Raw genomic sequence first — 144,179 nt, forward strand, 5'->3', positions numbered from 1 at the left:
GTTACTATCCAAGATTAGGGGGAAAAAAAATAAAAATTAGCTACTTTTATTCAGGTTGTGTGTGATATTGTAATTGAGCTCCATTTACTTTTATGGAACTGAGCTACAAAACACAAATTGGTGCTATTTCTGGAACCGAAGACAGCCAGTGATAACTAGAGTAAAGCAGCACCATCAATATAATACACATAAAAGCCTTTTAATAAGCAGATAGTGTGAAAGCGATTGTAGGAGCCTGTAGGTCTGAATATTCACATATAAAATGAGAGAGAAGTTATTCATGGACATGGTTTACAGGACAAGTGCAAAACAATGCAAGAAATTTATCAGCATCATATAGAGAAATATGTACAGAAAACATGACAACTTTAAAGTGACAGTCACCCCCTATTTGCATTTTGACTGCTCTCCACAGGTGTAAAGGGTAAATTTTACAGCTTATATTACTTATTTTAGATTATACGTCATGGTGCTTGTTATGGTAAAAAGTGTTTTTTTATCAACTGTGGATTGGGATATGTGGGCGGGGCTTCGCGGCCTAAGCGCCACATTGCCCAGTCTCGTGTGGGTCAATCTAGGGGGTGGTGCCTTAATCTTTAGGCTGGTCCTTCCAATGGCTGTTGAGGGGGTGGAGCCTATGCCCAATGACGTCACCGATGGGGGCGGGGCTAAGTGGTGCATGGGGCAGGACGATGTGGCGCCCACATATCCCAATCCACATTTGATAAAAACCACTTTACCAGATCAAGCACCATGACGTATAATATAAAATAAGTAATGAAAGCTGTAAAATTTAACCTTTAAACCTGTGAAGAGCAGTCAAAATGCAAAAAGGGGGTGAGTGTCACTTTAAAGCTGTATACACCAATTCATCTAGTTGGCAGGTTTCAATGGAGCTCGTCCTGATGGCTGCCGCCGGTTACTTCTTCTTTGTACCGGAGACTCCACGTTCCACTGTCGTGGCTGTGGTGCTCTGGGAAGGCAAAATAACAAAACAAAACACATTTTAAACAGAAAACAAAACTACAAGTGAATATTAAAAACTCTATAATATGTTTCATTAGGCAACACAGCTTCCTTCTGCCCTGACAAGGCTACCACCCTTATATTTTGTAGAGAAGCAAAGTGAAGACGGGTTTGCTGTGTCCATTATAACCTATGGAAGGGGGAGGAGCCAAGAGGAGTGAGTGAGCAGGGAGAGGAGACCAGCAGCCCATACAGTCAGCAGTCAGACCTGTGTATCATCTTTTTCTGTAGCCAGTCTTCAAACTGCAGGGCTGGTTCTCTCCTCTTCTTGCTCACTCGTGCCCCCTACACCCCTACATAGGTTATAATGGACACAGCAAACAAGTCTTCACTTTGCTTCTTTGTAACTTATACAACTGCTATGATGATTAGATAAGTGAGGGGGGGGGGTGTAAGAAAACAGCCTTGTGAGTATAGAAGGAAGCTCTTTTGCCTAATAAAACTATATATTTCTCGTGCGTCTTATTGGGGGACACAGATACCATGGGTATAGGCTGCTGCCACTAGGAGGCGCTGACACTAAGAGAAACAAAGAAAGTGACTCCTCCTGAGCAGGATATACCCGCCCACAGGCACTGAGCTAAACCAGTTTAGCTTAGTGTCAGTAGGAGGCAGACACAGGTCTGGGTTCTCCAGACCAGTTTCTTCCTTTATGTTTAGTTAGTTAGATTTTCTTTTTCCTTCTAGGTTCTATGGATTCTTGAGCACGGTGGGTTATCTAAAACTCACCCTGATCCCCCCACTATGCGACCAGGGAACAGACCATAAATGTAAATGGGCTGTGACCCCTCGGTCGCCACCGGCCGGCAACGTGACACCAGGGCCCCAGATCAATCTGGTCGCCTCTCTGCGGACTCTGTATCCGCACAGCCCCTTCCCGCCTCGCCCCCCAGAGCTTGGCGCGTAAGGTGAGGCACCCACCGGCTGAAGACGACAATGGTGAGTATGGGCTCCTAGGTGAGTATATTCCCCCTGCCCACCCTCCCAGGCCGCCATTTTACTCCACATAGGCAGCTCTCCCTCTCCAGTCACTTGCAGCCCTCCCCAGGCAGATGCTCCTCTCCTGACATTTTCAGGGTCTCCCCTCAGTCAGTAGCAGCCCAGCCCTTCCACCATTATATTTTTATTAGTGTCTCTCTCTGTGTGCTATGGGTTGCACTGTGAGGGATGTTCCTCCCCTGACTGGGTGCTGCGCAGGCCACAGTTTCCCGCACTTTTCCTTTCATGTGGCTCCAGAGACCATACTAAAGGATGCTCCGCCCCTTTCCCTAAGCCCCGCCCCTTACCGGGTGCCGCGGCATCCTCCTCTATTGTGGCTCTCCAGAGTACACACAGGGCTACCTCCCCCCCCCCTCCCGGTATGCCCCGCCCCCTTTCGGGCGCTGCGCGGCCCACTTCATTCCTTTTATTATGTTTGGAGCCTGCGCTGGGGAGGCCCCGCCTCTTCCGGTAGGCCCCGCCTTTTTCGGGTGCCCTGCAAGTCGGAGAATTGCCGCCTTCTTACAAGCTGTGGAGCCTGTACTGAAATGCTCCGCCCCCTCCCGGTAGGCCCCGCCCCCTTTCGGGAACCAGGCGGCCCACAGCATCCCACCTTAATCTTACTTGTGGCTCTCTGTGGAGCCTTCACTGTGGGATGCCCCGCCCCCTCCCGGTAGGCCCCGCCCCTTTTCGGGTGCAGCGCGGACCGCGGCATCCCCCCCTTATGGCTCTCTCTGGAGCCTGCACTGAGGGATGCGGCTTCCCCCCTCCCCCTGCCACATGTGTGTATGTGTGTGTGGTCTCCTGATGGAGCTACCACACACACTGTTCTCTATTCCAGCAGCCTGGGACACAATGCATCTCTCCTGCCACCTACTGGTGGAAGTGATAATTACACCATTACATATAGGAAAATGGCTTGCATCAGGCTTTATTATGTCCTAGGTTCCTTGCACTGTTCCAGCAACCCTTAGGCAGCAGATCCAGCATTTTTGGTGCTGGTTGACCCCTCTGTGTCAGATTTTATATATATACAATTACATTAATACATATATACAACCACACAAGCACACAGACACATTCCCCATCAGATTCAGTGTTTCTGTGCCCTCAGAGAGATCCTTCTGCTACATGGTGTCACGCAGAAAACAGAACCAGACACATTACCCGCTATCAGGCGGCGTATCTGTGCTCTGACCAGAACCCTCTGCTACATGGTGTCACGCAGGAAACAGAACCAGACACATTACCCGCTATCAGGCGGCGTATCTGTGCTCTGAGCAGAACCCTCTGCTACATGGTGTCACGCAGGAAACAGAACCAGACACATTACCCGCTATCAGGCGGCGTATCTGTGCTCTGAGCAGAACCCTCTGCTACATGGTGTCACGCAGGAAACAGAACCAGACACATTACCCGCTATCAGGCGGCGTATCTGTGCTCTGAGCAGAACCCTCTGCTACATGGTGTCACGCAGGAAACAGAACCAGACACATTACCCGCTATCAGGCGGCGTATCTGTGCTCTGAGCAGAACCCTCTGCTACATGGTGTCACGCAGGAAACAGAACCAGACACATTACCCGCTATCAGGCGGCGTATCTGTGCTCTGAGCAGAACCCTCTGCTACATGGTGTCACAAGTAGGACGGAACCAGACACATTACCCGCTTTCAGGTGGCGTATCTGTGCTCTGAGCAGAACCCTCTGCTACATGGTGTCTCGGTAAGTACATGGAACCAGACACGTTACCTGTTTTCCAGGCAGGGTAATTGTGCTCTGAGCAGAACCCTCTGCTACATGGTGTCACAAGCAGGACACGAAACCAGACACATTACCGTTCCTAGGGGAACTACTGTGTTCTCGGGGCAGAATCCTTTGCTAATTGGTGTCGCAAACAGGACATGGAACCAGACACATTACCTCTTACTATGTGGTGTTCCTGTGCTCTCACTACAGAACCCTCTGCTACATGGTTTGTCATGCAGGTTATGGGACCAGACACATCACCCATTGTCAGTTGTTGTTCCTGTGTTACTCAGATGTCCTCTGCTACAGGACATCATAGGTACAACACATATCCGGTCATTCACATCACCCATTAGCGGGTAGTGCTTCAGACCTGCCTCTCATCTTCATGAAATAAGGAAGATTCCTTTACTGCATGATGTCACATAGATAGAACCGGACACGCTACCCCCTCCCAGATGGTGGTACAAGGTTATTCAGAGCTTTGCCCTCTGCTGCATGATATGGATACAACTACCTGTAGTTCAGTGTGCACAGATTGGGGTATTCGGTTATACGATATAACACCTTCTTCAGGTCCACTCACTATACTGGTGATGCTGGGCTTTTCTCGTGTCCAGTTCACATTTACGTTGGGACACAGCCCTGATCTCTTCCCTGCTCCCAGAGCACACACTGTAGACCTATGTTACATGTCTGCTTACATGTCTAACCAGGTACATTACCTGCTTCCAGTCCAGGTATTTGTATCTCTTGTATGCTGGTCCTCTGTTACTTACTGCTTGCAGCTAGTCTGCTCGTGTTACCCTGTATATTACCTTTTCCTCCTCGTAGGACTTACATGATCTGTGCCTGTCACTTCAGGGGATCATCATAGGGTAACCTGTTACTACACCATGTTGTCTTCTATATGTTTCCCTTGACAAGTCTAATTACCTGCTCTCAGGCATCGTAACCTTGGTGTCTTCCTGTTGGGCTGTATCATTTCTAAAGCCCTAGCATCCTGCTACATGTCCCACTACAGGTGGCCGGCAGCATACAGATCCGGTCACTATTTCTCCTGGTACTGTCAGGGCGGTTCTTCTGTCTTTCATCTGGGCATAATGGCCACGTACTTGCATTTGTCTCGCTGGCTGTTCCCCAGTGGTATGGCTTGTATGCTTAGAACGCCCCTTCTGCTATACTGCAGATGGTCCTCAGCATCGTTTGGTCTTAGTTTCTCATGGTGCTCTACTTCCAGTAGCTGGCTTTGGTCAGCACCAGCCACTTTGCCTCTTCTCATTGATCTGTGTATAGTGAGGCCTCTCGGTTCCTCAGGTAAAACAGTAAAGGGTTTCTTCTACCCCTGGTGTAGGTAGGACATCAACTGCCTACATGACCATCACAGTACTACTGTAGGATTTCTCCTTCTGCATCTGCTTATGGCCAACATAGCAAGTATTTAGTCTTCTCTCTCTTTGGCAGCTGCAGTCTCACAGGGTGAACATTCCTGTTTACTGCCTGTACTGTTTTCTCTAATGCCCTCAGCACAGGTGTATGGTCTCTTCGTGGTCTAGCTCCTCCAGGTGTCCTTTTGGCCATATGGACTATGGGGCATTGTTCTCATTTCGGTGTTTGCAGTTCTCCCACATACACCATTACTCCTTCTCTCTGGAGTAATGCACTGTTGTTCAAGACCCCCCTATCCTAGGGTTGGTTTTTTACCACTCCAGCAAGGAAATCTTTAAACAGCCCTTTCCCTTCTCCACAAAGTTGGAATATTTAGTATAATAAGTATCCTCCAGATACTTTTTCTGAGGACTGTTATCCGATATAGCTTTTTCCAACAGGTGGGTGTGGGTTTCCGGCCCTCACTGGCCTCTATGAGCACTCCTGCTGGCCTTCCTTGTCCTTGGTCTTCTTGTTGACCTGCCATGATCTCCAGTCGGGGCTCACGGTCCCCCTCTCTTATCTTGTCTCCCATGTGGAGTCCTCGAGAACTTAATCCCTTAAAGGTGTCCTCTCCTTGCAAACAGGGGTGTTCAGGGGCCCATGTCTGGCCCTACCTAAGGCTCTATCGTCTCCACACTCATCACATTCTGGCCAGGCTTACATCTATTCGGCAAGTTGCCAATTCTCTATCATCTTGTCTCATTCACTGTTAACGCCTTCTTGTTTCTCTGTGGCTCTGCCCACCAGAATGCATCTGGCTCTCGCCTTCCTATTGCCTGAGGCTCCGGTTGAGCTGGTTGATCCTTTGATCTCTTCCATGTGGCCATTAGTCTCCGCACAATGTTTTTTTCTTTCTGTTCTGCTCTTACCAAGCAACGTCTCTGCTCACATTTTGAGATGTTGATTTCTAGATCTAGTCTACATATGGGCTCTAGTCTATCTATTAACTGCTGTGCCCATTGCCAGGTGACAACTCCTGTGCCCATCAGCCTTACCTTGATTTTTCCCAGCTTACCGGCTTTCCTCTGCTCCTCTTTTCTGTCAGGCACTGCGGGGTGCCAGGTACTACTGTACTCCTTCCAGGTCAACTACACAAGATTCTGATCGCGGTTTTCCTTTCTCCTGCTCCTTCCTTTCCCTGAACTGCATTACGCTTGGAAAGCTTTATTCTTCATGTTACCATCTGTGTTTCTCAGATGGGGTTACTCATGTCATAGGCCATGGCTTTTCCTAGATTGCCATACTTCTCTTGTGCTCGATCTTTGTCTTCTCAGTGAAGACTGTTCTCCTAGGCCTATGGAGCTTCCAGCCTGGCCATTCTTCCCATCTCCATAGTAAGGGACGCAGCTTCTCCTGCATCTCAAGTGGCACTTACTATGAGAGACGCTCAGTCCTCTCTCCTTTATTTGACGCCTTAGACCTCTATGCGCCATGAAACACTTTCCAGTCTCTCCCGTCATGGTTGTATTTGCCTTTTTTCTGTTCTACCTCTGGGTAAGTCCCTGCCGCCTGTGGTCGCCTACTTGGCTGGGCGTCTCCTTTTTTTCTGCACATCTAGCCTACTAGTTCTGTTGGACTCAATGTTACATCATGTTGCTGGCTTACAGGAAGGCCACAACCCACTCTGTCTGCAGTGCAGCACATTGCTCCAGGGACTAGACCCTCTTTCCTTTGCGGTGGATCCGTAGGGGTTTTTTAGGATGCATTCAGCATCATCCCTTGCTCTCTTCCTAGTTGATGGTTGTGTTGGTGCTATTCTGTGCCTTCTCACCGAACGCTTTTGTCTAGCGGTTATCTTTCCCACCCCATGGACTGCTTTTGGACGTCCCATGGTATCTGTGTCCCCCAATAAGACGCACGAGAAAAGAGGATTTTTTACTCACCGTAAAATCTCTTTCTCGTAGTCTTCATTGGGGGACACAGCACCCACCCATTTTCTTTTGGGTTTTTCCTCGGTATGGTAGTTTTCTCCGTTTTGGTGTTATTCCTACTTTACCTGTTCTTGACTTCTCCTACTGCTATTGTACAAACTGGTTTAGCTCAGTGCCTGTGGGCGGGTATATCCTGCTCAGGAGGAGTCACTTTCTTTGTTTCTCTTAGTGTCAGCGCCTCCTAGTGGCAGCAGCCTATACCCATGGTATCTGTGTCCCCCAATGAAGACTACGAGAAAGAGATTTTACGGTGAGTAAAAAATCCTCTTATTTATTTTCGCTTGCACTATTGATTTCTGCAAAGTTGTTTGAAGTAACCGTTACACTTTAAGTGCAATTGTATCAATAAAACTGGATCTCCGCACAGAAACACTGTAAAAAGATTTGTTCTCCAAGCCCACCAGAGGACTAGGATAAACATTATACCATCTATGAACAGAATACTTACGGCTTGTCCGGAGACAAGATACACAGGACGTCTCGATCTCGGCCATGTGAAGAGTTTAGGCTCCTCCCTGAGGTCGGCGTCTGGTTTGCACTGATGTAACTCACTCCAGCTCCAAACGTCACATTATTAATGCTTTCTGTAACATATAAATGAAACATAATTTTGGACAAGGTACCAAATGTATGTACAGATTTCTGAGTCATGTAGTTACTTTCTACACAACCCTAGGAGCACAGATGCAGGTTATACAGAGTGTAAAGGGAAAAGGAAAAAAGTTTTCATAATGTTGCCAGGAAATTAAAAGAAATGATACCTGTGAATTAATTTAGTTTAAATGTCAATTCTTTTCAAACCAAAAGAACAGAATTCATAAAGTAAAGAACTGCAAAGGCCTATTGCTACACACTACACTACATACTGGTTGCCAGATTGCTCCCCCATGCAATGGTTGGTCGTGGCAGTCATGTGACATCACTACATAAGGGTGCGTTCACACTGAGGAATCCTTGAGGATAACACCCCCCCACCCCCGACTCCACTTTATGTCCATGTCAATTCCTTGGGCAGACAGTGGAACCAACCGGAGCTTAGAATGGAGTCTATGGGACCGGTGGAGAGTCAAGCAGGGGCAATTGGCGGAATCCGCAGGGATGTTCTCTGTGCGGATTCCCTATGTTTGAACTCGCCCTAACAAATGAATGGCATGGACTATGTGGAAAGAGTAAACAATGAAAAAGTTGCATGATGCAGGATTTAAGCAGCTGGTGCTGTAGAGGTTCTCTTTTTCGTTCACAAAAGTACATTGTATCCCTTTAATCATATAAGATATTATAGATCCGCAATAGGGCACACAATACTGTGAACTATACTATGGCTATGTTCCACCGCAGTATATTTGGTTAGTATTTTTCAACCAAAAGCAGGAGTGTATTTAAAACACAGAAAGGCTATGTTCACACATGGTTGAAATTTAGTAGCAAATAACGGCCATTATTTCAAAACAGTTGTTTTAAAATAATGCCCGTAATTTGCAATTAAATGACAGCCAACCACTAAATTTCAGCAGTATGTGAATATAGCCTGTGTTTTTAATCCACTCCTGGTTTTGGTTGAAAAATACCGAGTGTGAACATAGCCTAATACAGTCAGACACGCAACTGATGAACTGCAGTGTAGGCTTTATACTTACGCTCCGGAGTACTGATTGCTCTTCCTTCAAGGGTGATGTTAGATGGCTGATCGGAGTTGCGGAACGTGACTGCAGGGGAAGAGAGAGAGAGAAAAAAAAAAGGATTGTCTTAATAGAAAAACAAAGCTACTATGAAATTATGGCCAAGACTTACAATGGCTTCTATTGGAGCGTGACTCTACTAGTGCCTATTCAGAACTGCCATCTATCCCGGACTACATTCCCAGAATATGCAGCTAGTGTACAATTGGCACATGCCATATGACGTGATGTGCTCCTACCTAGCTTACTGCTGTTATTGTTGGACGAGGATGGTGTTGATGGATTTGCCCCAATACTCTTGCTCCTCGGCTTCCGGTTATTTTCCACTGTTTTTCTTGCAGAATTGAGGATGGCGAGAGTGCTTAGCGACATCTGCCTGCGGGAGCACACACCAGTCAGAACATACATCCTCTAGTATGAAACTGAATTCCCTTAAGAACAGACCTTTACCTTGGCCGAGGACCCTGTCCAGCGAGGATGGCGACCCTAGGTGTTGCAATGGGTGTTCCTCCAGGTACCTCCTCTATGGTGGTCAGAGGGGACCGATGAGTAGTTGGGGTTCGGGGAGAACCGGCAACACCAGAGGCCTAGGTAAAACAGAATAGAGCAGACCATGTATTATATGGTGGATTTAATCACCACACTCACAACCAATCTATAGGGGCATTGGTTAGATATTTCTAGGATGTACCATCACTTTATGATTGGGCTAGACCCCCCAGGATACTGAGGAATAGTCCCTGCCTACCCAACTGCTGCCTGGCCCAATCACTTGAGTAAGTTATTTCCCCCAACCCCAATGTAGACAATCTGCAAAATCTGATGTAAAAAAATCAATGGGATACATAGAAATCCTGCAGGGGAAACACAGCTGGGTCATATCATCATAAGGTGGCCCCTAATGCTACGTTTACACGGAGCAATAGTTCACCCAATTGATCGTTTAACGATTTTGAAGCAACGATTTGATTTTTATAACGGTCAGCGTTATAAAATCGTTATTGCGATCGTTTTAAGATCGCTTAAGCCCATCTCACACATAGGGTGAATCTGTGAAAGACTGTTTACACGAAGCGATCTGCGAATTTTTAGCGAACAAACAACGCCGATTTGAGGACATGTTAAAAGATCAAAATGAAGGATTTCTCGCTCATCGTTTGCTGTGTTTACATGAGCTTATTATCGCTCAAATGCAATCGTTATCGAGAAAATCCCAACGATAATTGTTCCGTGTAAACGCACCATAAATGGGACTAATCTTCCAACAAGCAGTCAATTCGCCCCTCTAACTTTTTGGAGATCTAGATAAAGTCATTCATGTCCAACATACCCCAACTTGAATTATATTACCTAATACCGCAACGTGGCTGATCAGGAGGGGCTGTGTAGTTCAGCCTGCTGTGGGTGCTAGAACAGACTCAGTGTAGGACCATGTGTAACTCTCAATATAACACACCACAGCCATGTCCTCACCTGTGGACTGCCAGATATGGCTGCAACGGACGGATTCAGGGCAGCATTCTCCTGCTCTTTTTCCCGCTCCAGTTGCTCCTCATACTTCTTCATGTCGTATTCCAGCTCTGCCGCCAGCTGCTTATCCGCAGCAAAGAAGTCTTTGATCTCATCCCGGTAATCCTGCATCATCTCCTGCAGGTGGAACACAACAAGGTCATGTCATATATACATATATGTTCCCAAGCTTGTAGAAACAGCTGGAGAGCCATAGGATAAAGACCATTTCTATAGGCCATTGGTGCCCAGCTGCTGACCCACACATGAATGCAAGGCATGATGGGATTTGTAGTTTACAAACCGCTAAATACTGCTCTAATCTCATACTGCTACCTACCCGCAAGTATTTCATTAGGTCTCTCATGGCCGGGATTCTCTGCTGCTCCAACAAGCCCTTCAGAGAGGAGATGATAGGGATGATGTTCTCTACAAAGTTTTTCTTTTGCACCTGCACAAGAGAGAAGAGAAGGAGCATGCGTCATATCCCGCAGGTGCGTAGAGAGTAATCGCAGCACTCAGTCCTGGTCACCGCTAAACATCTCACCTGGGAAATAAGTTTCTTTTGTGCCACTTGCATTACAGCATTAGCCATAGCCATTTCATCGTCATCTCCTCCACCTATGTCCTCCCCTGGTTTTGATCTCATTGCTGACAATTTTATCTCCTTGCAGCTCATGATCTCAAAGATGTCTGACAGCAGTTCATTGGCTTCCATGTCGATCGGTAACAGGCCATCCACAAAGCAAGCTGGAACAGGAAGGACAATGACAAGTCCATCAAAAAAGAAGCCCCAATGTGAACCGCTACACAGACTTATGTAGATGGGTCTAGAACCAGAACATCCATTGCTCTACTAGAAACAACAACTCACAGCATGTTACACGCACTTTCTTCTTTCAGAACATGCTGTGACCTGAAGTTCCTCGCTAGCCCTAAAGTTGTAGAAATGAAGTCTAGAACATGAGCGGTGTAGACGTACCTAGAACGTTCTGGCTTATCTTCGTAGTCAGATTAAACCTTTGCTCGTCTGTAAAGTGCTCCAGCAGGAATTTGTAGATCTTTATGCGTTTCTCTTTGTTCTCTTGTCCTTTCAGGGAGAAAAGCTTCTTCTCTCTAAACGCAGATCAGATGGATTAGAAGGGAAACAAATCACGGGCGATAATCGAGAACATAGCGGGATGTGGTACTCGCCTCTCGCTCTGGGAAAACTTGTTGTACTTATCGTGTTTCTCATAGGAAGTAAAGTGAAAAATGCATTCGATGAAATGCTGGGAGAACATGACCGGGTTTCTCTTCAGAAGAAGGTGAACCAAGCAGAACTCTCCAAATCTGGAACATAGGAGTAACAGGAAGGTAAGATTTTTACATAGGCAGATCTCCTATAGCTGTCCTGCGCCATAAACACTTACTTGGCAATATCTAGGTCTGGGTCCACCAGGACACTGACAAAGCGGAAGAATAGGGAACCTTTCCACTTTACAAACTCCTCCTACAATATAAAGCGGAATATAAGATGATGTACAGTCTAAATAGATGGCTGCAGCAGAGACAAGGAAAAAGTATTATTCACAACTAGAGATGAACGCAACTTGACCATGCTCAAATCCGATCATTTGGTTACCGGTAAGTGAAGAAGTTGGATGCAGCCCTAGGAGCCCTGGAAAACACCCATACAGCCTATGGCTGTACCAAGTTGGGCTCAAGCATGTTCGAGTTGCAACCATTGCTAGCAACCAGTAGCATAATCTTCACCTACATACATGCACTGCAATAAGAGGAAGCACATGTATGGTGGTCTAGTGGGTTATAAAGCATAGGCTATACACAATGTCATACACAGACATCATTTATATGTATACATCTCACCTGCAGCAAGTTTGTCAGCATGATCAGGGTCTGTTTCCGGATGAATGGGTCTCTGTCCCTGAGACATACGGACACATTGGGGATATATCTGTCCACCATTGTAGTGTAGCGAATGCACAGGTCACAGATGACAATGATCACATTGTTCCGGATTGCCAGGTCATCAGATACTTCAAGTTCTCGAGCAAGGGCAGGTATACACTTCTTTGCTAGGTCCTCATGCTGGAGACACAACTTTCCTGTAGAATATAATGTATAGTATGGTTTAGAGTGTGCCAACTCTGATCACTTTTATTACAGGTTATATATAAACTTAGCCTATATAAACAATTAAGTAACAGCACCTATCCTGAGTTACAGCCTGCATTATAGTCCAGAGCTGCACTCACTATTCTGCTGGTGGGATCACTGTGTAAATACATTACTGATCCTGTGCTGATCCTGAGTTACAGCCTGCATTATAGTCCAGAGCTGCTCTCACTATTCAGCTGGTGGGGTCACTGTGTACATACATTACATTACTTATCCTGTACTGATCCTGAGTTACATCTTGTATTATACCTCAGAGCTGCACTCACTCTTCTGCTGGTGGGGTCAATGTGTACATACATTACATTACTTGTCCTGTTCTGATCCTGAGTTACATCTTGTATTATACCTCAGAGCTGCACTCACTATTCAGCTGGTGGGGTCACTGTGTACATACATTACATTACTTATCCTGTACTGATCCTGAGTTACATCTTGTATTATACCTCAGAGCTGCACTCACTCTTCTGCTGGTGGGGTCACCGTGAACATACATTACTGATCCTGTACTGATCCAGAGTTATATCCTGTATTATGATACTGCAGAACTGCACTCACTATTCTGCTGGTGGGGGTCACTGTGTACATACATTACTTATCTTGAGTTATATCCTGTGTTATACTGCAGAGCTGAACTCCCAATTCTGCTTCTTACCAAGTGTGATGTATGCGTGGGCCCGGACGAGAGGCGGCATAGTGGACCCTTTGAACTGGGACAGCGGCTGAGATTGAGGCTGCGACTGGGACAGTGGCTGAGACTGTGGAATATCATCGCTCTCAGAGATACAGGAGTCTATGGAGTAAAAACAGTAAAATAAGCAATTGCACCCCCAAAACATACGGAACATGAATTGTAATAAATGGACATGGGCTCACTATGTTCTGTATGCACCGAGGCCAGGATGGACTGAACCAGAAGCAAGACCTTCTTCTCCACCCGTGCAGGACAGAGCTGAGCTGCTTCTCCCAGAGTGAAGAGATGTCGGACCTAACAGAAGGGGATAGGAGAAGCAATGATAAAATCTATCAGTTAACATTGCTCCCTAATGGCCTACATATGTAAATGTAATAGAGTAATTTCATCTATAAGCATTAGGGTGAGCAGTGGTATTATGGGAGTTTAACACCAATGCTGCCCCTTGTGGCTACAAAAGGAAGCACAAGTGTTATTGAGATTCATCTGTCAGCTGCCATTCAGGTTCCAAACTGCTGACACTGTTAGATAGCTGTTAGAACAATGAGACACGTGGTAACTTTTATACATTTGTCTGTACTTCCAGAACGTAAAAAAATGGCATATTCTATGGTGCAAAGTGTCAAAGAGGCATTCCCAAACCCCTAGAGTGGTGCTCCACCTCCCATCTGTAATCTTATTTGATTGACTATCAGCACATTGGGGTAGGACTGGGAGGGGGAGTGAGGAATTAAGCTCCCCTTTCCTGAGTATATAAAATCAATGGGGGGGTGCATTTTTGTCTAATAAGATATATTACATAATTTTTTTTTTTACATTTTTACTGTAGCAGAATTTGTGGAAACAAAAGTGATTACTCAAAGTGAACCAATCACTTAGCTTTTACCGGTAAGGCTACTAGCAGTGCCGGAAGATGTGCCAAAACACTCCCTTACCATGGGTTCTGTGTCTTCTGTAGAACCTTTAGCAGCTGAAACAAAGTCTTTTATTCCAGCGTGGAAGACAGGCAGGGAGACAGGAACTAGTCATCTGGGACGTTACCAGTCACTGCCAGATGACTAGTTCATCTATATTTCACTATAATTTCTGATAACATCTGGCATACATCTCAGGCTGAAGGAGACCCCAGCTAATCTCTACCCAACCTTAGGAAAAGCGACGGGAGCAACACAGACCAGAACAATGTGCAAGGGTGTGCACAAAGCAGACGTGCACCAATGTGACATTTCTGCCACAAAACTCATCCACAGCGCTTAAAAGATAAAGAGAGCTCAAGCCCCTCACCAGTAACTCCTGATCGAATTGAACATTCTGGGATTCAGCCAGAACTATAGAGGAGATGTGATCCTCACACACAGACACCAAGTCTCCGCACACGTCATTGAGCAGATCCTGCAACGGGAGATGCAGAAGAAAGTCACCAAACATTGCATTAGTTATATACTGGCCTTTAGTGATGATGCAACAGAATACATAATATATATATATATATATATATTATATATATACACACACACAGACTGTACCTCTGCTTCAGTAGTTACCTGTGCCGCTTCAGGAGAGTCTCGATGAGCGTAGCAAAGTTTTTGCAGGGTCTCTATTGCCGGACTTATGATCTCTGCTGCAGACTTAAAATCTTTCAACCATGACTTTACATCATCTGTAAAAGGAGGAAGAGAGAAGGTCAAGAAAAGAGTCTAAATCTCCGCTCAGCGCTGACAGGGGGCGCTATATGGATACTTTATGTTGGAATACATGGGCTCCCAGGGGTCCATTGTGTCACATATAAATGAGGTTAGGCGTTATCCGGACATTATAACTTATAACCTACCCAGAGGATGGAGAAGTATCTTATCGTGAGGGTCTGACGGCTGTGCTGTCTCTGTGCCCCCAATGTGAATGATGCGGCAGTCGAGCTTGCACACTACTGTTCCATTCATTCATCATGGGATTGCCATAATGTTTATGACAATTCCACAAAGTAATAGTGTGGTAGTGTGTAGCCAAGGCTGTCACTCCATTCACATAGGGGGACAAGGAACCCCAAGTTCTCATGAATTGTGGGGGTCCTAGCAGTCAGACCCCTGCCCATCACTTTTATCACCCTTCTTGCCCATAGACAAGCTAGAATCTTGGAATAACTATTAATCATTGTATATAAAAGTAAAAGGTAAGGTAGTAAAAGTACAGTCGTCTTTGCTTCTCGCTGTGGACTCACCGATAAGCTGCGCCCTCTTCTCTGCAGGTAGATGTTTGGCAACATGGCCAATAACACACAAGATGTGCCCGGTGGTGGCGCTGGAGCTGGCATCTGTTTCCCTGTAACAGAGAAGAGGTTGGACAATGCCGATGCGCAACTATTTAGATCATAACATCTGGAGACCAGATTCTTGTCACTTACCTCCTAACCTGGTCCCAGGCAGTCAGGATTTTGGTGTAATCCAGTTTTGGCGCTGAACCGGCAACCTTTGCCAGCACCATCCAGGCTGAAGCGGAGTGCTCAGTCTCCGTGTGAGAGATCAGATTGTTGATTAAAGTGGATGAAAACTTATCCTGCTTGGCCCATAGGTGAAAAGCCTTAGTCAGATAGCGGCTACGGAGAGAAGGTTAGAGGATGCCTTTTATATGTCGACATATAATTAGCAGCTACTCACCGCCATTTATTTAGAGAAATACTACTGTATAGAGACTATACGATAGACTACAGGAGCATGGGGATGGATTTAGCTGCAGCCACTACTTCAGGTTACCTGAGGTCCTGGCTCTCTGTGGTCAGCAGATGCAGCAGGTCCCAGCTCAGCTTCTGCTTCTCATCCTCGTCTCGGTATCGGCCATAATGTTTGATGCCCTGCAGGATGAGCTGGTCCAGACACTCCAAAGTTTTTTCCTGGACGGACGACTCTGTATCCAGCACAACCGGGATCATCCCAGTAAGCCAGGCCTTCTGCACCAGCACGTTGTGAGGCTGAGCCTGAGGAAGGAGATTGTGAAAGGAGATCACTGAAACAAACCTTTAGCTGTTCAAAGCAGCAGGATCTATGAAGAAATCTTATAATTGTTGAGAAAATATTAATAGCCACTGACTATGCAGCGTTATATACAGATCTCTGATTGTGAGGAAGAGATGAAACTCTCTATTGGTCTATGTCCTTGTCTAGGAAAGATTATCTACCAGGACCCGGCAGATGGTGGGTTGTCCTTTCTCAAACGGGCGCAGGTGGCGGAAAGCGGCAGAATCTGGTTCGACCGTAACTGTTTAGGGCACGGTGACCGCAATATTGCAAAAATACATGCCGCTCCAAAGTAAACCAAAAGGGAGTATGTTTATTTGTGGCAACGCGTTTCTGCCCTCTAATCCGAGAGGGCCTTTATCAAGCTCTAAACAACATCTTACAGATGTAACCTTATTTCTCTATTTCTCTGTTACTATATAAGGTTACATCTGTAAGATGTTGTTTAGAGCTTGATAAAGGCCCTCTCGGATTAGAGGGCAGAAACGCGTTGCCACAAATAAACATACTCCCTTTTGGTTTACTTTGGAGCGGCATGTATTTTTGCAATATTGCGGTCACCGTGCCCTAAACAGTTACGGTCGAACCAGATTCTGCCGCTTTCCGCCACCTGCGCCCGTTTGAGAAAGGACAACCCACCATCTGCCGGGTCCTGGTAGATAATCTTTCCTAGATTTCCCCACTCAACGATCTGTTGTGGTCCCTTCTGAGTGCTGCGGTGGTGCAGCTTATGCGTTCACTAGCGTTGTGCCTATTTAGCACAACCCTAGTAGGTGAGTGTACATTTCATTTTCAGTGTTCGTTATGTCGGAAATTGACTATACTGCACCAGGAAGCGCCCTCTGTTTGTGTTTTGTTTTAGTCTATGTCCTTGTATAATATACATGAATTCACATCCCAACCTGCAGCAGCTCCGTCAGGGAGGTCAGGGCCTGCTTCCGCACAGACACGGCAGGGTCTCGGCAGCGATCTTGCAGGGTAGATAGATCTTCTGAGCTGCAAGGGATCAGGTTGTACTTCAGGATGTTTACCAAGACCTGGATGAGAGAGATCCGGAGGAGATTTGACTATAAGACAATGCATCTGATCAATGGTCGTGCGCTGATCTTCCATGTCGCCCCCTTTACCTGCAGAGCAGATTTTCTGACATTCGTCTTCTCATCACCGGCTCGGAGCCGCAGCATCGCCAATGTATCCTTTCCTGCAAAGAAGAATAAAACCATGTGAAGAAACGGGTCTAGGACCTAGCCTGTGTCTGTGTATGATGGGAACTGCAGTTTCAGCTACAGGTTGGACATAGAAGTACAAGCAGAGTATGACGCAGAGCTACTCACCATCTGCCCCCATAGGTTCGTCCTCGTCTGTCACTTCAATGGTCCTCAGGGCACCCATGGTCTTGCGGGTGTGATTAGAAGCTGCAGGGAAGATTATAAAGCTGATCATAAACAGGTCAAAGCCGTTTCCTCAACATAGCACTCACACAATGCGGCCGTGCACAACATACAATAAATGAGAGGTCCGCCTCTTAACACAGACAGCCGCTAATAATGATCACAATCACTATTAGCGGTTGTTTATATTACGAAACAACTGCCTTTGCTCACTATGTTTGCAAAGTGGGAACATGGTGGGAGATCAAACATGGTGTATGCCCCTAGCAACCAATCAGATTCCACCTTTCATTCCTCACAGACTCTTTGGAAAATGAAAGGTGGAATCTGATTGGTTGCTAGGGGCAACTGGGCCAGTTTCACTTTACACCATGTTTGATAAATCTCCCCCACAGCCTATATATATCACTTTTTGATAGTTTTGAAAGGATGTGACCAAAAATCAGCAAATTAAAATTCTGGCATTTCCTAAAATGAATCTGTTACCTTCTGTTCCATTCACCATACTCTCAGTTGTGGTCGTGGTTGTTGAAATTGTGCGACAAGTGCCTGAAAGCGAGAACCATAAGAGGCAAAAATTAACATATTGGAGAATGGGAATACTGGGAATAACATGTCTGCAGGAATAGGGTGACTTTATATGTATGCATGCATAATAGCAGAATAGTGAGTGCAGCTCTGGAGTATCACATGTATGAAGATATACACAAACATTCACAGATGAAGGGGAAGAAGGACTTGACATATTGATTGCTACCATATAAACCACGGACAGGAAGATGCCCCAGTATTAGTCTGGTTGTACTTACTTCCCTGTAGCAGCTCAGTGACTCCATCAGACAGAGATGAGGCGTTCTTCTCCAGGCACTGCGCCAGGCATGACAGCGCTTTACTGCGCACAGTTGGAGCCTTGTCGGAGCAGCGGCTGAACACCATGGCTTGCAGCAGGAACTTGTGCTGTAGGTATTTCAGCTTCTCCAGTGGGAAAGAAGAATCGGCCATCCTCTCTGGCAGCTCCAGCAGAGTGACAGCGACATCCAGAGCAAACACTCTGTATGAGATCTGAGAAGGGACAATGTGGAATGGGGATAGAGATCCAGTCATTACATGAAATATTCCCTAATATATGTTATGCTTCACCTCTTCTCAATTTTCAGTATCACTGCCTGCAGTTATTGACTAAAAAATTTTTGGGATTGCACCTGGACTCTGTTCACACTGCATTCATGGTTTATTGCAATGATTAAACTTTATCAACAGACACGTAGAGCACAATGACAGTGTAGGGCTGGGCGAAAAAATAAAATCTCAATTTTTTTATATTTTTTGCACGATTCTGGATTTAAATCTCGTTTTTATTTTTGCCAAATATACAGAAAATTTTTCTCGCAGCGTCAGATATTTTAATGACGTTTGAGACAACAACTGTACTGCTTCCCAGTGTAACAGTGCTCCCCCTGTGACTAGGACAGAATGGGGGTGACTGAGGGGGTCACTGTATCAGGCCGCGTACCCACACCACCCCTCTCTGTACTGCCTGCTCCACTGTACCGCGCCGGCCACCCCTCCCGCAATGATTTTTGTAAAAATCGGAGTTTACGATTTTCCCAAAAAAAATCTAATCGACTCTAAAATTCTGGGTGAATTAATCTAATTAATTCGATAAATCGCCCAGCCCTATGACAGTGGGAGCTGCACATGAACAGAGGAGCACATAGTGGCGACACATCTTACCTTTGCGTTTCGGGAGTATTTATACAACCAGTCCATGAAGGAGGCATATTCTGGGTTTGGAAGTTTTTCTAGTAATTTCACTAGAGCTTGGGCAGCAGACACTCTGTATTCAGACTTATCTGGGAACTGTAAGATAGGAAAAATTACCATAAAGAAAAGGGCTTGAAGAGGAGAGTGCATTATAGGAGGGCACTGGTAGCTATTTCTTATTTGTCAGAAAATCTGCTCACAGAACAAAGAAAGAACATCAACAAGCTACTGTCTAAAAAAAATAAAAATAATAATTTTGATTGATTGCGATCTAGATGTTCAGACCCAACTAATCGGAGAAGTTCACAGCTGAGCTCTTCCCTGCCTGGCTTCCTTCTCTTCTGATTCATTGCAGGTGACAGGTTCTATACAAATCCTATGGAGCCGCTTCCTGCAAGGTGTTGGGCAGCGAAGTGCTCAGCTGTGCACTTCTATCTAGCAACCAGTAGGGTCTTAAGTCTCAGACCGATCCAAACTTTTTATATGTCTTTGTGTCAGTAACACTTTCACATGCAAATTACAACTTGTCACCTCCCACAACAACCCCACACGTTTGATCTCCAACCTGTGGTTTTTAAGCTGTTACAAAACTACAGCCACTGGCTGTCCAGGCATGCTGGGAGTTGTAGTTTCTTAAATAACTGGGAAACCACAGGCTGAAGAACACTGCCCTAATTCACCAATAGTATGCATTACCTTTGCACAAATGTGCTGTAACAGGATCAGTAGAACAGGGAATGACACCTCCTTCAGCTTATCCACCAGGAAACTGTGGATCAAACACAAAGTATGAGAAACAGAAGTGAGGAAGAGCAAAGAAAATGTAAAACAAGCAGAAAATTGTATCATGACACTAGTAAGCACCATCTAGTGGATAAAAAGCAAACTGCACATTCAAGTGGAACCAGCTACATCTTTATGCCTGCAATAAAAACAACTAAGGCTGTGTTCACACTACGTTTTTGCAATCAGTTTTTTGCAAAAAACGGATGCAAGTGAGTGCATTTGTTTTTCCATTGACTTCTATTGACTTTTCATTGACTTCTATTATAAAAATAAACTGATCAAAAGTTTTTTTTTTTTTGTTTTTTTTTACAGACACAAAAATTAGGTTGACCACGTTTTACTGTATGAAAAAAAAAAACTGCCATTATAAAAAAAAAAAAAAAAAAAAGTCAGTCAGTGGAAAAACGGATGCACACACTTGTATCTGATTTTTGCAAAAAAAATGGATTGCAAAAATGTAGTGTGAACCCAGTCTTAGGCTGGGTTCACACTACGTATATTTCAGTCAGTATTGTGGTCCTCATATTGCAACCAAAACCAGGAGTGGATTAAAAACACAGAAAGGATCTGTTCCCACAATGGTGAAATTGAGTGGACGGACGCCATATAACACTAAATAACGGCCATTATTTCAACATAACAGCCGTTGTTTTAAAATAACAGCAAATATTTGCCATTAAATGGCGGCCATCCACTCAATTTCACCATTGTGTGAACAGATCCTTTCTGTGTTTTTAATCCACTCCTGGTTTTGGTTGCAATATGAGGACCACAATACTGACTGAAATACACGTAGTGTGAACCCAGCCTTAAACTGATAACACGTAAAATCTATTTTCCAGAAAAACACTTTTTGTGGCCTTTTTTTTTTTTTTGTCTGAACCAGATGTTGGCTGCAAGATAAAGAGGGCTATATATCACTACAATCAATGTTTGTTATGGCTTTTTTTTTTTCTATTTTTGATGCCTGGGGTCTTTAATGGCCTTGCAGATTTAGGCTGTTCCCACTATGTATATTTTCGTTGCCGATTGCAACAACGGCCGTGATTAATACGAAAATATACGTTATCTTGCCACCTATGGATCCCTAGCGGCGCCGCGAGAAACTGACACTGACCCTGTCAGTGCACACTATGGAGCAAGCGGTTCTGGCAGCACGCTCCATAGTGTGCAGTGGGAAGTTTTGATGCGGGCACGCACGCATGCGCCCGCATCAGAATTAAGTGGCGCTAAAGATCATCCGGCAGGTACTGCAGTACCGGCTGGGATGATCTTTCCTGAGACCGGCCGGGTCACAGAACAGCTGGTCTCTTACAAGGTCTGAACATGGCCTTAGGCCTCATTCACACGTCCATAGGACCAATGCACTTTATTGGCCCCATTCACATGTCCATACATATATGATCAATATCTTCCACATCTCCAGTGTTTCTTAAATTACTGAGCACTATGGATGCGCGTCCATAGTGAGGTAAGCAATTATGGGCTGCACTACAGACATGTGAATGAGCACACCAGAAAGCTATGTAAATTGTAGCTGAAGTCTATTCCATAAGATCTTTGTTAAGTCAGCCACACAACTTTTTAATAGCTCACGTTCCTAACCTGACAAATCGAACTGCCTGGTCCCTGGCGCCTGTGACTGGTGCAGTGATCGCAAGTATGGCGGCGTTGGAGCCTTCCCCTCCTTTCATCATCAGAATGACGCTCAGCAGGCGCTGGAAGAGGCGGCGCAGGGTCTAAAAGCAAAAAGAGGAAAAAAAATTTAATTTTTCCAGGATTGTGAATTCCAACAGTAATAATATATCCAATAGTGATTGGGCTGCACTATGACTTTATTCTGTTCTAGCCCACGTGCATGATGCTGGTCAGAGGGATAATCCACCATTGCTTGGCTAATAATACAACATACCAATTTGCTGTAGTAGTTCTGCAACAACAGAAATAACTGAAGCCCCATGTATTCTGGGGAAGATACAGGAATTAAAAGTAAGTTTCAGTACCTGGTTACCTTCTCCATGTATGGGAAGACACAGCAGCCACAAGCCATGGTAAGCCAGCTGTGGCACATAGGACATCCGGTCAACTGGCCTGCAAATATAGGTATCGGACCATAAATAAAGAGCATACAGATAGGTCAAATAGATCATAAGGAACAATGACAAAACCACAAAGCAACACATTTCCTATTTACATGATCATCAGAACCTGGGAGGGGTATTAAACTCAAACATAACTTGATATGTTGCTGCCCATGATGAGACCAACAATTCCTTCCATACTTCTATTTAGTCTTCTTCTCCCAGTTCTGGCCTGCTGCTTTCTGCTGAAGACACAGAAAACTGTGTGAGCTGTTAACTCCATATCTGTTCTGAACCTCTTCCTCCCCCCCACTTTCCCACTAAACATATCCCTGGCAGGCTGTATCTGCAACTTTGTAGCTTCTTTGTTATGCCTGGAGGATAGATCACAGTGAGTTTATCAGCTTGAGCTCCCACCATTACAATGTTGCACTTACAGCCTCCCAAAGACTTGTTCACATCAGCTGTCTCAGAAGGGAGGGGGGAGATGGGAGAAAAGCTCACACACAGATTTTTGTGTCTTCAGCTGAAAGCAGGAGCTCAGAACTGGGAGAAGGAGACTGAACTGATAAAAAGTATGGAAGGAATTGTTATTCTTACCATGGGCAGCAATATATCAAAAGTTATATTTGAGCGGAACCCCCCTTAAATGGTGACTGTTTAGGTTTATAACATTGATCTGGTCTATCCACAGATTAGGCCATCATTGTCTGAGCAGCAGGGTGCTGTCACAATGATCTATGCTGTTGATGTATTTAGCTCACAGAGCATTGTACACACAGGATATAATTATAACACCCAACAGAGGTCTGTATAGAATACGAGGCAATTCACTGGTTGTAAGCAGAAGTCTTGAGTATATTGAGAACCCTAATGTGAGTCAGTGTAATATATAAATAAGCTGCAGATTTGTTAGAAACAAGGAAGAAAACTCACATGGATTCTGAGAAGGCCAACTGCTGCGGGACAGTCTCGAAGCTGGTGAGATTTATGAAGGTCTGCAAACACAAAGAGACGACATCAAAGACAATGTGACTATTTAACCCCTTTCTGCACCATAACATAAAAGAGTTAAAAAAAACTAAAAAAAACAAACATTTTCTTCCAAAAACATCACCACCCCTGTCCTCAGGTTGTAGGTGGTAGTACAACTCATCTTCATTTACATCAAAGGAACTAAGCTGTAACACCAGACACAAACTGAGAACAGTAGTGGCGCTGTTTCTAGAAGAAAAAGTCTATGAATCACCAAATCCGGTATAATCTCTTAGATATGTAGGGAAAATTTTGAAAAAGGAAACCACCTGTTCCCCACGAGCGCTGTCCATGTGCCATAACAGAGGATAAGGTCCAGAGACGTTCCTTTACATTACATGTCCCCTTTTCTATATATCCAGCAACCTCACACAGACACCCAATGCCACTCTGCTCCTAAACCAACCACAGATGAGACCCCAGTGACGATTCCCGCCTGTCCGCACCTGCATACAATGCGTCACGCTCTGCGGCTTGTCTTTCAGGGAGAACTTCGGCAGCAGACGCAGGAAGTTCTTCAGAAGGAGGATTATGGAGTCTCTGATGTTCATCAGGTCGTGGGTGGAGAAGTAAACGGCTTCCTCATCCTGCTCCTCGTCCGACAAGTCATTCATCTGACAAGACAAAATCAAGAGAAGTGAGCCGACTGATCTGACCGTCCCGGCCAATGACACATGGACTGTGGATCAGTTTTAAAGGAGAAGTCCGTCGAAAATTTTTATTAAAGTATTGTATTGCCCCCCAAAAGTTATACAAATCACCAACATAGTGTAAACAAAAATTATATAGTCCTCTAAGTCACAGCAGCCCTATGTGATATAGTATTGAAACATAATAAAATAACAATATAAAATGCTGATTTAATTAGAATATATAAAATCACATGGATCACATACGCGTTTCAGAGTGTCAGGTTCACTCCTTCATCAGTGGCACAGATACAGAGTGTCAGGTTCACTCCTTCATCAGTGGCACAGATACAGAGTGTCAGGTTCACTCCTTCATCAGTGGCACAGATACAGAGTGTCAGGTTCACTCCTTCATCAGTGGCACAGATACAGAGTGTCAGGTTCACTCCTTCATCAGTGGCACAGATACAGAGTGTCAGGTTCACTCCTTCATCAGTGGCACAGATACAGAGTGTCAGGTTCACTCCTTCATCAGTGGCACAGATACAGAGTGTCAGGTTCACTCCTTCATCAGTGGCACAGATACAGAGTGTCAGGTTCACTCCTTCATCAGTGGCACAGATACAGAGTGTCAGGTTCACTCCTTCATCAGTGGCACAGATACAGAGTGTCAGGTTCACTCCTTCATCAGTGGCACAGATACAGAGTGTCAGGTTCACTCCTTCATCAGTGGCACAGATACAGAGTGTCAGGTTCACTCCTTCATCAGTGGCACAGATACAGAGTGTCAGGTTCACTCCTTCATCAGTGGCACAGATACTGTGCCACTGATGAAGGAGTGAACCTGACACTCTGAAACGCGTATGGCTAAACATTATGCTCCCACACATGTGTAAGAGCAAGTCCTGTACACCATTTTAACTATTGGGGCCCCATTCAACATATGCCATTTACTCCAAACAAACTGCTGGTTATACCTGAATATTGCTGCATCAGAAACTGACAAAAAGAGGACGGTGAGAGCATCCAGAGCGCAGCCGTGCAGAGTGTGTGAACTGCTCCTGCCACTACACAAGGACGCATTGCCACAGGCTGGCCCTGATCGCTTCTGCTGCTGTATCTCCATCGGGACGGGTGAGAGGTGTCACAGACACCAGACGCTTTCTTTACTACTACACAACCTCCACCCTAGACAAATAAGCATTTGTCTGTAGAATGTACTTGGACTGGCACTGTAGTACTACAGATCCCAGCAATCCCAGTCATTCCAGTACTGGTATACTGACAAACACACTACAGATCCCAGCAATCCCAGCCAGTATACTGACATACCACAGATACTCACCAGGCTCATGTCTCCAGAGCAGTTTCTGGCAGCAGCAGTTTTCTTGCTATCATTGTTGCTGATTGATACAAGGTTGCTACCTTGGGAAGCACAAACTGCCACAACTACGTGACTGCATCTGAACTACTGTACACAGCAAGCTCCGTGGCTCATAGCTGCCTATTATATCTATAGCTACTCTGCCCATTGCTGTTCGGACATCACCCATTACAGACTTAACCTGCAGTGCTGGTATCCAAATATTCATTTATTTATTTTCCCGCCAGGGCCCGGCGGCATTTTTACTAGTATCTTTTATTGTACTTTATTGTTTCCATGATTATATTGGATTTTATATATTCTAATTAAATCAGCATTTTATATTGTTATTTTATTATGTTTCAATACTATATCACATAGGGATGCTGTTACTTAGAGGACTATATAATTTTTGTTTACACTTCTTAGTACTCATATGCCACTATAGGTAGGGGCAGACTATATATTTTAACCTCAGTCATTTGCACTTAGACTTGTGAGCTGCACCACTTCTCCCCTTTCGTTCTAAAATCACCAACATACACTTATTACAGGAAATGCACATTAATTTGCTTCTTTCCTGCACTTACTACTGCATCAAGGCTTCACTTACTGGATAAAATGGTGATGTCCCTTCCTGTATTAAATGGTGATGTCACTTCCTGCATAACATGGTGATGTCACGACCCGACTCCCAGAGCTGTGCGGGCTGTAGCTGTTAGAGATGATGATGGCAGAGGGATGCTCAGTGTCCCTCCAGTGCCCTGTGTCCCTCTGCCATCATCCTCTCCAGCAGCCACAGCCCGCACAGCTCTGGGAGTCGGGTCGTAACATCACCATGTTATCCAGGAAGTGACATCACCATGTTATCCAGGAAGTGAAGCCTTGATGCAGTAGTAAGTGCAGGGAAAAGCACTTTATAAGCATTTCCCGTGATAAGTGTATATTGGGGATTTGTATAACTTTACTTTAATAAAAATTTTCGCTTCACTTCTCCTTTAAGGTTTGTACATGCAGCTCAGTCTAATAGCAGCTGTATATCGGTACGGGTGAGGCCATACCTCAGAGTAGTCCTGTCGGATGGGCCTTGGCCGCTTCCGCCCCTTACGGTTGTCCCCCTGAGAGCTCTTCATGCCGTCCTTCTTCCTCTTCCGGCTGGAGTCTGGATCCTGGGGCCAGCATTTCTCCAGGCAGGTCACACATTTATCAAAAAGGACGGGATGAAACACTTGGTTGACCACGCTGCCTGTTTTATAGAGAGGGCGGCCGTGTTATAATGGAGCACGAAGCCAGTGCCCCTGCCCTGATAGCTGCATTATACACAGTAACCAAAACCATAAATCCAATAACTCATAGCAATGGCTGCTCATCCTAGAAGTAGGATATAGACACCAAGAAGGGGAGATAGATGGGGAGCCAGCCCTGGTATCGGCTTTCATTGGGATGAACTCACCTGGGATTTCCAGCAAAAGGAAGTACAACCCAGTAGCACTAAGGCCCAGCATTCTCTGCAGGGCCCCGGCCGTCTTCTTCGCACCCGTCTGGATGAAGTGGTAGAGAACGGCCACCAGGGAATTACGGCAAATATCATTCTCTGTGAACAGGACCCAGGCACTCTGCGGCAGAAATACCATAGATGTCAATATACTCAGTTCTATGTAAGGAGGCGGTAGCAGCTATCAGACACTCACCCGGGTGTTCTCCTGATCCTCAGAGGCAAATGGCAGGAGAGACTCATACAGGTTGGTGAACACTTCAAGACCGTTCTCTGTGATTTCTGCCTCCACTCTGGGATCCAGCGGCTCAGTCTCTGTGAAGTCCAAATCCCAGACCGACTCCACCCAGGCTGCACGAGGAGAACACAAAGACTTTGTAGTGATAGTAGTCATACTGCAGGGATGTGACTGTGGGTGTGTACATGTGTTTCTGTGCTAGTCACCATCTCGGTATTATCAAGTCCTCCACAATGGATGTGATGACAGTTCAGGCTCTCTGACTGTATACTTACAGTCTCTTAGCTTATTTAGGGATATATACAGATGTGGTCTATTACACTGGCCTCATAAGCATAGATGATGGTACTAGCTAAAGCTGCTGGTGTGATGCTGTGCTGATACATCATGGGATCGCGGCTGAGCAGGTGATGACACGGCAGAGGGGGGGGGGGGGCGGCATGAGGGACGGATGGAACGGTTCGGCCGGCCTCTCGAAGATGGCGTTGTCGCTACAAGATGACGGCCGGGGTCGACAGCGAACACGTAAGTATAACGCACAAACACTTCCGAAGTGGGGGGAACATGGTGGAGGGGGCCATTCACTTATATAACACACATTACAAAGTTGGATAACTTTGTAATGTGTGTTATTTAGAGAAGAAATGTTAAATGCCGCACTACCCCTTTAAATTAAGACTGTAATTTGGGGTCAGTACAGAATACTACATATAGTTAACACAATGTGATGTACTGCTGAATTTGCACTTCTACACAGCAGTCAGTACATCCATTACATTACTTATCCTGTACTGATCCTGAGTTATATCCTGTATTATACTCCAGAACTGCACTCACTATTCTGCTGGTGGGGTCACTGTGTACATACATTACATTATGTATCCTGTACTGGTCCTGAGTTACATCCTGTATTATACTCCAGAGCTGCACTCACTATTCTGCTGGTGGGGTCACTGTGTACATACATTACATTATGTATCCTGTACTGGTCCTGAGTTACATCCTGTATTATACCCCAGAGCTGCACTCACTATTCTGCTGGTGGGGTCACTGTGTACATACATTACATTACTTATCCTGTACTGATCCTGAGTTACATCCTGTATTATACTCCAGAGCAGCACTCACTATTCTGCTGGTGGGGTCACTGTGTACATACATTACATTACTTATCCTGTACTGATCCTGAGTTACATCCTGTATTATACTCCAGAGCTGCACTCACTATTCTGCTGGTGGGGTCACTGTGTACATACATTACATTACTTATCCTGTACTGATCCTGAGTTACATCCTGTATTATACTCCAGAGCTGCACTCACTATTCTGCTGGTGGGGTCACTGTGTACATATGTTACATTACTTATCCTGTAGTGATCCTGAGTTACATTGTGTATTATACCCCAGAGCTGCACTCACTATTCTGCTGGTGGGGTCACTGTGTACATACATTACATTACTTATCCTGTATTATACCCCAGAGCTGCCCTCACTATTCTGCTGGTAGGGTCACTGTGTACATACATTATATACGATGCAATGTATTCTAGGATATTTCTTCAGTATAAAGCATCAGTCTGGATCACTGGGGAGGGATAACACTACAGCAGATTCCCATAGACAGCAGAGCTCAGCTGGAGTTGACTGGGTTACATCAGGGGAGGCTGCTGGGAGTTGTAGTTGCACGCTGTATGGTAGGGCTCACCTCTCCTCAGGCTCCGGAGCCCGCACCGGCCCAGAGCCTCTAGCACCACCGCTTCCTTGTCACCCATCTGCCGGTTGCTCTCCGTAGACTCCTCCGCTCCTTCGTTAGCAGAAGACCAGCGCCAAAACCCAACACAAATCCTCCAATCAGAAGCTTCTACGTCATCGCCATGCGCCGCCCAAAGCCAATGAGGGCCTAACACTAACCTGCGGTAGCCATAACTTTTAGTGGCAAAAAACAGCGCTTTATGGATGCGTGCCCGTAAGTAATATGGCGTCCCCTAAATGACGTCACTAGAACGCTGCCATTGAGTTGATAGAAAGTGGCATATAGTTTGCGCCTGCGCGCTGCGTTTAGTTGGCAATGCAGGAATCATATTGGTGTCTGGCAAGATGGTTACGTGCGGCGTCATCCAGGCCGAGCTGTGCGCATGCGCGCTGTGCGGGACACCAAGTAGCGGAGACCGGGAGCTGCGGGAGAATCGGTGCTGTGCTGTCCGCCGCCTGACCCCGGGCCCTCACCTCCGCCGCAGCCATGAGCTTCTTCGGCTTCGGGCCGGCCGCGGAGCTGGACATCACGCTGACGGACGCGGAGAGCCGCAGGCGGGTGGAGCACAAGACGGAGGATGGCAAGAAGGAGAAATATTTCCTATTCTACGACGGGGAGACCGTGTCCGGCCGGGTGACCGTCAACCTGCGCAGCCCGGGCAAGAGGCTGGAGCACCAGGGGCTGAAGATCGAGTTCATCGGGCAGATCGGTGAGCGGGGGCGGGGCTGACAGCTCCACTGCGGGGAACTACAAGTCCCAGCATGCCTCGGGTCTGTGTGTAGGTGCTAACCAGCGTAGTGCAGGCTGCTGGGGGACTACAAATCCCAGCGAACATCACGTCTGTGTAGAGCATCATAGGCTGTCAGGGAACTACACGTCCCAGCAATCCTCAGGCCTGTGTATAGCTGCTAGGCACAGCTAATAGAGCATTGCAGGATGATGGGGAACTACACGTCCCAGCAATCCTCAGGCCTGTGTATAGCTGCTAGACACAGCTAATAGAGCATTGCAGGATGATGGGGAACTACACGTCCCAGCAATCCTCAGGCCTGTGTATAGCTGCTAGGCACAGGTAATATAGAGCATTGCAGGATGATGGGGAACTACACGTCCCAGCAATCCTCAGGCCTGTGTATAGCTGCTAGGCACAGGTAATATAGAGCATTGCAGGATGATGGGGAACTACATGTCCTAGCAATCCTCAGGCCTGTGTATAGCTGCTAGGCACAGCTAATAGAGCATTGCAGGATGATGGGGAACTACACGTCCCAGCAATCCTCAGGCCTGTGTATAGCTGCTAGGCACAGCTAATAGAGCATTGCAGGATGATGGGGAACTACACGTCCCAGCAATCCTCAGGCCTGTGTATAGCTGCTAGGCACAGGTAATATAGAGCATTGCAGGATGATGGGGAACTACACGTCCCAGCAATCCTCAGGCCTGTGTATAGCTGCCTGGCAAAGATAATCTACAGTATTGCAGGATGATGGGAAACTACATGTCCCAGCAATCCTCAGGTCTGTGTAGAGCTAAACTAGAGTAGTGCAGGATGATGGGGAACTACATGTCCCAGCAATCCTCAGGCCTGTGTATAGCTGCTAGGCACAGGTAATATAGAGCATTGCAGGATGATGGGGAACTACATGTCCTAGCAATCCTCAGGCCTGTGTATAGCTGCTAGGCACAGCTAATAGAGCATTGCAGGATGATGGGGAACTACACGTCCCAGCAATCCTCAGGCCTGTGTAGAGCTAATCTAGAGTAGTGCAGGATGATGGGGGAACTACATGTCCCAGCAATCCTCAGGCCTGTGTAGAGCTTATCTAGAGTAGTGCAGGATGATGAGTTACACGTTCCAGTAAAACCAAGTCCTGTGCATAGGGAGAAGGCATTGTGAACTATAATCCTTGCAATCCTTCCTTGTTGGGGAACTACAAGTCCCAGTGAACCTCAGACTTCTACATATCTGTAAGGCATAGCTAGTGTGAAGCAGCATAGGCAGCTGGGGAACTACAAGTGCCAGCAGAACCACAAGCTCCTGTATAGTTGCCAGGCACAGCATCACATGCTGGTGGGCTACTGCAAGTCTTAGTATAAAGCAACAAGGCACAGAAAGCTTTGGCATCACGTGCTGCTGGGGGACTAAAAGGAACTGTCCAGAGCAGCAGCAAATCACCATAGAAAACCTCTCCTGCTCTGGACAGTTCCTGACAAGGACAGAGGTGGCAGCCTAGAGCATTGTGTCAGACTGGATAGAATACACCACTTCCTGCATGACATACAGCAGCTGATAAGTACTGGAAGACTGGAGACTTTTAAATAGAAGTAAATCTGTATAACTTTCTGGCAGCGGTTGATCTGAAAGAAAAATAAATGTCTGGTGTTCCCCTTTAAGGCAGCCTTAGTCCATATTGTGTTCTAGTTACTTGTATAGTTGCGGGGATAGTCGGTAACCCTGGGATGTGGTGCTCCTGTGATTTGGAAGTTTTTAGGGTATAATGTTATTTAGTGTTGGCAGAAGATGGTCTGCAGGGGGCAGCACTGTTGGCGTGGTGATGCAGATGTGCTTTCTACTAGTGAGAGTCCAAAGGAATAAGACCACAAAGGCTCAGAGCCTGAGGCTGCCCCATTAACAGGGTCTGGTGTCCTGCTCTGAGGTCTGTGGCAGGCAGTGTTGTCATAGGGGCCTGGTATGGATTTACATTTCCCATACACCCCCTGTGCTTGTTGTAGATATTGATATGGATGGTGCTTTAGATCACATAGGGTCTCCCTGTCAGTAGTGCAGCTATGCTTTTGCTTAAAGGGGTTATCCAGCGCTACAAAAACATGGCCACTTTCCCCCTCTCTTGTCTCCAGATTGGGTGGGGTTTGTAACTCAGTTCCATTGAAGTAAATGGATCTTAATTGCAAACCGCGCCTGAACTGGAGACGAGAGGGTGAAAAGTGGCCATGTTTTTGTAGTGCTGGATAACCCCTTTAATCTTCCTGGAAAGCTGGTGCCAACCGATGAGAGTGATATAACGTTTGCCACCACATTGGTCATCCAGCTTTCCTCTTGGTTGGAGACCACAGACCAGGGATGGGGAACCTTCGGCCCTCCAGCTGTTGCTGTCCAGGCATGATGGGAATTGTAGTTTTGCAACAGCTGGGGGGCCGAAGGTTCCCCATCCCTGTCATAGACTGATGCTATTCAGGACTCTGGGAAAGCTGGGTAGCTGCAGCCATATTGGCGATCAGCCAGCAGAGTTATATGTGGACTTTGTACAGACACTGCAGCCGCTCAGCCACGTTTATTGCACTCTGTAAGTGTCCGGGTGATAGCGTGCAGGTGGCAGCCATGATGGGACTGTGAAGCTTCTCAGCCAATCAGCATAGCCGAAAGGATCACATGACTGTGTCAGAGGGCATGTTTTTTTGGGGGGCACATATAGTTTGAGCAGTCACTCACCCAAAGCCTATACATGCCTCACATCCAATGGCTGGAATCCCATTCTGATACTTTTTTTTAACAACTGTATCCAGTGTAGACAATGCTCTGTGAGCTAAACACCTCAGCGGCAGCACAAGTCTCTCCCCCTTCATGGTTAGTTTCAATGGGGATTTAACTAGTTTTCCTATAGTCAGATTCTTAGTTGCCCATAGCAACCAATCACAGCTCTGCTTTCACTATGCGCAAGAGAGAAAATTTTGATATAAGACGGCTTGTCTAGAGTGCAGACTGGACACTCCACCAGCAGAATAGTGAGTGCAGCTCTGGAGTACAATACAGAATGTAACTCAGGATCAGTACAGGATAAGTAATGTATGTACACAGTGACCCCACCAGCAGAATAGTGAGTGCAGCTCTGGAGTACAATACAGAATGTAACTCAGGATCAGTACAGGATAAGTAATGTAATGTATGTACACAGTGACCCCACCAGCAGAATAGTGAGTGCAGCTCTGGGGTATAATACAGGATGTAACATAGGATCAGTACAGACAAGGTATGCTGGGAGTTGTAGTTTTGCAGCAGTTGGATTGGGGACCAGTGCTATATAGAAGCAGTATTGATTTCCCAGTTATAACTCCTGTAGTCCTCCCCTCTTTCATGTTGGGAGAGGAGTGGTCACCACGTCCCCAGGGTTCGGCCATCTGTATCCCCATAGTCTTCCAGTGTTACACAGCAGGTTTCTCTTTCGGCCTCGGTAACGTCTGATCCCTGCTGATAGAGGAAGATCAGATGTTGTTCCTCTCCAGATCCGCCTGGTGAACATCTCCCACCTCAAAGAACGAGCCTTTCTAATCACGCAGACACCAGCTGAGAATCTCCTCCACTAACCCCGAGAAGCGGAAGCAGCTGCTGCGGGAAGGTTACTTGTAGAGTAAACCCACTGAGCCTATGTGGAGGATTATACCATCCATATACGTGTCCTCTCTGTCTCACCACCAGTCCATGCCCTGCAGTGATTAGAATGCGACAACTACAGTAAAGACTGACACCAGCTAAGGGGAATAGACCTACAGAACAGTGCAGGATAGGAGGCCATTCACACAGCGCATACTATAGAATTTGGCGCTATTTGCGTATATTTTCTTCCATAGTGGCCATTTGCCATGTGATCTGTGATCAGTAAGATTCCTTTAGTGCGGTTTCTGGGTTATCACACGTGCGTACAGAGAATATGGCCATGTACAGGCTCTTCACGTAAATCCTCCCTGTTTGTATGAGGATGTAATGAGTTCATATAAGATAAGCAGAGCCAACAAGCCTCCGGCTCTGCTGTTCCGCTCCGCTCCGCTGTGCGCGTGTGGCAGGTGAGGATTCTGCAGGGTCATGCAGGGAAACTACTTTGACGTTCACTGCTCTGGATGTCTCCTGATATGCTCCACTGTTTGTATCTGTATTAGCCCTCATAGACCAAGCTTTAAAGGGGTATTTCAGCTCAAAAAGTAAATTATTTCAGATTAACCTGTGCCACAGATTTGTAATTAACTTCTATAAAAAAATTCTTTGAGTACTTATCAGCTGCTGTATGTCCTGCAGGAAGTGGTGTATTGGTTCCAGTCTGGAGAGCAGGAGAGATTTTCTATGGGGATTTACTGCTCTGGACAGTTCTTGACATGGACAGAGGTGGCGACAGAGAGCACTGTGTCAGACTGGAAAGAATCCACCAGTACTTACAGTATTTATCAGCCGCTGTATGTCCTGCAGGAACTGTCCAGAACAGGAGAGGTATTCTATGGGGATTTGCTACTGCTGTGGACAGTTCCTGACATGAACAGAGGTGGCAGCAGAGAGCACTGTCACACTGGAAAGAATACACCACTTCCTGCAAGACATACAGCAGCTCATAAGTACTAAAAAGCCACGGATTTGTAATTTACTTCTTACACCAGTTGATTTGAAAGAATTTTTTTTTTTGCTTGAGTACCCCTTTAATTGTCCACAATCTCCTCAAACCTCAGTGAATAGACGATAGATCAGGCATTATGGGAGCGCTCTACATGTGTCAGTGAATGGATTACGGATCAGGCAGTATGGGAGCGCTCTACCTCTGCGTGTCAGTGAATATAGACGATGGATCAGGCAGTATGGGAGCACTCTACCTCTGTGTGTGTCAGTGAATAGACAATAGATCAGGCAGTATGGGAGCGCTCTACCTCTGTGTGTCAGTGAATAGACGATGGATCAGGCAGTATGGGAGCACTCTACCTCTGTGTGTGTCAGTGAATAGACAATGGATCAGGCAGTATGGGAGCGCTCTACCTCTGTGTGTCAGTGAATAGACAATGGATCAGGCAGTATGGGAGCGCTCTACCTCTGTGTGTGTCAATGAATAGATGCCATTACCTCATGCTTGTCCTGCTTCCCTCCTCAGAGTTGTACTACGACCGGGGAAACCATCATGAGTTTGTCTCGTTGGTGAAGGACCTGGCGCGCCCAGGAGAGATCTCGCAGTCCCAGAGTTTTGACTTTGAGTTCACTCACGTGGAGAAGCCATACGAGTCGTACACGGGGCAGAACGTGAAGTTGCGGTACGGACCCTACAATGGGATGTCGCCTTATAATGTGTATACTTCCATGACAACAGCTTATAAAGACTATGGGGGAGATTTATCAAAAATGGGGTAAAGTGATACCGGCTCAGTTGCCCCTAGCAACCAATCAGATTCCACTTTTTATTCCTCACAGACTGTATGGAAAATTAAAGGTGGAATCTGATTGGTTGCTAGGGGCAACTGAGCCAGTTTCACTTTACCCCATTTTGATAAATCTCCACCTATCTGTACATGTTATATATACTTTGAATTTGTTAGTTGCATCCGCTCTAGACAGTCCTCTTAACCCATGTCCCGGCTCTCCAGCTTGTTTCAATGTATCCGTATAGGCTTGGTCATATGGAGCTGGTCTCTGTGTGTGACCTCTGCCTCTGTCATCTGCCCAGGTACTTCCTGCGCGCCACCCTCAGCCGCAGACTCAATGATGTTGGTAAAGAGATGGACATTGTGGTGCACACACTCAGCACTTACCCTGAGCTGAATTCTTCCATCAAGATGGAGGTGGGGATCGAGGATTGCCTGCACATCGAGTTTGAGTACAACAAGTCCAAGTAAGTCTGGACCCAACACTGTCATGACCAAATAGTTTGACGTTCTGTGGTCTGGATCTAGGAGTGGATTCTCTAGGGCAGGCATGGGGAACCTTCCAAAAACTGAAAAAAAATCAAAGCGAAGCTTTGGCTGTCCAGGCATGATGGGAATTGTAGTTTTTCAACAGCTGGAGGGCCGAAGGTCCCCTATCCCTGTTTTAGACTATAGGAATTACTGAATCCGTAATCTGCTAGGCATACGGACATTGATATGGGTCATATCTATATAAGTCCACTGGCAAAACATGTCTGTATAGAATAGATCACAGTTCACACCTCACTCAGGATCATGGATTTTTAAGCCAGGTATATAGTGGTTTCAGAATTTACCCTTAGCAATGCAACCCAAGTCTGTGCACAGAAGTTGCCATTTATTGCAGCAGGTTACGCGTGTTTTAACAGAAAGTTATGTAAAAAAACAACGTGACTTATGAATCCACCATATTTCCTCCCATCGTAGATACCACCTCAAAGACGTCATCGTAGGCAAAATCTACTTCCTTCTCGTGCGGATCAAGATCAAACACATGGAGATCGATATCATCAAGCGGGAAACCACGGGGACCGGACCAAATGTTTACCATGAAAATGACACGATCGCCAAGTATGAGATCATGGACGGAGCCCCGGTGCGAGGTGCGATCCCTGCTTTTTGGTATCGTTGGGTAAAATCTTGATTCGTCCAATTGAGTTGGCCTAAGAACATTCAGTGACAACTATTATGGCACTACTACAGCTGCACCAGAGGGTTGCTCCCAGCTAGCAATAAATTTCCTACTCCTGCATGGTCGCTTAAAGGGGTTGTCCGGCAAAAATCTTTTTCTTTCAAATCAGCTGTTTTTTAGAAAGATATATAGATTTGCAATTAACTTCTATTAAACAATAACAAGTCTTCCTATACTTATCAGCTGCTGCAGGTCCTGCAGGAAGTGGTATAGTCTTTTCAGTCTGACACAGTGCTTTATTCTCCCCACTGAGGGTAAGATTTGTCTTGTGCTTTAACTCTTGTTCCTCATCTCACTGTAGGTGAATCCATCCCCATTCGGCTGTTCCTGGCTGGATATGAGCTGACCCCAACCATGAGGGACATCAACAAGAAATTCAGTGTGCGCTATTACCTCAACCTAGTGCTGATCGATGAAGAAGAGAGACGCTACTTCAAACAGCAGGTCAGCCTTCTCGTATTACAGGCAGACAAATCACTGATCTCGGAGACCAGCTAAAGAACACTCTGCAGTTCCACCAGTGTGGAGTAGGATTCTGGCTAGGCTGGAGCCATGCTCATAGTGACCAATTAGACAGAACAATCACCGATCTCAGGGGCAGCAGCTAAAGAAGACGCTGAGGTTTGCTGTGTTACAGTGTATGATAGAGATGATAGGTTACATTGTCAGTTTGAGAAAGTTCGGACATGTTAGATTTCAGACCCCTAATGATTGTTAGATGGAGCTTGGAGAAGTGCGCAGGTAAAGGCCCTATTCCACAGAACTTTTTCGAACGATTATCGTTCATAAAATCGTTCAAACAACCGCTCGTTAACGATAATCGTTCCGTGAAATAGGGCTAAAAGTGCTTCTCGGTGACATGTGACAGTGACCCTTTGTTCTATTGTTTGGCTAATCCCTTTGTTACCTGGCCACATGATGGCTAATGGTGCGTTTACACAGGCAGATTTAGCTGACAGATTTTGGAAGCCAAAGCCAGGAATGGATTTGAAAAGAGGAGAAATCTCAGTCTTTGCTTTATGACATGTTCCCTGTTTATAGTCTGTTCCTGGTTTTGGCTTCAAAGATCTGTCAGATAAATCTGCCTGTGTAAATGCACCATAAGTATCTGATTGGTGGGTATCCAATCACATGGATGTCCGTTGTTTCCTGAGTGAATGGAGCAGCAGCGCACATACTTGACCTATGCTCTATTCACTGACTATAGGAACTCCGCAGGGGGGGGGGGGTTCAGCACCTTTTCCCCTTTATAGTTGGTGGGGGTCCTACCTCTGTCAGTCCTGCTGTTTGAGAAAGTAAATTGGTGATATATCCTGGTCCTACACAATGGGGGAGATTTATCAAACATGGTGTAAAGTGAAACTGCCTCAGTTGCCCCTAGCAACCAATCAGATTCCACCTTTCATTCCTCACAGACTCTTTGAAAAATGAAAGGGGGAATCTGATTGGTTGCTAGGGGAAACTGAGCCAGTCTCACTGTACACCATGTTTGATAAATCTCCCCCATGGCATCACTTTACGAGATTGAAGAACCCTTCATGGCACCCAGACCCTGACATGGATCACAGCTTTGGTCTCCCCACCTTCTTATATCAGAAAAAAATGCTAGTATGTCATAACTTTTGAGATGGGAATATCTATTTAAAGGGAAATTACCAGCTGGTTAGAAGACTCTAACCTGCTGTTATGTTCCCATAGAGCAGAATGCACATAGTTTGTCATTACATCTTGTGTTTTATTAATATGTGAAACAAGCAATTTGATGCACAGGGAGAACTACACCCCTCAGTGCACCAATCTGCCCCACCAGCCCGGTCCTCCTTATGAATATACATCCAGCAGTGATGGGCAGCCTCGATATTCATTGGGTTCCTTCACTGAGCTCTGTGGTCCCGCACTGGTGCACCAGACCGTCTAGTTTACATATTGATAAATGTGGGATCTAATGAAAATGGCGCTGAGGATGAAGGTAAGAAAATGGCCTTCATCCTCAGTGCACTATAGGAAATGTAACAGCAGAGTAGAGTCCTTCACCCTGCTGTTAGTTTCCCTTTAAGGGTGCACTCATGCGTACAGGATCTGCAGCAGATTTGATGGTGCAGATTTGACACTGTGTTCAGTTATGCTGCGTATCTGCTGCGAATCCGCTGCGATACGGTGAGTGTGAAGCTACCCTTAAGGAGTACTCCGGCGAAAATAATTTTCTTTCAAATCAACTGGTTTCAGGAAGATATATAGATTTGTAATTTACTTCTATTTAAAATTCTCCAGTCTTCCAGTACTTATCAGCTGTTGTATGTCCTGCATGAATGTTTTATTCTTTTCAGTCTGACACAGTGCTCTCTGCTGCCACCTCTGTCCATGTCAGGAACTGTCCAGAGCAGGAGAGGTTTTCTATGGAGATTTGCTGCTGCTCTGGACAGTTCCTGACATGGACAGAGGTGGCAGCAGAGAGCCCTGTGTAAGACTGGAAACAAAACACCACTTCCTGCAGGACATACAGCAGCTGATAAGTATGGAAAGACTTGAAACTGACTGATTTGGAGAAGAAAAAAATTGCTGGATAACCCCCTTTTAATGGAGTGGTATCTCCTGACATCTATGTCTTTAGAATTGATCACATGACTCAATGACCATCTTCTCTTTCGCCCTCTAGGAGGTGGTGTTATGGCGTAAAGGGGACATTGTGAGGAAGAGCATGTCTCACCAGGCCGCCATCGCCTCTCAGAGATTCGAAGGGACCCACCCTGACAACCGGCCTCAGCACAGCGCGGCGGCCGCAGGAGACCAGGAGAACGAGTGACTGCTTGTTGAGTAGGAGAACAGGTTCGACAATGACTAAGCAGTGACTGGACCTCTCCAAGCCCACCTGTTCACCACCTGTGAGAACATGGACTATTGGTGGGTCAAGCTTGCAGAGGGATGAGACCAGCTTCACTTACCAGGCCGGCTGTCCGTTCCTCTTGCTGCTACTTGACATTCAGTAACGTGGGGGTGGGGGGGAGGGGGAACGGGCCTTGCCCCTTTAACCCTTTGTGTTTATACTTTTTATGATGTTATCAGCTTGTCATTCTCACAGGCAGTCCTACCATAAAAGCCCAACACATCTGGATGGAGAACCAAAGGGTCGGCCGTTTAAAGGGTCTTACGTAAGATAAGTGCCCTCTTCACCTCGTGGTTGTAGTTAGTGCTGACCCCCACTTACCGGTGTCTCGGTGCCAGTAAAGGACCTGTCTGTCCATTCCAAGCGCCTCTCTCATGTGTGATTGCTGCCCTAACCACTAGGGGCAGCATCACTCTGCATGTCCCCCCTTTCCTGAGTCAGACACAACATATGGATCATGTACATTATATACATATAAAGTTTTTATTTAAAGGGAGAGATTAAGGAATTGCCAGCTTAGAAGAGATGCAAGAGCAGGAAGAATCGGTGACCGGGTCCGTACATCAGCACCAAGCTCGTAGGTTTATGTAGCTTTCTATTTTTTTTTTATTTTTTTTTTGCTTCCCTCCTATATCAATGAGTGATAGAACTCTTATTATGGAGCTTTACTCCCCATACAACACACAGCTGTAATATGGATCTGTATATCAGCCTATGTTATATGGTAATGTATAGGTCTGTAATAGAGACTTTTCCGTTACGCTAAACCAATTTGTCCCGATTTGCTCACCTTGACCATTAGTAAGCCATTACATTGTCACCTATAAGGACCCTCAGTCGAAGTAATGCTGTTATGAATGTAATATAGTGAGTGCGTATAATACAGTAAACCAGTTCTTAAAGGGCCAGTAACACGTTTTTTTTTATTGTGCAGCAGTGTTATAGGAGGAGCAGCTGATTGGCTACACTTGATTTATCGAGGGCCACAGTAATGGAGATATGCGATAAAGCAGTGGTTGTGGAGGTAAATGTTCCAAAATGGCTGATACCAGGAAACAGTAAAGTGCTGTCACCTGTCAGTTTTGGACATCTGGACGCTTTGTCACCTCCTGTGCCAGTGACCGCCATTGTGCCTCAGTCTTCAGTCTTGTATGGGGTTGGTCACTAGTGCAACCCTTGGGGGAAGATTAAGGGGGTCTGACATTGTAGGCAGTGTCTGTGTGCTGGAGTTGCTCCTCCAGGTTTAACCTTTTAATTATAGGATGTCATATAAGCTATGGAAAAAAATGGAAGGGATTTGGGGAGTGGGTGTTCTGGAATTGGTGCTAGAACAGGGCGATCTTTACAGTCCTATGTATAGGCGAGGTGTACCTATGCCCTGGCTGACTGTCCTGTATGTGTGATGGAACTGAAGAGGTTAAATCAGTAAATGTGTGTCCCCTATACAGTATGTCTCTGTTCCCTGTGGCTTTCCTTCTGTCTTTAGAACAGCTTAGAATCAACATGTTGCAGACACACTGTCGGGGCAGTTGTAGTATGGGAGTTGTAGTTTTGCAACAGCAACAAACCCATTGACCGTGTCCTCAGAGTAGCCTGGGACGACAATGATGTTGTAGTTTGGGTGCACTGTGCAGAGTTTGCAACCATAGAACTTGTATAGTAGAGGATCTCTCTGCCCTACTGACTTGTCGGTTAGGTAGGGACATCTTTTCTCGGTGTGCCCTTCCTGTGTTGTTCCTCCTGGATATGTTCGCCCAAATGGACAGTCAGGTGTTACCATATGCGTGTGTGTGTAGGGGGGGTTCTTTTAGCTCATTTTAGACTATGCCCCTTCCTGCTAGCTAAGCCATGCATCTTCATAAGCAAGTGTGTAGGAACACACCGGATTGGCAGAAACCAATTTCCAGGAGTTGTAACAGAGGCACAAAACAGAATTGGGAAAAAAAAAAATTGGATTTTTTATTTTTTTTATTTTCAGGGATGCTTTTATATATTTAGTGAAACAGACAGGTTATGAGAGTCAGCAAGTCCAGAGTAGAGTTGATCAAACCTCGGAAAATCCTAGGTTCAATCGAACTCGAACATTCCCGTACCTTCCTCATTAGATTGCTGATGTCTTCCTGGTCCATGGGGAAAGAGTGTGCCCGGGATCTGCCTGGAATTTTGGGATTCAGCCTAGGAATCCCGAAGGTTCTAAAGTATTAGTGTCATCTGCCTCCATTTTTTTTTCGGCTGTGATTTTTTTTTTTTTTTTTTTTTATTCAGATTGGAGTAGAGCAGATATTAGGTCTGTCTCCTCAAACCTGTGGTTCTCCAACTTATTGTAGGTAGAAGAGCCACAGGTTGGGATACAGCATGCCCTCGGCTGTCAGGACCTCTTAGGTGTTTTGCAATAGCTGGAGAGCCAGAAGATGGGGTCTATTCTAGATAGAATATACTGTGTAGAGGTGCTAACCTTATCCCCCCCCCCCCCACCAAATGTAGATGAGGATTAAACATGAAAGATGGCTGTATCAGTATTTCTAGATATTTTTATTATTGCTTTGACTGAAATTTAAAAAAAAAAAAAAATACAAAAAAGGTTCCAAAGTATTTCAAGTTTATACAGAGTATATAGTAATTGCATCTGGTGTCTAACAACGTATTGATGAGGTTGTCACTGACTTATCTATTTCCGATATTGCACTTTTATCTAATGGCCGTGCCTCAGAACCCGCAATTAGATTGTAAGCTCTTGAGACTACGTATCTGGTAACGCCACCGCAAAACAGAAACATTTCTACATGTTGGAGAGGTGAAAGGTCACCAGAGAGCAGCGTGGTGAATTCCGTTCCGATCGCAGTGTTTTATTTTCCCCATGTCTATAATTTCATTGTGTTATAAATGTCTATTTTACATTTGTTTTTATTAGTCAGAATAATAAAAAAAAAAAAAAGTCTCAGATGAGCGAGGTGTGCTTATTTTGTGGTGTGGTGGACTTTGAGGGTTGTAATGTTAGGGTAGGGAACCTTGGCTGTCCAGGCATGATGGGAGTTGTAGTTTTGCAACAGCTGGAGGGCCAAGGTTCCATACGCCTGCGTTAGGGTATAACAGATGCAAGGCCAGATTCACACAGGACATGTAGTTATCTGTTTCCAAACTATTCAACTGCGGGTGAAAACACATGGGCTCACTGGCTGCTTCATTCTAATCGCATACAGCCAAGAGCTGTATGCACCCTGGTGTATGCCATGGAAAAGGTGCAGGTTTTGGCCTTTTCTGTGGCATACACCAGGGGTAAGCCCCACTTGCCTGATGGTCGCAGCAAGATGGGTTTTTATGTCTGGAAACAAGCATAAACCATACATTAATCTACAACTGCTCTGGATCAGGTGCAGATTTCTGTTCAAGTCCTGTGACAGGGGCAGGGCCAGCTGGCTTTACCAATGGTCCTTTTACATGGAACGATTTATCGTTCGAATTTGCACGATAACGATCGAATTCGAACTATAATCGTACGTGTAAACGCAGAGAACGATCAAACGACGAGCGAGAAATCGTTCATTTTGATCTTTCATCATCTCAAATTATCTTTGGTCGTTCGCAAAAAATTCGCAGATCGTTCCATGTAAACTTTCTTTCAACGATTTCACCTATGTGTGATAGGCTTAAACGATCGCATAACTATTTTTCCGTACGATATATCGTTCCGTCTAAACGCTGATCGTTATAAAAAAAAACACCTTGTCTATTCAAAATCGTTAATCGTGCGAATTATCGCTCCGTGTAAAAGTACCATAAGAGGCGTACTTGATAGATGTCTCTGTGTGTTTTCACCCAAAGCTTGCTCCCATGCATGTAATACAGCCACAAGTCCAAACTCAACCCTGGGTCTAGACCATGGGTCTCCAAACTGAGGCCCCCCAGCTGCTGCAAAACCACAATTCCCATTATGCCTGGACAGCCAAAGCTTTGGATTTGGTTGTCCAGCCATGATGGGAAATGTAGTATTGCAACAGTGGAGGGCCATAGTTTGGAAACCCATGGTCTAGACACTGGAATGGATCCAGACCTACGGTCTGGCCCTGGACGCATGTGTGAAGCAAACTCTGAATCTCAAAGCTTCTTGTTCTGTATTCACCTACAACCAGACAGCTGTGCATTGTAGGATTCCACAGAACAGTCACATAATCTGACAATGGGCTGGAATTAGTTTGTAGTCTGTTTCCAACAGCAACCAATACAATTTTGAAGTAGCTGTGTCCACTACTAATTCTGCAACTGTAGACTGTGCCTTGTGTATCTAAACCCATGGCAACAATATCTCACTTTATGGGTTTCCCAGCAGTGGTAGGGTTGGGATTTAAGCTTTAGGGTAGCTACACACACACCGTATCGCATCAGATTTTCTAATCCGCAGCTGATTTGATCTAAATAACTGAACACAGCATCAAATCTGCTGCAGATCCGGTTTGTGTGAAGGCATCCATATGTATGGTGGATGTGGCCTGGAGAAATATGGAGCATGGACAGGAGCTGAGCCAACCCCAGGAGAATGAGAGGATGACTATCTCAGTTACACCAGTAGCAGCTAAGACTGTAGGTAATGTTGAGTGTGGCTTTTTAAAAGAACTCCAGGCCACATCTAAAAATCTAGGGTGGGGAACATAAGAATCTGTACTTACCCACCGCCCCTGCAGTGCTGCTTCACCGCTCTCGGACCACTGCAGCTCCAGTGACTTCATGACCCAGCACTGGAATGCCCACTCAGTCAGTGAGTGGGGCAACCACAAAAAAATCATTATTATATTCCACCCACCCCCTGACCACACTTTTTTTTTTTTTTTTTTTTTTAGATGTGGCCCAGAGTTTTTCTTTAACCCCTTAGATGCGGGGTCCTCTGTCATTTGACTGCCCCCTGTGACACAATCACTTTATGCCTTTGGGTTATCATGACAGTTGGGGTCCTATTAAAGACTGGCTATATGTGATAGTACTGCAATTACATTCCGGCCAGAGGGATAGAGTAATATGGCACTGCACAAAATTAGTGTTCCTAGTAAAGAAACAAGCAAATGCATATTTAGGCTTTGTTCACACACTGTTTATGCAACCAAAACCAGGAGTGGATTTAAAACACAAAGGTTATGTCACACATATAGAGTAGACGGCAGCCATTGGCAAATAATTGTCATTTTTAAACAAGGCCGGTTTTGAAATGGCCAATAAATGGCGGCCATCCACTAATTTTAGCCTTTGTGTTTTTAATGCAGTTCTGGTTTTGGTTGCAAAATAACTGAGCAAAAATACTGTGAACATAGCCTTAACAATTTTTTTTTTTTAAATAGAAAATTGGTATTCACTCATCCTCACAATTCGGTCCTATGATATGAATTAATGACATGATATGCTGCATAAAAAAAAAAAGTCCTAAAATTCCTAAATTTTGGTCATCCTGCCTTCTAAAGCTATGAAATAAGCAATTCCTATCTCACCCAAAATTACACTAATAGAACTACAGTCCACTCTGACTACAAAAGGATAAAAAAAAAATGTAACTATTGAAGTATAATTTTTAATACAAGAAAACAGTTGTACAAAACGTATAAAACAAAACAAAAACTAAACCCAAACAAATAAAGTCAAAAACAATCATCATCTTGCAGTTTCAGTTGTCGCTCTCTTGCTCAGTGTTCTCCTCCTCCAGGCTCAGTATATAGTTATATTCCTCTGCATACAGAGAAGACATTGTTAGCTGGATGCTACAGGAGGCTTCAGTGTACCTCACTACTCCCCTTCATCAATAGTATGTGCAGTACTACAACGGCCATTCACGTACCTTGTGTGAGCGGCTGTACAGACAGCCGTGCTCTAGTGAACAGTGCCATATTGCGGAGGGGTCCGGCTGCAGCCTTGTGCTTCTGGTGCAGCTTCTTCAGTTCTGCCAGAGAAATGTAACGTTTCAGCATCCTGACAAACTGCACGTCTACCTGCAAGAGAACGGCCGTGTACATTACAACATCTATACAGGCAATGCTGCATTTATTCTCTGTTCACACACACAAAGCTACATTCACAATTCTGATGGTTATTGATTTTCAGGGAACAATGCATTGTTGGAATATGGCTGTTTAGTCACATGACTGACAGCACAGCAGGACTGTTGTCTGTTTCCAAGAGCAACCAGAAGAATTTGGAGAAGGGGTTATGTCATTATAAAAACTATGGGGGAGATTTATCAAACATGGTGTAAAGTGCAACTGGCTCAGTTGCCCCTAGCAACCAATCAGATTCCACTTTTCATTCCGAACAGTCTCTGAAAAATGAAAGATGGAATATGATTGGTTGCTAGGGGCAACTAAGACAATTCTACTTTACACCAGTTTGATAAATCTCCCCCTATGTCTAAACCAATGCATTATGGGAAATTGAACATATTAAATGTACAAGCATGTCTGATAAGGTACTGCTTGGGAGATAAAAATGTACTAATCCCCCCCTTTTGTCTGCATTTCTGGTTACCACCAACTAAAGTGGGCCAGGCATGCTCAGTAAAACGGCAATCTCTAGGAACTACTAGCAGTTGGTCTCCACTGAGCCTGCAAGCCATTGGGTTTGTGGGAAAGTGTGTGCACTGCTGCATGGCACTAGCAGAGTCACAAAAAAGAAAAAAAATGTTTGTTTTCCTCTGCAAATATAAGTACAGTGGTACCTTGGTTTAAGAGCATTTTGTTTTAAGAGGTCAATTTTTTTAAAATTGTGACTTGGTTTAAGAGCTCCCTGTACTGGGTGGGAGCGTGAGTGGAGGAGGGGCATGGTCTGCATAGCTGGGTCTACAGCCCTGTACTCTGACCCAGGAAGTCTCCCTCACCTTCCAAATCATAGCAGATCCACTTCAGGCTGGGGATTGCATCAGGGGACAGGACTGTGCAGGTAATCTCCCCATAGCGGTAACCCCTCTCTCCCCGGACAGAGAGTGCTGCATGTATGTGCCCACATCTGCCCTGCTCATTCCTTCATACTCCCTGCAGTCTCTGTCAGCCCTTGTGTTTCCCATCCTCTCCATTACTGTACAGTAACTTATAATATCACAGATTCTGCTGTTTCTGAATGTTTGTTTCATTTGTTTTACATGTTCTTTAGAATAATAAATCATTATTTTTGGGTATGGAACCAATTGTCTGCATTTCTATGATTTCTTATGGAAAAATTTGCTTTGGTTTAAGAGTGGATTTGGATTACAAGCCCGGTCCCGGAACGAATTATGCTAGTAATCCAAGGCACCACTTGTATATGGTACATAGCTGGTTTTTACAACTTTGCTTTATGACATAACGCCTGTAAAGTGTAACTACCATCTCCCTCTAGCGGCAGGGGATATGCTGTCACAATCCTGCCACAGCGCTCCCTGTGCAGGCGTGCGACAATTCTTCCAGGAGAACCAGTGTATACAATGCAATCAATGGCACTGCTGGAAGAATTCCGCCTCCAGCGCACGCCTGCACAGGGAGCAAGGAGGAAGGATTGTGACAGTGCATCCTGCCTCCAGGGAAATAAAGTAACAATAAAAAACTAAAAACTTTTGATATGTCAATGTCACTTGTTTTAATTGGCTGCAGTAAGGTGGAAAAAGCAGCAATTCAGGGAGTGAAACACTTAAAGGGGTTATCCAGCGCTACAAAAACATGGCCACTTTTCCCCCTACTGTTGTCTCCAGTTCAGGTGCGGTTTGCAATTAAGCTCCATTTACTTCAAACTGGAACTGAGTTTCAAAACCCCACCCAATCTGGAGACAACAGTAGGGGGAAAGTGGCCATGTTTTTGTAGTGCTGGATAACCCCTTTAACCAAGCACTTCTCCTGACTCCACTGACTGTTTTTGTGTGTCTACATGTCATAGGTTTTTTTTTTTTTTAATGACAGTGCCCATTTACTTTTCCATAGCTATGACCCTAATGGGAGACATGATCTTTGGACACTCACCATGGACCATTTGGGGTTGTCCTTATTACTGGAGGAATCATAATGTGGATCCTTCGGATCAAACTGCGTATGGTCAGGATACGCTTCCTTCACAATCTAGAGAAGGGGGTAATCAAAATAAAAATATTGCCATAATCCAATTTTCTTATTTACAGGGTAGCACTTGGTATTCAACATTTCTATCCTACCATGTCACGGCCCACCAGCTGTTGCAAAATTACAATTCCCACCATGCTTGGACAGCCAAGGAATGATGGGAATTGTAATATTGCAACAGCTGGAGGGCCAAGAGTTTGATGTGTGTGCTGTAGGGGGTTGTAGTCACAGCAGGGGCCCCAAAAGTCCTTCCAGCCACATAGGAGGGAAAAACGTGATGTGTGGAGGGGTAGGGTGTCTTAGATATAGAATTAGTATCTTCAGTGTATGCCCTTGGTCACAGTATTACTGAAGGTATACACAGGACTACATTATTATAATATTATTATAACCCTGCTGTCATTGACTGGATTGGAGGAGCCATTTTGATGTCAAACAAAGTGACATCCGTGAGACACACCTTGACAATCCCAGCGATGCCCGGCTCCTTACAGTTGCTGTGATAGAAGAAAGCCTCCTGTCCAATCTTCATTGCTTTCATGAAGTTTCTGGCCTATAATAATAATAATGTGAAAATGACGGACAATTAAGCATAACAGGTCCGGTTCTGTAGGGAATCTCTTATGTTCCTGACCTGGTAATTCCGGACCCCGTCCCAGCAAGCCGTCTGGTTAGGTTGTGCCTTCAGGTCTTCTATCCCAAACTAAAAAGACATTTTTATAATATATATATATATATATATATATATATATATATATATATATATATATATATATTCATTCATTCTTAGCCAAGACAAATAATCTAAAATGCTGTGTAACAATGTGTGGAGCACATCCTAGACTTCAAGGGGTTCTCCATATAGCACAGTCTTTAGTTGTTAGATGGCTCTCTTGACAATAAGCAGATCTGAATGTGTCCCCCTGGTGGGACCTTCAGTGATCAGTTGTGATCTGTGGGAAATCCTGGCAGCAAGTGTTCAGTATCCCTGCAGCACCACCACAGGAGACATTATACAATGTCCATCAATATCAATGGCTTGTCTGTGTAATTATAGGACAGGACAGGTCCTCCAGGGAGAGAGACGCTCCAAGGGTCCATTTACCCAGGAAAAATTATCTGACAGATTATCTGTCAAAGATTTGAAACCAAAGCCAGGAACAGACTATAAACAGAGAACAGGTCATAAAAAAAAAGCCTGAGATTTCTCCTCTTTTCAAATCGATTCCTGGCTTTGGCTTCAAATCTTTGGCAGATAAACTGTCAGCTAATCTTGTAAATGGACGCTAACTCCTCTGGCCAACAGATGAGGATCCTAAACAGAGAACCCCTCTCTGGTACCTCAAAAATTTTCTAATAGGTTGTATAAAATGCCTACCTTGGCAACCATTAAACATGAACCAACCTTATCCTGACTGAAAATGTCTAATTATTTAAAGTGTACCTGTCATTTAATTTTATTTATTTTTTTCAAAAATCAATATTACAGGCGATTTTAAGAAACTTTGTAATTGGGTTTATTAGCTGAAAAATGCATTTTTATCATGAGAAAGCAGTTTGAATCTCTCCCCCCTGTCTTCATTGTTCTCTTATGGAGAGGGGAGGGGTGGAGGGAGAGGAGGCACCAAAACAGGACAACAAAGAGTTAAATTACTACATCACCGAGCTATCTCCTCTGAAGTCAGAACTGACCTCTCTGACCTCTGAATACCGGCTTTCACACAGCTCCCACTGTGTAATCCTTTGTTCTCTGCTCTCTGCTGTCGACTAATCTCCCTCCTCCCCTCTCCATAGAACAGACAGGGCCCGACTGATGTAACAAGACATGATTTCCTGATAATGAGCAGTGAATGAGAGAGAGGAGGGGGGGGGGCCTGGGGAAAGTCTTTTTGAATGCAGATTATGGCATATTTGTTAAAAAAAAAAAAAACTATTAAAAAGTTTCTTAAAATCGCCTGTATTATTGATGATTTAAAAAAAAAAAAAAAAAAAAAAAAAACCACAACAGTGACACTTTAAGGTCTAGAGCTTGTATACATCACCATGGTTACAGACTACAAACAATCCTGATGTAGTCTGATTCTGTAGTGTCACCGCTAGCTTTTTCCACATAAACACTGAATGAAGAGGAGAAAGGTGATGCGAATGGGGTCCTACTACACACACTACTAAAAAGTGAGGGATATGTGAAAGGGGTGGCACTGCAGCATCAGACAACATAGAAGTAGTTTGCAGTCTGTTACAATGGAGACACAAAACAGGAGATTTTTTTTTCAGGTCTCTTTGCGTTATTATAGGCCTGTTGCTATGGATAGGTGACACTATGTCTTAATGGATCTGACATCACTACCCAGCGGACTGACAGTAGGGGGCGCAGTTTCTCTCATTCCTACCTTCATGTCCATCCCCTTTTCCATCCGGCTCTCAGGCTCAGACTTCATCAGCCAGCAGTGATATTCTTCCTTCTGATTCTCAACTGGTGTGGCGTCCACAGTTACCTTTTTCCGAACCCTGCCAACCTTCTTCATCCCTCGTCCTTCCCCTTCGTCCTTCTTGCCTTTTGCATCTGTGTAGTAACAAAGGTTATAGTAAAATATCCTGAATGTTCCTGGCAGCCATGTTGTTGTTGCATGCAAATCATGCTGCATCTCCAATCTATTGATTGCCAGATTGATTGAACATTCTCCATTACCTTCCTTGCAGGTTTATCTTTACTTTTTAGGTCCCCTTTGTTTTATGCAGCGTAAGAATTGTAATTTACTTCTATTAAAAAAAAATCTTGTCTTCTGGTACTTATCAGCTGCTGTATGTCCTGCAGGAAGTGATGTATTTTTTCCAGTTTGGAGAGCAGGAGTGGATTTCTATGGGGATTTTTTTACTGCTCTGGACAGTTCCCGACATGGACAGAGGTGGCAGCAGAAAGCACTGTGTCAGACTGAAAAGAATACACCAATTACTACAGAACATACAGCAGCTGATAAGTACTGGAAGATATATATATTTTTTTTTTTATAGAAGTAAATTATAAATCTCTGGCACTTTTTGGCACTAGTTTATTTAAAGGAATTTTTTTTTTTTGCTAAACTACCACTTTAAGTATAAAGCCATGATAAGATCCAATAAAAGGAGCTTATAGATGGTCTCCATGTAAATTTTTCCGCTACATTGGGATATGTGCACACTACAGAATTTGTTCGGAAATTTCAATTGAAGTCCACACGGCGAAATCCGCCTGTCCCATAGACTCAATGATATTCTGAAGCTCAAACCTCCCTCCAGCCAAAGAATTGATTCAGTATATATATCATTGATTCTATGGGACAGACGGACCTTCCGCACAAATTCCGTAGTGTGCATGTACCCTTACATAGAGAAAAATATACAATGACTTTTTTTGCACCCTATGGAATCCGCATGGATAACATTCATCGGATTACGTTGCTCGCGCTCCCACTTCCGCCCATCCCATAGGCCCCATTCCGCCGTTCAAGCAGAGGTGGGCGCACGGAACCCGCTGGAAGTTATTCATGTAGTGATTCCGTAGTGTGCACATACCAAGATTGTGGAAAAACATTAAGGGTACGTTCACACTTACCGCAGATCCGCAGCTGATTTTCTGCTCCGGATCCGCAGCAGAAAATCAGCTGCGGATCCGGTAAGTGTGAATGTACCCTAACTGAGGATAGTAAGGGTCGGTTTACACAGAAAGATTATCTGACAGATTATCTGCCAAAGATTTGAAGCCAAAGCCAGAAACAGCCTAGAAACAGGGAACAGGTCATAAAGGAAAGCCTGAGATTTTTCCTCTTTTCAAATCCATTTCTGGCTTTGGCTTCAAATCTTTGGCAGATAATCTGTCAGATAATCTTTCTGTGTAAATGGACCTTTAGGAAGCCTGGAGAGGGCGAGATGCGGAGCCTCCTGGACTTACCTGCAGCCGGGGATGTCACACGCTTCCTTTTAGTTTGTGGCATAATTCACTTCAAACCCTAAGTCAAAAAATTTAAGAAAATAAATATATAATAATAAGATAATAAATAATAAATACATTTTTACCAGAAATACCAAGGGCGGGACTGATGATATCACTTCTTGGAAGGGACATCAACCAGCCAATCACAGTAACGGACATCATTGAAATCTGCAAATAAGGGTATACTGTCTGAATAAGGTGGATATAGGGCCCCTGGGTATCATCCACAGCATAGGTGTCAAACTCAGGCCCTCCAGCTGCTGCAAAACTACAATTCCCATCATGCCTGGATGGCTAAAGCTTTCGCTGTCCAGACATGATGGGAATTGTAGTTTTGCAGCAGCTGGAGGGCCTGACTTTGACACCCCTGAGCCACAGGTTAAAGGGCTTATCCAGCGCTAAAAAAAAAAAAAAAAAAAAATGTCCACTTTCTTCCAGAGACAGCACCACTCTGGTCTCCAGTTTGGGTGCAGGTTTGGCAATTTAGTTTTATTAAAGTGAATGGAGCTTAAAGGGGTTATCCAGCGCTACAAAAACATGAACACTTTCTTCCAGAGACAGCCCCGCTCTTGTCTCCAGCTTGGGTGAGGTTTTGCTGCTCAGTTCCATTGAAATGAATGGAGCTTAAAGGAGTTATCCAGTGCTACAAAAACATGGCCACAAAACATGGCCACTTTCTTTCAGAGACAACACGACTCTTGTCTCCAGTTCAGGTGCGGTTTGCAATTAAATGGGTTATCCAGCGCTACAAAAACATGGCCACTTTCCCCCTACTGTTGTCTCCAGTTTGGGTGGGGTTTCGAAACTGAGTTCCATTAAAGTAAATGGAGCTTAATTGCAAACCGCACCTGAACTGGAGACAAGAGTAGGGGGAAAAGTGGCCATGTTTTTGTAGCGCTGGATAACCCCTTTAATCTCCATTCACTTCAATGGAATTGAGCAGCAAAACCCCGCCCAAGCTGGAGACAAGAGTGGGGCTGTCTCTGAAAGTGGCCATGTTTTTGTAGCGCTGGATAACCCCTTTAAGTCCAACTCTACTAACACTTGATGCAGTAAGAGCCCAGGGAATGCTGGGAGTTGTAGTTTCACAGCAGATGACAACTATATAATATATATATATTAATTTACCAAGCATTTGTATTAGTAAAACTACAACTCAGTTACAGAGAATAAACGCATTGTAGTCTTCACTAATAGTAGGGAATAGTTGATTATTTCTATAGAATAAAATATATGTGTAGGAAATATCCCGCGACCACCCATACATCCCATGTGAGCTCCCCATACTGTTACCTAACAGCTGCGGCTCCTTTAAGACGCGCCTCTGAGGCCAGCCAATCAGCGTATTATACAAAGCCGAGCTCCGCCCTAGTCCGCGCGCATCACTGGGAAATGTAGTTTTCACCTGCCACCGTTATAAAGATGTATCCGCGGCACGCGAACTACATCTACCATGATGCACCGCTTGCCCGGCCGGCTTTCAGACATGGCGGTGGGGTTCCGACTAGGGTCGTTGTTCCCTCGGTCTTTCAGAAATGTTCTCAGCGGGATGACCGCGACTCCCAGCAGAGGAATTACTTCAGTCATAGATCGTAAGGCCGTAGTGAAGGGTCACAGTCCAAGGGGTGGAGTCAGCGGGATTTTATTGACTTTCTGCTGTTCATTGATGGGATATAGGGGATCACGTGATTGGTGCTAGGACGGTTTATCTTGGGGAAGAGAAGGTCATGTGATTGACTGATGATCAGAGAGCGGTCATGTGACTGTTATGCTTGAATTTGATTGGCTAGAACCTATATGGTGGCATTTCCACATGTCATTGTATGAATTAGATTTTGTTGTCCATAGCAACCACACACCTCACAGCTTTTTGTCATAGGGCCCTCAATAATCTCCATACATAGTGCATTGGCCTCCAGCTGTATAGGATGAGGTGTGGCCCCTCAGGGCCCTCTACAATCTCCATACATGGTGCATTGGCCTCATCCTCTGTCCAGCAGCTGTATAGGATGAGGTGTGGCCCCTCGGGCCCTGCTCCAGCCATTATACAGCGACCTGTTCTCACCAGTCTCATACGTTACCCTTGTTTTGCAGCTTCCATTGGGCTGACTGAAGAGCAAAAGGAGTTTCAGAAAGTGGCTTTTGACTTTGCTGCCAAGGAGATGGCTCCAAACATGGCGGCATGGGATGAAAAGGTGAGGACGGGTCATATTGAAGGAAAACAAAGTCATTTACCTGTTCAGCTGACATCTATTTCTTCTGACCCCTCCCCTCTGTCCGCCACTCTGGATCCTTTTTTTTGTCTCTCTTTGGACCCCTTTGGTTTTCCCCCGCCTGGACGACCTCCTCAGGACCCTTCTATCCCCCTCTTCCTCCTCAGGACCCTCTATCCCCTCTTCCACCTAAGCACCCTTCTTCCCCCCCCCCCCTCCTCCTCCTCCTCCTCCTCCTCCTCCTCCTCCTCCTCAGGACACTCCTGTCCCACCTCCTCATCCTCAGGACCCTTCTGTTCCCTTCATCAGGACCTGTTCTGTTCCCGCTTCTCATCCTTAAGACACTTCTGTTTTCCCCCTCCTACTCAAGACACTTCTGTTTTCCCCCCTCCTACTCAGGACCCTTCTGTCCCCCCTCCTACTCAGGACCCTTCTGTCCCCCCTCCTACTCAGGACCCTTCTGCCCCCCCTCCTACTCAGGACCCTTCTGTCCCCCCTCCTACTCAGGACCCTTCTGTCCCCCCTCCTACTCAGGACCCTTCTGTCCCCCCTCCTACTCAGGACCCTTCTGTCCCCCCTCCTACTCAGGACCCTTCTGTCCCCCCTCCTACTCAGGACCCTTCTGTCCCCCCTCCTACTCAGGACCCTTCTGTCCCCCCTCCTACTCAGGACCCTTCTGTCCCCCCTCCTACTCAGGACCCTTCTGTCCCCCCTCCCCTACTCAGGACCCTTCTGTCCCCCTCCCCTACTCAGGACCCTTCTGTCCCCCCCTCCCCTACTCAGGACCCTTCTGTCCCCCCTCCCCTACTCAGGACCCTTCTGTCCCCCCTCCCCTACTCAGGACCCTTCTGCCCCCCCCCCTTCTTCAGGACCCTTCTGCCCCCCCCCCCCCTTCTTCAGGACCCTTCTGCCCCCCCCCCCCTTCTTCAGGACCCTCCTGCCCCCCTCCTCCTCCTCAGGACCCTCCTGCCCCCCTCCTCCTCCTCAGGACCCTTCTATCCCCCTCTTCCACCTAAGAACCCTTCTTTCCCCCCTCCTCCTCCTCCTTCTCAGGACACTCCTGCCCCACCTCCTCTTCCTCAGGACCCTTCTGTCCCCTTCATCAGGACCCTTCTGTTCCCGCTTCTCATCCTTAGGACACTTTTGTTTTCCCCCTTTTACTCAGGACCCTCCTGCCCCCCTCCTCAACCTTTAGGATCCTTCTGTCCCCCCTCCTCAGGACCATTATGTTTCCCTCCCCCTCCTCAGGACCCTCCTGTTCCCGCTTCTCATCCTTAGGACACTTCTGTTTTCCCCCTCCTACTCAGGACCCTTCTGTCCCTCCTACTCAGGACCCTTCTGTCCCTCCTACTCAGGACCCTTCTGTCCCTCCTACTCAGGACCCTTCTGTCCCTCCTACTCAGGACCCTTCTGTCCCCCCTCCTCAGGACCCTCCTGTTTTCCCCCTCCTACTCAGGACCCTTCTGTCCCCTTCCTCAGGATTCTTCTGTCCTCCTCCTCAGGACTCTTCTGTCCCCCTCCTTTCCTCCTCAGAACCCCTCCTTTCTCTTATTTCTACCTTTACTATGGAAACAACCCACAGCAACCCTTTCCCCCCTTTCCTTTAGCCATTACACCTTTGCGAGGTCCAGAATGTTTGCACATTGCAAGTATGACTCGTTGGTTTTAAAGCTAAAGTGGTGTCTTCCCAGCCCCCCCCCCCCCATTTTCAGATGATGTCTAATGTAGTAACAGGTTATGTTAACACCAGAACTATAAGTCCTTGTTGGATTTATTATTATCAGTTAAAGGGAACCTGTCACCCCCCGTACCGGGGTGACAGGCTCCTGACCCCCCGCTGCAGCCCCCTATGCTCACCTGATCCCGCCGGGTCCCGCTTCTGGATCCGGTCGGGTCACGGAGATATCAGCCGCTGCAGCCCGGCGCGCGCGCTGAGAGATGAGTCCAACGCTCATAGAGAATGACGGAGAGTCCAGCACTGGGGGGTGACAGGTTCCCTTTAACTGGTTTTAATTCTTCTTTATCTTACACAGGAAATATTCCCGGTGGAGACCATGCGGAAGGCAGCACAGCTCGGCTTTGGTGGGATTTACACCCATCCTGACGTTGGAGGGTCAGGACTGTCTCGTCTGGATACTTCCATTATTTTTGAGGCTCTGTCTACTGGCTGCGTCAGCACCACGGCGTATATGAGCATACACAAGTATGAGGCTTTTTGAGCTACAGCTCTTACTGGTTGATCTAGTTTTCTGTAATCCTCACTGGTATCCTTCACCAAAAAAGCACTTTAAGCCCTTGCAGTTGCAGTAGTTATTGGTGACAGCATTGTGACCCCCACCAATCAAAACTTTATTGAAATAATGGTGGACATCATTTTATTTGCCTAGCACCACACAATCCCACATTGTTATGCAAGGGGGGCAGTCATGTGACATGATTATTTTAACTTAGTATACTGCTTTGATATAAAATGTCTTGTGTAACCTGTATACAATAAGCGCTCAGCTTTACCTGCCAGTGGCAAGTAACCCTAATCTATGTCTAAGGAGGTCGGTTTTAGAAAGAAACAGATCTTCAACCCCCTACAAAGATAAAATAGCAGAGAACTTCTATAATTTTTTTGTTCTTAAAGGGGTTAACCAGCACTACAAAAACATGGCCACTTTTTCCCCTCTCTTGTCTCCAGGCCAGGTACGGTTTGCAATTAAAGGGGTTATCCAGTGCTACAAAAATATGGCCAACTTCTTTCAGAGACAACACGACTGTTGCCTCCAGTTCAGGTGCGGTTTGCAATTAAGCTCCATTCACTTCAATGGAACTGAGCAGCAAAACCCCGCCCAAGCTGGAGACAAGAGCGGGGCTGTCTCTAGAAGAAAGTGGCCATGTTTTTGTAGTGCTGAATAACCCCTTTAAGCTCCATTTACTTCAATGGAACTGAGTTTGAATGCCCACCCAATCTGGAGACAAGAGAGGGGGAAAAGTGGCCATGTTTTTGTAGCGCTGGATAACCCCTTTAAGGGGTTATCCAGGTTTGCAAAATTTTTTATATGTAGCTGGGGATAGGGCAAAAATAAAAGATAAGTCGTTCACGCCTCAATTCCAGCACCTTCCGGTCCCTTGCTCTTTATTGCTTGTTCCTGCTTTGGCTGACCAACAGGTCCTACTAAAACATCTAGTCCATGGGTCTCTAAATTGCGGCCCACCAGTTGTTGGGAAACCACAGCTCCCATCATGCCTGGACAACTAAAGCTTTAGATTTGGCTTTCCAGGCATGATGGGAAATGTAGTTTTGCAACAGCTGGTGGGCCACAGTTTGGAGACCCATGATCTAGTCACTGGCTTCAGCAATGTCCCACCTCGGTCACTTATAAACCAAGCCCGTTGAGACATCTTTTCTCAAAGCAGGAACAATTTGTTAAGAGCAAACTACCAGAAAGTGCTGGAACAGTAGCTGTGGGGGACTGGGGTAGGTGCGTATCACTTATTTTTATCTTGACCCTCTTATCAACAACATAGCAAAAAATTTGTAAACCCTGACAAAAGCTTAAAGAGGATGTACCACCCGGTTCCCGTGCACAGCGCCGTTCTGTGCACTGGAACCAGGCGGTGCTCATGCACTGGAGGTAAGCCAGGCCGCCCTCAGTGGGAGGGAATTCCCTCCCCTGTATGACGCGGCTCCGTTAGAATGAATGGAGCCGCGTCATACAGGGGAGGGAATTCCCTCCCATTGGGGACGGCCCGGCCTACCTCCAGTGCTTGAGCACCGGCCGGTTCCAGTGCATAGAACAGCGCCGTGCACGGGAATCGGGCCGCGATCCGAAAAACGGACCGCGGCACAGGCTTCCCCGTGACGGCGCCGTTCGATACGTGGGTTCAGCTTAAAGAGTATATACCTGGTGGTACATCCTCTTTAACAAAGAAAATATAAAATTATAATTAAATGGGTTATCCAGGCTTAGAAAAACTGATTTCTGCTTTCTTCCAGAAACAGCAATCAATGTAACTGAGCTGCAAAACCTACACGCAAACTGAGGACAGGGGTGGTGCTGTTTTTGCGAGAAAGTAGCTGTGTTTTTTCTAATCCTGGATAACTCCTTTTAGGGTAAACTAAGACTAACCTAACCTGTTTATATCTCCCTATTTTGTACTGGCCGGTGTTAAAGGTGATTTTCTTATGTATCTTACATTTATGAACCCTCTTCTTACCTCTGCAGTATGTGCGTTTGGATGATCGATACATTTGGGAATGATGAGCAGAGACACCGGTTCTGTCCCCCTCTTTGCAGAATGGAGAAGTTTGCGTCTTACTGTCTGACAGAACCAGGTAAGGTCTGACCACATGGCAGTTGCTAGACCTCATTCCTCCTTGTGGATACATGCTACTTATACGCTGCATTCTCTTTTGTTGTCTTCCAGGCAGTGGAAGTGACGCAGCTTCTTTGATGACATCTGCAAAGCGAGAGGGTGATCACTACATCCTAAATGGATCTAAGGTGTCTTCCATAAAGCCAAGTCATAGGGTCCTATTACACGGGTAGATTTTTAACGATTAACGATATACGATTGCAAATGAGATTGTTTATCGTTAACCTGAAATCATTCACCATATTACACAGAACGATGGTCGTTAGTTACGATCGTTATTGCGATCATTACTACGTTGGTTATGCCTTCTGATCCCAGCAAAACAATGAACAATGTGCAATTACACTGAACAATTAGTGAAAAGATGCGGAACTTGAGCGAACGAATATGGAATTACAGCCAACAATTAACGATAATTTTAGGTTCAGATCTAAATCAACGGTCAACGACATATGAACGATTTTTCGATCGTTGCCTGCAATTCCACAGAACGATTATCGTTTAAATTAGAACGATATAGCGATTTTTCGCACGATAATCGTCCCGTGTAATAGGGCCCTAACTGCAGTTATTTCCACCATCCTACAGACTCCTCCCCATACGTAAATGTCTCTGGGTTTTAGGATGCTGGGATATGAGTAGCTGTATGCAGCATCCTCACGCTTATTGCCACTTTGGCTGTTCCTGTTCCATGGACTCTCATCAATGATAATATTCTTTTAGCTAAAGTAGTGCTATGGTGTGACGCAAACAGCTTTTCCTATATCACAAGGGTCCAGGACAATGAGATATGAGGAGGGAGATATCTCACAGTTTAGTGGTCAGGTTTAGGATGTACTTTAGCAGTAACATGCTTGTCTGACCCGTCTTAACGTCTCTCCTCTCTCTTTTTCCAGGCGTTTATCAGTGGTGGTGGAGATACAGACGTATATGTAGTGATGTGTAGGACAGGGGGCAGCGGATCTCGGGGCATCTCTTGTCTGGTGGTGGAGAAAGGAACCCCAGGGCTCAGCTTTGGAAAGAAAGAAAAAAAGGTAAGGCTGAAGAAAGGTAGATATATGTGCAAAATAGTTATTTAAGGCCGTATTACACAGTACGATTTTCCGGTGGTAGGAAGCGCCAACCTGTCAGCTTAGTGCTCGCTTCCCCCTCGTTCCCTGCTCGCTGCTTGTGCTATTACATGCACAAATAGTGAGGTGGGAGGGGACACCCTTAGATCGTTTGGGCTCTCCATTGTAGTCGGTGGCAGTCTGCTACCATCGCTTCTATTACATGGAGTGACAAGCAGCAGATCATTGGTGACATAATCGCCATCTTTCAATATGCGCTATTAGGCCATGTGCACATGGCGTAAGATATGAGCTGTTCTGTGACCTGGAAGGGTCAAAGAACGGTGGGTGTCAGAGAAGATCATCTCGGCTTGTACTGCAGTACCGCCCGGATGATCTACATTTCTGGCGAATTCAGATGCGGGCTGACCCCATCCCAATTCACTGCTGCACACAATGGCCGATGAATAGCGGCCGCATAAGACCAACATGTCAGTTTTTCGTGTGGCTGGACGGAATCCTGTCCGGAGCGTATACTACGTGTATATGCTCCCGCCGGGATTCCATTCATTCAAATGGAACATATGTTTTGCATAAATCATGGCTGTTGTTGCAAATTGCAACAGCGGCTGTAATTTATGTAAAACATACGTTGTGTGAACATGGCCTTACACTGTTTTACAGTAGATTTTAAGATATGGGAATAAATATGTCCACACACAATAAGCAAGTGATTGAAGTTTATGTAAGTGATAATGGTTTTTGGTATATGGTTTCAGTGTGGTGTGACTATCCAGCTACATACATGGTACTGACTGTATGATCTCACTTCTTTCACCACATGACATCATAGTCACAGACTGACCTCCCAGAGACCTCCAGCCTGCACCAGCCCTGTCACATCACCCAGTCCCTAATGTGCTACACAGACTTTGTGACTTCCCTATACTCAGTCAGTGACATTCTCATAATACTATTGCCCATCTCATGGCAGGGCAGTCTTTCCCTCTGCCCCAGAGGATGTTAAGTGTCCCAGCTTCTGCCTCTATCTGCTCACTACTTCCTCTATCTCCCTGCTGCAGGGAGCTCCACCACCGCTCTCGGATGTCCCCCGGGCAGTGGGAAATTGAAACAAGCCGCCGCAACTTTTGGGGGGCAATACAATACTTTAATAAAAATTTTGGCCGGACTTCTCCTTTAATCCCATCATGCCTGTAAGGTTTTGTCACCCAGCTTTTTACAGAATGTAATAGATATTTGTATTTTTATACATTATATAATTGTGCAGATTTATAGGCTGAACCGACTCTGTCGCATAAACTAAGGCTGGGTTCACACTTCGTTTTTGCAATCCGTTTTTTGCAAAAAACGGATGGAAAAAACTGATGCAACTGCTGTGTGCATCCCTTTTTCCATAGACTTCCATTATAAAAAAAAACTGATCAAACCTGAGCCGTTTTTCTTGACGGACACAAAAATGTGGTCGACCATTTTTGATCCGTTTTTTTTTAATTTTTTTTAATTTTTATAATGGAATGCAATGGAAAAATGGATGCACACAGCTGCATCCGTTTTTTGCAGAAACGTAGTGTGAACCCAGCCTTATATGATTAAAACAGACTTGCAGCTGTTTTTTATTAATCATTTTCTTCAGCTTTTATGCATATACACTACAGTGCTGGCATTCGTTTGATTCGTTTACATGAGGGATTCCCTTATATCTATCTAGCTATACTCCTTTATGACAAACAATGATGTCTGCCACAGGTGGGGTGGAACTCGCAGCCAACAAGAGCGGTGATATTTGAGGAGTGTGCTGTCCCTGTAGCAAACAGACTTGGCGGGGAAGGTGAAGGCTTCGGCATAGCCATGAGAGGTCTGAATGGAGGGAGGATAAACATAGGTAAGAGGCCATAGATCAGTATATATACATGGCAGTTACCGCTAAGCCCAGAAAGTTGGATAATAAGAACGTGATAACAACTGACATGTCATAAAGTATATGCTATCTATCATGTCCTCATTAGCATGGGGGTGGGCTTTTATGTGTATGGTCCTTGATATCCAAGCTCTGCCTTAGTTCAGACATAATGTAGTTCTGTTCTATTCCAGCATCCTGTTCCCTCGGAGCGGCCCATGCCTCAGTATTACTCTCTAGAGATCATCTTGTTGTGCGGAAGCAGTTTGGGGAGCCCCTTGCTAATAATCAGGTTTGCCAATAATGTTACACAAATAATCTTCACCTTCACATTTACATTTGATGCTGTTTAACACTAGTTTTTTTTTTTGTTTTTGCCTCAGTATCTACAGTTTCGGCTGGCAGAGATGGCAACACAGCTGGTAACAGCGCGTCTTATTGTACGTCATGCAGCTCAAGCGTTAGAGGAGGGAGACAACAATGCAGCAACGCTCTGCGCCATGGCAAAATTACATGCTACAGACGAATGTTTTAAGGTGAATAGCAGACACAATGGGATATGTAATGTATGTACTTAGTGAGTCCATCAGCAGAATAGGGAGTGCAGCTCTGGAGTATAATACAGGATGTAACTCAGGATTAGCACAGGATAAGTAATGTAATGTATGTACACAGTGACCCCACCAGCAAAATAGTGAGTGCAGCTCTGGAGTATAATACAGGATGTAACTCAGGATTAGCTCAGGATTACTCAGGATAAGTAATGTAATGTATGTACACCAGTAGAATAGTGAGTGCAGCTCTGGAGTATAATACAGGATGTAACTCAGGATTAGCTCAGGATTACTCAGGATAAGTAATGTAATGTATGTACACCAGTAGAATAGTGAGTGCAGCTCTGGAGTATAATACAGGATGTAAGATGTTTCAACACTTTCTGAATCTCCTTACTACACAGTTTTTTTTCTCTCTATAGGTTTGTAATCAAGCACTACAGATGCATGGAGGGTATGGCTACCTGAAGGATTATGCGGTTCAGCAGTTTGTTCGGGATATTCGTGTCCACCAGATCCTCGAGGGTGAGTGTTCTAGCTGCAAACAAAGATCTCATAGTCAGAGAATGACATGTCGTCTTATTATATCCGTAAGGTTCAGTGCTGTCACGTCTCTACATACATATATGTAGAGCTTCCAGTATTAAACCCATGCTAGATGTAGCTATTGATTTACAATATCCCTATGACATCACTAAATCTGCAAGGAAGCCCTAAAATCACTGTAAATATTGTGGACATTTTTTCTTTCTATTTTATACCCCTTTAAAACTTTTTATTTTTTCCCTGCTGGGACTCCTCTAACCACATAAAGATGAATGGATATTAATAGACATTTTGCTCCCAATAACAGGAACCAATGAGGTGATGCGGATGATCGTAGCCAGAAACATTTTACAGGGATGAATATTGGAAAACTTTCACGTGAACCTTGATGTTAGGAGACCGTCACCTCAGAAGAACAAGGCTCGTTCAGCTCTGCTTCATACACAGACCTGATAAGCAACACATGAACTACACCTTGCTTTGAGACAGGGCATAATTTTTGTCTTTTTTAGGCTGAATTCACACAAGCCGTCAATGCTGCAATTTTTACAAATCTCAGTCACATGATGCAGACGTACCTGCATGCTTATTCTGTTACGGACTGGTTACCTGCAGATCTTACCTGTAGCTGGAGTGAAATCTGCTATGAATCCTCCAGTAACACATGTAAGAGTAACATTTCTACCAATCGTGGACCCAGCCGTACTGTATTCTCCCTATTCTGGTGACTCTTTGGTGTCTGTATTATATTTATATATAGTGGGTGTAGGAACTTTACCCTTCGCCTCTCTGTCTGACCAATAAATATTCTGATTTGTAGATGAATGACCCCTGAATTAAAGCTGGAAACTGCATAAAACCACACAGCCAATCATTATGGGAATATGATACAGCTAGTGCAGGTATTGCTGTAAAACAGGTCAGTTAAATAAGTTAATAGATTTAAAGGGGTACTCTGGTGAAAATCTTTCAAATCGACTGGTTTCTGAAAATACTGTATATAGTTTTGTAATTTACTTCTATTTAAAAATCTTAAGTTTTCCCATACTTATAAGCTGCTGTATGCCCTGCAGGAAGTGTATTCTTCCTAGTAAAGGTGTGTTTACACAGATTTTGGAAGCCAAAGCCAGGAATGGATTTGGAAAAAGGGGATATCTCAATCTTTCCTTTATGACCTGCTCCCTGTTCATAGTCTGTTCCTGGCTTTGGCTTCAAAAATCTGTCAGATAAATCTCTGTGTAAATGCACCATTAGATTTGAGATTTATCAAATATGGTGTAAAGTGAAACTGGCTCAGTTGCCCCTAGCAACCAATCAGATTCCACCTTTCATTCTTCACAGACTCTTTGGAAAATGAGAAGTGGAATCTGATTGGTTGCTAGGGGCAACGGAGCTAGTTTCACTTTACACCATGTTTGATAAATCTCCCCCAGTGCTCTCTGCTGCCACCTCTGTCCATGTCAGGAACTGTCCAGAGCAGGAGATGTTTTCTGTGGGGATTTGCTGCTGCTCTAGACAGTTCCTGTCTCGGACAGAGGTGGCAGCAGAGAGCACTGTGTCAGACAGAAACCACCATTATCTGCAGGACATACAGCAGCTGCTAAGTACTAGAAGACTACTAAGTACTACTTTAAAAGTAAAAGTAAATTACAAATCCATATAACTTTCTGAAACTAATTGATTTGAAAGAAAAAGACTTAGTCGGAGTACCCCTTAAATATAGAAGCATTAGGAATACGTTCTGAACATGATCGAAACCACACCCACATTTCTTAACCAATAGCGTGTGATGTTGCTGACAATGCGAACTATTGAACTCATTTTATTAAATATTTTTGTGTGCTTACAGAAAACGATAACAATCAAAGATGGAAATGCAAATGTACAGTGCACATAGTGATATACCATGAGGAGTCAATATTTAAAGGGGTACTTTGGAGCAAAAAAAAAATAAATCAAATCATCTGGTATCAAGAAGTTATACAGATGTTTAAATTACTTATATTTAAAAATCTTAAGTCTTCCTGTACTTATCAGCTGCTGTATGTCATCAAGGAAGTGGTGTATTCTTTCCAATGTGACACAGTGCTCTCTGCTGCCACCTCTGTCCATGACAGGAACTGTCCAGAGCAGGAGAGGTTCTCTATGGTGACTTGCTGCTGCTCTGGACAGTTCCTAATGTGGACAGCAGAGAGCACTTTGTCACACTGGAGAGAATGCACCACTTCCTGCAGGACATACAGCAGCTGCTAAGTTTAAATAGAAATAATTTACACATCTTTATAGCTTTCTTGGACCAGTTGATTTAAAACACATTTCAGTTCAATAGGAAGCAATCCAGGTGGTTGCTATCATTAGGTAGCCAAGGTATATCTCCCTCGAGCACTAGTAAGTAGGCATTCTATGTAAGACAAATCATGGAATCAATTTAAGAAGAGAAAGGGACAATGGTAAGAGGAGAAGTATTCCAAACATCCCAGATCTTAGTGAATTTTGCCGAGCATCCTCTATTTTGTTAGACCCCTTTTTCATAAGGCATAATAGAATTGACTAGCTGTGCCCACATGGCCAACGTGGCTAAAGGGCTAATCTATCCATTTAAGTACAATGGCTTTACGAGCTAGAAACAACTTTTTTGCGTAAAAATATACGAATATGGAGGGAGAGTTATCAAACATGGTGTAAAGGGAAACTGGCTCAGTTGCCCCTAGCAACCAATCAGATTCCACCTCTCATTTTCCAAAGAGTCTGTGTGAAATGAAAGGTGGAATCTGATTGGTTGCTAGGGGCAACTGAGCCAGTGTCACTTTACACCATGTTTGATAAATCTGCCCCATGGTGTTTCTAATGTTCTTCCACCAGCAGGCTGATCTGATAGGTACGCCTAGTAAAGAAGTGACCAGATTAACGACCTCTTGCCAAAAGGCACATATTGGTGGACAGAGCCAACATTCACTATTCTGCTGGTGGGGTCACCATGTAGATAAATATATTACATTACTTATCCTATACTGATCCTGTGTTATATCTTGCATTATACTCCAGAGCTGCACTCTTTATTCTGCTGGTGGGGTCACTGTGTACATACATTACATTACTGATCCTGAGTTACATCCTGTATTATACTGCAGAGCTGCACTCCCTATTCTGCTGGTGGAGTCACTGTGTACATACATTACATTACTTATACTGTACTGATTCTGAGTTACATCCTGTATTATACTCCAGAGCTGCACTCACTATTCTGCTGGTGGAGTCACTGTGTACATACATTACTTATTCTGTACTGATCCTGAGTTACATCCTGTATTATACTCCAGAGCTGCACTCATTATTCTGCTCATTTAGCAATACCGACCCCTGAACTACTTTTTACCAGTTGATAACGTATGTATGGACTGTTGTGTTATAGGTAATCCATGCAGAAGAGCATATACAGAGCTGGAGGTGTAGAAGGATATGGTCCATTACCATGTCACATGCCTGCTGATGATGACATTGGTGTGATCCATACAGCTGTGTGACCATGTCCTTATTGTAGCCATTCTCCAGAAGCCTCCCACACCCCAGCCTCTGGGAATTCCATGTTGGCCATTTATCATCTGTATTCTTCAGACCAGTCTTCCTTATTTACATGCTATCTCCTGTCTTGCACTCTCTTTTTCCCAGGTGATCACGGTATCTGGACGTGGTAATCGTACGTGTAAACACAGTGAACAATCATCGATTGATCTTTCAACAGGTTCGCAAATCGTCGTTGATTCTTCGCAAAAAATTCGCAGATCGTTCCATGTGAACAGTCGTTCGCCGATTTAACCAATGTGTGAGATAGGCTTTAAGCGATCACAAAACGAATTTCCGTACGATATATCGTACCGTCTAAACGCTGATCGTTAAAAAAAAAACAAAAACGTTACTCCGACATCGTTAATCGTACGATCGGGCGAATTATTGTTCCGTGTAAACGCAGCATTAGCAGCTGCAGATCTGCTTACAACTTAAAATCACAGACAGCTGATGTACGTATCAGTAACATAAGTTGGGAAAGCGCCCCCTATATTGTTTTGTGTTAACTTTTATAGACAGAATATGGGGCGGTATTACTCATGTGCAGTGTATTCACATGAAATATATAAACTTTCAATACAGGTGGGGATTCAAGTCACAAGACACATACGTATCACACTCTGATAGGTCAATCCATAGATGGTCAGCAGTCAGCAGTTTCCTGTCCTGCGCAGTCAGGCTGGTACAACGTGTTGTTTACCATATATTGTTTATATAACTATGTCTCTTTCTTTCGTCTGTATTGTGGCAGTGATGTTAGTTCAAGGTGCTGTGCTCATTGGCCTGCTGCCAGCCTTCCTCTCCTTCCAGGCCATCTTTATGTCACATTCTGATTCAGAGACCTGTACATATAGGTGTAGTCCCCCACAGGTACAGTGTAAGCAGGTAAAATCACATCACCTAGCCTTATCATAGTTGTGCAACAAATGGAGAGGTCAAGAGGTAGACCCCACGCGACTCATTGGAAACAGGGACACAAGATCTAGCTGCCATGACAAGTTATGGTGCTATCATAGTGAGGAACCCAATAAGGGGATGACCAGACATTGAAGTTGTACTGGGGATTTATGGAGGTGCACTTAGGGGCCTTTAGCTGGCAACAAAATGGAGTCACTTAGGATGATTTCATCTGCGGGTGCGGGGTGACTGTCCATGCCAGCATTTAGGGCGCACTGTGGCTTCTGCTTGTCCTGACAGGCAACAATAATAGGGTAGCTGAATAATGGGGCCAATAGTAGTGCCTGGCTGGTATTGTTGTTAGGGTTCCTCTGTATATTGAGGGTACTCTTTCTGGCAGAAATTAGGGGGCACTTAGGCTCCTGATAGTAATGGCTTGCCATTGCGGTTATTAGGGTCACGCTAAATATTAGGGGATCTCTCCTTGGCAGTACTTAGGGGGTTTGCTGGATTCTGCTAGTAATGGCTGACCAACAATGATAATAGGTTTACTCTGAATAATAGGTGTGTTCTGGCTTCAGCTAGTTCTGTCTGACGATATTAGGGATACGATGAATTTTTGGGGGTACTCTTCTCTGGTTACCAATGTTAGGGGATGCTCTAGCTTCCATTAGTGGTGCCCGGCTGGTATTGTTAGCATTGCTCTGAATATTGGGGGTCCTCTGCTTTAGCAGTATTTAGGGGGTGCTCTGGCTTCCAATAGTGGTGCCTGGCTGGTATTGTTACCATTGCTCTGAATATTGGGGGTCCTCTGCTTTAGCAGTATTTAGGGGGTGCTCTAGCTTCCATTAGTAGTGCCTGGCTGGTATTGTTAGCGTTGCTCTGAATATTGGGGGACCTCAGCAGTAATCAGGGGGCACTCTGGCTTCAGCTAGTTCTGTCTGCCTGACAGTATTAGGGTTACTCTTAATTTTGGGGGTACTCTTCACTGGTTACCAGTGTTAGGGGGTGGTCTAGCTTCTGTTAGTAGTGCCTGGCTGGTATTGTTAGGGTTGCTTTGAATATTGGGGGTCCTCTGCTTAGCAGTATTAAGGGGGTGCTCTAGCTTCCATTAGTAGTGCCTGGCTGGTATTGTTATTACGGATAGCCTGAATATTGGGGTCCTCTCCTTAGCAGTATTTAGGGGGGTGCTCTGGCTTCCATTAGTAGTGTCTGGCAGGTATTGTTATTAGGGATACCCTGAATATTTGGGTCCTCTGCTCAGCAGTATTTAGGGGGTGCTCTGGCTTCCATTAATAGTGCCTGGCTGGTATTGTTATTAAGGATACTCTGAATATTGGGGGTCCTCTCCTTAGCAGTATTTAGGGGGGTGCTCTGGTTTCCATTAGTAGTGCCTGGCTGGTATTGTTATTAGGGATACCCTGAATATTGGGGGTCCTCTCCTTAGCAGTATTTAGGGGGGTGCTCTGGCTTCCATTAGTAGTGCCTGGCTGGTATTGTTATTACGGATAGCCTGAATATTGGGGTCTTCTCAGCAGTATTTAGGGGGTGCTCTGGCTTCCATTAGTAGTGTCTGGCTGGTATTGTTATTACGGATAGCCTGAATATTGGGGTCCTCTCCTTGGCAGTATTTAGGGGGGTGCTCTGGCTTCCATTAGTAGTGTCTGGCAGGTATTGTTATTAGGGATACCCTGAATATTTGGGTCCTCTGCTCAGCAGTATTTAGGGGGTGCTCTGGTTTCCATTAGTAGTGCCTGGCTGGTATTGTTATTAAGGATACTCTGAATATTGGGGGTCCTCTCCTTAGCAGTATTTAGGGGGTGCTCTGGCTTCCATTAGTAGTGCCTGGCTGGTATTGTTATTAGGGATACCCTGAATATTGGGGTCCTCTCAGCAGTATTTAGGGGGGTGCTCTGGCTTCCATTAGTAGTGCCTGGCTGGTATTGTTAGGGTTGCTTTGAATATTGGGGGTCTCTCCTCAGCAGTAATCAGGGGGCACTCCGGCTTCAGCTAGTTCTGTCTGTCTGACAGTATTATTAGGGGGATACACTCCTCTCCTTCCTATGGCTTGCACTAGTAATGTCTAGACTGGGGGGTGGTAGGTTAGGCTATTATGGTGCTTCTCTCTGACAGCCCTATTGTCATGTATCGCTCAGTGACAGACAGCAGCAGCCTGAGGCGCCATCTCCCGCTGGGTACTGGTATTTATAGCCTCAGGCTGAGGACATGGCACACATCCCTGATTGACAGACACAGCGGGGCGTCCCGAGCTTCTTTTCACCAATCAAATCGGCGCTTTCATTAGAGGAGCCAATCACAGTCCCCGCCACTGCTTTGTAGAGGCGGGGACTATGTATCCAATCGTCGAGCAGCTGTGACAGGAGCGCTTGGAGTTGCCATAGTAACCAGGAAGTGGTGGCGGACGGGGCTTGCAGCAGCTGATGCTGGCCGGGCTGAGAGGACGGAGGGAGCGGAGAGATGAGGCGGGAGCAGCGGCGGAGGCTGACGGCGGTGTGTCTGCTGCTGCTGGTGGCCTTCCTGGTTCTCAGGTAACGCTGCAGCCGGTGGCGCTGCCTCCCAGTCCCCGGGGGCCATAGCCTGCAGTGTAGTGACAATAACAACCCCCACTGTGCTCTGCTAGTGTAATGGTGTGTATGTGAGTGTACCGTAAAGGTCCGTGTCCCCAACTGCTGCAAAACTACAACTCCCAACATGCCCTGCCGCCAAGTGTGGTCTACAGCAGTGTTCTCCACACATTGGGGTTCTCCAGGTGATGCAAAACTACAACTCCCATCATGCTGGAAATGGCTGGAGAGCCACAGGATGGGTAACACATAGGTGCTTATAAATGGCTGCGAGAAGCTAAGCCCCCTCACCCATATGTGGGAGACCCCCCCCTCTCATCCTCATCCATATATATGTGGGACCCCCCCTCATCCTCATCCATATATATGTGGGAGACCCCCCCCCCTCCTCCTCATCCATATATATGTGGGAGACCCCCCCCCCCCCTCCTCCTCATCCATATATATGTGGGACCCCCCCTCATCCTCATCCATATATATGTGGGACCCCCCCCCCTCCTCATCCATATATATGTGGGAGACCCCTCCTCCTCATCCATATATATGTGGGAGCCCCCCCCCCCCTCCTCATCCATATATATGTGTTATATGTGGGAGACCCCCCTCCTCATCCATATATATGTGGGAGACCCCTCCAATCCATATATATTTGGGAGACACCCCCCTCCTCATCCATATATATGTGGGAGACCCCCCTCCTCATCCATATATATGTGGGAGCCCCCCCCCCAATCCATATATATTTGGGAGACACCCACCTCCTCATCCATATATTTGTGTTATATGTGGGAGACCCCCCCCCCACTCCTCCTCATCCATATATATGTGGGAGACCCCCCCTCCTCATCCATATATATGTGGGAGACCCCCCCCCCCTCCTCATCCATATATATGTGTTATATGTGGGAGACCCCCCTCCTCATCCATATATATGTGGGAGACCCCCCCAATCCATATATATTTGGGAGACACCCACCTCCTCTTCCATATATATGTGGGAGACCCCTCCTCCTCATCCATATATATGTGTTATATGTGGGAGACCCCCCCCCCCCCTTCCAGTACAGTCACCTGTAGACTCATAAGAGTCCAGAAATACTAAAATCCATCTATACTTGACCCTTCTATACAAACTGCTTGGATAAAGGGGGCCTCCTACTCCGAGCAGTGTATTCAGGGGGTGACATCAGGCTAGATGGGCTGTAACCACTTTGGCTCTCTTCTTACATGTTTTCTTCCCCAATGCTGGGGATGCCACTCATGGGGGGGCTCCGCAGTGATCTGAGGTCAGGAGCCACATCTGGGGGATGGCAGAGTGGTTAGAAGTACAAACGGGATAGTGGGGACATCCACAGACCTATATAAACTGGTTGGCATTCGCTGACCGGCACAGTGTTGTTTAGCGTAGGGAATCAGAAGACCTGCACGTGGTACATGAGGCAATATGGTTTGATCAAATTATATACTAACTTCTAATGTTGGTTTTTAATGTAGCTGAACAAGCTTTAGTATCAACCATGGTTGAGATGTGCAGCAATTTCTGCCTCTCCAGGCTTGTGCAGTATATAAACTGTATACCTCCTCTGCAGTGGCTGCTCAGTCCCAATGTTTTTAAGTTGCAAGCAGAGCTGTGGAGTCGGAAAAATGTACCGAAATCTTTGAAAGTTCTTTAATTGAATTCTCATATGAATTTTATGAATGTTTCTCAGTAGTATATTTTATGGTCTATGAATCTAAGGACCTGAAAACCATTTTCTCACATGCACTGGCCCTTTTAGATGAGGGTGGTCAGAGAAAAGTCGGAGGTCACTATTGGGCAGTTTATTTCTGAGCAGGAAGAGTCCATTGTGTTTTTCTTCAGTGTGCTATGGCTGCTGCAGGCTGTGCATGTGTATGCTATGGCTGCTGCTGGCTGTGTGTGTGTGTATGCTATGGATGCTGCTGGCTGTGTGTATGCTCTGGCTGCAGCAGGTTGTGTGTGTGTGTGTATGCATGCTATGGCTGCTGCAGGCTGTGCATGTGTATGCTATGGCTGCTGCAGGCTGTGTGTGTATGCATGCTATGGCTGCTGCAGGCTGTGCATGTGTATGCTATGGCTGCTGCAGGCTGTGCATGTGTATGCTATGGCTGCTGCTGGCTGTGTGTGTGTGTATGCTATGGCTGCTGCTGGCTGTGTGTGTGTGTATGCTATGGATGCTGCTGGCTGTGTGTATGCTATTGCTGCAGCAGGCTGTGTGTAGGCACGAACGGTGTAAACACAAAACCACCACAATAAAAAGAAAATGATTTTATTTTCAACTTCACCGCGCAAATGTTTTTTTCTGGTTTTGCAGCATATTTTATGCAAAAATGTAGTCTGCCCTTGTAAGGTGCAATAAAATAAGGGCTCATATGGCTCTGTAGGTAAGAAAATACCAAGTGCTATGGCCTTTTAAACATGAGGATGAAAAAATTGAAAGCGCAAAAATGAAATTTGGTTCCGTCCTTAAGGGGTTAATTGCTACATTAAAGAATGGAGGACATGCAGCATTCCATTGTATTCTGCACATTCTCCATTATTCTTTCTGCATTCCTCCGTCGGGTCAGAGAGGAGGGGAAGGGACTCAATGCACGGCAGCTTGTAGAGGTCAAACCGCAGCTCAGGACCCAGAAGCCTTGTGCTGCCTGTGCTGTGCATTCTGTTCCCTCTCTACCCAGTGCCCCCTCCTCCCCATAGTGCTGCCTGTGCTGTGCATTCTGTGCCCTCTCTTCCCAGTGCCCCCCTCCTCCCCATGGTGCTACCTGTGCTGTGCGTTCTGTGCCCTCTCTTCCCAGTGTCCCCCTCCTCCCCATAGTGCTGCCTGTGCTGTGCATTCTGTGCCCTCTCTTCCCAGTGCCCCCCTCCTCCCCATAGTGCTGCCTGTGCTGTGCATTCTGTGCCCTCTCTTCCCAGTGCCCCCCTCCTCCCCATGGTGCTACCTGTTCTGTGCCTTCTCTTCCCAGTGCCCCCCTCCTCCCCATAGTGCTGCCTGTGCTGTGCATTCTGTGCCCTCTCTTCCCAGTGCCCCCTCCTCCCCATAGTGCTGCCTGTGCTGTGCATTCTGTGCCCTCTTTTCCCAGTGCCCCCCTCCTCCCCATGGTGCTGCCTGTGCTGCGCATCTGTGCCCTTTTTTTCCAGTGCCCGCAGCCCCATGATGGATGAAGAAGGTCTGACGGGTGAAAACATTGCCTGCATGGCACACCCAGCACAGAGGTCAGTGTGTTGTATGACTGTGTATTTTGTGTATAAATGTGTGAGTCTGTATGCAAGTGGTGTGTTTGTTTGCAGGTGTATCTCTATCTGTCTTTGCCTATCTATGCTATTGTATTTGTAAGGAGTAGGAAGGTGTATTTTGGGGTAGGGTCACTTGTGGCTTATCTGCTGGGAGATGCAATGGATTTATTTTCCCTTTTGATTTCTATGGGGAAGTCACAATATGCAATAAATCCTTGGTGCTGCACTTTTTCCTGTAGAAACACTGTATACCCACAGTCACATCTGCTGATAATGCACATGGTCCAGATTTATCAGTGTGTCTAAGGGTGTCTTTACACAGAGAGATGTATCTGACAGATTTTTGAAGCCAAAGCCAGGAATTGAGTTGAAAAGAGGAAAAGTCTCAGTCCTTGGGACTGTAATTAATAGCTACTGCGTCTGCAACATTACCATAAATGTCTATACCTAGAGTTAAATTACCAATATGGCTCTGCTGCATCTTAAATGAAATTCAGGTCTGCTACATCTGTTTGGCTTAGACAAATTCAGCAGCATAATATACCTATTGCTCTTCAACTTCTTAAGGGTGCGTTCACACATAACGCGTCCACTGCCGATCCTTCAATGTCACTTTCAACGAGATTACATCCAGCTGCGAGTATGTAAAAGGCAGCCCCCTTAGCCCCCGCGGCCCGGTGCAAACATTACACTTAACCAGTCCTCACTCCGTCCTGCTTTGGGGGTTCCTGGCATCTGGACGTCCTGCTCAGCCAATCACTGCACTCCTCCGCCACCAGAGTAGTCACGGTCCTGGGTGGCTTGCAGCGCTGTAATCACAGCCCTCTGGGCGTAATGAAAAGTGCTGTACGCTGTGACGTCACCCAGGGGCTGGCATTGCATGTCGGCAGCGCGTTGTCGTCTTTATCCGCCGTGTGTGCGCAGTACAGCAGGAGAAGCCACTGCTGTACTACGCCGCGCAGTACAGCAGTGTCTTCACCCGCTGTACTGCTCATGCGTGGCGGAGTGAAGACGTCGGCACGCTGCCGACATGCAGTGTCGGCCCCCAGGTGACGTCACTGTGTACAGCGCTTTCCATGACGCCCAGAGGGGTGTGACTACAGTGCTGCAACCCACCCTGGACCGTGACTACATGGAGGAGCCACTGCCCAGGTGACTACTTGGAGGGAATTAGCATACAGTGCGTGTCTTCATAAAAGTTAGGTTCCAGATTCATTAAGCCGGGGACACAGGTTACAGGGTTGTGTTTGGGAAGCGTGCTGGGTGATGTACCAGCATGTTTCCTTAGCTGTATTGCCGTTTTTGGCTTGATTGGTTCCCTTCAACCCCACTGTCACTGTGATTGTGACGATCTGTCATCATGGGGAGGACCAGGCTGCTGATAGCTACCGTTCCTCATCCTCTATGAAGTAAGCTCAACCCCTGAGCTTGCTCCATAGAGTCCCAGACCCTTTGGCATACCGATACATCATGGGTCCTTAAGGGGTTAAAACACATTTGGTCACACATGGAGATTAGATTACTACCTCCACTATGCACTAAAATGCAATGGATGGTGAGGGTTGTAATTGAATTGTCATGTGAGCCTAAATGTGTGAAGAGGCCAACTCCCCTGCTCTCATTGTCCAGTATGTAGACCACCAGTGCATTGCTGATCCCTGGACCTGACTACTAGACCTACTGTATTGTGAAGTCTACTTCTAGTTGTGCATTTTTTAAATATAATTCAGGGTTGAATTCCGCACCAGATTATGTTTTTGAGCGGTCGGCCCTGCACACATTGTAAAACCTGTCAGTCAAAACCTTGTAATTCTTTCACAGCCGAGTACATGTAAGTTGGGGTGATATCTGTCAGACACCTAAAAGAATGTATACAGGTATGTGGTGGGAATTACAATACAGGGGAGCGGCAGGAGTTGCTTCTCTCTATTAATGTGTACATTAGAATCCATAGTAGCCTCACGCGTTTCGGGTCATATGACCAGCCAGCGTCCTCACCTAACAGCGCTCTATTATGTGCTCCTTGTTGCACCAAGCTGTGGGTATGTCTGGTATTATATTATGGTATTTGTTCACCATTGTTTGCTATGTGTCGGTAATATATTACAGCCACTCCTGTAATCTGTCAGGAGAATCGGGTGACAGCTGCATGTTAAAGGGATCCTCCAGACAATGTTAGCGTGAGGTCAGTGCAACAAAGTGCCAGCAAAGGGGTGAAGTGCCCGCACCATTCATGAGACCAAACCTCCATATACATACAATGTACAGTCTGCTGCTGTATTGTTACCAATGGCAGAGATCCCTGCGGTAGTGTCTGATGTGTGTGCTTGTGTTGTCTGGGGGGGGGGGGACACGTCGCATGCTGATGCAGTGACCCCTGTATGAACAGTTTATGATGTCACCGGTCCAGGCTTAGGTCTCCTGCTGTCGTAGTCACGCACCACGCGCCCAGTAGAAGTCTATATAGTCTGGATTTGCAATCTGGGCTCCTAATGTCCTGACTTTTTGGAATCCTGGTCATGTGTATTTGACAAGTGGGATGTGGCAGATCCTTGTCCCCCCATTGTGGGGTCCATGTATGGGGGTCCCTGTTCTCATCCCCTTCCCATGGTCTCCATTCTCTCACTTCTCCAAAGCCGCCTAACATCTTGTAAAAACTAAATAGTTGTTTCATGCCATGCAAATACAGGAGGAGACATTTGCATCCGGATTTCTTTTTTATTGAAAATTTCCATGTGGCCCTTAACCCCTCAGTGTCTGAGCTGTTATTGATCAAGTTATTTTCCCTCATTTTCGCATCACATTGTAGATTAATAGGTCTTGTATTTTTTATCATGGATATTGCCATATTGGACTTGTCGTTCTCCCAAGACTGGTTTAATTTTGTTTCATAATTTTACATAACTTATTGACTAACTTGTGTGTAGTGGTAGTTCGGCGTCTTCCCAGTTATGGTCTATGGTAAAGGACAAAGTCACACATAGAAATGTCTGTGTCTGTTCTCACAATGTGGTGTGCTTGGCAGCAGCCGCCCGTCCCTCCCCTGCCCTCCGGTTACCTATTTTCCAGCCTTTGTTTGTTATAGTATTTTCTCTGTCAGGCAGCACCAGCTCTGCTGCATCTGGCATCCCTCCCTACGGAGCATACTCCTCCCTGGGGGGACACAGACTCATCTCTCCACCTGAGAAGTTCTCGGCCTCCTGCTCCCTCTATAATGGCATCCTTGGGAATAAGAGTTTTTATCTTGTGATTTTCTTTATGCCCTGAGAGGAGCGGATGACGTACGGCCGCCATTACAGCTGGGCCCTGATATATGGCTTCATTCTGTACACTGGATCTTTACAAGGTGCGATCCCAGGAGGCCTGACACACTCCTTATACATGATATTTAGTGTTACATGTCAGCGTACTCACCTCCCCCCTTATTCCACTTCTGTCATTCTAGCTGATACGAACCTGTAATCTCTGTTCAGCCTGAGCTCCCTGGTTCCTGAATAGAATATCAGAACCTCCATTGGTTCAGTTCCACGGAAGGGACGTGTCCCTTTTTTTTTTTTTTTAGCCCTACAATGTATTTACATTACTGCCATGTGCGCCATGCTGTCATTAGTAGGTAGCAGGGGCCGCCTAGCTAGGTGGTGATTGGTGCACTTATGAAAATGTGACTGTGTCTGGTTTATTTCTCATAGTCCTATAGGTCGTCCAAACACGGCTCCACTGGTTGATGCCGAAATTGTGCTGCGCTAAGCTGAGAGAAACAACTGCTGGCACAGCAGAGACAACCGCGTCATCGCAAGATGGTGCTGAGCCAAGAGATGCAGAGAAAGAGGTTGTAAGCTCTATACCTACTACATATCGTATAAGACACACCTGACTATAAGACGCACCCGTGGTTTAGACAACTTAAAATGGGGGGGGGGGGTTAATGTTAATAAACTTCCCTGGTGGTCTAAGGCAGTGAAAGGTTTAATGCAGTGAAGTGATTAAAGTTTATTTAAATGCCGCTGAAAGGCCACTTTAACACCCTCCATGACAGTACCTTATACCTGCACATACACAGCTCTGCTGCATGCATCATACACGCACTGGGCTCTGTTATGTCATACACACTCGGCTCTGCTGCATCATACACGCACTGGGCTCTGTTATGTCATACACACTCAGCTCTGCTGCATCATACACGCACTGGGCTCTGTTATGTCATACACACTCAGCTCTGCTGCATTATACACGCACTGGGCTCTGTTATGTCATACACACTCGGCTCTGCTGCATCATACACGCACTGGGCTCTGTTATGTCATACACACTCGGCTCTGCTGCATCATACACGCACTGGGCTCTGTTATGTCATACACACTCAGCTCTGCTGCATCATACACACACACTGGGCTCTGTTATGTCATACACACTCGGCTCTGCTGCATCATACACGCACTGGGCTCTGTTATGTCATACACACTCGGCTCTGCTGCATCATACACGCACTGGGCTCTGTTATGTCATACACACTCGGCTCTGCTGCATCATACACGCACTGGGCTCTGTTATGTCATACACACTCGGCTCTGCTGCATCATACACACACACTGGGCTCTGTTATGTCATACACACTCGGCTCTGCTGCATCATACACGCACTGGGCTCTGTTATGTCATACACACTCGGCTCTGCTGCATCATACACACACACTGGGCTCTGTTATGTCATACACACTCGGCTCTGCTGCATCATACACGCACTGGGCTCTGTTATGTCATACACACTCGGCTCTGCTGCATCATACACGCACTGGGCTCTGTTATGTCATACACACTCGGCTCTGCTGCATCATACACACACTGGGCTCTGTTATGTCATACACACTCAGCTCTGCTGCATCATACACGCATTGGGCTCTGTTATGTCATACACACTCAGCTCTCCTACATCATATACACACACTGGGCTCTGTCATGTCATACACGCTCTGCTCTGCTCTGCTGCATCATACAAATCCAGCTCTGCTAGTTCAAAACACGCAACTCTGCTACATAAACATTCTCAGACACACACACAGTGCTACTACACCAATATACAGTCACACTCACCTCTACTGCATTCCCATTCACGCACAGCTCTGCTACATACATACATACATACATACATACATACATACATACATACATACATAAAGACACACATACAGATTGTTCCTATAGAGAGCCTGTCTCCCAGTCATGTGACTATGCACAATGTCCTGCAGATCCCTCAGCTTCGTTCTGGGTAAGTTCCTAAGGGGCCTCTACGTGCAGGAATCTGAGGGATATGAGGCACACCACAGTCAGACTCCCCTCCTGCCCGGCAGGAGAAGGGAGGGGACTGTCCAGCTTTCAGTAGCTGCACAGTTCACCCAGCAGTTGGACACATCAGCAATCTGCCCGGCCATTAGGGAAGCAGTCAGAGTGATCTGATACTGCCAGGCCGCCCTGTGTACAGAACATAAGACGCAGGCACTTTTTAGCAAGATATTTATGTCTAAAAAGTGCATCTTGGACTGGGTTCGCACAGTTTTTGCAGTCCATTTAACATGTACGTTTTCTGGGGGGGGAGAATGGCTGCAATTGTGTGCAATCCATTTGTATCCGTTTTTTCATTCCGTTATAAAAAAGATGGTTTAAAAAGGATGCGTCCATTTATTTTTTTTATACACAAAAACATGGTTGCCCATGTTTTTGTGTATGTTAAAAGAAACCATTTAATAGCGGATACGTTAAATGCACTAAAAAATCGCAGTGTGAACCCAGCCTTATAAAGCGAAAAATACAGTACATATCAGCCAGACAACACTATTAGACAATAAATACATATTATGTGTAAATACATAATAAAATATGTTTCTCTTTAATACTATACACATATTATGCATTTATTTTGTAATAATGGGTATTTATCTATGCAATCACTTATATTCCCGCTTGTGGGTGTATAGTTGTGGATTTATGTATAAAATCCTGGCTACTGCTTGTGGTCCGATCAGTGCCCGAGATTTCCTGTATGTTGGCGGTGGATGTAAAATGACCAGCTACATATCTGCCAAGAGTTTACATGAAAACGCTAGATAATGGGATATATTTATCCTTCCCTGTGTCGGGTTAGTGAAGAGAGACATGGCAGAACACGATCCGTCCCTTGATCCTTCTCCTCCGTACCCACGAGGCTCCGCTCTCATTATTTCCTCAGTTCCGGCGCTTGGACTAATTGTGCTGCGTCTGTCGGAAACTTAATAATGACAGGATGATGGATAAATCGCCTCTGTAGAGCAATATATATATAATATATATATATATAACCCTTCCTGTATATGGTGATCACCGTCACCCACACTGGGGATGAGTCACACATCTCATTTTATGCAATGACGACTTCTAAGCCATAGAACAGAACAGGGACGACCCCCCCCCCATGTGAAAAAGCGTCAACCAGGATGACAACGTTTTATAATAAACTTATTATCCCCAGAATTATCTGTCAGGATCTGCTCAGACCTCATGACATTATTACTGAGAATAGTGCTTAAAGGGCAATTCCATAAGATCCTTAATGTGTCATTTGCACCATGGGCTAAAGGTCAATGCTGTGTTGTAACAAGACTGATAGCCCACCCCCCCCCCTGCTCCTTGTATATGAAGGTGACAGCGGTCTAAAAGAATCAGCATGTTAAAGGGGTTATCCGGCGCTACAAAAACATGGCCACTTTTCCCCCTCTCATGTCTCCACTTCAGGTGTGGTTTGCAATTAAAGGGGTTATCCAGCGCTACAAAAACATGGCCACTCTTCCCCCTACTGTTGTCTCCAGTTCAGGTGCGGTTTGCAATTAAGCTCCATTTACTTCAATGGAACTAAGTTTCAAAACCCCACCCAAACTGGAGACAACAGTAGGGGGAAAGGGGCCATGTTTTTGTAGCGCTGGATAACCCCTTTAAGCTTCATTTACTTCAATGAATCTGAGTTCCAAACCCCACCCAATCTGGAGACTAGAGAGGGGGAAAAGTGGCCATGTTTATGCAGCGCTGGATAACCCCTTTTAAAGGGGTTATCCAGTGCAACAAAAACATGGCCACTTTCTTCCAGAGACAGTGCAGTTTGCAATTAAGCTCAATTTACTTTAATAGAACGAAGTTGCAAAACCTGGCCCAGAACTGGAGACAACAGTGGTGCTGTCTCTGGAAGAAAGTGGCCATGTTTTTGTAGTCCTGGATAACAATCTACTCCCACAATGCGCAGCGTATGAATTCAGCTTTGTTTGTGAAAGGTGGAGAAAGGGTCGTGTCACTCAAACGTATGAGGAAAGAAGAACGTTTACAGAGTTACTTAACTTGTTCTACAGATGAAGAGATAAGTTCACAGATGTAGAGATGAGTTCTCTGCGGAATCTATTGGCGCTATACAAATAAATCTTATTACATTGTGCTCACTACCTCATACCCTCTCACTACCTCATACCTTCTCACACACCCTCATACCCTCTCACACACCCTCATACCCCCTCACACACCCTTATACCCTCTCACACACCCTTATACCCTCTCACTACCTCATACCCTCTCACTACCTCATACCCTCTCACTACCTCATACCCTCTCACACACCCTTATACCCTCTCACTACCTTATACCCTCTCACACACCCTCATATCCTCTCACACACCCTCATACCCTCTCACACACCCTTATAATCTCTCACACACCCTTATACTCTCTTACACACCCTCATATCCTCTCACACTACCTCATACCCTCTCACACACCCTTATACCCTGTCACTACCTTATACCCTGTCACTACCTTATACCCTGTCACTACCTTATACCCTCTCACACACCCTTATACTCTCTCACACACCCTTATACTCTCTCACACACCCTCATATCCTCTCACACACCCTCATACCCTCTCACACACCCTCATACCCTCTCACACACCCTCATACCCTCTCACACACCCTCATATCCTCTCACACACCCTCATATCCTCTCACACATCCTCATACCCTCTCACACATCCTTATACCCTCTCACACACCCTTATACCCTCTCACACACCCTTATACCCTCTCACTACCTTATACCCTCTCACACACCCTCATATCCTCACACACCCTCATACCCCCTCACACACCCTCATACCCCCTCACACACTCTCATACCCCCTCACACACCCTTATACCCTCTCACACACCCTTATACCCTCTCACTACCTTATATCCTCTCACACACCCTCATACCCTCTCACACACCCTCATACCCTCTCACACACCCTCATACCCTCTCACACACCCTCATACCCTCTCACACACCCTTATACCATCTCACACACCCTCATACCCTCTCACACACCCTCTTACCCTCTCACTACCTCATAACCTCTCACACTACCTCATACCCTCTCACACTACCTCATACCCTCTCACACTACCTCATACCCTCTCACACACCCTCATACCCTCTTACACTACCTCATACCCTCTCACACACCCTCATACCCTCTCACACACCCTCTTACCCTCTCACACTACCTCATACCCTCTCACACTGCCTCATACCCTCTCACTGATTGTAAGATTGATAGCGCCTGCGGGGTCTGGGGGGGCCCTTTAGGGTCTGGTCCTGTGACAATGGGGTTGCAGGGCCATTCCGTGGCCCCTTTCTCTGCTTGCGCACGCTTTGCGGGGATTGTGTTTGCTGACCGGCACAGTGATGTTTTTTGGTTAGGGACTCATGTGTATCAGAAGACCTGCACGTGGTACATGAGGCAATATGGTTTGGCCAAATTATATACTAACTTCTGATGTTGGTTTTAAATGTAGCTGAATAAGCTTTCGTGTCAGCCATGGGTGCGATGTGCAGCCATTTCTGTCTTGTTGGCTTGTGCATATTGTAAGATTGATAGGACAGTAATGCTGATTCACATCTGTCTTCTTTATAATGCTTCCCTATAAATTGGCAAGGTATCTAGACCACAGAGCCGTTCAAGTGAATGGGATCAGCTGCAGTACCCTGCACAGACACATGGCTAGGAGGAGCACCACTGTGACTGTATACTCTTGTTTGCCCCCTCTTCCTCCTTGTGTTGTGGCGATTCTGGCAGTTTTGTGCTTCTTGTATTATATTCATAAAGAATCACTAGCTAATAGATGAGGCTGGTGGGGCTGTGATCTGTGTTGTATATTGTGTAATACTCACTAATGGGGAATGCACACGTCTCCTCTCCCTCATTGCCTCTTGTTTTTCCAGCCCATTTGTCTTAAAGCCAGATCATTGAGTATTATCTGGTCGTTCCCTATATAATAATAATAACAACGTTTAATGGAAGGTTCAGTAAATCTCTAATAGAATTTGTGCTTTTATTTAAAGCTAGGCCATGTAGGTCCATTACTTGTCACAGCTGAGGGTTTTGTAAGGGTGTATCCAGTCTCTTCATTGTCCTCACGGCTCTTAACAAATACACAAGACAAATCTCCCTCCTGTTTCCAATGGAAATGTCAATATGTAAGCCGCATATTAAGATGACTGTCTGTTCGCATCGGGGCTGAGCCTTGCTAAAAATCTGTATGTGGGTCCTGTGATCATGTTACAAAAGTGTTTTTTTTTCACATTTGACCTGAATTTAGGAATCTAGAAATATACATGTTCACAATGCAATAGGAGTACATCCCCAGGTTTCCTGCCTATAGGTGTGCAGTTATGTCGGTAACATCAAGCAGCTATTGGGAGGAGAACTGGGGGCATGGTTTTCAAGAAAACTGGAGGTATTTCAACTTTAAAAAGCATATATCATTAGAAAAAAAACGCCTGACATGTCACAGGTTGGGGTCTAAGTGTTCAGACTGCGACTGATCAGGAGACTTCGCTCATCGCTTTCTTTCTTGGCTCTGTGTCACGTGACCTGGATGGACGCATAACGTAAGTCTATAGAGCTGTCTTGCTGACACAGAGAAGGGAGTAGAAAGCGCGGCAGCATGATCATCTCCCCACTGAATCTGCTGATCGGTCGCAGTCTGAACACTCAGACGACAGCCCATCAAAACGTTTGACATGTCAAAAGTTTTTTCTAATGAGGGGTACTCTTTAGAGATTCCTAGTCATGGGTTCCTGTCCATTAACAAAAGCAGATGTTGGCTATAGAGAGTGGGCCAGAGGACCAGGGACATCTGTGCATTACATGGGCCACCTATTGGTTTAGATGATAATCGTGTAATACCTCATTTTCCCTGCGGAGGTGCTGTAGGAAAATGGAATACTTACTGACAGATTCATCCATAGATTACAGCTGATCACTGGGGTCCCATTTAAGGGGTTAAACGTAGCCTATGATTCCTGCTTTGTTAAAACTGTGTGTAGTTGCACACCCCACAGTGTGGACAGTTGAGGTCTTTCTGGGGCCTGTTGGTCAGGGTGATGAGGCACATGGTGCTGTTTGTTTCCGCCTGCACCCTGGAGGTCGTTCATCGCACTACTGCTGAAATGTGCAAAACACTTCCCTGCTGTACAAGACTAGATACATATAGAGAGATCATAGGGCTGTGTATACATTTAGTATATATGGACAGTAGGCTTTATACTGCATATGGTGGGTTTGAGCCTTAATATGATGTTGTCTTATTAGATCAGATGTTACTATGTGTATATATTAGAACACAGTCCTGTTGCTTTATTAATGGCTGGAAGGACCCTATAGACTATAGAGGAGTCAACTCTGGTGATACTCACAGCCTTGGACGTTGACTTCTAAGATAAGAAGAGCATTGAGCAGAGTCCACCTTGTTCCTGCTCTCTGCTCAGAGGTTAGAGGAGATATACCCTGTATATAGGAGGTGATATCTGCTGTATGCACTCACTTTCTGGCCATATACACAGCACAGTGTATATCAGGAGAGACCCTGTGGAGGACCCAGGCGGAGTGTTTTACAGTGGGAGAGTCCTTCCAGCAGCACAGAGTATGTCAGGAGAGGTGTATGCTATTGTGGGATGTTACAGAGTAGGAGGAGTAAGGTGCACAGAGTATTTCAGGTAGCAGTCTGTTCCTGATCCCTAACCTGGTTTCTTCTCCCCCACAGGCCTCGTCTCCTGGATTCCTTCTCGATCAGGATGTGGAGCCGCCATAAAGGTCTGCAGGCAGAGAACGGACAGTTCTCATTGGATGGGGAGCCGCTGAGGATTCTGGGAGGCTCTATGCACTATTTCCGAGTCCCCAAAGAATACTGGAAGGATCGCATGATGAAAATGAAGGCCTGCGGACTGAACACACTCACAACGTATGTACCAGGAGATAGAGGATAGTAGGGTACACCCTGACCACTCTGTATAGGGGGTGCAGCCACTGAGATGCCTGCAAAGTGTCACCTGATGCTGCCCAGTCTCTCATCCCTTCAGTCCACTTCTCATAAATGTCCCCCTATATCTTTTAGAGCCTTCATGTGTTTGTTTTATTCTGTCATGTACTTTACCCTTTAAATATTTTTAGCAATCTCCTCCTTTCGCAACCCAAGAAAAGCTGTGTAGTTTGTGCAGCAGTTTAACTCCACCCCCATCAGTCATGTGACCAAACAGCTGAGCTCCCATAATGCACTGCTGTCTGGGAATGGGAAACCAGAAAAGTTCTGTAGCTTTGGTTGTGAACGGAGAAGCATCATAATACGTGAAAGGGAATGTTTACTTCATTGAGACAGTGTCAGTCTACATACGTGTTCCCAATCTATGTCTATGTGTTCCCAACTTATGTTCTGTTGCAAAGCTACTACTCCCAGCATGTTGGATTTCAGGTCATGCTGAAAATACTAAAATACTGATCTAGATTAGTTATAACTCTAGTATATCACATGGCATATACATGACCCTATCCATCCTCTGAGATATTTTCCCCTTTGCTGGTACTGTATGATGTAACTTGGTGATGTGGTGGATGAGTAATTGTTAACCCTTCATGTAACCTAGATATGTACCATGGAATTTACACGAACCGCGAAGGGGCAAGTTTGACTTCTCTGGAAATCTAGACCTTAGGTAATGTCACCTCTACATACATCTGTAGGCATGGCAGGGCCCTTATAAAACCCTTATGTCTCATCTGTAGTTGTTGTGCCATTTACTGCTCCCTGGTATCGTCCATTTCAGCTTGGGGAGGCACTGACTGTAAGATAAGTGAACACTGTCTGATGCCCCATCAGCCATTTCAGTATGAGAAGGCATTGGCTGTAAAGACCCTATTACATGGGGTGAATATTTGTCAAATCAGGCAGATTTCGCTCCATTTAATAGGGCCACTAATGGCCATCAGCTGATCTCTCAATTCTGACCTTTTAAAAGATAGTCTATTAATGGATGCACATCTCCCCACATTCTAACGGCAATCTGGCCGCAGAGCATTGACTGTCTAATATCAAGCCATGTAATAGGCCCAGTAAACAAGCACCGATCTAGCAGATCTTTGCTCGTTTACAATATTGATCGGGCCTTCATTGGCCTATGTAATAGGACTCTAAGGGTGGTATTACACGGGCCGATGGGGGCCCGATAATACCTGTAAACGAGCAGCGATCTGCTAGATCGTCGCTCCTATACTGGGCCTATTACACGGCCCGATAATGGTTAAACAAGGGCTGCAGGGACATCGTTACCGATGTCCTTGCAGCCCTTGTTTAAACTACATACATTACCTATCCACGTTCTAGGGCTGCTACTGCGGTCCGCTTCTTCACAGGTCCCGCGCGCTCTAACGTCAGAGTGGCCTGTCAGCTGACAGGCCGTGGCGGTCCCGGCCTGTGATTGGCCGGGCGGCCTGTCAGCTGACAGGCCACTCTGCAGCTAGAGCGCGCAGGACCCAGGGAGAAGAAGACCGCAGCATCAGCCCTGGAACGTGGATAGGTAATGTATATCGTCTGTCGTCGGCCGCGCACCACTATTACAAGTAGCGGTGCGCGGTCGGCGCTCGACGAAAATAGGTCCAAACCTATATCAACGATCAGCCGATCGGCTGATCAGTCATCGGCTGATCGTTGTATTTATTACATGTTGTATTTATTACGTGTAATAGTACCCTAACCCTTTTCGTACCTCAGCCAATGAAGTACTGACACAAGCCTTAGCAAAAGAACACCAGCCCTGCCATCTTTGAATAAACAAGATCCACCTTGACCATTAGTGTGTTAGTGTGGTTACTCTGTGCCCGCTATAAACTTTATAACTGTTAATTCGGAACAGACAGCACTTGCATCCATATCATATTTACTATCATTCGCTTCCTGTTGTCAGCCATTACAACCACCCATATTGCACTAGCATTTACTCCAGCTTTAAACTCCGCACATCATATTTTTTATGTGGCAGCGACTTGTCTCTGTCTTCTCTCTGCTGTCTGTATCTGTGTTTCATCCTAAATAAGTAACCTGTCCCCTCTGCCTTCTGCAGCGCTTATTTGGACATAGCCTCTGAAGTGGGATTATGGGTCATTTTACGTCCAGGACCATATATCTGTGCGGAGTGGGATCTCGGGGGTCTGCCGAGGTGAGTTCATGCACCTTACACTGAGGCTGGAAAATTGCCTCTTACCTCCCTTAGCAGTAACGCTTCTCATGCATTGTTGTGCACGGTTCCATCAGCCACATGATACCCCCCGGAGGGATCCTGCCTCCCTTGGCCACTGTGTACTCTATGTTCCCTGTTTATATAACTATTGTCTTATGAAGCTATTTATCACCACTGCAATACTGATAAAGAGACACAGCAGGCGGGTGAGGCTGGGGTGGAACGGACTTTAGGGCTTGGGAGATGTTTGGTCTCTTCATATTCTATATGATCATTCCTTATGTAAGTCCAGAGCATCATGTATGATCCCAACCAGAGTTTACAAATTTTTAATAGACGTTATGTTTGAATTCCTCACCATTTGTACGATCTCTGCTTGCTGTTTATGAATGGAATAAATACAGTTCTGTGTTGAGCAAGTTCTGCCTATAGCCGACTGTTATAGTTTATAGCTGACTACAACTGCATCTAGTCCTTTCCTGTCCTGATAGTGTGCCACAATGTGTCAGTGCAGGTAATATGTATAAGCAGATGATTGTCCACTCTTAGATGGGAGATATACTGTATTAGAATATATGATTATTTTTTATGTGGATTTCGGCACATACTCTATTGAATGGATGCACAATGAATCACATTTTCAGGACCTCTTCTCATATGATGTACACAGACCCTGTGTCCTATAAACCTTTACACTGTCTGTATCTCACAGCTGGTTACTACGGGACAAGGACATGCAGCTGAGAACGACCTACAAAGGCTTTGCTGAGGCCACCGAGGCTTACTTTGATGAACTCCTCCCCAAAGTGGTCAGACATCAGGTGAGGTCCATGGCTAAATACACATTTGTCATCTTACTGAGCCATCATGCAGTGGATAAAAGTAGGGTGTTTTTGGAGGTCTGGGATATGAGACAAAGTTTTAGCCTCTGGATGTGAACAAGCAAGCAGCGTTGAGGTTATAGAATCAGACACTTAAAACATTTGTTCCCAGGCCACACCTATTTGCAATTTTAATGTATATAGGCATGATGGTGGGGGGGTTGGGGTCTCAGGACCACGCTCTAGCAATAGCTGTGGAGGAATTATTTTAAATATGGCTGCACATTGAATTTCATTGGCATCCTGTTACTTTCCCCCATAGCTTCCCCTCATAATAACAAGTCCTTATCAAGGGTCCAACCAGCTGAACCCTTATTGGGCATCTGTTGATATTCAGCACTAATCAGATTGGTGGTGGTAACCTTATTTACATTGATGACTATTTTTCTGGTATATCGGCTATAGAATGATCCATTTACTCAGGTCAGTGACTATAACGAAGTTTCAGTGTATTTATTGTGCATGTAAATTTATAACGCTTTTCTCTAATTACCCCAGTATACCAAAGGGGGCGCAATTATCGCAGTGCAAGTGGAGAACGAGTATGGTTCATATGCCAAGGATGCCAACTACATGGAGTTCATAAAGACAGTAAGTGCATCCTTCTTACATCATCGTGTCTACCTTAGATGGAAACTGACAGCACAGATATGCATATCCTTGCTGCCAGTTACCTACAGAGCAGACATCCTGTAAGTGCCTTTCAGCTCTGTGATCCTACATCTTCTTAAAGGGATCCTTTCACCCGGGACGCGGGCGCGAAGCCCGTCTGACCCCCCCAATGCAGCCCCGGATACTTACCCTTTGCTGCAAGTCCCGCTCCTGGAACTGGTCCCGGGACGGAGGTATCGACGCCCGAAGCTGAGCGCACGCTGTATGCTAAGTACCCGAGATGAGTCCAATGCGCATAGAGAGTGACTGGAGCCGAAATTCTCTATGGGCTTCGGACTCCTCTCTGCAGCGCGAGCGCACCGCTTCCGCCGGTTATATTTTTGTCCCGGGACTGGCTCCAGGAGTGGGACTTGCAGGAAAGGGTAATTATCTGGGGCTGCATCGGGGGGTCGGGTAGGCTTTGTGCCCGCGTCCCGGGTGACAGGTTTCCTTTAAGAAATCATTTTTATTTTGAGCTGACACAGAGGCGGGTCTGTGCCCACCTGCCCTCCGGACACCACTGTCTGTCTCCATTTTAATTTCACATCTGTAATTTTTACCGAAATAAAATTAAAGAGGCAGTGTCACAAAAATCTTTTTTTAAGAAATCAACAGGGTTGTGATCACAAGAAGTTTTGCAGTATACTCTCTTTATTTGTTATTCTTAATTTTTCTATGTTGAAATCAATGTTATACATATAGCCACTAGAAGTCTCTCTTCACTGCAGATGCGTACAGCTGCTGCTCATCCACATTTAGTAGCAGAAAATCCTAAGGGTGCTCGCATTATATGGTCAGCTCTCCTGTCACAAAGCACAAAGGACTGGGACTTTCTGTGTTGGTCCTTTTTTTTTTTTTGAACAGAGAAGAGGCCAAACATCGTCACGGAGGGAGCATGGACCGCCGTTTGGCCATATGTATAACGTTGATTTAAACATAGAAAACTAGTGAGTACACTATAAATCCTTTTTGCGATCACAACCTCTTCAAAGGTAACCTTTAAAGGGGTTGTCCAGTGAAAATCTTTCAAATCAGCTGGTGCCAGAAAGTTATATGGATTTGTAATTTACTTCTATTAAAAAATTTCAAGTCCTGCAGGAAATGTTTTATTTTCAGTCTGACACAGTGCTCTCTGCTGACATCTCTGGCAGAGACAGGAATTCTGTCTCTGTTTTTTATGAATCCCAATAGAAAACTTCTCCTGCTCTGGACAGTTCTTGTCTCGGCCACAGATGTCAGTAGAGAGCGCTGTGTCAGACTAAAATAAAACATCACTTCCTGCAGGACATACAGCAGCTAATATGTATGAGAAGACTTGGAGATTTTTTTAATAGAAGTAAATTACAAATCTATATAACTTTCTGCCACCGGTTGATTTGAAAGGAAAAGATTTTTGCCGGACAACCCCTTTAAGTGCCCAGGACTTCTTTTTAGCTTTGCTTTAGACAAAAAATAAGTCTGAAAAAAACTGTTGGGCACATATCCTGGATAAACAAATATGTTCTTATTCACTGACGGCAAACAATTGTCTTGAAAATGAATTGACGAATTGAAGCATAAAGTATAATGGAAAGATGTAGAACTTTTCATCTATACACGGATTAAACATTGTGAGCCTAAAACCGCAGAAACCCTTGCTGTATTCCCATTTCCTCTGTAGATCCTCTCATTCCTCTTGTGTTATGTGGATATAGACCCAGGGGATTGGGAAGTGGAGGATTACCCCTTTAAACAGGCCTCGTAATTACCTCCCAGTGTTTGTGTTCAGACTGGCGTCATCCATTGCTTATAGTGAATATTAGCTGGTGATGGGTTTTCTTTACTTTAAACATAAGTTCACTGTCGCTCCAGGCTCTGCTACGTCGTGGAATTGTAGAACTGTTACTGACCTCCGATAACAAAGATGGGATCAGCTCTGGCAGTATGGAAGGAGGTAGGTCCATTGGACTCATTACTGGCCAGTGAGATGTCTGCTTCTATACATTTTATTACAGTTCTGATTGTGCTAAATTCACAAGCTATCCTGACCATCACTGGACCTTGGTGTTGCTCTGTGGGGCAGAGAGTTACATGCTATCACTTCTGATATGGGGAGAATTGTTGTAGTCATCAAATTTAATGTTATGTAAGGAATTTGGTTTCCCTGCATCTCCTTTTTCCTGTTTGCCTCCTCCTGGCTGTCGGTCATTTTGGAGGATTCTGCAGCCAGAGGAGAGAGTGGGATGCTGGATCACAAAGCAGCGCACTAGGTATGTATGCACTGCTTGTGTGGTCTAGAAACTGACAGCACGGGTATGTGCATATACGTGCTGTCACTTTACCTGTGTGTTGTCACTTTTACATGGGTTGATTATCGGCCGAAGTAGTGTCAATGGCAATGTTCCTGACCAATAGTCGCCCTGTGTAAAAGACCCTTTACTCTAACTTAGAGTGCGGCTTGGCTTCCTCCTTGTTGTAATCTACGTTACTACTTACTAAGTATTCTGCACTGCCCCTGACATTAAAGGAGAAGTTCGGGCTGTGACTTTTTTTTTTTTCTTCAAAGGAGCCAGGGAGGAGGTGACTGAACATAACAACATGCGCTTACCTCCCCGCTCTCCTCCACTTCGGTTCCCGATCCCCTGGCCGCTTCCTGGTCTGAGCGGGGACCTGGGTCGCGACGTGTCAGGCCTGCTTAGCCAATCAGCGGCTGTAGCGGGGTCTAGAGTCTGGATAGAGTTACTTTGTAGGAATTATATATAAGTGTCAATATGTTTAGCAAATGGGCCACTGTGTTTGAAGATATACACAAAAAACTAATATACACAAAATATCCTCCAGGGATGGGCTACTATGTGACAAGTTGTGTGGCGGGATTGGGGGAACCTCTTTTAGGTTGCTATTTATGGGTTTACCCTAGCACCTGACAGTCCACTGGTCTGCCCAAAATGCCACCAACCATCTACGCAGCTGACACGGGATCTGATCCTACCCCACCACTCATTACTTCTGGTCCGGACTAGTTGCCTTTGTACACACCAAGTTGCAGATTCAGATCCTATTCACTCTTTGGCCCCTCATTTTCACTTTCGACTCTGTAAAGGTTGCCCTTACCCTTCATGCTTTTCTCCTGGAAGCCAAGAGACATATCCTACAGCAGCCAGTTCCATCTATGACCCAGGTTCCTCTTCAGATGTAGCATTATGTATACCTAGATGGGTTTTGGAGTGCTAAAGGATAGAAATCCAGCACTCCAAAGTTTTTTTTAACGAAATGGGAGGGTTTTTTGGTCCGATTTCTTACTGATCAAGAAATTGTCACTATAAAGGGGTTGCGTCACTATAAAGGGGTTGCGTCATGAAGAAAACTAGGTCTGTAGTGATGCATTATGTTAAATGAAACATATTCCAAATAACATTTTTTACAATATATCATTTAAGAGATCTAGACTAATCCCCCATGTGCTGCTTAGTGTCATAACCCTGATACTCTTGGTAATGACCCTCCAGGCATCCACTTTCTTGGGACGCAAATACTCAGTTCATTCGACAGTCACATGATCTGTCTGATTGGTCCTGGCACTTGGTTTTCACTTCACATTCAACAAGGGGGATTGTGGGAAAATGTCTACTGCTTCAGCGCAACAGCAGAAAGGAGACCTGGAAGCAATCATATGCATAGCGAGAAAAAATAGTACAGGGATGTAAGCTTCTTTTTATATATATATATATATATATATATATATATATATATATATATATATATATATATATATATATATATATATATATATATATCTCATATATCGTACCTGGTTGGATTATTAGGTCACTTGAAAATCACTGACCAGTAAACTCAATTTCCTACCCTGCATCTGTGGTGGACAGAAAGGGTTGGGGAAAGTTTTGGGAGTCATGTGTTCCTTTGGTCCTTTGGCTAACATTTACCTTGCATTGTGCATCATGATTAACCTTGTCTCAAACGTCTACATTTTCTTATGTACAGTTTAACTACGTGTTGCAACTTTCCTTCCTACTATTTTAAATGACTTGCTTATAAAAAATGAAAAGAAAAAACTACAACTGATGTCATGTATGGTGAGAGTTGTAGTTCGGGAGAGATATGTGTAGATGTATTACTTACTAGTGACTCTTGGGATTAACTTAGTTTTTCTCTTGCACAGTCCTGGCCACCATCAATTTCCAGAAGATTGAGCCCATCCTGTTCACATATCTAGAGTCTATCCAGGTAAGGCGTACGTGTCAGCTGCTGCTTTGTCTGAAATGCTGTTTGTCCACGCTTAGACGCCTCACACCTATAACTGACTGCATATAGTCACCAAGATACGGATATTCTGCAAACACTGACTGACGATACGGCTGACCTCCGAGTATTTACCCAGTGCTGCAGAGATGTGAGATCTGACAACGGCAGCAAATGTTAACAGCCAGTCAGGGATCAGCTATAAAACATGTACTCCATTATGTAACTATTGGAATTTTATTCAGTTCTTTTTATATTACCATGAAGTTTTCCTGTAGTAAACACTTAGTGCGACATTTACTATTGAGTCTAAAACGTGCGATTTTTCTACAGAGTATTCCTCCAATTCAACTGGTTAAAAAAACTGACAAATTGCACAAACAAATTCACCTGGTACCGACCAGACGTAGGCATTCACCACTTTGTGCGACTTTTTTAAAAGTCGCAAATTATAAATTGGTGTCAATCCTGGATTTTGTAAATTTTTGGGTGAATACTCAAAACAGATTATAAATAGAACTTAGACCAAAAATGGGTGAAAAATCCAATTATTCACCTTTTAAATAGGCGCAAAGCCCCATTTTTAGGGCAACAATGCTGAAGCGATGCTGAATCCTCCTGTAAATGTTGAATAAACAGACAACTGGATGTTACCATACCCCTTTGTGATAGACTGTGCCGCTTCAGCAATGACTGGACAGTATAGGGGGGAACATTCCTGGAGATTTAGGCTGTGGACACCATCTTTAAAAAAAACCCAGTGGATCTATCACAGTAGATCACATTGAATGGGCAAAAACCATAATGCTTCTGGTAAAAGCAGGGTGGGCAGAGCTTTTCCTGCAGGTTTTGATTTCTTTTTAAAATCCATATAGAGGAGAGGTTCCCTACTTACTGGCAGCTGATACAGGTTTATGTTAGTGAGTATAATATCTGTGCTTCTGCTCTTGCAGGGTAACAAGCCGGTAATGGTGATGGAATATTGGACAGGATGGTTTGATCACTGGGGAGGCGATCATCATGTATTTGATGTCGACCGTAAGTATTTAGTCACAAAAAAAACAACCATTGACCTGTTAAAAAACCTCCATTAACTATTGTTTATCTTATTTTTTTTTTATTTTATTTTATTTTTTTACGCTATTTCAGAGATGGTTTCCACTGTATCCGATGTGGTGGCTAAAGGAGCTTCTATTAATCTCTACATGTTTCATGGTGGAACCAACTTTGGTTTTATGAACGGAGCTCTACACTTTCATGAATACCGCTCAGATGTCACTAGTTATGGTAAGGGTCTTTAACTTTATTAATGAATAGGTGATTTTTTTTTTTCTCCACATGTTTCCCTTGACTGGCAGTAGTGAAAGGGTACAAGGCCCCTCTGCTGCCTCCTGTGGCTGTGTGGGGAACTGCATGGCTTTAGAAGCCCTGTTGCCATCCCAGTTAGATATTACTAAGGCTGCTGCATGCAGTGCTAGAGATACTGAGCCTCCCCTGATGTCTATTCTAATGCATATTATATAGACAGGAGGCTCAGTATCTTTAACGCAGCAGCCATTGGTGGCAGCAGAGGGGCCATGTCGCCCCTTACTGCTGACAGTCAATGGAAACATTATGTAAGATTAGAAAACCTGACTGCCTAAAACAGCGCCGTGCTTATCCGCAGGTTGTTTGTGGTATTGCAGCTCAGTCTCTTTCACTTCAGTTAAACTGAGCTGCAAAACCAGATACAACCCCCAGGCAGGGGTGGCGATGTTTGTGAGGAAACCCCTTTAAATCTTGATAGGATACCATTACAGGATGTTATTCTTGTAGTACATCATGTTCTATTAAGATATTTGTGCCTCTTCAGATTACGATGCTCCACTCACTGAGGCCGGCGACTACACCTCCAAATACTTTAAACTTCGAGAACTATTCCGCAAACAATATAGTAAGTATGGCCTCCTGCCCACAGACATTATAGTAAGTAGGATGTTCTGTGCTGTCTGTTCTGAATCAAGCTGGAATATCTGATCATGTACATCTTGGCTTCCTACCTTTAGTAATGTATTAACTACACAGTTTTTCTGGTGTTTTTGACTAGCTCTGGCACAGACTGGTCAATAGACACATAACATTTTCCATTGACTGTTGTCTCGTAGTTGAACCGCTTCTTCCAATGCCCGCTCTCATCACAAAGAATTCATATGGAGCTGTGACACTGAAACGCAGCGTGTCCTTGTGGGATGCTTTACAGCTGACAGGAGAGGTATGAGGTCTGCATGTGACCAGCACAACACATAGGATATACATAGGCCATCTTCTAGATGTTTGTTTTTTGTTCATAAGTATGCCCATTACATGATGGGATGGAGAGGGTTATAAGGAAAGCCTATGTGCAGTTATGCAAGCATTCTATTCATATTCTATGTATACAGCCCTATGTGTCTCCTTGCTTTCAGACAATCTCTATAGTCTTTTACTGCAAGCATGTGTTACTCTACCCTCTTCTTTAGAACCTGTTGTGTAGGTATCTGCCTAGAAGCTGTATATGCCAAACGCTAGAAGAGTTTGAGTAGCTTTGTTTATTTTAGATGGTTGGTCCTTATGAGACCATAGGTTATAATATGGGGGATCCTCACTAAACATCACAGTGTATAATATGTGGGTCATCACAAGACCACAGGATGTAATCTGTGGCTATTTTTTCTTCAGCCCTTCAAATCAGAACTTCCTGTGAATATGGAAAACCTTCCAGTGAATGATGGAAATGGACAGTCCTATGGCTACACCCTGTACGAGACAGTCATTTATGGTGGAGGAAAGTTCAATACAAAAGGAAATGTTCGTGATCGTGCTCAGGTGAGTGGCTGACTTTCTACTTTTCTTTAAAGGGGAACTATTGGCAGGTTAGACAAATCTAGCCTGCTGATATGTCCCTATTGCACAAGCAAGGCAGAGGAGGAAGGTATGTCTCTTACCTTCCTCCTCTGTGCCGCTCTGGTGCAGTTAGCCATGTGCGTCACAGTCCAGTTAGACCTTAGGAGCACTGAAGGGGGGGATGGTGTAAGGAGCACTGCCCGCCCCCATAGCACCAATCGGCCGGGGGCGGATCAGCGCTGTGGGGGGTGGGCAGTGCTCCTAATGGTCTCACAGGACCGTGGAGCTCGCTGATAGCTGCCCTGGAATGGAAACGCTGTTAAGAGCTGCTGTTAAGAGGAAACTAACAACAGCTTAGAAGAATCAAATGTTCAATGTTCTTACAGAGCAAGAAACGTTGACTACTAAATATACATTTATTTCCTTCTTCCGCTGTGCAGGTTTGGTTGAATCTTACTTTTTACTGATATGCTTTACCCCTCCGTTGACTGATCCTCCCTCTGCCTCTTCATGAATATTCATGCGCCTTCAGTGCGCAAAACTATTATTCACGAGATTTCAGACCTGTTGGTAGAGTGCCATAATCGGCATATTGGCAAAAAATTAAGATCTAACAAAACCATCACTGGATGAAGATAATAAAGGTGCTCTCTTAATAAGTGCCCCCTGCTTTTTAAGAACATAACATCACCTGTAGTTTCGCTTAAAGGAGAACTCTAGGATGGGATGATTTTTGGCAGAGTGCTAGGGAGGATGAAAGATGTAACATGCTCTCACCTTTCCCGTTCCAGCGCTGGTGCCAGTATTCCACAGCTCAGGTCCCACAGTCCCTGCCGCTTCTTGATCTTAATGGGGACCTGGGACGTGACGTGTTAGGGCCCCCTCAGCCAGTCAGCAGCTGAGATGGGACCCTGCTTCAGCTGCTGACTGGCTGAGTTGTCCTGGTATTTTGTGTATTAAAATAGTCATGATGCCGGTTTAGCAGAATTTATTTAATAATCAGAACATTACTCCATCATATTTGTGGGTCACAAACAGCATTGAACTTCAGGGGCAGAGCAGTGGTGAGGGAAGTAGCGTATTGTACCGTTTAGATGTTTTGTGCTACAAGTTCACTTTAAAACACTATGGAACTCTTGGTTTTTCAGATTTTCGTCAGCGGTCAGTCTGTCGGTTTTGTGGATTATAAAAACCAAGAACTGGACATTGCAGAGGTTCCGGTAAGTAAACTGAATCCTACATGGCTGTGAGTGCAGGAATAGGAGGGCAGAGTCACTGAAGCTGTGATAGTTATTCTGCAGAGCCCTTGACTCTTTGCAGGTCTATGAATGTAGAATAGAATGTTCCTGTTCTATGACAGCAATCAGAGACTGGAAACCTGTCCTGGGTGCTTATAACAGGCTGTGCACCTGTGTAAGATGTTAGACCTCTGACACACCGTGGACCAGGATGCTGATTCTGCTCTGAAAGTACAAGAAATAAGTCTATTATTTTCAGTGGGAGTCTATAGAATTTTAAAGTGTAACTATCATTTGTAAAAACTTCTGACATATCATAGTGACATGTCAGAAGTGAGCATTGGTGGGGTCCAGGTGATGAGACCCCCACTGATTACTAGAATGAAGAGGATGAAGTGCCCAGCAGAGTGTGCTTTGCCCCTTCCTGTCCACTACATGGAGATGAATTCCATAGATTGGTAATACGAGCAGTCTACGAAACTATAATGGGAGCCTATGGAACTTCCAGCCAGAAGTTCCATAAGCTCCATTATAATTCAGTGGACTGCCGTTATAGTGGAGGTGAAGGGGCAGAGCTAGCACTGCTGAGCGCTTCTGCCCCTTCATTCTAGCGATCGGGGGTCTCAGCACCGGACCCCACTGATACACACTTGTGACATGTTGCTATGACATGTCTGAAGTTTTTACAAATGATAGTTACCCTTTAAGGCCATGTTCACAGGGAGTAAGAGACCAGCCGTTCCCTTCATGGAGCGGCCGGTCTCTGAAAAGATCATTCTGGCCGGTTCTGCAGTACCAGCTGGATGATCTTTCCCGCCGCAGAGTTCTGATGCGGGCGCATCAGCGTGCACCCGCATCAGAACACCCCACAGCACACTATGGAGCAAGCGGCCGGAGCCGCTCGCTCCACTCTGTGCACTGACAGGACTTTCTGTGGCCGCTATTCACTGAATATCGGCAGCAGTAAACTGACATGTCAGTTGCTTGCGGCGCCGCTAGGGGTCCCGGCCGGAGCGTATAGTATGTGTATACGCTCCGGCCGGGATTCCATAGACACCCGGCCAACGTATTTTCTCGTATTAACTACAGCTGTTGTTGCCATGGACTAAACATCTGTTGTGTGACTTATCTGTCTTGTGGTTTAATTTCTGTTCCAGGGATATAGAAAGCTGCGAATATTAGTAGAAAACTGTGGACGAGTTAATTATGGAACCAGAATAAATGATCAGCGCAAAGGTATCTGTTGAAACCCATATGTATATTTATGTAGCTCTCTACAATAACTACAAGTCCCACAAAGCACAAAGGTTGCCAAAACCATGTAGTTCCGCATAGCATGAGTGAGAAAAGGGTCATGAAGGTAAATGACTAAAGCTCTACATATAATATTCTAATAATGTGACTAATGACACTTCTTATGTAATTTATTGCTCAAACAACTATGAATGTCATTTTCTCTGTATCCGTGCCCATCCCCAACCTCCCTTTACATGGCCATAATTTGGACATACACATAATGTAGCTGTCAACCAAACATTTTTTTGGCCAACAACTATCAGAAGATGTATTATTGAATTTAATTGGAGCTATCTGTCTCTGTAAGCTGTGAGCTCCCCCTGGTGGTGACTTCAAAAAGTAGACATCAGATGCAGCTGCTATGGTTTAGTAATTTTCACTTGATCTATTTCCAGACAAAGGAGACATTACATTTTGGGTCAAGCAACATGAACCCCATTACATAGACCTAAGGATATAGGGGAGATTTACTAATCACCCTGCTTATTACAGCACTGATGAACATTCCCTGGTCTCTTCTAACGTCACTTCTTTCCTTGCTCAGGCCTTGTTGGTGATGTCTTCCTGAGAGATGTTCCCCTGAGGAATTACAAGATCTACAGCCTGGACATGAATTACACCTTCATCTACAGGTGAGAGAAGGCAGCAGTGGGCGACACAAGGAGCGAATCTGTGACCAGGAAAGGAACAGTGAAGCCTGGTGCACAACTAGAGAAGCTGCTGCTATGAACGGGCCAGTACCCCAAAAAATGTTCCCCTGTGACCCCCCGTTCTTCATACTGTTTTTACTTGCTAGCCCGATATTAGGGGAGAACATGTAGCAGTAAATATCTGGAGTGTATGCGGATACTTTACTGGCCTCTTCCAGTGATGTAAAACCTCTGCATAGGACAATGGCCACACTAGCACAAAAAATGTCAATGTGTAAGCACGGCCTAGTCACTATTTATACGTGATAGTAGAGATCCTAATCTTGACCAAACGGAGGGGTTCCTGCAGGTGACATATACAATGTTTCTCATCACTGTGACACGGTATATGCAGAGGTTATCTCTGTTTGGATTCAATATTTTAGCTACTGTAGCTTTAAGGGCTTATCCACATAATGAGTGCCAGGTGTTACCTTTTCCTTCTGTTTTGTACAAGCCTTGACAATATCCGGTGGTCAGATGTAAGCGAGGAGAAAAAGGGTCCCGTGTTCTGCCAGGCAGTACTACACGTCAATTATTCTCCGATGGATACCTACCTGTCCATGAAGGTAAATCTGTTATATACATAACATGCATGTAACTTCCCTTAACCAATCCAAAGTGCAAAGACAAAACTCTTACATTCAACCATGGTGGATTTCCCTGACTGGGTGTAGTGATGGTAATTTGAGTGTTCAGGAGTATGACTTTTATAGGCTTAATTGTATGGTATATAATGCTGGAGCCCTCCTCACCATGTTCATCATAGCTTTTCTGTCTTACAGGGATGGAAGAAGGGAGTGGTATTTTTGAATGGAAAGAATCTGGGTCGATATTGGGACATAGGACCCCAACAGACACTTTATTTGCCTGGACCCTGGTTAGACCTTGGAGTCAATATAGTGAGTATCTTCTTACTTTCCTGTGATGTGCACCGCTGTCTCAGAGCTCTGGGACTATGGGTTCAGATCAAACTTTTGCTTGGTGTCTCAGAGAAGAGAATTCTTATGGTCATGTCACTTTCATCCTAGTAACATCTCTTGGGTCCATCTGCTTCTTAGACGTGTGACCCTGCTTTGTAAGGCAATGGCCAGCAGATTGTCGCTATTGTAAAGCATGTTTTAAGACCACAATCAGCCAACATTGTGCATGTCGGCTGATCATTGCATTTTTACATGACCTATTACTCCAAACGATTATCGTCTGGAACGGCCAGTAATCAGCCAAGTATGGCCGATAATCGTCTGGTGTAATAGGGCCCTTTAGAGTTGGAAGGTCTCCCATACACCCTAGAGAGTTGGCAGGTATAGATACCCTTAAAGTGTCGCTGTCGTTTAAACTTTTTTTTTGCAGAAATCAATAGTACAGGTGATTTTAAGAAACTTTGTAATTGGGTTTATTAGCCAAAAATGCATTTTTATCATGAAAAAGCAGTTTAAAGCTCTCCTCCTTGTCTTCATTGTTGTCTATGGAGAGGGGAGGGGTCGAGGGAGATGAGGCACCAAAACAGAACAACAAAGAGTTAATTTACAGCTACGTCACCGGCTGTCTCCTCTGGGAAAGTCTTTTTGAATGCAGATAATGGCATATTTGCCTAATAAACCCAATTACAAACTTTCTTAAAATCGCCCGGACTATTGATTTCTGCAAAAAATATGAAACGACAGAGACACTTTAAGGGCGTTTTACACAGGCCGATAATCATGCATTTGTTTGAATTTAAGCAATAATCTTCTGGTGTAATGATCAAACGATGAACAAAAATTTTCTTTGCATGTAGTTGATTACATCTTTTATAGTTGACCTCAAAATCACTTAATCGTTGGCAAGTCTTTTGGTGAAAACACTGATCGCTCAGTCGTTCCTAGGGATCAGTATATATTACGACCTTATTTATGACTTGTAGTAGCAATTTGTCTTTGTGCCTAAATGCCTATTGTTTGAAAGAAGAAATAATTGAGCGTTGATTGCTAAACAGGTGCGATCTATCTGTACTTGTAAAAGGACCTTCTGTTTAGATAAACCACTAAGGTCTACATGACTATTGTCTGATCCCTAATAATGGAGACGAAGCATAAAATTGGGATTTCACATTGAATCCTTCTTTTTGCAGATTACAATATTTGAAGAACAAGAAGTTGGCAGTGCATTATATTCTGTGGACTCTCCACACCTAGGAAGGACGCAGTATGTGGACTAGCCAGAGGTCTTGGATTATCCAATGAGAAACTGTGAAGATTTTCAAAGCAACCAAAAGCAATGAGCATGTGGTCTCTGCCTAGACTCCAGTACATGTCTGTCCATCCAGCAAATCCCCTCCATCACTCTATAGTCTGTCCAGCTTCCTGCCCTCTTGCTCAGCACTTGGACTGGAGCCACTCTATGACTTACATGGTGCCAGGCTGGTAAGGACACTAAATGATACTCTACAGCACCCTCAGTCACTTTTCTTGTAAATGTAAGAAGAAACTCTATATAAGACATTCACCAGCGGCATTAAGAGATGTCTTCCAAATCTATCAATCCTTCACTGGAGAAACTTTTTTTTTTAAAATCTTTTTAGCTAGAATTTTTTAATTTGTAAAAGCAAAAAGCAAGCCAAAGCTCTCAGGGTCCAGCAGGGACATTGCACGATATGTGAAAGCTATAATAATGTATTTTTATGTTATTTGTAGATTACTGGGACATATTTATATAATAATGGGGAAGGTTCTTCAATCCTTTTTTTAAAAAATTAAAAAAATAAGAAAATGTTTTTTGTCATTCTAAATTTACTGAGTTCATATCTCTTCAAATGACTGGAGTTGGCCGTCTCATACACAGCAGATTCACGAATAACTGAGGGAAATTTTAAAAAGAATAATAATTTTTCAGTGCCATAAGGTAACATGACTATTATGTATCAAAGTCTCTGACATGATTACAATTAATAATTACATGTGTGGCTGCCATTTATTTTTCAATTAAAGGATATGCAACTTTTAAGATCTCTGCTTGTTGCAGGTGAATGCATACATTCATCTATACATCCAGAGACTTCTAATTGGTCAAATCTTGTATTTCTCGTAGTTAAAGGTTTGTTACAATTGTATCCAAGATGATCCAGGATAGCAGCACAACCTCTTCTGTCCTTAGCAGATGCTGGTGGTTTGTAGTTTCTATACAACCTATATTGTCGCCCTGTCTACTAAAATCTAGGACCACCCTGAAGATTTTTTTTATTGACGCTATGGAATTTTATTACTCCCCCTGTACTAGTTTATGTAGAGTACAAATATATATTTTCTTCCTCTAATTTGCAGCAAACAAGAAACCCTTTAGACGTCTTTTTCACAAACATTCTTTTTTTTTTTTTTTTCATTTTAAATATGCAAAGAAAAAAAAAAAAAAGTTAAAACAAAAAAAAATCAAATCTCGTTCCAGAAAAGAAAATAATTGTTTTAAAAACAGCAGCTTCTTGTATCTGCAGCAGTGGCACATGGACCATGACCAGGCCCGGAGGGCAGCTCCTGTGTCTCTGATAAGTGCTCCCTCCTTCTTCCTCATCTCGTCTTAAGTGCATTTCTCAGGGCATTACACAAAGGCCGCAGCGGCCCGCTCTGCAGGGGGCGATTTTTGCGGTCCGGCCTTTATTCCAGTCTTTTTCAGTATTGTAGAACTCTCCCACTGACCAATCTAAGTATTGCAACAATAGGATGAAAATTAATCACTGTAGCCAGAAGGGGGCGCTGTGTACAAGCAATCTAATTTGTGATCAAGGTCTTATAAACGTCAGTCATTTATGAGTAAACACTTTAGCTATTAACCAAGCGAAACATAAAGATTATTTCACATTGGGCGCCTACTATGCCCTCTAACTGAGCAGTGTACCCAAAGTAGAGATTGGATTACATTTTACCACTAGTTTATCTGCACGCATTAGGGTGGTTCCATAGCAAAATGTGGAATGGGGCCCTTTTCTCCACCATCACATCTTATATTGTTTCTCCTATCATTGCCTCTGAGGTCGAGTATCCTCCCCCCACACACACACACCCACACCCAGCTGGACCTTTTACCCTGGTTGCCCCACCCTTCCTTATGTGCCATCAGGTGGAATTATTACATTTTGTAATACATGATGCTTATGCAAACTGTAAACTAGAGTGTAAAGGTCCAGAGTTGCATAAAGAATCCTTTTTTTATTTGCTTCAATGAGCTCATATGACGAGGCATTGGTAAATATTACCAAAGTTATGAAACCATCAGTGAGGTGAGATCCAGGTACAGTGATGAATTCAACCATTTTACAGAATGACCAGCAGATGGCGACAGAGGAGCAATCACCTGCAGAAAGATCAGTGCTGTTGAGGTGAAGGACAATGGGGTTCAGGCTTGAGAACATCGCACCTGACTGCAGAGAATGGAGTGACAGTGCTGCAGGCTGTCACTGAGCGGCGAGAGAACGGGGCTGATGAGAGGGGGATCCTGTGTGAGAGGACGCAGCTTCCTTCTTTTGCCATAATCGTCTTCATCACATGTGCTGTGCTTCTAGGAAAATATAACATACACACATGGAATCCTGTGCAAGCCGCAGGGCAGGGGGCGATCAGTGCTAGAGAACGGGTCCCCAAAGTTCATCTGCTTAAGAAGAGGCCCAGGCAGCGATCAGTAACCAAGCAAACAGCCCCTGCAGGGATAAAACACAGAGGAGACATTACAACCTGACAGGAACATGGATGTTATGTAAAATATAAAGGGATGCCTTTTTTCTAAACTCAGGATAACCCAATTTGCTTGTTTTTTTTCTCCCCCCATGATTGTACCCTATTTATGTGAAAAAAATTATATGTCAGAGTCATATATCAAAAATTTTGATAAGTCGAATGTGAGTGTTCAGACCCTGACTGATCACAAAAACAAGCCGGAGGAAGTGCACGCTTAGGCTGCATGTACGTGTCAATAATTATATGGTTAAATGTGGAGCTGTGTTTGACAGGGCAAGGAGCCATCTGCTCCCCACCCTGTCAATCACTTGTGGCTGAAGTCAGCGTTACACCTCCTGCCTAAAGAGGCTGCTCTCCCCCCACATCCCAAGAAATACAGTTGGTTTTCTGAAGCCTCCTGAAAGACTTCCTGATTGGGATTTCCTTACTGTAAAAATTGACACAGATGTGGGCATGTGGCCTTAATGTGTTCTTTCCTGGGCTCCGTGTCATGTGACCAGGAAGTATTATTTATTTTATTTTATTTTTGTACACCGCTCATTGTGCAGTAACCATACGATGCTTAATTTAATGTTTTCTACTTTAAAAAAAAATAAAAAATTGTGTTGCATCACTATACTTTGACCCCTATTTTTCATTTATGAAGTTTATCATGCACGATAGGAAAACATTATCTATCTTAAAGGGAACCAATCAGCATGCTTGTGCTAATATGGTTCCCAGCAGCACAGTATAGAGCTACTGTGCAGCTCCCCGAGGTTTTATTCCAGAGCGTGAGGGCCCGATTCCACGGGACGATTATCGTTTGAATTATAGTTACATTGTTCGGATCTAAACGATAATCGTTCGGTTGAGTAGCAGTTAACGATTAAACGACGAACGAGAAATCGTAGATTGCTTAATAAGACCTGGACCTATTTTTATCGTTGCTCGTTCGTAAATCGTTTGCATTGACTAAGACTTTGTTCAGTCGTTCGCAATAGCGACGACAAGACGACTGCAAGAATGGTCCTAAGTAACTATTATCGTTCCGTGTAAATGGGTGAACGATTTCAGGCCGTTCGCAATCGCAGATGTTTAAAATCGTTTATCGTTAACAATTATGCGAACGATAATCGTCCCGTGGAATAGGGCCCTGAGGCTCAAATATGGGTAGCAACTAGTTATCTGGGGGCTGTCCGTGACTAGTCACAGCTCTCTGCCTGTTAGCACACCGTGCAGGGATGATTGACAGGCAGACCAGTTAATGGCCAATCATCCCCATACTGTGCACTGACAGGCGGAGAGCCATGACAGTCACAGACTGGCCATGCAGATACGGCTGGTAGCCTCGGAGCTGCATAGTAGTTCTATACTCACCAGCTGGGAACCATATCAGCACCAGATTGTGCTGATTGATTCCCTTTAATAGCAGATTTTATATTATGGTCACTGAGGTGTTCACAAGTCTCTGGGCTGTTATGGTGCTGGAATACTGACGGCTAGCTTTCAGAAAACCACTGGCAATGGCACAATTGCCATTGACTGCAGTATTTGACAATGAGTGTTGGCTGCTGATGGCAGCCTCAAGCCTTCATCTATGGAGTAGACTCCGCTCCTGAGCACACTGTATACTCCCAGAGCATGCATCCACTGGACATGTACAATTGATGCCGCTGAAGGAAGTGGCTATGTTATTCCCATCACACTTCCACCCAATTTTAGTTTGCCAATTTATACCAATGAAAATCTATGGATGTATCAAGGAATGTGATTTAATGTATTTTTATAGATTCAAGTGTAGATGGATATCATCATCTTGATGTAAACGGCTCCTTACCGGTCGGGAAGGTGCTCACCTGCATACATGTGTTCAGATTTCCACGTTGGAGTCTGTGAAGCCTTTCTTCCCTTCGTTCACCAGCACTGGCTTTTCTGTCCGGGTGTGCCAGACCAGGATCTGAAGACACACACATATTTGTATACAGTACAGTTGTCTGATATATCATCTGGATTAGTTAAAGGAGCTGATTCAAAGGGTGCAGTCAGAGGGAAAACCCTGAATAGCAGATTTATAAGGTCCCTAACTCTGTAAAGGGTATGGCGGCCTCGCGGCTCTTCTCTAACAAATGTTAGATTTCATATTTAGCTGCTAGCTAGAGATGAGCGAACCTGGAGCATGCTCGAGTCGATCCGAACCCGAACTTTCGGCATTTGATTAGCGGTGGCTGCTGAAGTTGGATAAAGCCCTAAGGCTATGTGGAAAACATGGATATAGTCATTGGCTGTATCCATGTTTTCCAGACAACCTTAGAGCTCTATCCAAGTTCAGCAGCCACAGCTAATCAAATACCGAACGTTCGGGTTTGGATCGACTCGAACCCGAACCCGGTTCGCTCATCTCTACTGCTAGCCTTTTTTATTCCTGAGCCATCTGGATTCCATTGTGGATTTCTTTTTTTCTCACTGATGTCAACTAATCTACAGAAAATCTGCAATAGGATGAGCATGCTGCAGATACTAAAGGCCCCCATACACATCAGGAAAATGTCAGCCAACCATCTAATGTTATAGCAGGCTCCTGACTAATGAAAATCATCTATTGTCGATCAACCATAAAAACAAAAATGTTTGGGCTTGTTGGAGTTGGTAGCGGACAGAGGAGTGTGACAGCAGCTTATCGCTCCTTTGGACAGCCTAAACACATATAAAACTAGAGTCAAATGCTTGCATGTATGGCGGGACCAGGATAGATAAGTAAGCTGGTAACTTATGGGTTGATCCAGAATTAGAAGAACATGCCCTGTGCTAGATGTCAGCTTAGTGTTGCAACACTTTTACATAGGATGTGGGAGTGTAGAAGACTGGGTAGATTCTGGAAAGGAGTGCTGGAGGTGATGACTAAAATAGATGGTGTTTCGGTACTAGCTACCCCATAGGCTTGTATTCTGGGTATACTGGATTTGCCTAACATGGAAGAAATGGACATATTAGCCATACAGCGGTGCTTTATCAAACATGTTAAGTGATATTGGCAGAGCACCCTACCGCTCAGGAATTTGTTTAGAGTACTCTGATAAGACTAGAGGGAGGGGTATATATTAAAAGGAAAGGTCCAACTAAGTTTGAGAGAGTATGGGTTAGGTGGGTGGATACTCCATACTGTATGGAACACAGCTTTGGCGGCTGTGTAAATAATACTATTTTGTTATATGGTTTACATGAAGAAATGCAAAACTGGAATAGATATGGAACTTTGCTGTCTTTCTTCTATTTACTGTTGCTGATTTTAAAAAAAGAACATGACCACTTTATTCCAGACACAGTATGACCCTCGCCACAGTTTGGGTGTGAGTTTTGCAGCTTCGTTCTATTGAAGTGAATGGAGATGAATTGTAATACCACAAACAACCTGAGGACAGGGGTGGTGCTGTTTTTACAAAAATGTATTTTTTTTTTTTTTATTCTGGTAAACCCCTTTTAAGTTCTTTGCTGCAGGTTATTTTCCTGCAATATTTGCATTAGCTTCTTTTATAATTAGCTTCAATATAATTCTATGGCCAAACAGTCTGCTACAGTGGGAGCCATTCCAACAATAGGAATGATTGTCCTTGGGGAGACGAGCATCCTAAATCAATAGTAGGAGGTGCCAGTTTTGGACGCTCCTTCTATAGGTCAGTGAGGACAAGCAGCACTTGTGGACCTAGGATGCATTACACCAATAGGTCTGTCTTCTGGCCTCCCCAGGTAATCATTAGATTCTTCCTGATGGAAAAGATGTAAGATATAAACAGCCATTTTTATAATGAATAAGAGATACACTTAGCGGGTCCTGTATTCCCTCAGAATAATTACTTGTATCCCCTTCCTCCATAAACTTTTTTTTTTTTTTTTTGGAGTATGTACTCTTCGGGTACGTTCACACTTACCGGATCCGCAGCAGATTTCATTTAAATAACTGAACACAGCACCAAATCTGCACCATCAAATCTGCTGCGGATCCTGTAGGTGTGAACGCACCCTTCAAGTGCAAAAAAATAGTGCAACGTATCACACAGTAAGGCCTTATTCACACATCCCGTAATCTACGGATCTGTATTTCCGTATTCGAGTTAGTGCACATTGTTGTCTATTGGGCTATTCACACAGTCAGTAGATTACAAGGACGCAAACCAATGCTGGAAAAAAAAAGGACATGTCCTAGAGCGAACCTAGAATTTTTTATGGATCCTCTCATAGAAATCAATGGGGTCTGCAATTTTTTACGAATTGTACCATTTTTGGCATCCGTATTTCCCTTAAAAAAAAAATTAATTGACATGTTTAGAAAAAAAAAAGAGGATTTACAAAAACGCAGACGCACTACATATACCCAATCCCTAATTTTTAGTGGATTATAAAGGTGGATAGCAGGAGGAAACTACGGACTTAACGTGTGCATAAGGCCTAATTGTGACATGATGTGGTCTGTTGTAAGCACTCTCCAAAAGAAGATGGCTTCCCTTAACCCTTATGAGCCAGAAGGCAGGAACAAGTGTCAGGGATTCATAGCCACTCTTTGTCGACGCTTCTCGTAGTCATGGATAATGTTCTACCTACAACCTGTAATGCTTCCACCCCCTGATGCTCTCCCCATGCACTTACCTTAGTGCAATTGTCAGCTTTGGGCTCCAGGTCATTGAGGGTGACCAGCTCTCTCAGTAAGCTGCTCTCCTGGTAACCGCCTTTCACTCCTCGTAGCTTAAAATACGCCTGTGGTCGCTGCAGTATGAGCCGCAGGTTGACGGCAAAGCCTGCCATGTCTATCGCGAATGGTCTGTGTGGGTCGAACACTGTTTTCCATCCGTACACTTTGCCTGCAGTGTTGACTTTAGGCGACTCATAGCGCAGTCCACCAACAAAAGCCACCGGCCACACCGACACCTTCCTTGTATTCCGCATCTGGAGACAAAACGCTGGTTATTTAACAAAGTAGAATCCTGAGCTGCATTAACAGTTGTGAAAGCTTCAGAGCTGAAACGCAATTCCCAGTTTATTTTGTTGATAAGCATGCTGGGAAGTATAGTCCTCCGATTTTTTTTTTTTTAAGGAGTTTATGGATTTTGTTTAGAGGTAATTTAACCTCATAGATTCAATTATATTTAAAAAGTTAAGGGACTTTTTATTACATAGTTCTGAGTTGTTTTTTTTAAATCTTTATTCCAATAAAATCGCGAAACTCCTTTACTGTGAGAAGAGCAGCAGTATAGGAGGGCACCGCTGATAGAACGGAGCAGCGCCAGGTACATTCCGTCCCACTCTACACGTGTCAGGCAGGCGGCAGCGGATCTGACAGTAATAACAGTAATTGTGTTTGAGGCCTGTCAATCACACAACACACTGCTGACAGTTACATTATTCTCGGTCCTCTCCCACATAACTCACTGGATGTGAATACAAAGCCCCCCAAACGTGTTCCTGACCCCCACATGTGCAGCGTGTGACTCCCCCTCATAGATCAATTATATCTGTGTAAATGTAGTTTTTGTTAAGGGTGAAAACTTTGAACCTCCTCCCTTTTATACAGTACAAGTGTGAGGGGCGCAGGGTAAAACATTTGCTTCTAACGATTCTAAATTCACATAGAAGACAAAAATACAGAACCTGCTCCGTCTAGCCCAGGGGTCTCCATACTGCGGCCCTCCAGCTAATGCAATACTAGGGCAGCTCAACACATGCTTTACCCTACAGCTATGACCTTTCAACCCAGACATGTCACCATAATGTCAGTGCATACAGTATACAAAGAGTAAGGGCTGCAAACTAAAAGAAAGCTAACCCTGCCGCAGTATTCAGTGACTGCCTTCTTTTGGGGGTTACTGCCAGAGAACTGGACACCTTAAGAGACCCAGTACCCCCCTTAAAGCTGCATCAAGATATCTCATTCAGCCAGGGAAAACCTTACTCTGTACTGACAAAAGGCAAGTACCACTAACATGCCTTGCAACATGACCATACGTTTATCCAGGGATTATTCTGATTGTCATTGAAGTCGAGAATAAATTTTATCGCTGTGATGGGGCAATTGTCATCTGCCTCATAAGGGTTTTGCCTTACTCTGGATCAACGCAGTAGGGTTTCTCTAGGTTGAACCTGGTTTACTCTTGTCTTCCTTCAACCTTATTAACTATGTCACTAGGGATGTAAAACAGTCAGGTGCTTACAGCTATGCCTGTAGGTGGCCCTAGTGGGCTACTTTTCTTCCTTCTGTTAGCTGATCTGCACACTCACCTCCTCAAACAGGTCCAGGCTGTACGTGTTATCATCATCTGCGAAATACACGACTCCAGGCAAACTGTTATTCTTGTTAAAAGTCTCTCTAAGCCAACGCAGGGCGAGGTTTCTCTGCATAGTCCCCCGGGGTATACGTGGGTCCCGGGTGTCCCCCCTCAGTTTATAATTCCGGGGTGTCTCCACATTAAGGTGGGTGTAGTTGAGACCAGATTCCTGCAGCAGGCGGGTAACAAGAGGGGTGCGCCGCTGAGAGTCCTCCACCAGGATCCAGTGCAGATTGGGCACATGCAGTAATGTGTTGGACAGACGGGTCAGTTCAGCTTTCTGGACTGGCCTGCTGTAGGTGGGGGTGATCACGTGGATGGTGGGGAGGTTGCCCATCCAAGGTGGTGGCCGGGTGTACACATACTCAGTTCTTACGACTTCTACAATATCTCTTTCTGAAGAACAATACTCCCTGGAATCGGAGCCTGGACTTGCATCTCTGCGGCCATCGCTCCCATCCTCTGCAAAGATATAAAACAGTATCATCTCAAAGAAACAGAGGACAGGCAATCTGTATTGTTATAAAGCTCAGGAGGAAGTCTACAGACGCTAAAGGATCCTGTCTGGAAGGTTTGGTGGAGTTGGATTTTGCCAAGTACCGTTATTATCTGGTATAACATTGGCCCCAGTCATAGTCATTGCACAGTCTATGGCAATCTACTTGGGGTGCAGCTATGGGGGGGGGGGCACTATAACAGTCAACTGCATCCAGGATCTGGTCCCTGATGGAAGTCTATAGACCCTTCCTCAGTATAAGAAGCTAACAGTGATATATATGGCTTCAGTGATTTATTTGAGGCTTCAAATCTTAAAGTTACATCTCTGCCATCTACTCCTCCTGGACTGCCGTCCATAAAAAGATTCTAGCAATGAAAGACTCATAAAATCAGAAAGTATTGCGATAAGTCAACCAAGCTATGACTTAAGGTGGAGATATGTATTGGAAATTAAAGTGTTGCTTGAAAGTTTGTGAACCCTTAAAGGTAAAGTCTGACCAAATTCAAAAAAAGTCAGGAAGCCGGGGGGTGCGGGAGAGTAAATTTCCCTATCCTTGTGCCCCATGGCGATGCTCTCGAGGCCCAGTGACGGCCACCGGCTGTCATTTTCAGCTTGAAACCTGGTCTCGTACCCAGCTCTTCCAGCTGAAACATCATGGCCCAGCTGAGCAATTTCCCACTCAGCCAATCAGTCACTGACCATCACCATGTATGTGATGTACCAGGTTTCCAGCTGAAACTTACATCTGGTGGCCATCAGTGGGACCTAGGAGTGGCAACACGGGGCAAGTGAATAGGCAAGTTTACTTTGTTTATTATTTTCTGGCACCCCCGGCTTTCTGACTTTTTGTTTTATTTGTTGGGCCTTCTTTACGATTTGTTTCTATATTTCTGCATAAATTTGACCCAAAACTAAGGTTTCCTCATAACTCCTAAACATGGATAAAGAGAATGAAATCAAATACATTATTACACTTGATCCAGCTTTGGGGCACAGAATACTGTCCGTGCATGGAGACAGTATTTTGTGGATGTGTGAATGGACTCTAATACCCCAAAAGTCTAAAGGAATTAATCTCAAGAGTAGAGATGAGCAAATTTACAGTAACTTTGGATTTGCAAAACCCTAAACACTTGGCATTTGGCTCCCAGAGGCTGGAGAAGATGGATGTGTCAATCTTTTTCAGCCACCAGGAGTCAAAGGCTGAGTGTTCAGAGTTTTACGAGCCAGAGCTTATTGTAAATTCGCTATTGTCAAATCTCTACTTTAGAGAATGTGGATCAAGCAGCAAGACAACAACTTGAAGCACACAAGTGGTCCTACCAAAGAATGGTTAAACAAGAAGTTTTGGAATGGCCAAGTCACAGTGCTGACCTTAATGGGACTCCGTCACCTCCAACCCACCCTCCTCAAATCCCCAAACTAAAGTCCATCTCCAAGTAGGATAAAGGATACTGATTGTAAATTTGTAATTTGTAGCTTTCTACTCCTTTGTATTTCACCATTGTAAGCCTTAAAACTGATCATGTTGCTGCATAGAGAGGAAGAATAGAATGGAGAGGACGACTTAGACTCCTTCATTTGTGGCTTATAGCAAAGGAACAAAAGAACATAGAAAGATAAAAAATAGCAAATATAGAATCAGCGTTGTATACTGATGTATAATCTACTCATAACTTAAGTTTAGTGGGTGTTTTGAGGTGACAGAGTCCCTTTAATCCAATAGAAATGTTATGGAAGGAACTGACGCAAGCAGTTCATAGAGGCAACCCAACAATATAGCAGAGCTAAAGATATTGTATGGAGAAATAGGATAAAATTCCTCCAAGACTATGTGCAGGACATATCAACAGTTACCAGTTTAGATGCACAAGGGGATAATACCAGATACTGAAGGAAAGGGTTCACATATTTTTGCCATTCACAGATATATAATAGATTCACTTTCTTAATGAACAAAAAAAAAAGTATAATATTTGTGACTTGTTTGCTTGGTTTAGTTCTTATTTATTTTCCCATTTAATTTTAGGTCAAATGTGTGCAAAACTATAAGAAATCCGGAAGAGTTCACAAACTTTCAAGCACCACTGTAGATCTTCCTCATATTCTTCTTCATGATATCCTAGCATCGGGAATGTTATGGTAAAACCCATTCCATGTGCCAATCCAGACATCTACTGGGCAGCAAGTCCTGTCTGTCCGGGATACACTGTAACAACCACTGCTTTCTATATCTACTACTGCCTTGTTTTTAGTGGGAAAAGTGGTGCCCCCTTTAAAACACCATCCGCAATCCGGTATAGTGGGATCATATGGTGCAACATCTAAAATCTAATAATAAGCAGCTTATTATATCACCTAATACTCATCTAAGAGAACAAGACGGACAGGAACAGATTGCAGAAACCAAAATCACAAGCAGATTTAGAAAGCGGATGATGAGGGTGATGATGAGGATGAAGTAATGCCGATAAGTGAGGTTTATAGCTGGAAGGACGGCAGAGTATAAGAGGAAGTAACAACTGTGGGTGGGAAATGCTGATATTAAAGGGGGTGACTATAAAGGGTGCAGAGATAGCAGTCACACCCAGGGGTCCCCAGGGCACTAGTATTATAATGACTCATAGCAGGTGGGGGCCCTCCTTCTAAAGTTATACCTCTGTATATGTTCCAGTGGGTTCACTATATGATGTACAATGTAAATGTGCAACTTTTGGATGTTAAAACTTAAAGGGGTTGTCCAGCGGAATTTTTTTTTTCGTTCAAACCAAACTGGTTTCAGAAAGTAATATTGTAAATATTTGTATTATTGTAATAGTAAATTACTAATACAGGACTTAACAGCTGCTGTATGCCTTGTAGGTGTGGTGTATTCTTTTCAGTCTGACACAGTGCTCTCTGCTGACGCCTCAGGAACTGTCCAGAGCAGCAGCAAACCCCTATAGAAAACTTCTCCTTCTGTGGACGGTTCTGTGGACAGAGGTGGCAGCAGAGAGCACTGTGTCAGGCTGCAAAGAATACACCACTTCCTGCAGGACATACAGCAGCTGATAAGTATCTGATTTTTAAATAAAAGTAAAAATAGTAGATTTGAAAGAACAATATTTTCACCCTTTAATATAATGGTGACCACAATGCTTCTTACTGTTTGTATGGGACACTGCACGGACTGCTACATAACAGGGGCCTTTATATTGGTGTAATAACTGGCTGATGAGCATCCTGCTGCAGCCAGGACAGAGGTCAGGTATCACATTAAGGGCTAACCCACCGCATAGAGACAGACACTGTATATGCATCCGGTATGTGACAGCTAAATGCATCCTGCGCATAGGCTGCACATCACCATGCACAGACCTGGCCTTAATGCTCTGTAAGTGACTTCTCATGTATAATGCAGCCATCAGGTCAATAGAAGCGTAATGTATGGAGAGATTCCGGCTATATAGATCAGACAGCAAATCACTGAAGCCATTGTGTTCTGTAAACTGATGTCATTGGTGATGCTAGCTCTGGAATAATGAGTGCAGCTCTGGAGTATAATAACAGGATAAGTAATGTAATGTATGTACACAGTGACCCCACCAGCAGAATAGTGAGTGCAGCTCTGGGGTATAATACAGGATGTAACTCAGGATCAGTACAGGATAAGTAATGTAATGTATGTACACAGTGACCCCACCAGCAGAATAGTGAGTGCAGCTCTGGAGTATAGCAGTCCTATTAGATGGTCTGACAAGCACAGTATTTACGCTCATACACAGAGCCTAGTATAAGGCATATAACAATCATGTGAGTAGAGCTGCAGGAATTATTGCTTGCTTGTTGGTCTGGTCCTTTCCATCATGGTCGGCCACACATCCCCTATTACACAGGGAGATGCACGACCAACAGATGATGTTTTTTTTTAGCCTGTGAAGACAAGCTGATTGCAATATTGCCAAGTTATGGGGGCTCCAAAGGCCCTATTACACAAAGCGATAATCAGATTATCACTCCAAGTAATAAAGACAATGATCATCCACTGATTGTTGTTGCTCAACCTGCTGAAAAATCATCGGCCGCTGACTGCACATCTATATGTGTAATAGCCACGAGCGGCTGATGACTGTGTAGAAAAAATAAATAGACTTTATACATCTCTGTCCTCACTCCCCAGTGTTCTCCCCACTTCTGCCCTGTCCATTGAGTGACACCGCCCACTGGACTCCTTATCACTGAATGATCAGGGATTTTAAACAACAAAGTTATACTGAATCTTTTTCCACAAAGTTATATAACAATCCACACAGCCGTTCCTGCTCTATAACATGATGACACAGTGGTACCTTGGTTTAAGAGTAACTTGGTTTAAGAGCTCACAGTTTTTCAAAATTGTGACTTGGTTTAAGAGCATTGCTTTGGTTCAAGAGCTCCCTGTGCAGTGTCCCAGAACAGCCCTTCTTATGCTCACACTTTTATTATAAACAGTTCTGTTCTGGAAAGCTATGGTCCACTACAAACTGCGTGTATTGTTTTACCCTTCTCAGTATTCAGGTCTGCTATTTCATTCATTTATTGCATGTATATTCAGGTATCAGTGCCTAATGGTATTATGTCGCCTCCCACTGTTCAAGTATGGTACTTCTCATGTATATTTCTCTGTATATGCCTAATGGTGTGATGATGCAATGGCTGGATGTCATGTGACTGTGCCCTGCTTCCATGGTAACTCCAATGGTCATCGAGCTTTTGGCTGGGGTTACCATGTGACTTCCTGTTCTACCTCAGTCTATCTCCTGTCCCATAGGGAATAGGTTGTGTGTCTGTCCTCTCTCCCTGCTAAGAGAGAGGCCTGCGTGTGCTCTGCTGCTCCAGTCCACTGGCTGTGTTCCTGTCTCAAGTCTAAAGATCCTCATCTGGGTGCCGTTCTTCAGTCATTCTTCAGTTCCTCTCATCATCATCTTCTCTAATCATCAACAGCAAGTATTTCATTCAAGTCTCACTCCACCCAGCATCTCAACTTCAGTATCACTACTACTCCCATCATTCAGCACGCTACTCTCACAGCCTATTGCAGCATCACCCATTACTCTGCCTTATTCAAGATTGCCTTATTCCCGGTTGCATCCGGAGAGACTGTTACTACTAGTTACCACCGTTACAATAAATATACAACTACCGTTGTTTCTGAACCTTGGCATTGGTGTGATCATTGGTGCCCTGACTAAGGACAACGAAGAATCGCATGCCCAGTATTCTCGCATGGTCAGGAGCCCGGTTTCCAGCTGTATCACCCTCGTGCCTACACCGTGACCACATTATCCTACAGCTGACCCGGTTCCTGCCTGTTAGCACCATCTATACTGCGGAGTGGCCCCTAGCGGCCAGGGCATAGCACCTGTACTGGGTGGGAGGAGGAGTGGGGGAGGGATATGGTCTGCATAGCGGGGTCTACAGCCCTGTACTCTGACCCAGGAAGTCTCCCTCACCTTCCAAATCATGGCAGATCCACTTCAGGCTGGGGCTTGCATCAGGGGACAGGACTGTGGAGGTAATCTCTCCATAGCTGTAACCCCTCTCTCCCCGGACAGAGAGTGCTGCATGTATGTGCTCACATCTGCCCTGCTCATTCCTTCATACTCCCTGCAGTCTCTGTCCGCCCTTGTGTTTCCCATCCTCTCCATTACTCTACAGTAACTTATAATATCACAGATTCTGCTGTTTCTAAATGTTTGTTTTCATCTGTAAAAAAAATCATTATTTTTGGGGTGTGGAACCAATTGTCCGCATATCAGTGATTTCTTATGGGAAAATTTGCTTTGGTTTAAGAGTGGATTTGGATTACAAGCACCGTCCACAAATTATGCTCGTAATTCAAGGCACCCCTGTATATATGTGTGTGTATATATATATATATATATATATATATATATATATTCCTTGCTGCACGATTATCAAGCCGTGTAATAGCCGTCTAGCAGATCGAGGCTCACTTACATTAGTCATCAGGCCGTGTAATACAGCGTTAACACCCCATGGTTGACAGCATTACATTGTTGAGTCCTATTTGGAGGTGGGGGTACGAGGGGATTCCTGGACATCAGGCCTTTAATGCAATCATGGTAAGACATAGTCTGGGACAGTGATACCTGCAGTTAGAGGTGGTGAGATGACTATGCCTACAGTTGCACTTTCCATACGCCCAGTAAGTCACGTTCTGATGAAGCCATGCAGAATGAAGAGGTCGAGGGTAATGGGCATGAGGTCAGTGGTTATGTCAGGAGTTTATGAGACATGACAGGATCATGTGAGATAGCAAATGCTTGATAGGGGGTTACAGAGTCTCCTCACCCTTGTGTGCAGTGAGCAGCGGGGACAGAGTGCTGTGGTGCCATACTGTGATGAGTAAAGTCCAGGGCAGAACGATGAGTACAATAGCCAGAATGTCCCTTCTCTTCAGCATCTCCAGGGTGGGCTGACCCCAGTGCTCCTCATTACCTGAGGGGGGCACCCCGATAGCACAGAGAACAGCAAAGCAGACAGGAGAGAGATCAGTATACAAGACAGAGAGGCGCAGGAGACACAGCACAGCTCACACAGTCACCTCTTACCAGCGCTTATAACCCACCCATTGCAGCAGGCTGGGGAGCCCAGAAGGGAAGGCAGGTCACAGAGATGCGGGGCCCGGGCCCCTCACTGGCCGGGTCCTGCAGGAGAGCCGGACACAAGGAAGCCTGTGTGATACACAATGAGAGAGAAGGCAGACATTAGCACTAGATGGAGCTGTTAACAAAGGAATACAAAATGGAGCAAATGACTGCAATGCAACAACTCAATGTATCAGTGAATTATCCAGGTAATAACAAAGTAAAACCTCAGGAAGCGGCTTCACAATTCACTAAAGTGTTCAGTCATTATTAGCAGCCGCCGCCGCAGGCCAATGCCTCCGCTCAGGAAGGGATGGCGACCTGTGCACACCGGGGGCTGATGCCAGGATCATTACCATCCCTTACTGAGAAGGAGATGACACTGGCCGAACCGCCATGAAAGTACCCCCCCCCCCCCGTATGGTCCTGACACATGGCCGCCACGGATGACAGCTTCACTTTAAATTGGAAACCATACAGATTTTTTATTATGGTTCGGTATTCTTAAAAGGGTTATCAAGACTCAGAATAAGATGGCCGCTTTCTTCCAGAAACAGTGCCTCTCCTGTGCTCTGTTTGGGTGTGGGGTTTTGCGGATCAGTTTCATTGAAGTTAATGGAGCTTAGTTGTAATACCACACACAACCTGAGGACAGGGAATGGCGCTGTTTTTGCAAGAAAGCAGCTGCGTCCATAAAGGATTGGGGCAACATAGCAATGACAAACATTAGGCCTTCCTTACGGTAGTTGGTTGACACCCCCCATCCATACACTCAAGGCCAACTAAACCCTAGGGCCCGGTAGCTGCTGCATAAGCCACCTCTACGGTACTTATATATGTTATTATATTAGATGCTCTAAGAGAAGGTAATAGGTACAGCTCAATTCTTTCATTTGATAGGACCTAAAGTTACTACAGACTGGAACCTGATGAAACAATTGGAGTCCCCAAGGCCATTCTGCAGAACAGCATGGCTGCAGAGACATAGAAGGTCAGCCCTCTCTATCCCATTCACCCTATACTCATCTTTATGATGACAGATAGAACCGTGTGGTCATACTGTAACAGCTGCACAGTCCTCTCTGCCCCTCCCTACATTCATCTCTATGATCATAGAGAGAACTGTGTGGCTGCTCGGCCCTCTCTATCCCCTTCCTGCACTCATCTCTGTGATCACAGATAGAACTTTGAAGCCATACAGCAGCACAGTCCTCTCTGCCCCCTCCCTACACTGATCTCTCTGACCATAGAGAGACTTATGTGGCTGTAGGATCCTTTATATCCCTCGCTGCACTCATTTCCCTGATCAAAGACAGAACTGTATGGCTGCACAGGCCTCTCTATCCCCTCCCTGCACTCATTTCCCTGATCATAGACAGAACTGTATGGCTGCACAGGCCTCTCTATCCCCTCCCTGCACTCATCTCTAGGATCGTGCACCAAGGAAACAAAGTTATGGCCAGGGCAATTTAACAGCCAATAAAGGTAAGTAACCACTTTACCCCAGATATGCATAGCCCCTCCATTGCCATCCACCAAGAATCCTTACACAACTGTCCCAAACCTATAGGGATATTGAAATCAGCCCCCCCCCTTTACTATCCTACCATTCAGTGCTCTAGATTACGATTACCATTGATTCTGATATTAACACTTAAAACCTTCACTACCTACTACTACTGAATACATTTATGAACCTCTTCACTGCCCTAGACCACCAGGGATGCTGAGAGTAACATTTGCTTCACCACAGACCTATATAAGCTTTAATACAGGGATGGGGAACCTTTGGCCCCCCAGCTGTTGTAAAACTACAATTCCCATCAAGCCCGGACAGCCAAAGGGTCTAGGCATGATGGCAATTCTAGTTTTGCAACAGCTGGAGGGCCAAAGGTTCCCCATCCCTGCTTTATTACTAATAGGAACTAATTGGCCTAACCTGAATTTTTTGCACCAGGGCCTATGATCCTTAAACAGTGTCACTCTCGTTATAACTTTCAAACTCTAAATCATCAGTAGATGTGATATGAAGCAAGTTTGCAATTTACATTCATCATTTATTTTTTAGTTATCATGGAAAACACAGCACTTCCTGTTTTTTTTTTACTTTTTTTCTCAAAAAACAGGAAACAGAAAACAGGAAGTCCTGTGCATCCCAGGTCATCTGAGCGCTCAAAGAGAGAAGGCAGTCATGTGACTGATGGACACATTTAGCCATGACTCTCTGTACTGGCCGGAATTCCTGTGCTTAGTCTGTTTTCTTTTTTTCAGAAAATCTGCCTGCAGGAGACTGGACCTGGATTTCTGGTAAGTACAGCTTTGTTTTACAGTATGATAACAACAAAAATAATGAATGTATATTGCAAACTTGCTCTATATCACATCTTCTGTTGATTTAGGCTTTGAATGTTATAACAACAGTGAAACTTTAAGTGATACCCCTGACCGGGTACAGAACATGTCAGCGCCTTCCTACAGCATTACTGCACAATAGTGACAGATATATCTTATTACCTGTATTATATCCCTCACACAGCACTTACACTGTATACAGATATATCAACATTTATGACAATGAAAACCCCACATAACACATAGTAATTACACCTGCATAAACTTTAATGACTGTAACATATCAAGAGGTAATGACAGCCATAACTAATGCACCCAGAGCCTGAGACTCTCATAGTCACCGACTGCATCTCATCCATGTGTATCGCATCTGTATTCAACACACTGTGATAAAGAGAGAAGCACATATAGAATATTTAGTGTGAAACCAACAATATAGGGGTACAGAGTCCACACCCTGCGACGCAATGCAACGCCGTAAAGTGCTTCTGCACAGAAACAAATAAATGTAATTAAAATCTGCAGCAGATCGGCATGTGTGAATGGGGCTCTGAAACAGTCACTAAGGCTTTGCACCAGTCACACATCTGCACATCGTGGAATAAATGCTGCAAGACATTTGGACACAGGGGCCATTGTGTTGGTACATTTATAAACTAGTTCGCTCTTGGGTCACAGATAGCGAGTGACGCCAATGCCAATGAAAGACGTCTTAATGTAAGATCCGGCAGCAGTCGTACATGTTCCCGTGTGAGTGTGATCTCTGCTCTGCTCATTTCTATATATAATGCAAAGAAACCCAAGGCCAATGAGCATCAAGATGATTCCAGGAGACACAATAACATCAGCAAATGCACAAAGTGGAGGATGTAGATGCGGCTCTTATTGTTACTATACAGCCCCTAGAGAGAAGGGGCATCAGTTCATATTGTCCTCATCCCTATAGACTTAATTTACATAGGCGTGAGTTAGCAAACAGGGTCACGCTATCCTTCCTTCCTACAAGGGGTAGGGGGCAAATAGACAGGGCTCTTCTATGTAGGGCCCATGAAGGTGGAGGAGTTGCAAAGCAACAAGAGAGATCACTTACTTACTTTGCCCAATATTATCTCTACTAGTGGCCCCAACCTGTAGCTCTCCAGCTTCCAATGTGGTTTGGCAAAAGCTGTCAGAGCATGCTGGGAGTTGTAGTTTTGCACCTGCTAGACACCACAGGTTACAGGTTACTGCTTTAACAAGGCTGTCAGTGTAGTGTCCCAGCTCAGGGTGCTCAGGTTCACACAAGTGAGAGATGGTGTACTATTGTGTTTTCCCCACTAGGTGTCACCACTGTCTTTATCTAACCTTATGCACTGCTGAGGGAACTTCAGGGTTAACTATATTGTATGTGACATGTTATGTATTGTCCAGTCACAGATGCAGGTGTATTCTCTCTTATGCTGTTGTGGTGTCCCACCACGGGTGTTCTCTCTCTCTTACACCTGCCGCAAAAGCTTCTTACTCTCGGTTAAGTGGTGATGAAGGTATTTTGTAGTTTCACCAAAAGATGTCAGTATTTTATATGTAAGCTCTTATGTACTGCACAGCTGAAGCTAAAAAAGGGTTACTGTTTCCTATGTATTATATACTTTTATTCATCTATAGGAGATGTTCTTTCTTTCTTTCTAGCCTATCAGACTATAGTCTAAACACAGGTACAAGTATCCCTCTCACGTATCTCCCCAAAGTTCGGGCAGAGCACAATTACTACTCTGGGTTGGGACACCCTTGACAAACTCCTCTCCTCTATGCTACTCTACTTCGTACTCTCTAAGCACCACTACCACTACCTCTACTCTTTTCAAGCATCTCCTCAGCACAACTGAGTTTAAAGAATCACTGCCACTAAAAAATTTTTTTTTGCAGAAATCAACAGTACAGGTGATTTTAAGGAACTTTGTAATTGGGTTTATTAGCCGAAAAATGCATTTTTTATCATGAAAAAGCAGTTTAAAGCTCTCCCCCGATCTTCATTGTTCTCTATGAAGAAGGGAGGGGTGGAGGGAGATGAGGAACCAAAACAGGACAACAAAGAGTTCATTTACCGCTACATCACTGGGCTATCTGCTCTGAAGTCAGCACTGACCTGAATAGAGGCTTTCAAACAGCTCCCACTGTGTAATCCTTTGTTCTCTGCTCTCTTCTAGCAACTAATCTCCCTCCTCCCCCTCCCCTCTCCATAGAACAGACAGGATGGAAAACAGTCAAGATTTCCTGATAATGAGCAGTGGATGAGAGAGAGGAGGGGAGGGGGGGACCTGGGAAAAGTCTTTTTAAATGCAGATAATGGCAAATTTGTCTAATAAACCCAAGTACAAAGTTTCTTAAAATCGCCTGGACTATTGACTTCTGAAAGAAAAAAAAAAAAAAGCCGACGACAATGACACTTTAAGTACTAAAGCATGTACAAAGATTTATCTACTTTTGCAAAGGTGTTTTGTATTCTCAAGAGACTGGACAGTAAAGCTGTTTTATTTTTCATCATTGGGACTCCGTCATACTTTTCTCAGCACCTATACACACAACATCGCACACCTTGGGTTACTTTTCCACTTTCTGTGGGTGGTGGTACCGGTAGTCCGGGTGGGTCGATCGCCACTCAGGACTACCGTGACAAGAGCCCAAGGGACCTATTACAACCCGGCAGGTCACCAACCATTTTGGGGAACAATACACACACTGGACTAGCACTGGCATCATGACAATCACCATCACTGGCCAAGTACTACACCACACTGTCTTACCCTATCCTCTCTTTCTCCACACACTCTAAGCTTCCACCATGCACAGGAGGGTTTAGTTAGCCCCAGTAGGAGGAGTTAGTTCTTGGTGGGAGGAAGTTCTCAATTCTACACTAGTTGTCAGTGCTAGAGGAAGCAAACCAACTAGTCTCTGCTGAAGTTAAGCCAGGACCTGGCTTTGGCCAGGTTCCCTGACGAGGACACAAGACAGCAACTAAAGTCTTTCTTTATGCAACCAACCTTTACTATGCAGTGCTAAGCTTCCACCAGGGGAGAGAAGCCAAACGGGGATTCACCTTTCCTACACCAGGAACCTCTATAAAACATGCAGGGCAGTTACCTGAAGCTATAGGAACTGACCCCAATGGGACAAAGCAATGGAAAGTCTGCGTATCCCACTGCGCAGTGCAGGACAACGAGGAAACCTCAGGAGTCTGCTCCGCCCAGGTAACAAAGGTCTGGGGCTCATACTGCCCACCTAGGATGGGTAGCCCACAACTAGGAAGCATAAGGCGGTCAGGGATAAAAAGTCATCCGTGAGTATGAGTATTCTCTTTCAACTCTTTTATTTACTCCAACTGTTGTTCCGACAGAGCACAGTACTACATTGGGCAAGGCCCCTCAGGCAACTCCTCTCTCTCTCTACTGTAAGCACTCACTACTTCAAGCACCTGCTTTCTACCTTAACTGTGAGCACCTAAGTTATTGCCTACTGTACCGATTGTATTGCACTGGACTTGACCTGGGTAAGGCCGATTTCGGGGTAGGGAGTTAACCCATCCCACCTGGCAGAACCCTTACTTTAATACTCCCCTTTCCAATAAGGACACAACGCTGAGTGACATTTGGAAATACTGGCCACAGCAGCCTTTTATTAAACAGTAAACATAAATAAAACATAAATAAAACACTCTGTAAACATTGTCACCATAACAACTTTAAATTACACTCGTAACCTTTCGTAAACATTTAACTATACCCATAGTCATAATTCCCAGGGGAGGTGACAGATGGCCCAAAAAGCAGTACCAATTTAGACTCTAATCCCCAGTCGCACCGCGCCGGCTCGGGGCTGACAAATATGCCATGTACTGCTTATTTCCTTTTTTCCCCCTGGTTCCTATGGAACCTCAGAATAACCAGTCAAACAGGGGTTCCCCATTACTTTAAATGGGCCCCCGAACCACCTCACTCAGGGCCATCGGTGACCACCCCTCCGCGGGCTGCCGCGACAATGAAGCAACGCAACCTCTAACTCCACCGGCCAGGCGATAGCTATAGGGCGGGCGGGCGGGCTGCTCCTCGTCAGACGCTTGGAGAATGAGGTAAGCCCTCCCCCCAAGCCTTTTCTACTCACTGGTGGCCACCCCCCCCCACGCTCCATCTGACCCTTCCATTGGCCCTTTCATACTGCGCCGCCCTCGCCATTGGCCAGTGCTCCCCGCCTAAAGCCTAAACCTGCCGACCCTAACCTAGCCAGTTAACCCCTTACTGCCCCCCCTGTCACGTACGGGCTGCACTAGCTGTGCCCGTTTTGCCCTCCCTGTATTCAGCTATTTGTTTTGCACTACGGTTACCTCCCGTAAACTGTTCTATTTTTGCTGAATGCACTAGACTCTAGCTTCCTCCTTGCGCACCTGCACCTACACACACCCGGACACTTGGGTTACCTCCTCTGTACTGTGGTGCTGCCTCGCCAACTGTCCAGGTTGGGTCCAACGCCACTCCCGGCTACCGTGACAAGTGCCCAAGTGACCCTAGACCCACTCAGCTACCACACCACCATATCAGCTAACCCAGTGCCGCCAGCATAGCTGAGCTGGCCACCATATCAGGGCTTGCTAGGAGTTGGAGTTATGCACATGCTAGAAGACACAGCTTTAAATAAGACTCCAGAGCATGCTGGGAGTTGTAGTTATGCACCTACTAGAAGCCACTGCTTTAAACAAAGCTGTCAGGGCAAAAACGAAACAAGAACCTTCTTTTTTCTTGGAGTTCTGCCATTATAATAATAAACCATCCGGAACTAATAAAACTAAGGGAAGTGTGGGGTCTCTCTCCTCATACTACTCCTATCATCTACCTACAATTACGTGAGTGTACGCACCATCAGCCCCAGACTCTTATAGTTTATTCCACTTAGAATTATTTATATGGGACCTTGAAATGTCCATTTGCAGCAGCTTTTAGCCCAGTTATAACCTAGATGCATAGTAAAGTGCATCCACCCACGTCTACGTGCCTCATCCAGGAGCATTATCTGCAGACAACATGCTTAATGGACACGTGCCATAAGAAATGAGGTTATACATAGAGTTCATAGCTTCAATGAAATATTAAGCAGGTTGTACAGTATATAAGCTCAGAGTGGAATCACATCCTAGGAAATACAAAATTCTTGTTCTGTAGGCTCCTCCCACCATCCAACCCAAGCCACACCCATAAAGGGACTAGCACCCACACTTACATACTGATAGGTGAACTGCCTGGCTAATAGGTCCTGACAGGATCATGAAAACATAGTATGATGAGAGTGACTGTAATCTCTGTGCAACGCTATAGAATAGGTTGGTGCTATATCGATAAAGGAAACCAAATGAATCATGGAATAAGCCCTGTACAATTCAGTATATAAGTCTTAGCCAGGTTTCTCTTCACCTGGGGCAATGATCCATTTAGCAAGCTTGGCCTTGTATCCAAGTACTCTAGCTGAGGCTCCTGGATGCTTGGCGTCCCTTTTGGCACCCATGGCACATGCCCCTCCAGCCATACCTGGATCTGGATCAGCAATCATATAAACCTCTGCGATTATAACGTCTGTTAAAATCTATCCAGAGCAGAAAAACCCTGAACGGCAATAATCACAGGTGCTGGATTTCATGCTGCAGTGAAGACTCTGCGTTCCCTATAAGAGGCTGTGTATATAGGGCAGGTCCCCCACGTCTACCCTACAACTTCCCCTAGGAAATTCTTCCAGACTCCTCTAATTAACCTGTAACTAACCCATAGACGCTGCAAAGAACACAGAGGAATCTGCACAGGGACCGTTCTGACCCTGAAACGTGACCTAAAATTCACCGCTAAGGATTGTCAGCCCTAATTTTAGGCCGAGCGCAGAAGGAAAATTGTGTTCCAGAAACTATTAACTAAATGGAAGATAAAACGAGAGGACGGCGACCTTCACTGCTCAACGCTGACAAAGAAACAGCCTGGACACCTTCACGTCATTTCTATCATCCTCTCAATAGCTTCACAATCTTTTGTTGTCCGGGTGTTAAGGAAAATCTGAATATTAATTTATGTCTTTATAATTCTCCATACTGATTAACTATGAGGGGAAACTAAAGCTTATGCTGCATCCTGTAATATACAGTACTGCTGCACTCACTATTCTGCTGGTGGGGTCACTGTGTACATACATTGCATTACTTATCCTGTACTGATCCTGAGTTACATCCTGTATTATACTCTAGAGCTGCACTCACTATTCTGCTGGTGGGGTCACTGTGTACATACATTACATTACTTATCCTGTACTGATCCTGAGTTACATCCTGTGTTATACTCCAGAGCTGCACTCACTATTCTGCTGGTGGGGTCACTGTGTACATACATTACATTACTTATCCTGTACTGATCCTGAGTTACATCCTGTATTATACTCCAGAGCTGCGCTCACTATTCTGCTGGTGGAGTCACGGTGTACATACATTACTGATCCTGTACTGATCCTAAATTACATCATGTATTATACTCCAGAGCTGCACTCACTATTCTGCTGGTGGAGTCAATGTGTTCATACATTACTGATCCTAAATTACATCCTGTATTATACTCCAGAGCTGCACTCACTATTCTGCTGGTGAAGTCTCTGTGTATATACATTACATTACTGATCCTGTACTGATCCTGAGTTACATCCTGTATTATACCCCAGAGCTGCACTCACTATTCTGCTGGTGGTGTCACTGTGTACATACATTACATTACTTATCCTGTACTGATCCTGAGTTACATTCTGTATTGTACTCCAGAGCTGCACTCACTATTCTGCCATGTATGCACTGTAATCCATGATCTCTTACATTAACTCACACTACAAAAAAGAATGAGGACCTACTGTAGATCTAAGCAGCTATAAGAAACAATCTAGGAACTAGGTCTTTTAATAGGAGCTCCTTATAGCAGAATCCATATGTTGTTTTCGCCTCTGACTGATGGTGGCGCCATTGCTAAAGAAGAAAATTAGCATAAATGCAAAGCAAATGACATTCATCGGCACAGGCATAACCAGCCCAGCTAATGAAGGCAAAACAATATACATTGCCTTAAAACGAGAGGAATATATTCCACAGGCGCCGCATTAGTTAACTCATCAAAGTTTCTATTAAGTCAATTAGAGGCCCAAATGAAATACCTATGTAGAGCTTAATTTTACATCCACAATTCATTTCACAATTAGTGTTCTAATGAGTTCCCAGATGTCATTGAAACATGGTTCACTTTTCTAGTATTTTCATTGTGATGCAAATGAATCAATTAACATCACACAATGGACATTATGTAGAATAGTTTCATGTCCAATAAACCTGCAGAAAGGAAAGAGGCGAGTGCCTGCTCTAAGTGCGCTGCTAGGGGTGACATTGTCTTTGGCGGCCATCAGTCCAGCAAGGTTACAGGTATAAAACATCCACTGGTAACGGGAACCCTACAAAGAGATATAGATATATCATACTCATACCAATCCACCATAACATTAGGAGCACCCGCCTAAAATTGTGGTGTTTCCCCTGTGACCCATCAAGGCCAGTACCCATATCCCTGTGATGTCCCCTGTGGTATCAACATCCTGTAAGGTGTGAGGTGCAGACCCCATATCCCTGTGATGTCTCCTGTGGTATCAGCATCCTGTAAGGTGTGAGGACCCCATATCCCTGTGATGTCTCCTGTGGTACCAGCATCCTGTAAGGTGTGAGGACCCCATATCCCTGTGATGTCTCCTGTGGTATCAGCATCCTGTAAGGTGTGAGGTGCGGACCCCATATCCCTGTGATGTCCCCTGTGGTATCAGCATCCTGTAAGGTGTGAGGTGCGGACCCCATATCCCTGTGATATCTCCTGTGGTATCAGCATCCTGTAAGGTGTGAGGTGCGGACCCCATATCCCTGTGATGTCTCCTGTGGTATCAGCATCCTGTAAGGTTTGAGGTGCGGACCCCATATCCCTGTGATATCTCCTGTGGTATCAGCAGCAGATCCTGTAAGGTGTGAGGTGCGAACCCCATATCCCTGTGATGTGTCCTGTGGTATCAGCATCCTGTAAGGTGTGAGGTGCAAACCCCATATCCATGTGATGTCTCCTGTGGTATCAGCAGCAGATCCTGTAAGGTGTGAGGTGCGGACACCATATCCCTGTGATGTCTCCTGTGGTATCAGCATCCTGTAAGGTGTGAGGTGCGGACCCCATATCCATGTGATGTCTCCTGTGGTATCAGCAGCAGATTCTGGAAGGTGTGAGGACCCCATATCCCTGTGATGTCTCCTGTGGTATCAGCATCCTGTAAGGTGTGAGGTGCGGACCCCATATCCCTGTGATGTCTCCTGTGGTATCAGCAGCAGATTCTGGAAGGTGTGAGGACCCCATATCCCTGTGATGTCTCCTGTGGTATCAGCATCCTGTAAGGTGTGAGGTGCGGACCCCATATCCCTGTGATGTGTCCTATGGTATCAGCATCCTGTAAGGTGTGAGGTGCGGACCCCATATCCCTGTGATATCCCCTATGATTTCAGCAGCAAATCTGGTAAGGTCTGATTTACAGCCTCCATGGATCAGACTTCAGCACATCCCACAGATCTGGGAATCTGGAAGCCAAGTCACCACCCTGATCTCTTTGTTATGTCCCTGAACAATCTTTGTGGTGTGGCCGGGGCATTATCTGATGCCATAAGGGGGTCTCACTGCCATAAAGGGGACTTGGTCTATAATACAATTAGATAGGTGGTACATGTCACAGTAACATCCACATGATGCCAGTACACAAGGCAGAACATAGCCCATCACACTGCCCCGCCATCTTGTCTCCTTTTCATGGTGCACCAGGTAAGCCACAGACACACATTACATGAAAGAAAATGTGATTAGAGATGAGCGAACCGGGTTCGAGTCCATCCGAACCCGAACGTTCGGCATTTGATTAGCTGGGGCGGCTGAACTTGGATAAAGCTCTAAGGTTGTCTGGAAAACATGGAAACAGCCAATGACTATATCCATGATTTCCACATAGCCTTAGGGCTTTATCCAACTTCAGCAGCCACCGCTAATCAAATGCCGAACGTTCGGGTTCGGATGGACTCGAACCCGAACCCGGTTCGCTCATCTCTAAATGTGATCCATCAGAGCCAGCCATGTTTTTCCATTGCTCCATGCTTAAGCTCAGATTCCACTATAGTTACTTTCAGGAGTGGACACGGGTCACATGGGCACTCTCACCTGTCTGTGGGGTCTCATACACAACATGCTTCCATATCCTGGGCGATGTGCCTCCCATGTATCATACCCAACAGCACCTTTTTCAGCAATTCGCTTTACAGCAGCTTTTCTGTGGGTTCAGAACTAACCTATTCCTGGGCTTAGATTTGTCAGCTGTTGCTATCTGAAAATACTCCAAGGGAGCAACCTGAGGGTCCCCTGAAGTTGTCCAGATCCCTGTATAAGGGTTATGGGAGGCTCCTTAGACCCAAACTGCATGATTTAACCCTTGCCAGATCCAAGCCAGTCACCTGATCACCATCATTCTGAATTGATGTCGTCGATGTAGCTGATCTGCAGAACTCATATTGATGCAAACAATCCTAAGGTTATTCAGATTATTTTCCTCCTATAAGTGTTAACCTTCAACAAACACCCTTCAGGGAGGTTATATGTTCTATTTTTGCACTTTTTGATCACTGCCTAGTAATCGGGACATAACAAGCACATTCTGTAAATGAGGTCTCTGCATCCTAGGATGGGAAGCGTGCACCGATACCACACGATCCTGGAATATTTCAGTCCCAGCAGACTGGAAAGTCTAAGGCTGTCAATCATAGTGACTCAAAGCATGGCTGCGGGAGACAATCTACCTCCGGCTCTGACAGCCAGAGGACAATTTATATAGGTGAACAGCAGATTGGAAGAGGAAGGAGGAGGGGGGCACAAGACCATAACAGTAAAGAGTTCCTCATCGGTGTCGAGAAGAAATCGCAGTTCCCCTTGGCGTGGCGGAACAATGTATTTCTCCGATGCTGATGTAGGACGAGGTTCATTCCTTCCACGTTTCTAATTTCAATTATGAGATTATGACGCTAAGTATCATTGCACGTTGAGGGGAAATTGTCTCGCATTCAAAATCCTGCAACTCTATTATGACGGGAAGGCTTAGATTCTGTAGCGGAGAGACTGAGGATGTCGAGAAACGGGAGGAGATGAGTATGAATATGTGATGAGTGAGTAGCATGGCACGCATTACTAACAACCCCTTCAGGATTACACAACTATTTCACTGTTGCCGGGTAGAATATGGTCCACAAAATGATATGAAAAATAATCAATGACTATTACATAAGCTTATAGGGAACTGCACCCTAGGAAAGTCACTTACTGTGAATATTTGATACTCACATGGTACAACGAAGCTACTCTAAGGGTCCTATTACATTTAAAGATTATCGGCCGTACTTGGCTGATTACCAGCCGTTCTGAAAGGCAACTATCAGCCGACATGCATGATGTTGGCTGATCATTGTTTTTAGCATGTTCTAGTACAGTGATTTTCAACCAGTGTGCTGTGGCACACTAGTGTGCCGTGACACATGGTCGGGTGTGCCGCGGGGAAAGTTCCCCAAACTATGGTGCCCCTGTGAAACAGGAGATAACAATGGGGGAGAGAAACCTGGGGATGGGGGAGAAAAACAGCGGAGAGAAGCAGGGGGGAGAGAAGTTTGGTGGATAGAAGTATGGTGGAGAGAAGCACAGGAGAAAAGCAGGGGGAGAAGTATGGTGGAGAGAAGCACAGGAGAGAAGCAGGGGGGAGAAGTATGGTGGAGAGAAGCACAGGAGAGAAGTAGGGGGGAGAAGTATGGTGGAGAAAAGCACAGGAGAGAAGCAGGGGGAAGAAGAAAACAGGCCCAGGCTTTACACTGAGTGAGTATAAAAACATTAAGAATCTATATTATTAACTATATGAATAATATGTACTGTTTTAGTGTCATTTTGTGCCATTTTGGTTGGTGGTGTGCCCCGGGATTTTTTAAATATAAAAAGTGTGCCGCGCCTCAAAAAAGGTTGAAAATCACTGTTCTAGTAGTTCAGGAGACCGCCACTCTCTTTTTTGGTGCAGCCGGTATAACCTGGGTATCTCCTATATATTATAATATTGGAGATACAAGAGATACCCAGGTTATACCAGCATACTCCATATCCCTATAAAATAAACCTAAATACCTTGTATAAAGGCAAAATTATTATATATGTTTTACCTTTATCTTTTATACCTTTGTAATATAACTTTATTAAAGAAACTGTCTTTTTTTTTAACATGGTTTTATTGGCTGACAGCAGTAAGGGGTGACACCGCACCTATGCTGCCTCCAGTGGCTGTGTTGAGAACTGCAGGGCTTTATACACCCTGGTTCCACCACAGTTAGATATGGCTACAGATATATAGTTTGCGATTTATGCCAGGTGTATAGATGACTCATTAATAGGGCCCATGTTATCAATTTGGTATTGGGGCCCAACTTTCACCTGACCCTGTGAGATCCAGAGAACAGGGGTCCCAATACTCCTATCAGAATGGAGCAGCAGTCACACATGTGCACTACTGTCCTATTCACTGTTGTGGGAACTGCCAGAGATAGTCGAGTACAACAGTCAGCAATCCCCAGCTGCCCCACAATGACTGGAGTGACAGTGCATACATATGACTGCTCACAAAAGACCTACTTTTCCTGCCAGAAGTGGTGCCACACATGCCCTGGGGCTGTTCCTGGTACTGAATCTCAGCCAGGCTGGCACCCATAGAGGTACCCAATAAAGTTGTATATTCAACCCAATTATCGACCTGCTAGTAGAAGAAACCCACCCAAGAGGTCACTGCAGGGGTCAGGAAAGTTGCTTAGAGACTAACTTAGTATATTCTGGGCTAAGCATGTTGGATGTTTGTCACTGGGCCGACTTCATATCCCGAAAAGTCACAAACGCCAACGTACTCCTTATGTTCCCTTTATTCTCCCTATTACAGACGCCACATTGTAGAACGTATAAAGGGAACCTAGGAGTCTGCAGGAGAGAGATTGCCTTGTGGCTCCGAGATGAAAGAACAGCTTCATACAATGCACATTACACAGCTCCGCAGATCAGACATCACTGTGTGAGTGGGAAGGAGTCTTCACAACATCATAAGATCTGCCAATTTTGGTAAATTGAAGAAATAAAGAAATCTCGTTTTATCCCTGTCCATTTGTGGGCTGTCGGTGGCTTATAGGAGGCCGTCTACAAAAGAAGGATGAAAGGCGGCATGGAATTGGTATCATGGATTTAAAGAAGCCATCTAACTTGGCAACCAACCTGTGGCTCTCCAATGCAAAACTCCCATCATGCCCTGAGAACCAGAGAGGAACAAAAAGCATTTTGCAGCAGAAGGCTGTCAGGGCATGCTGGGGGTTGTAGTTTTGCAACAGATGGAGAGGTTGGAGAACATTGCTATCAATGAAGACTATCTGATAACATCCTAGGCACCTGCATACTCCCATTCAATGCAGGAAATGTAACATTACATGGCCACCATAATACATATACTACATGTTCATCAGTGCAAGGAGCAGGGGTTTCATCCTGGGACTAGGGCTGGGCAATTAATCTAATTAATTCGATTAATTCGCCTAGATTTTGAGAATCGATTTCAATTTCTTTGAAAATCGTAAATTAATTTTTCAAAGAAAAGAAAAAAAAATGCCCTCCGACCTGCAGGGGGAGCAGTGGCGCTCTGGGCAAGCTGCTCCTCCTGCAGGTCAGAGCGGGACCGCAGCCGCCACCCACCCCCATAACAACCACCCACCTAAAAGATCACTGCTGGCCTGCACCCGCAAAATGAAGCAACTTTGTAAATAATCTACATGAAAATGTGGTGTCCCACCACGAGTGTCTCTGCTCAGGACACCCCTTGCAAAAGCCTGGTACCTCAAAAGTAAAGTGGTGATGAAGTATTAAATAAGTTTGCCACTAGATGTCAGTATTATGTATATTCATTAATGTTAGAAGCAATCGGCACTACAGGTGTAAATAGGAACTAAGACATTGAATCCCATCATGTATGATGCATCCTGGGGTGCTCACTAGAAATATAGTCCCATCCGGTAACAATATAAGCAAAAGGTACAGTAGTGGCACTCACCAGTGAATTTCATTGTGCAGGTATCTTTATTTCTGTGACGCATGGACATGTACAGGGTGGACGCCAGGCTGGTGCAGGTTACAAGCTTGTTTCACGCTTCTGTGCTTCAACAGGTCTGTTGAAGCGCAGAAGCGCGAAACAAGCTTGTAACCTGCACCAGCCTGGCGTCCGCCCTGTACATGTCCATGCGTCCCTGAAATAAAGATACCTGCACAACGAAATTCACTGGTGAGTGCCACTACTGTACCTTTTGCTTATATTATGTATATTCATGTATATGTTGCACAGCTGTAGTCATGTAAGGGTTACTATATTTTGTGATTCTGTACACCAATAAGAGTTACTCTTTTCTTCTGCCTATCTCTAGTCTCCTTTCTTCTCGCACTCTTTTCTCCACCACTCACAGGAGCTGTGACACACACCCTGTAGGAAGTTGTCACATGGGGAGAGGAAGTGTAGACCCACACTTAAGTCAATTCTTTGTTTCTCAGTGGGGCAAGACACACAGGCATCCCTGCTGAGTTAGCGACGAGCCTGGCTCTGCCAGGTTCCCTGTCCGGGACATACCAGCTGTAGTGTACACGTATGGAGAACACAGAGACTTTCTTCTCTAAAGCAATCTTTCCACTAAGGAGTTAGCACTGGCGTCACGACAACCTACCACCTGGCTGAGCTATACTCCACCAACCAACCACCACAGTATTGGAATCACACAGTACCATCTAGCAAGTGACCGGTCGCAGTTGCAACCGAGCGCAGCCCGCCACCACAAAAAGACTATACTAAGAGTTATACATAGTAGTTTAAAATAAGGCATACATGGAGGGCAGCTCACACAGGCTGTAGATAGAAGCAGAGCATACATGGAGGGCAGAACACACAGGCTGTAGATAGGAAAGTGCACGTATGGAGGGAGTTCACTTGGCTGTAAATAGGGAGGGGAGAATACATGGAGGGCAGCTCACACAGGCTGTACACATAGGAAGGAGAGCAAACATGTAGGGCAGCTCACGCAGACTGTAGATAGGAAGGAGAGCATACATGGAGAGTAGCTCACTCAGGCTGTAGATAGGGGGGCATGCACGGCTGCAGAAAGGGAGGAGAGCACATACGAAGGGCAGTGAACACGCAGGAGAAGAGTGCAGTCTGCATCAGAATGGGAGAATGACATGGGCGGTGTACAAATTCAGAAAGGAAGCTCAGCACCCAGAGCACCCAAACTAGACTTCTGAATACACAGACTTCACAGCCAGCAGATAACCTCACATGAGAAGAGTCTACTCCTATGAGCAAGCTACAAACTGCATATCAGTGTGTCTAAGAATGAATGAAAGAATAAAGATTACAGGCTGAATGTTAGTGCAACATTTTCCCTCAAAGTAACCATTAACATACGGACAAATATTTTTTTTATATTTTAAAGGTGTCCATAGTGTTTAAGCTCATGCTGTATAGAATGGAACAAATGTAACAAACCCTCAGCTGTGAGAAGTATTAGGTCTGTAGAGAGTGTCAGCCTTTGGATGCAAACCACAATGTTCCCATTCACTGTCAGCAAGCAGATATCTTGATGATGAGGAATTGCAACAATATCTATTAGAATATTACAAGAAAATAGAAGCAATCCTTTTAAAAGCTGAATCCAGGGATATTTCAGGCCTATTGGAACAGACTAAAATGTCAGAAATCTGTAAGACTAGAACACGAAAGAAAACTAAATAAATGGCAGTCAATTAGTCCAATGGAAACACCAAGACAAAGTAGTGGAGTCGGCACTATAGTGAGGATGATGGGAGTGAGGTGAGGTTCTTCTATATCTCGCAGCGTGCGCAGCATTCTCTGCTGAGCAGTCCTATTAGGGAATGAAGGATCATGAGGATTGTGGCAGGTCAGAAAAGTCAGGGGGTAATGGAATTACACAAAGTCAATCAGTGTTAATAATTTCTAACCCATAAATCATGTTAAAGAGCTCCAGGAAAGAGAAAAACAATTAGCATCGAATCAGGATCAGGGCTCAGAATTATCTGTCGGATCATCCAGCTGCCCTGAGACATCTACAGGGGGACGGAGGAAGAAGAGATCAAATAATGGAGAAGCCGCTCATCAAAGGATTGGGAGGTGGAAATTCGGGTACAGGACATGCTGACACTTGGGGTACAGGATAAGGACACGCTAACACTTGGGGGACAGGATAAGGACACGCTGACACTGGGGGACAGGATAATGACACTTGGGGTACAGGATAATTACATGCTGACACTTGGGGTACAGGATAAGGACACACTGACATTTAAGGTACAGGATAATGACACTTGGGGGACAGGATAAGGGCAGGCTGACATTTGGGGTACAGGATAATGACACTTGGGGTACATGGTAATGACACGCTGACACTTGGGGTACAGGATAATGACACACTGACACTTGGGGTACAGGATAAGGACACACTGACACTTGGGGTACAGGATAAGGGCAAGCTGACACTTGGGGTACAGGATAATGATATGCTGACACTTGGGGTACAGGGTAATGATATGCTGACACTTGGGGTACAGGATAATGACACTTGGGGTACAGGATAATGACAAGCTGACTGTTGGGGACAGGATAATGACACTTGGGGGACAGGATAAGGACACGCTGACATTTGGGGACAGGGGGGCACGCTGACACTTGGGGTACAGGATAAGGACACGCTGACACTTGGGGTACAGGATAAGGACACTTGGGGTACAGGACGATGACACGCTGACACTTGGGGTACAGGATAAGGGCACGCTGAAACTTGGGGACAGGATAATGATACACTGACACTTGGGGTACAGCATAATGATATGCTGACACTTGGGTTACAGGATAATGACACTTGGGGTACAGGATAATGACACGCTGACACTTGGGGACAGGATAATGATACACTGACACTTGGGGTACAGGATAATGATATGCTGACACTTGGAGTACAGGATAAGGGCACGCTGACACTTGGGGTACAGGATAATGACACGCTGACACTTGCGGTACAGGATAATGATATGCTGACACTTGGGGTACAGGATAATGACACGCTAACACTTGGGGTACAGAATAAGGATACGCTGACACTTGGGGTACAGGATAAGGACACAATTACATTTGGGGTACAGGATAAGGACACGCTGACACTTGGGGTACAGGATCAGGGACAGATTAACTTTACTATGGGGCTGTTCACCAAGCTTGGGCCCCCCGAACCCACTGTAACTATGGCAGCACTAACTTGGGGGCTAGACTTGGGGTACAGGATAATGACACTTGGGGTACAGGATAAGGACACGCTGAAATATGAGGTAGAAGAAAATGACTTTTGGTACCAAATAATATAGTCAGGTAGGTAACCACAAGTGACATCTTACAATATACAGCATACAGTGTATAATATATAATAATAATAAAGCTTATTTGCTGATGCTCCCCCATTATCTGCTCTCTCTCCCTCTCTCTCTCTCGCTGTTGTCTCTGCTGTCACCTGGCTCCTCTGCTCTTCTATACAACCTCTGGTGATCTATGGAGATTTCACGCTCTCCTGACCGTATGATGCACGACCCTCTTTGTTGCTGTTACAATAGACAATCTGATGGATTAGCAGGAGAATCATTACAGTAAATGGCGCACAGTTCACACCGTGTGACGTATTGGCTGGGTACAGTCTATGCCTCCTATACAGAGAGAAGGATAGCAATGCATCTTCCTTTATCTTACCTTTCACAGCAAGGCAATGGGAACGTTTTATACAAGAATGCAAATGTCACAAGCACCAGGTACCACTTCATCACCAAATGCTGCTCCTCCTGTTTCGTTCAATAAAGACTCCCAGACCAGTAGTAACATGTGTGTGGAGAGTATCATATACTGCATGCACATGGATAGTGGAGTTGCATCTAAACCAACCACAACCATTAAGAACCTTTAATAACAATAGATTATGATACATTTGAGGCTTCTGATTTAGAATATATATATATATATACACACAGTATATATATCTACTGTATATATTTTTCCCACCACAGTACAGGGTTTATTACCACCTATGGCCTGTTTAAGTGGTGGCGCTGTTGTCCTGGTTTCTGAAGCTCAAATAACACTATAGAAGTAACCAATTCTCTCCAGAATAAACTCTCCCCGATACACCACAAGGACTGCTGCTATTATTATCCTTTGTTTGCACAGCTCTGTTCAATTCAATCAATAGAAATGCACAATAAGAGAAGAAATATGCAGAATGTACCCGGGGCTGGGGGTATATTCACACTTTTTATAACACTTTATTATTCTGGTGAAAGAAAGACGTGAATGGCGACAATTAATGCAACGATACAATTGTTCCTGCCATCATTGTCACCCAAGAAAATGCCAGAGTAACACTATGTACTTGCACTGATCCCTTAAGTCAATGACAGGAGTCTCATCCATCCACACGTTGTATATAACACAGATATCACATGTCCACATTTCTGCATTAGTATTGGTTGGTCCATCCCAGGATGTCTCAGTTTTTTAAGTGTTCCAGTTACTTTATAAATATGGAAAAAGAAGTACAACTCCCAAGCATACTAAATGGGAAGACACTGGGATCTCGGACATGGAGAAGGGCTGAATGTATAAATGGAGCAGCCAATGTCAGGCAGCTGCTGCCAAGCCAAATAAGATCATGGTGGCATTAGCAGGGGCGTAGATACACATGGCAGAAATATAGCTCTACCATTGTACAGGTCACTAGTCAGATCCCACATGGAATATTGTGTACAGTACTGGGCACCAGTGTACAGGATAGATATAGCAGATATAGATATAGGTTTTAGGGTACCTTCATGGTGCAAGTTTAACCAATATAAATACATGGCTGAAATCTGAAGCATCAAAGCTCCAGTGTGAAATACACAGCAGATTAGGTACATGTAAATGTACGATTTAAAAATACTTTCCCCCGATCCGCAGGATAGGGGACAAGTATGAGATAGTGGGGCCTCTGTGCCACTCTGGGATGTCTGTATCGTCCCCAAGCTCCTTTGTTATTATTGGAGCTGCGGGTCGACCTGCGGCTCCATTCACTTTCTAGGGAACCACTGTAAAGAGCAGAGCACTGTACTTGAATCTCACCGGCAGCTCCATAGAGAATGAATGGAGCCATAGGCTCTATCCATGTTTTCCAGGTCTCTCTAGGGCTTACCTAGCTTTTTCAGCCACCAGTAATCAAATGCCATATGATTGGACTCGAGCGTGCTCCAGTTGTACTCATCTGTATTCTGGATCCACAATGCAAGAGAAAAGACTGAAATGCATGAATAGTTTGGTTCCGGCTTACAATCTATATCACTATGCAGCATCATGCACATGGGCATATCCTATGTACATAGATTTGCATTAATAAACTACATCTGTCTGGTTCCTAACTGTATATTAGACCTCAAGATACATATTATTCCATCAAAAAATATGCATAGAAATCTATGTAAAAATGAAACTTTACTACAACGAACCATATATATTTTATCCATTATCCATTATTATCTTTATGTGGGTCTTGCTGTCAACAGCTTAGGTTGTGAGAGATGGCGCTTCCTTGAGTTGGTATTTCTGATCTATTTTCAGTTTACTATGTTAGCCTGGCAATGTTTATACATGTTGACGTTTGCTAAATTTTACAAACTCTGTTCTTGGTACACGTACTATTCATTTTGAGTATTTTTGCTCATGATCGGTAGCTGTTGATGACCCCTACCCTTTTTCCTTTCTGTACCCATGAAAATTTCTTTCAATAAATCTTTGAATAAGAAAAGAATATATACTTACCTGTCCCCATGCCCCAGAAGCATTGCATCACCACTCCTGGACCCCCACCAGCCGCCTGGATCTCTGCAATGTCATAACCAGATAACCAGGGATGCCGCTAAGACAATAAATGACTGGGGCGGTCAGGAAGCTAGTGATCCAGTGCTGCAGGGGCACTGGGACAGGTAAGTATATTAGAGGGGGGTTTTCTTTTAATTTTGCACCAAAAAATGGGTGGAGTTTAATTTACTAAAAGGTTTGGCCGCCTGGAACCCGACAGATTTACTATAATGTACACAAAAAATGGCATTAACCTAATAGGCCTAACCACCCTCTAGTACGCACCTATAAATTAAGGCAGAAAAATTTAAGATTAAGATTTCTAATATAGACGGGCAGCTCTTCCCCCGTACTATCCCTTAAAAAAGGCTATACACATTCCTCTGATAGCTCCCAACGTGTTTCATCCAAACAGAATCATCAGGGGAGATGCTATAATATCGGGCTAAAAGCAATATAGGTACTATACAAAAAAGGCCCAGAAACCACTCGGCAGTAGCTGAGACACAGTCATATGGTACAACCACTGAGCAGCAAAAGGGTATAGCTACGTGTTAACAGACAAACCCTTTAAAGGGGTATTCCCATCTCATCCCCAGGATAGGGGATTTCAAGCTGATTGGTGGAAGGCCAATCGCAGAGATCAGAGGTTAAATGTTTCCTAAAATAAATAAGATTAGGGCTCCATTCATTCTCTATGGGGCTTCTGAACATTGTGCAGTTTGGAAGCCCCAGAGAGAATGAATGGAGCCCTGGCTGTGCACACTAGATCATTCCTTGGACAGTTTACTCCTCGCTCCCAATATTGGTAAGATCCTGTCAGTCAGACCCGACAATCTCCTATCTTGCGGAGAATAGATAACTTCTTGAGATGGAATACCCCTTTAATCCATCTGCTGCATTGCCCCCTTCTCTGCTGCACACCTGGGTCCTGGCACTTTCTGCTTCTGCTCTCCTTCCCTGCATCTTGTATTAGTTTCCCCTGGAGCAGCATTATGATTCCTGCAGATAAGAGACATGGCAGCAGCCATAGCCCAGCCCTGCATGCTGATCGGTGAGTATTTCTATTCCTGGATCACATACATCACATGTAGGTGTCACACACTAGAACGAGGCTGTCAATAAAGACATCTCAGCACAGACTGCAGCTCAGCTACAACTGGAGATGGAGAAAGCTGAGGACTGTTACATCCCTCGTACCTGGAGGAAAAGCCTAAAACTGCAGCCGCACATCACCCATCACTGGTCCTGTGTACACATCAAGGACTGTTTCGGAGGGCTTGCTCGCCCCCTGCTTCCGCGGCTCTCCGCTCAAAGAACTGACATGCTTTAAGTCAACTCTAGCTCAGATATACAAATATACAGGATGAGTCTAAAGTCTCAGGACACCATTTTATTTCAAGGGCGAAGGAGAAAATAATATATCAGATTACCCCAGCAAGTAATGGATGAGGGGGCCTATCTTTAAGGTTATGTCTGGAACATGGCTGCCATCTTGAAAGCAAAAATATTTGATTAGGTCATATATCATAACATATCACAGAAGAACAGAATTGTCTCAATGCTACAATGAGACTTGTAATATTTCTTGTGGTTCAAAAGTTATCAACACAGAAAGTTGACCTGTGTTCAGCACCATGGACAACACACTAAACACGTCATATAGTTGTGCATCACATACCGGCTGTTTTTCCAAGTTTCTATGTTGATAAATTAAAACCACAAGATAGGACCCCCCACCCATTACTTGCAGGGTTATTCAGGTCATTTTACCTATCATTTCCGAAATAAAAGGCTGTCTTAGGACTTTTTACTCTGTACATACAGTTAATTTCTTGGCAGCATACTTACCAGCAGCCTGTTGATACTTTGTGCATTAGTCTATGAGGACAGATCAATATCTGGAATAAAATCCTGGCCTCCAGTACTACAGACCAGCAGAATCAATCACAATGTGACCTTGTGAAATTGGTGACCTGGTGAAGTAGGAGGCTGGGCTCATACATAGTAGTTTTGTCAGTATTTTTAGCTAAAGCCGGGAGTGGAACTGACGTAAAATCATAATCATGGAAAGATTTGAACAGTTTTCTATTTTTTCCTGGTTTTGGCTAAAAATGAGCTCCAAATGATCAAAATACTATGCGTAAACCTAACCGGGGAGGAAGGGTAGAGGTGGGGCTCCTATCTCTGGGATGTGCTGCAGATGGCACTGTAGATTCTTAGGTTTGGTTAGTATAACAGTATATAAGGCCTGCAGGTGTCGGAAATGGACTTTGTATAGTTTACATAGCTGTATGATTTTTATTTACTGCTTCCTTACTATATATTGTGCCTATTATAATATCCCCACATGCTGTGTGATATACATTGCCATAATATAATTATCAGGGCACAGTATATTATGTCCCCCACATAAAGTCTGTCAATGTCCCCATAATGAACTGTGCCACTGCCCCCATAATGAACTGTGCCACCGCCACCATAATGAAGTGTGCCACCGCCCCCATAATGAACTGTGCCACCGCCCCCATAATGAACTGTGCCATCACCCCCATAATGAACTGTGCCACCACCCCCATAATTAACTGTGCCACCGCCCCCATAATGAACTGCTTCACCGCCACCATAATGAACCTTGCCACCGCCACCATAATGAACTTTGCCACCGCCACCATAATGAACTGTTCCACTGCCCCCATAATGAACTGTGCCACCGCCACCATAATGAACTGTGCCATTGCCACCATAATGAATTGTGCCACCGCCCCCATAATGAACTTTGCCACCGCCACCATAATGAACTGTGACACTGCCCCCATAATGAACTGCTCCACCACCCACATAATGAACTATGCCATCACCCCCATAATGAACTGTTGCACCGCCCCATAATTAACTGTGCCACCGCCACCAAAATGAACCTTGCCACCGCCCCCGTAATGAACTGCTCCACCGCCACCATAATGAACTTTGCCACCACCACCATAATGAACTGTTCCACTGCCCCCATAATGAACTGTGCCACTGCCCCCATAATGAACTGCTCCACCACCCACATAATGAACTATGCCATCACCCCCATAATGAACTGTTACACCGCCCCATAATGAACTGTGCCACCGCTCCTACAATGAACCTTGCCACCGCCACCATAATGAACTTTGCCACCGCCACCATAATGAACTGTTCCACCGCCACCATAATGAACTTTGCCACCGCCACCATAATGAACTGTTCCACCGCCACCATAATGAACTGTTCCACCGCCCCCATAATGAACTGTGCCACTGCCCCCATAATGAACTGTGCCACTGCCCCCATAATTAACTGTTGCACCGCCCCATAATGAACTGTTCCACTGCCCCCATAATGAACTTTGCCACCGCCACCATAATGAACTGTTCCACCGCCACCATAATGAACTGTTCCACCGCCCCCATAATGAACTGTGCCACTGCCCCCATAATGAACTGTGCCACTGCCCCCATAATTAACTGTTGCACCGCCCCATAATGAACTGTTCCACCGCCCCCATAATGAACTGTGCCACTGCCCCCATAATGAACTGCTCCACCACCCACACAATGAACTGTCCCACTTCCCCCATAATGCACAAGTTTTGTTCAAAAGCTGCTCAATGTTGCTGCAACATAAGTAACATCAAACGGCCAGAGAGTAGTAGTAAAGGGCTGGGCAGCAGAATGGACAAGACCTTTTCTTCTCCCCGGACAGCCCCTGTAAGTTCCTTTACTTATATATTACTGTTTTTTTTTTTTTGTTTTGCTGCTGTTGCTGCATTGTTGTTATTACTGCAATGTTTTAGATTTTTAAATAAATTAACCAGCCTGATATAAAGTGTATTTCCAGGATGATGTCAGCGCACAGTATGACTCCACCAGAGCTAACTATCACTTACACTGTATGAATAGAGTCAGAGAAGTACTGGACATCAGATCTATACCGCGTCTTACCAGCTTTACCTGTACAGTACAGATCAATAGAAGTCATATCTGCTAACATTCCAGATGAAGACCTTGGCAGTACCCTAAATTATTCCATAAACAATTACAATATTCCCTTCCAAGACACATCCTGTAGACATCCATGGCATGATAAAGTCTCTGCCCCCCTTACAATTAATAACTAGCTGCAGCTGCAATAATAATAGCTTTCCTATTGTTTGCAAATTAGCGTCGCCAGAAGGAAGAAAACTTTCATCCTAGTCAGACTAAAAGGAAGAGTCACCCATCTATAGACCACTCTTTTGGGGTTCTTGCATTTCCTTAGTACAGGGCTGGTTGGATCAGGGATGGGGAACCTGTGGCCCTCTAGCTGTTGCAAAACTACAATTCCCATCATGCCTGGACAGCCAAAGCCTTTGGCTTTGGCTGTCCAGGCATGATGGGAATTGTAGTTTTGCAACAGCTAGAGGGCCACAGGTTCCCCATCCCTGGGTTAGATAGAGAAGTATTAGCACTGATGATTAGATCTAAAGGTGTATGGAGATTTATTTTCACGCAATGCTCCACCTGGAAAAAGAATTAAGGAAACAAACTGCGTTCCATCAGGAAGTAGACTGTTTTATACTAGCCTCATTCTTCTCTCCGGAGCAGCACTCATCTGTTTTCTTTTTCTTCCATACAGCACTTCCTTCAAATAAAGTCTCCATACCCCTCTGTGTGTATTCAGTGAGAAGCAATGACCCCCTCCCCCTTCCCCAGTTTTCCTTTAGTCTTTTACACTCTTGTGTGTGGGAAGGATTTATCACACATAAGAATATATGAGAAAGTCAGCTCACCTCCTAGATCCGTAAGGCTGGGACATATTCAGGGGGGTGCAGGAGTCCAGTGGTGGCCGGAGGCAATCCCAATGGAGCACAATAATAGAACATATGGTCACAGCACTCCGGAATACAATTAAAAGGTGATACTTTAAGTAAATATCCAAAATGTTAAGAGAGCATAAGTGCTACAGGTAACCTACGTGTTTCATGCGCATGCTTGCTTAGTCATGGTATGAGTAATGTGTGCATGTGCGCAGAACTTCCAGGTTACCTGTAGCACTTATGCACTTTGGAAATAAAATAAAAAAAACACCTTTTATCTGAATTCCGGAGTGCTGAGACCATTACTTCTATTTTTGTGAAATATTTCAGATGCTTTCTTAGCAAACAAGAGACAGAAGAGTCATGTCGGGAAAAACAAAACGCCGGATCTTTTTTTCCTAGGGGCCAACTTAATTTTTTTGCTATGGTGGTAGCGCATGTTTTCTGTGCACTTCACTGGGGAGTGTTACCATTAAAGGGGAAATTCACCAAAAACATTTTTCTTTCAGATCAACAGGTACCAGAAAGATAGATTTTTAATTTACTTCTAATAAAAATCTTAAGATTTTCAGTACTTATCAGCTGTTGTATGCCCTGCAGGAAGTGGTCTATTCTTTATGGCACCACAATTTTGGTGAACTACCCCTTTAATAGTGTCAGTTCACATAGGTCTGCACCGTCACACTACCTCCACCACTGTGTGAGACAGTCTCAATGGAGTCCAAATGGTCCTGTCTGAGACTGTACACAAACATTTTCTCATATATCTTTTAGTATTTCCTTTTAGTAGAAGCTATGTAGTGATGACTCCACTAACAAGTAAGTCAAGGTTCATATATTTTCAAAAAACAGGTTACACTGCAGACATGGTAAAAAGCAGGAGTGTTTCACTAATGGCGATGAGCCGTTTTGCGCATGTGTGCTTCCTCAGGCTTAGTGAGGAAGCGCGCATGCGCAAAATGGCCCGTCGCCATTATTGAAACACTCCTGTATTTTACCATGTCTGCCATGTAACCTGTTTTTTTCAAAATAAAGACCGAGTTTTTAATGCATGGTGAGTGCCGCTGACTATTTTCTGCTATCTATATGGACTATTTATGCAACGCTTTACAGCAGAGCACCCGAGGGTCCAAGTTACACGCTCCTAGCGAGGTACACAAGAGCCCATTGCTTACATTTCCTTCCCCAGTTGGGTAAGTGGGGCAGAATTGTGTCTAATATTGTGCAAGGTTTATATATAGCAACGTAAAGAGGAAAGTTGTGAAAGTCTGATCAGGACTCCCATCAGGACCTGACAGCTGAAGGTTGATATCTTCTCAATCCGGTGGCTTTATAGCTGCTGCAATACTATCATACTCATAGGACAGTGTTCCCCAACCTGTGGATCTGCTGGCATGCTGGGAGTTGTAGTTTTGCAACAACTAGAAAGCCACAGGTTGGAGACGAATGCTCTAGAAGACACCGATCCCAAATCTGTGGCTGTTGCAAAACAACAACTCCCATCATGCCCTGACAACTGAAGGCTGACATCACTTTATAGCACAGTATCCCCAACCTGTGGTTATCCAGCTGTGAAAAAACTAGAACTTCCACCATGCACTGATAACTGAAGGCTGACATCACTTTATAAGGCAGTGGTCCCTAACCCATACCTCTCCAGCTGTTTAAAACCTATCATGCCCTTAGAACTGAAGGCTAACATCATTCTATAGGCTGGTGTTTGCTGTCTTGTGGCCAATAGTTACAAAACTACAAAACTTCTGTCAGCCCTGGCAGCTGAATGCTGACATCACACTATAAATGTGTGCTTCTTCAGCTATTGCACAACCACAACTCCCATTATGCTATGACAACGGAAGGATGTCATGGCATGATAGGAATCGCAGTTTTGCAACAGCTGGAGAGCTGAAGGTTCGGGAACACTGATATAGGAGGTAACTGATAGCAATTTTTGCTGCTTAAAGGGGTACTCCAGTGATTTTTTTTTAAATCAACTGGTGTTAGAAAGTTATACAGATTTGGAAAATACTTCTATTTACAAATTTCAACTCTTCCAGTAATTACCAGCTGCTGTATGTCCTGCAGGAAGTGGTATATTCTTTCCAGTCTGACACAGTGCTTTCTACTGCCACCTCTGCCCATGACATGAATTGTCCAGAAAAGTAGCAAATCCCTATAGAAAACTTCTACTTCTCTATACAGTTCCTGACATGGACAGAGGTGGCAGCAGAGTGCACTGTTTCAGACATGAAAGAATACACCACTTCCTGCAGCACATACAGCAGCTGATAAGCACTAGAAGACATAAATCAGTATAATTTTCTGTCACAAGTTGTTTTGAAAACTATTTTTCTTCTTAAACGTACTCCTTTAAGTAGGAACCACTTTAGACTAAGGGGTGCTTACTTTTTCCTATAGGATAT

General features: G+C 44.9%; 6 protein-coding genes across 6 annotated transcripts; 3 read left to right on the forward strand and 3 right to left on the reverse strand.

Moving 5' to 3' along the window:
• Window positions 1-467: 467 nt before the first annotated feature.
• Window positions 468-29,409, reverse strand: NCAPD3 (non-SMC condensin II complex subunit D3). Its single transcript, XM_069948187.1, has 34 exons — window positions 28,672-29,409; window positions 26,925-27,079; window positions 26,687-26,849; window positions 26,295-26,479; window positions 23,688-23,855; window positions 23,143-23,204; window positions 22,129-22,216; window positions 21,731-21,864; window positions 20,036-20,108; window positions 19,310-19,435; window positions 18,385-18,637; window positions 18,062-18,124; window positions 17,519-17,599; window positions 17,312-17,385; window positions 17,087-17,221; window positions 15,924-16,144; window positions 15,575-15,766; window positions 15,392-15,492; window positions 14,718-14,833; window positions 14,458-14,565; window positions 13,356-13,467; window positions 13,135-13,272; window positions 12,171-12,409; window positions 11,714-11,793; window positions 11,496-11,633; window positions 11,284-11,417; window positions 10,849-11,051; window positions 10,642-10,752; window positions 10,266-10,439; window positions 9,243-9,379; window positions 9,032-9,168; window positions 8,751-8,819; window positions 7,562-7,697; window positions 468-973 (listed from the first exon to the last, which is right to left on the reverse strand). The coding sequence occupies exons 1-34, from the start codon at window positions 28,736-28,738 to the stop codon at window positions 874-876; spliced, it is 4,473 nt and encodes a 1,490-aa protein (XP_069804288.1). The 5' UTR covers window positions 28,739-29,409; the 3' UTR covers window positions 468-873.
• VPS26B (VPS26 retromer complex component B) lies at window positions 29,035-41,901 on the forward strand. The gene is made up of 6 exons (XM_069948190.1): window positions 29,035-29,428; window positions 34,584-34,740; window positions 35,151-35,315; window positions 35,815-35,990; window positions 36,381-36,523; window positions 38,736-41,901. The coding sequence occupies exons 1-6, from the start codon at window positions 29,206-29,208 to the stop codon at window positions 38,880-38,882; spliced, it is 1,011 nt and encodes a 336-aa protein (XP_069804291.1). The 5' UTR covers window positions 29,035-29,205; the 3' UTR covers window positions 38,883-41,901.
• Window positions 41,902-44,526: 2,625 nt separating this feature from the next.
• On the reverse strand, window positions 44,527-52,713 carry THYN1 (thymocyte nuclear protein 1). The gene is made up of 8 exons (XM_069948191.1): window positions 52,287-52,713; window positions 50,952-51,009; window positions 49,414-49,586; window positions 47,655-47,723; window positions 47,481-47,573; window positions 46,925-47,020; window positions 44,782-44,932; window positions 44,527-44,672 (listed from the first exon to the last, which is right to left on the reverse strand). The coding sequence occupies exons 2-8, from the start codon at window positions 50,992-50,994 to the stop codon at window positions 44,611-44,613; spliced, it is 687 nt and encodes a 228-aa protein (XP_069804292.1). The 5' UTR covers window positions 50,995-51,009; window positions 52,287-52,713; the 3' UTR covers window positions 44,527-44,610.
• On the forward strand, window positions 52,394-62,504 carry ACAD8 (acyl-CoA dehydrogenase family member 8). The gene is made up of 11 exons (XM_069948189.1): window positions 52,394-52,585; window positions 53,088-53,188; window positions 55,240-55,409; window positions 57,421-57,530; window positions 57,623-57,699; window positions 58,468-58,605; window positions 60,388-60,523; window positions 60,733-60,830; window positions 60,922-61,074; window positions 61,515-61,617; window positions 61,946-62,504. Exons 1-11 carry the CDS (start codon window positions 52,447-52,449, stop codon window positions 61,996-61,998), a joined length of 1,278 nt encoding a protein of 425 aa, XP_069804290.1. The 5' UTR covers window positions 52,394-52,446; the 3' UTR covers window positions 61,999-62,504.
• A 5,981-nt stretch (window positions 62,505-68,485) lies between these two features.
• On the forward strand, window positions 68,486-100,301 carry GLB1L2 (galactosidase beta 1 like 2). Its single transcript, XM_069949066.1, has 19 exons — window positions 68,486-68,651; window positions 83,038-83,235; window positions 83,915-83,983; window positions 85,388-85,483; window positions 86,217-86,325; window positions 86,884-86,976; window positions 88,888-88,969; window positions 91,199-91,263; window positions 92,232-92,316; window positions 92,428-92,565; window positions 93,131-93,211; window positions 93,423-93,529; window positions 93,976-94,122; window positions 95,289-95,360; window positions 96,536-96,614; window positions 97,219-97,306; window positions 97,821-97,932; window positions 98,149-98,265; window positions 99,477-100,301. The coding sequence occupies exons 1-19, from the start codon at window positions 68,581-68,583 to the stop codon at window positions 99,561-99,563; spliced, it is 1,896 nt and encodes a 631-aa protein (XP_069805167.1). The 5' UTR covers window positions 68,486-68,580; the 3' UTR covers window positions 99,564-100,301.
• A 1,090-nt stretch (window positions 100,302-101,391) lies between these two features.
• On the reverse strand, window positions 101,392-115,519 carry B3GAT1 (beta-1,3-glucuronyltransferase 1). Its single transcript, XM_069949067.1, has 5 exons — window positions 115,475-115,519; window positions 108,319-108,827; window positions 106,693-106,989; window positions 103,908-104,008; window positions 101,392-102,032 (listed from the first exon to the last, which is right to left on the reverse strand). The coding sequence occupies exons 1-4, from the start codon at window positions 115,476-115,478 to the stop codon at window positions 103,922-103,924; spliced, it is 897 nt and encodes a 298-aa protein (XP_069805168.1). The 5' UTR covers window positions 115,479-115,519; the 3' UTR covers window positions 101,392-102,032; window positions 103,908-103,921.
• Window positions 115,520-144,179: the final 28,660 nt, after the last annotated feature.

The sequence above is a fragment of the Dendropsophus ebraccatus genome, chromosome 12 (assembly GCF_027789765.1).
Source record: "Dendropsophus ebraccatus isolate aDenEbr1 chromosome 12, aDenEbr1.pat, whole genome shotgun sequence".
NCBI classification, from domain to species: Eukaryota; Metazoa; Chordata; class Amphibia; order Anura; family Hylidae; genus Dendropsophus; species Dendropsophus ebraccatus.

Coding starts and splice junctions, on each gene's coding strand:
- NCAPD3 (XM_069948187.1), bottom strand. CDS start 28,738: ATGGGTGACAAGGAAGCGGTGGTGCTAGAGGCTCTGGGCCGGTGCGGG. Junction 26,850..26,924: donor AGGATCAGGAGAACACCCGG/GTGAGTGTCTGA, acceptor TTTCTGCCGCAG/AGTGCCTGGGTCCTGTTCAC. Junction 16,145..17,086: donor CCCTGACGGAGCTGCTGCAG/GTTGGGATGTGA, acceptor CTCCTTCCTCAG/GCTCAGCCTCACAACGTGCT.
- VPS26B (XM_069948190.1), top strand. CDS start 29,206: ATGAGCTTCTTCGGCTTCGGGCCGGCCGCGGAGCTGGACATCACGCTG. Junction 35,991..36,380: donor GGACGGAGCCCCGGTGCGAG/GTGCGATCCCTG, acceptor ATCTCACTGTAG/GTGAATCCATCCCCATTCGG. Junction 36,524..38,735: donor GACGCTACTTCAAACAGCAG/GTCAGCCTTCTC, acceptor TTCGCCCTCTAG/GAGGTGGTGTTATGGCGTAA.
- THYN1 (XM_069948191.1), bottom strand. CDS start 50,994: ATGCCACAAACTAAAAGGAAGCGTGTGACATCCCCGGCTGCAG. Junction 47,724..49,413: donor AAAAGGGGATGGACATGAAG/GTAGGAATGAGA, acceptor ATGTCTTTTTAG/TTTGGGATAGAAGACCTGAA. Junction 44,673..44,781: donor TGTACAGCCGCTCACACAAG/GTACGTGAATGG, acceptor CTCTGTATGCAG/AGGAATATAACTATATACTG.
- ACAD8 (XM_069948189.1), top strand. CDS start 52,447: ATGATGCACCGCTTGCCCGGCCGGCTTTCAGACATGGCGGTGGGGTTC. Junction 57,700..58,467: donor ACATCCTAAATGGATCTAAG/GTGTCTTCCATA, acceptor CTCTTTTTCCAG/GCGTTTATCAGTGGTGGTGG. Junction 60,831..60,921: donor AGCCCCTTGCTAATAATCAG/GTTTGCCAATAA, acceptor TTTTTGCCTCAG/TATCTACAGTTTCGGCTGGC.
- GLB1L2 (XM_069949066.1), top strand. CDS start 68,581: ATGAGGCGGGAGCAGCGGCGGAGGCTGACGGCGGTGTGTCTGCTGCTG. Junction 92,566..93,130: donor CTCAGATGTCACTAGTTATG/GTAAGGGTCTTT, acceptor GTGCCTCTTCAG/ATTACGATGCTCCACTCACT. Junction 97,933..98,148: donor ATACCTACCTGTCCATGAAG/GTAAATCTGTTA, acceptor TCTGTCTTACAG/GGATGGAAGAAGGGAGTGGT.
- B3GAT1 (XM_069949067.1), bottom strand. Junction 106,990..108,318: donor GCCTGGACCTGTTTGAGGAG/GTGAGTGTGCAG, acceptor TTTTGTCTCCAG/ATGCGGAATACAAGGAAGGT. Junction 104,009..106,692: donor AAGCTGACAATTGCACTAAG/GTAAGTGCATGG, acceptor GTGTGTCTTCAG/ATCCTGGTCTGGCACACCCG.